The 138,577-nt window shown below is 37.6% G+C and overlaps 19 protein-coding genes, 1 long non-coding RNA gene and 1 pseudogene across 32 annotated transcripts; 14 read left to right on the top strand and 7 right to left on the bottom strand.

The window, feature by feature from the left end:
• Positions 1 to 513: 513 nt before the first annotated feature.
• On the top strand, positions 514 to 2,263 carry LOC131000662 (uncharacterized). Its single transcript, XM_057926684.1, has 2 exons — positions 514 to 1,224; positions 1,295 to 2,263. Exons 1-2 carry the CDS (start codon positions 552 to 554, stop codon positions 2,014 to 2,016), a joined length of 1,395 nt encoding a protein of 464 aa, XP_057782667.1. The 5' UTR covers positions 514 to 551; the 3' UTR covers positions 2,017 to 2,263.
• A 1,271-nt stretch (positions 2,264 to 3,534) lies between these two features.
• Positions 3,535 to 6,114, top strand: LOC130998022 (uncharacterized; annotated as a pseudogene).
• Positions 6,115 to 9,511: 3,397 nt separating this feature from the next.
• LOC130998021 (uncharacterized) lies at positions 9,512 to 10,470 on the top strand. The gene is made up of 2 exons (XM_057923459.1): positions 9,512 to 10,289; positions 10,362 to 10,470. The coding sequence occupies exons 1-2, from the start codon at positions 9,838 to 9,840 to the stop codon at positions 10,468 to 10,470; spliced, it is 561 nt and encodes a 186-aa protein (XP_057779442.1). The 5' UTR covers positions 9,512 to 9,837.
• Positions 10,471 to 18,481: 8,011 nt separating this feature from the next.
• Positions 18,482 to 20,710, bottom strand: LOC131000661 (uncharacterized). The gene is made up of 2 exons (XM_057926683.1): positions 19,455 to 20,710; positions 18,482 to 19,386 (listed from the first exon to the last, which is right to left on the bottom strand). Exons 1-2 carry the CDS (start codon positions 20,470 to 20,472, stop codon positions 18,650 to 18,652), a joined length of 1,755 nt encoding a protein of 584 aa, XP_057782666.1. The 5' UTR covers positions 20,473 to 20,710; the 3' UTR covers positions 18,482 to 18,649.
• A 7,177-nt stretch (positions 20,711 to 27,887) lies between these two features.
• Positions 27,888 to 29,281, top strand: LOC131000659 (uncharacterized). The gene is made up of 2 exons (XM_057926682.1): positions 27,888 to 28,266; positions 28,334 to 29,281. The coding sequence occupies exons 1-2, from the start codon at positions 27,960 to 27,962 to the stop codon at positions 29,071 to 29,073; spliced, it is 1,047 nt and encodes a 348-aa protein (XP_057782665.1). The 5' UTR covers positions 27,888 to 27,959; the 3' UTR covers positions 29,074 to 29,281.
• Positions 29,282 to 31,877: 2,596 nt separating this feature from the next.
• Positions 31,878 to 37,367, top strand: LOC131000658 (serine/threonine-protein kinase GRIK1-like). 4 transcript variants are annotated; one of them, XM_057926678.1, is made up of 13 exons: positions 31,878 to 32,326; positions 32,643 to 32,888; positions 33,121 to 33,516; positions 34,059 to 34,133; positions 34,219 to 34,263; positions 34,565 to 34,639; positions 35,103 to 35,190; positions 35,274 to 35,398; positions 36,025 to 36,120; positions 36,431 to 36,497; positions 36,588 to 36,703; positions 36,804 to 36,882; positions 36,972 to 37,367. In XM_057926678.1, exons 3-13 carry the CDS (start codon positions 33,226 to 33,228, stop codon positions 37,130 to 37,132), a joined length of 1,218 nt encoding a protein of 405 aa, XP_057782661.1. In that variant the 5' UTR covers positions 31,878 to 32,326; positions 32,643 to 32,888; positions 33,121 to 33,225; the 3' UTR covers positions 37,133 to 37,367. The 4 variants fall into 4 exon arrangements, with proteins under 4 accessions (XP_057782661.1, XP_057782662.1, XP_057782663.1 ...); XM_057926679.1 differs by having other exon boundaries at positions 31,911 to 32,218; XM_057926680.1 differs by having other exon boundaries at positions 31,911 to 32,326; positions 32,643 to 33,027.
• A 1,344-nt stretch (positions 37,368 to 38,711) lies between these two features.
• Positions 38,712 to 43,516, top strand: LOC131000657 (F-box/kelch-repeat protein At5g60570-like). The gene has a single exon (XM_057926677.1). It carries the CDS (start codon positions 39,426 to 39,428, stop codon positions 40,626 to 40,628), a length of 1,203 nt encoding a protein of 400 aa, XP_057782660.1. The 5' UTR covers positions 38,712 to 39,425; the 3' UTR covers positions 40,629 to 43,516.
• Positions 41,803 to 43,104, bottom strand: LOC130998020 (uncharacterized). Its single transcript, XM_057923458.1, has one exon. The coding sequence runs from the start codon at positions 43,102 to 43,104 to the stop codon at positions 41,803 to 41,805; it is 1,302 nt and encodes a 433-aa protein (XP_057779441.1).
• LOC130998019 (ABC transporter B family member 1-like) lies at positions 43,152 to 45,477 on the bottom strand. The gene is made up of 5 exons (XM_057923457.1): positions 45,064 to 45,477; positions 44,889 to 44,943; positions 44,634 to 44,809; positions 44,304 to 44,542; positions 43,152 to 43,350 (listed from the first exon to the last, which is right to left on the bottom strand). Exons 1-5 carry the CDS (start codon positions 45,475 to 45,477, stop codon positions 43,152 to 43,154), a joined length of 1,083 nt encoding a protein of 360 aa, XP_057779440.1.
• A 14,616-nt stretch (positions 45,478 to 60,093) lies between these two features.
• LOC130998018 (uncharacterized) lies at positions 60,094 to 62,600 on the bottom strand. The gene is made up of 3 exons (XM_057923456.1): positions 62,584 to 62,600; positions 61,438 to 62,119; positions 60,094 to 61,349 (listed from the first exon to the last, which is right to left on the bottom strand). The coding sequence occupies exons 1-3, from the start codon at positions 62,598 to 62,600 to the stop codon at positions 60,234 to 60,236; spliced, it is 1,815 nt and encodes a 604-aa protein (XP_057779439.1). The 3' UTR covers positions 60,094 to 60,233.
• A 3,527-nt stretch (positions 62,601 to 66,127) lies between these two features.
• On the top strand, positions 66,128 to 71,394 carry LOC131000656 (zinc finger CCCH domain-containing protein 24). The gene is made up of 14 exons (XM_057926676.1): positions 66,128 to 66,691; positions 66,936 to 67,028; positions 67,098 to 67,379; positions 67,462 to 67,534; positions 67,723 to 67,855; positions 67,933 to 68,086; positions 68,276 to 68,359; positions 68,586 to 68,708; positions 69,283 to 69,453; positions 69,580 to 69,714; positions 69,982 to 70,077; positions 70,318 to 70,635; positions 70,836 to 70,879; positions 70,973 to 71,394. The coding sequence occupies exons 1-14, from the start codon at positions 66,233 to 66,235 to the stop codon at positions 71,220 to 71,222; spliced, it is 2,415 nt and encodes an 804-aa protein (XP_057782659.1). The 5' UTR covers positions 66,128 to 66,232; the 3' UTR covers positions 71,223 to 71,394.
• A 2,621-nt stretch (positions 71,395 to 74,015) lies between these two features.
• Positions 74,016 to 77,302, top strand: LOC131000655 (uncharacterized). Of its 5 annotated transcripts, none has more exons than XM_057926675.1 (9): positions 74,016 to 74,165; positions 74,353 to 74,439; positions 74,972 to 75,466; positions 75,637 to 75,799; positions 75,881 to 76,178; positions 76,459 to 76,531; positions 76,617 to 76,707; positions 76,798 to 76,877; positions 76,964 to 77,302. In XM_057926675.1, the coding sequence occupies exons 2-9, from the start codon at positions 74,362 to 74,364 to the stop codon at positions 77,090 to 77,092; spliced, it is 1,407 nt and encodes a 468-aa protein (XP_057782658.1). In that variant the 5' UTR covers positions 74,016 to 74,165; positions 74,353 to 74,361; the 3' UTR covers positions 77,093 to 77,302. The 5 variants fall into 5 exon arrangements, with proteins under 5 accessions (XP_057782658.1, XP_057782654.1, XP_057782653.1 ...); XM_057926671.1 differs by having other exon boundaries at positions 75,637 to 75,808; XM_057926670.1 differs by having other exon boundaries at positions 74,087 to 74,192; positions 75,637 to 75,808.
• Positions 77,303 to 77,889: 587 nt separating this feature from the next.
• LOC130998017 (putative late blight resistance protein homolog R1B-16) lies at positions 77,890 to 79,203 on the top strand. The gene has a single exon (XM_057923455.1). The coding sequence runs from the start codon at positions 77,890 to 77,892 to the stop codon at positions 79,201 to 79,203; it is 1,314 nt and encodes a 437-aa protein (XP_057779438.1).
• Positions 79,204 to 79,227: 24 nt separating this feature from the next.
• LOC130998016 (putative late blight resistance protein homolog R1A-3) lies at positions 79,228 to 80,631 on the top strand. The gene has a single exon (XM_057923454.1). It carries the CDS (start codon positions 79,228 to 79,230, stop codon positions 80,629 to 80,631), a length of 1,404 nt encoding a protein of 467 aa, XP_057779437.1.
• Positions 80,632 to 83,100: 2,469 nt separating this feature from the next.
• On the top strand, positions 83,101 to 87,416 carry LOC131000652 (ruvB-like protein 1). Its single transcript, XM_057926668.1, has 12 exons — positions 83,101 to 83,329; positions 83,738 to 83,926; positions 84,601 to 84,732; positions 84,852 to 85,001; positions 85,247 to 85,402; positions 85,577 to 85,711; positions 85,801 to 85,866; positions 85,977 to 86,083; positions 86,505 to 86,604; positions 86,704 to 86,795; positions 86,884 to 86,953; positions 87,036 to 87,416. Exons 1-12 carry the CDS (start codon positions 83,249 to 83,251, stop codon positions 87,123 to 87,125), a joined length of 1,368 nt encoding a protein of 455 aa, XP_057782651.1. The 5' UTR covers positions 83,101 to 83,248; the 3' UTR covers positions 87,126 to 87,416.
• A 308-nt stretch (positions 87,417 to 87,724) lies between these two features.
• Positions 87,725 to 89,149, top strand: LOC131000653 (uncharacterized). Its single transcript, XM_057926669.1, has 3 exons — positions 87,725 to 88,104; positions 88,409 to 88,450; positions 88,542 to 89,149. The coding sequence occupies exons 1-3, from the start codon at positions 87,991 to 87,993 to the stop codon at positions 88,890 to 88,892; spliced, it is 507 nt and encodes a 168-aa protein (XP_057782652.1). The 5' UTR covers positions 87,725 to 87,990; the 3' UTR covers positions 88,893 to 89,149.
• Positions 89,150 to 93,608: 4,459 nt separating this feature from the next.
• On the top strand, positions 93,609 to 99,801 carry LOC131000651 (4-hydroxy-3-methylbut-2-en-1-yl diphosphate synthase (ferredoxin), chloroplastic). 4 transcript variants are annotated; one of them, XM_057926666.1, is made up of 20 exons: positions 93,609 to 93,746; positions 94,319 to 94,563; positions 94,808 to 94,965; positions 95,410 to 95,516; positions 95,598 to 95,698; positions 95,794 to 95,870; positions 96,242 to 96,361; positions 96,448 to 96,678; positions 96,931 to 97,047; positions 97,144 to 97,218; positions 97,315 to 97,392; positions 97,569 to 97,628; positions 97,716 to 97,778; positions 97,959 to 98,103; positions 98,193 to 98,331; positions 98,443 to 98,520; positions 98,592 to 98,751; positions 98,838 to 98,936; positions 99,038 to 99,142; positions 99,489 to 99,801. In XM_057926666.1, the coding sequence occupies exons 2-20, from the start codon at positions 94,350 to 94,352 to the stop codon at positions 99,588 to 99,590; spliced, it is 2,229 nt and encodes a 742-aa protein (XP_057782649.1). In that variant the 5' UTR covers positions 93,609 to 93,746; positions 94,319 to 94,349; the 3' UTR covers positions 99,591 to 99,801. The 4 variants fall into 4 exon arrangements, with proteins under 4 accessions (XP_057782649.1, XP_057782647.1, XP_057782648.1 ...); XM_057926664.1 differs by having other exon boundaries at positions 93,631 to 93,893; XM_057926665.1 differs by having other exon boundaries at positions 93,679 to 93,939.
• A 1,726-nt stretch (positions 99,802 to 101,527) lies between these two features.
• LOC131000650 (classical arabinogalactan protein 4-like) lies at positions 101,528 to 102,472 on the bottom strand. The gene has a single exon (XM_057926663.1). The coding sequence runs from the start codon at positions 102,138 to 102,140 to the stop codon at positions 101,664 to 101,666; it is 477 nt and encodes a 158-aa protein (XP_057782646.1). The 5' UTR covers positions 102,141 to 102,472; the 3' UTR covers positions 101,528 to 101,663.
• A 1,317-nt stretch (positions 102,473 to 103,789) lies between these two features.
• LOC131000648 (protein disulfide isomerase-like 1-4) lies at positions 103,790 to 107,469 on the bottom strand. The gene is made up of 12 exons (XM_057926660.1): positions 106,904 to 107,469; positions 106,157 to 106,286; positions 105,642 to 105,807; positions 105,438 to 105,556; positions 105,227 to 105,307; positions 105,033 to 105,119; positions 104,845 to 104,919; positions 104,637 to 104,705; positions 104,471 to 104,551; positions 104,239 to 104,373; positions 104,105 to 104,161; positions 103,790 to 104,024 (listed from the first exon to the last, which is right to left on the bottom strand). The coding sequence occupies exons 1-12, from the start codon at positions 107,467 to 107,469 to the stop codon at positions 103,893 to 103,895; spliced, it is 1,698 nt and encodes a 565-aa protein (XP_057782643.1). The 3' UTR covers positions 103,790 to 103,892.
• A 78-nt stretch (positions 107,470 to 107,547) lies between these two features.
• On the top strand, positions 107,548 to 109,582 carry LOC131000649 (uncharacterized). Of its 3 annotated transcripts, none has more exons than XR_009093766.1 (3): positions 107,548 to 107,682; positions 107,769 to 107,860; positions 108,265 to 109,582. It is a non-coding gene; the product is annotated as an uncharacterized LOC131000649 (long non-coding RNA). The 3 variants fall into 3 exon arrangements; XR_009093765.1 differs by having other exon boundaries at positions 107,571 to 107,682; positions 107,769 to 109,367; positions 109,444 to 109,582; XR_009093764.1 differs by having other exon boundaries at positions 107,571 to 107,682; positions 107,769 to 109,582.
• Positions 109,583 to 120,543: 10,961 nt separating this feature from the next.
• On the bottom strand, positions 120,544 to 122,377 carry LOC131000647 (probable aquaporin PIP2-2). Its single transcript, XM_057926659.1, has 4 exons — positions 121,989 to 122,377; positions 121,602 to 121,897; positions 120,984 to 121,124; positions 120,544 to 120,857 (listed from the first exon to the last, which is right to left on the bottom strand). The coding sequence occupies exons 1-4, from the start codon at positions 122,299 to 122,301 to the stop codon at positions 120,744 to 120,746; spliced, it is 864 nt and encodes a 287-aa protein (XP_057782642.1). The 5' UTR covers positions 122,302 to 122,377; the 3' UTR covers positions 120,544 to 120,743.
• Between the last annotated feature and the right edge of the window lie 16,200 nt (positions 122,378 to 138,577).

The raw sequence follows: 138,577 nt of genomic DNA, 5'->3' as shown, positions 1-138,577 counted from the left end.
TTCTCAAATTTTGAAATAGGACATTTAAAAAGGGGTAAAGTAGAAACTTTGTCATTTTTTATTCTCAAATTTTGAAATAGGACACTTAAAAATGAATAATAAATTTATCTTAATAGGACACTTAAAAAAAACGGAGGGAGTAATTACTATTGTTTAAGTTCGCAGTATAATGAAGTTAATGTAGGAAAAACATTAAATTAAGTCTCTGAAAGATTGTTAAGAGTGAAATAGGAGACTAATTAACTTAATTATACCTGCATGCGACTACTGGAGCAAGAATTTGCAGCAGAAAGAATCAAATGTACGTAAGCTAAATATATATTGAATTGAATGAGCTGTTTGAATTAATTTCCTTATAATGTAAAAGGTCCATGCATGTCAGCTCCCATAATTTTGGTACGCCTTTAGCTAACCTCCACGCACGCTCATCGATCAATTACTTCTCTTACTCTTACTCTTAGCCTATAAATATTGGTCCAATCTGGTCTGCAAAATCATCATCATCGCATCCACTAGACAAAAAAATATTGAGTCTAATTGAATCGGAAAAAATGAAGGCTAGGAGGGTGTGCATATTGGCCGCCCTTGTGGTGCTGTTTGTGGGCAGCATTGTTGCCCAAGCTGATAGCAATGGCAACGGCAATGGATATGGAGAGGAAGATGGAAACAATGGCAACGCCAATGGCAATGGCAACTTGGGGCCGAACAACGGCAACGGCAATGGCAATGGCAACGGGGATGGCAATAATGGAAATGGCAACGGCAATGGCAACTTGGGAGGCAACAACGGCAACGGCAACGGAAATGGGAATGCCGGAGGTAACAACGGAAACGGCAATGGAAACGGAAATTTGGGAGGAGGCAACGGCAACGGCAACGGCAATGGAAATGGAAATGGAAATGGAAACGGAAATGACCAAGGAGGCGACGAGAATGACGGTGACTGGCAGGGCGGAGACGACGAGGAAGACAACGGCCAGAAAGCAAGGAGGCCGTCACCTCCTCCTCCGCCACCTGCTCGCGTCATTCCTTCCGGTAATTACGAATCATTATCAGCGGTCCCAAATTCCGGGCAGGAAAGAGGTAAGTGCCTCGGCGCGGGAGCATGCCAGTATAAGACGCTGACCTGCCCGTCGGACTGCCCGGAGAGGAAGCCGAAGAAGAACAGGAAGCAAAAGGGCTGCTTCCTCGACTGCAGCAGCAGATGCCAAGCCACCTGCAAATGTACGTCCCATCTCTTGATCGATAATAATTAATCAAGTTTTGATGACTGAATGAATGAATGAGTTTGCAGGGAGGAAGCCCGACTGCAACGAGAAGGGGTCGGTCTGCTACGACCCGCGGTTCGTGGGAGGCGACGGCGTGATGTTCTACTTCCACGGATCAAAGGGCAATGACTTCGCCATCGTGTCGGACCACAACCTCCACATCAACGCACACTTCATCGGCAACAGGCCCGCCGCCAGGACTCGCGACTTCACCTGGGTTCAAGCCCTCTCCCTCATGTTCGACGCCAACACGCTAGTCCTAGCCGCCAACCGAGTCTCCCACTGGGACAACAACACCGACGCCCTCCTCGTCAAGTGGAACGGCCACTCCATCTCCGTTCCCACGGAGGGCGAGGCCGAGTGGAGCAGCAGCAGCAGCAGCGGCGCAAGGCAGGTGGTGATCGAGAGGACCGTGGACGTGAACACGGTGAGAGCGAGCGTGTCGGGGCTGGTGCAGATGGACATCAGGGTGACCCCGATCGGAGAGAAGGAAAATAGGGTTCATCACTACGAGTTGCCGTCGGATGATGTGTTCGCTCATCTTGAGGTGAACTTCAATTTCTTCAATCTGTCGGAAGGCGTGGAGGGGGTTCTGGGGAAGACATACAGGGGTGGGTATGTGAGCCCGGTGAAGAGAGGAGTGGCGATGCCTATCATGGGAGGTGAGGACAAGTACAGGACTCCCTCGCTCTACTCGCCTTCCTGCAAGATGTGTCTCTTCCAGAGGCCCTCCATTGATGTGCTCTGAGTCTCACCTTCATCATATATCTTCTTCAATCACCTACACAAATAAATGTTGCCTCATCAACTATATTAGCCAACAACTTGATTGAGCCACTTATTTCAATTTTAGGAAACGATCTCTTGTTCTGCGACTTCCTGCCCCTATTTTACGCACCTATTTGATGATCAAATATATTAAATTAATTATGATGCAAGGTTAATCTAAATAGTGTACTATAATACTAATATATTGTAATGAAAAGTCTGTTGTTGGAATTGTGGTTTTTGTATTTGACTAATTATGAGTTAATATATGAAAAATATAAAAATATTCACTAGACTAAAAAAGATAAAAGTTTAACTAGTTTATATATATGTAACATAATTAATTATCCTAAGAGAATACATGTTCGATCTAAACCATATATTTTCCAATTTCCACCCACTCATTTCTCTGTCTAATCTACTTATACACATCTTCCAGCAAATTACAAGAATTGAGAAAATGATGCAACCAACTGAATCAACTTGTTGCTCGATTGAAGTCTATGATACAACCTGCTGGAGTTGGCTTTCAAGAGTTTGAAATTCCTTGGTGAACATTAATGATCTAGACAACATTGCATCTATTAATCTCAGCCTGGTGGTTCTCTTATTTTATGATCTCTAATTCCATCAATGACTCACTGCAGGACTCTAAAACGAATCACTACCATTACTCAAGAATCTTAGCTTTGTGTCGAAATATATAATTTTATCATGTAATGGATCTGGAATAAGGTGTCCTGTGATGTTTGTGTCGTTAATGTTTTTAAATTTACAACTAATTTTACATCCGCGATGAATTTAAGACTCATATATAATTGTGAATATAGGCTTTAATTGAGTCATACGATCCTAGCTTCGTTGTGAATTATAGCTTAACTAGTTATGAATTACCCTTTATTTTCCGCACATTCACAACCAAGCTATACATTTCGCATAAATTTTTGAATTATTGCTTAATTTTCATGAATTTACATATTTTTTTTAATGAACTTAACTTGTCAAATATAGATTTCCTTTTATTATACAGATGAGTCGTTATCATAAATTATGCAAAAATGTATATAATTAACAATCAAAAGTATTTCGAGTCGTCAATTATAGCATAAAATTAAACTTCACTACCAAGACCATTTCAAATTGTAAATTATAGCAAAAAATTCAAATTCACAACCAAAAATATTTTGAATCGTGAATTATGAGAGTAAAATAGTAAGTACAATTACTTTTATTTTTTATATTAATTACTTTTTTTATTCTCTCAATTAATTTAATTATTTTAAAATCTACGCCTTAACTTATTTGCATAAGGTTTTTCTTACGTTCACTATAATTTTTATTTTTTTAGTTGAAGAAAGATTATTCGGTTGTTTAACGTCAATTATAGTTCATATATAATTAGTGTTGGGACACATTAAAGGGAAAAGAGATTTTCTTACATAACATGTACATACATAATACCCTCAAAAATTAATTCTATTATAAAATATTTACGATCATGGCTGATTTGCCCCTTTCATATATTATCGGTTATTTGATTAAATGTGACAAGTTTTTTGATTTTTGCCTTCTATACACTATTGAATTAGGAAATAAATCATGGATTTGCATCCTTAAAAATCACTATAATCTTTTACAGATATGCAATCAATTTAAATTCAACAGTCTTATTAAAAAAAATGCTTGAACAGTCACTCCAAGTTCTAGAACGAAACCAACCATAATTTGTTGCTTTGCCCATGCCAAAGATAAAGTTTTCTTTTAATTTCATTTTTCCGGCTATTTCTTTCTTTTCTCTTATTTTTGCTCTTTATTTCCAGAAATTGGGTTATTTAATTTAAAATAAAATTTGTAATATGCATTATATTAAAGATTGTGATAAAAAAATTTATTGATGTATAATTTGTAAAAAAAAACTAGTTTAAAATATGAAAAATATGATCGATTAAAGTTTAGAGGTGATCTTAGGTACACCGGATTGTACCGTACAACTGGGTTGCACTTTGACTCGTACTCTTATTTGAACTCATATCCTGACCCAAACCATATAAATAACACTATTCTGAGTACGGGTCAACCCGCTTATACGGTACACCCAGGTTTACCCAAGATTTTGTGTAAAGGTTTGAGATTATTTTAAGTTTATGTTTTTAATTATTTTTAATTTTCTTTTTTATTTCAAATGTTATTGCTTTGACCAAATTTTTTTATACCCCCACCATTTTCTCTTTTTCTTAATTTTCTTAGTTTCGGCTTTTTTTTTACATCGATATTTTTAAGTCTCTTACAATTCTTTTGATATATATAGTTTTTTTTAATTTCTATATAATTTTCCAAATCAACATTATTCGATTATTTCTTAAAAGTATACTACGATATAGAAGATTATAAGATATCAATGAAATTGATACTAACAAATTATAGCTATGAAAATTGTGTCTCGTGTTGACCATGTCGTTCAATTATTTCATAAAAATATATTATAATACATAAAATTATAAGATATTAATGAAATCAAAATAAAAAATAAAAAAAATGAAATTGATATAATATATAGAGCTAATATATAAAACTATCCACTTTCATATTGTAAAGATAAAAATTGTCCATTAAGATAAAATAATAAAAAGTGACCAGTTTTTGTGTAAAAGTACAAAATTACCCCTAACAATAAAAATTAAAAAAGTAAGCCATATTTCTCTCCCTCTCTCTTCTCTCTCTATCGTACACTCTTCTCTCTCTCTCTCTTCTCTCCCTCTCCCTCTCCCTCTTCGACTCTCCCTCTCTCTCTCGTCCTTGCCGCCGCTCCACAGTCGCCGGCCACCGCTGCACAGCGAACCACCACCAGCGCGACGCACAGCGGCAACGGATCCTCTCTTCTCTCTCTCTCTTCTCTCCCTCTCCCTCTCCGGCTCTCCCTCTCTTCTCTGTGCTGCAGTTTCGATCTCTCTCTCTAGGGTTTCGTTTGGTCCTCTTCCTCTATAAGAGATCGTTTCTTCTTCACCGAAGAATTTTCCAGCGTCTGAGGAGGATTGAAGAATTTCAATCTAATGTGATCAAAGCTGTAGTGATTTTGTCAAGATTGAAGAATTTCGATCTATTTTTCCTTCACAATTTATGTCGAGAGTTTTGTTTTAGCTTTGATGAATGAGAAATAGATGTGAGGGATAGGCTGAGGAAGGAGGTGTTGGTGCCGCTGCGGAGGGCGCTTCAGCTGCCGGAGGTGTATCTTGAGAAAGTGAAGTCGGGCAAAGCCAAGATCGCCGCCGGTGCATTGCTTCCTCATCAGATAATCGCGTCCTTGGATGACGAAGATAACGGCGGCCAAGTGGCGGAGCTTCAATGGAAGAGAATGGTGGAGGACATGGCCAAGGTTGGGAAATTGAGCAATTGCCTTGCAATCTGTGACGTTTCTGGGAGTATGGATGGAATCCCTATGGAGGTTTCGGTGGCGCTAGGAGTTCTGGTGTCGGAGCTAAGCGAGGAGCCATGGAAGGGGAAGCTCATCACCTTCAGCGAAAATCCTCAGCTCCAGATAGTGAGAGGGGAAAGCTTGAAAGAGAAGATTGAGTTTGTGAGAAGAATGGAGTGGGTGATGAACACTGATTTCCAAAAGGTGTTCGATGTGATACTGAAAGTGGCGGAGAAGGGGAAGCTGAAGGCGGATGAGATGATAAAGAGGCTGTTTGTGTTCAGTGATATGTAATTCGATGAGGCTTCGATGAATCCGTGGGAGACGGATTATGGGGCGATCGTGAGGAAGTACAGAGAGAAGGGATACGGAGAATGTTTACCGGAGATTGTGTTTTGGAATTTGAGGGATTCGAGGGCGACGTCGGTGCCGGCAAACCAGCCGGGGGTGGCGCTTGTGAGCGGCTTCTCCAAGAATCTGATGAAGATATTTCTTGAAAAGGGTTGAGTGATGGATCAGGTGGCGGTGATGGAAGCTGCTATTGCTGGTAAAAAATATCAGCAGCTGGTTGTGCTGGATTGATATAGTTAGATAGCATGAGTTTGGATCTTTGTTAGCAGTGTAAAAAATTTTGATTAATCAATGTGGATGAACTTGGTTTGTGACTCTTTGATTTTGAAGGATTTAATCAATGATTATGAAAAAATGAGAAATAGATGTGAAAAAACAGAGGAAATTTTTTTCACAGATGTATAGTTGATTTAGATACAATTAATTTTCTGTTGAGCTATATTTTTTAGGAATTTGCAAAACGATAATATGATAGTGATTTTGTATATTTATTTTTAATGTTCTTAAATTCACAACTAGATTTATGAATTTACAATTAGATCTATGAATTCACGACCACATTTATGAATGTGTTAATAGGGGAATCTACCCACTTCAATAATATGTCTTGCAAAACTACCCACTTTCAAAGTCAAAGACCGAAAAGCAAGTTTGATGGTGATGGGTTGCTTGGTTTTTTGTGTAAAAGTTGATGATGATGGAAATTGTGTAAGAGTTGTGTAAGAAAACAGTTAAAATTGGTACAAAATGTGAGAAAACGTCACTTTCATGCATTATAAGATTAAATAGATTTGCAAATTTTGAATAAATTAGGGGACGTTTGTGTGTTACAAACATTAATACGAAGGCCAAAAAAATCACGAATATGTCAATTCTTAAGATTTTTTTTTTTTTGAAACCATTAAACTATGTATCCGCCAGTAATTCGTAGCCGGCCGAAGTAGCCGCTGAAGTTTGTGACCGGCGGCTACTATTCAACGGCTACTAATTACTGGCGGATACTTGTGTTATTCGCTTCAAAAAAAATACTTTGTTCATAATTAGCATGATTGTGAATTTTTATCCTTCGTGATTTTTTATTGTTACATATGCACCGTTATTTTTAGATTTTTATTTAATTTTACAAGGGGAAATATGAGAGATAGTGAAATATGTACAGTACAAGAAGTACACATGGATGGGAAATATGAGAGATAGTGAATCTGCCAAAATTTGGATTATAGTGGGGGTAATAACACTCACTTTATGCATGATTTGACTACACAAAAAATAATAGACTTGCACATAAAATAATAAGAAATTATATACCAATTATTTGGAAATTCATATATTCGGTAATGAAATAATATTATATAGCCAAAAAGTAAAGTATCCGCCATTAAATTATTTGATTTATCAGTAGCCGCTAACAAAAAATATATGGCGGCTACTGGGCTTTTTGTACGATTTTCTGGCGGATACTTGGTCTGTTAGGCAGAAAATAATATTTTATGTCAAATTATGTATAATTTTTAATTTTTCAGCTTGTTATGAATGTTTAAATATAACATACGCATTCCCCTTTTGTATTTGTTGCGATTTTTTACTTTTAATTTTTTAGTAAAAAATTAAAAGTACATACTGAGAAGGTGACTCTGCAAAAAATTTGGTTGTAGTGGGGCATTAATGCTAATTTTATGCATGCGTGAGGTGACATGCAATAATAGATTGAAGCCGTATTGAATGAACACTGCACTTCACGTGAACTTTTTGTAAGGAATCAAGTTTAGTCCTTATAAGGCTGCATTTGTGAATGACCAAAACACAAATTGAAATACTCACCTTGAATTTCATAAATTCAGGCATACCCTAAAGATTTGAGTGGTTTTGTGCGAGAGGAGGCAATTTGTGTTGAATTTCAGCCCGAAAAGGTGATTCTCCTGTATTGTTTGTATAAATTATAGTTTGCATGTTTAATCGTACGTTGTTTTTAACGTTGAGAGCATGTTTTACGTTATTTTAATGAATTTCTTTATTATCTGAAATTTAAAAGCATGTTAGGGAAATATTAAACTTTTTTCTAATATAATTGAATGTTTTGAACCCAAAAAATAAAGTATCCGCCAGAATATCATTAGAAAACGATAATAGCCGCCGACCCTACAAGGTCAGCGGCTACTGGTGTCGGATAATGATTTACTGGCGGATACTTCATTTTTCGAGCTTATTGTGATGTTTTGAACTTTTTAAACGTATTTTAATACTGTATTTTATGTGGTTTTATAGATGGAATTCGTGAGATACATATATGTGAGATACAACGGAGTCGTCGATGGTATACACTATGTTGGCGGGGCTACGGAGGTCCTTCCCCTCTTAAATGAAACAGTTGCGAGCCTGATATACAGCATCAACAATGTGCTGACAACGCATTCGTTGAGCCCGAACTATCAATTGTATTATTTGGCGACCAATCGATTTGGAAGGGAGACGAAATGCGTAATAAGTGACGACGATGATGTGCAAGGCTTGTTGGAAACTGCCAAATATCCCATGGTGTACGTTGAGCACAACAACGACCCGGTCGAAGAAGTGTACATCCCTACTTTTGATTTTGGCCAGGCTTCGGGATACGGAGATGATGAAGCACAATCTAGTCAGTATGAGACGTCGTATCATGCTCGCGAGAGCGCGCCTCCAACACAGTACTTTTCATGGGATGGGCAACCGTTGGACGAATCCGCATGGAATCTGAATGAAATGTGCGGGAGATTCAACCAGGTGCGGACGGATGACGATTCTGATGAAGAAGCCGTACAACCTGAAGACGAAGCCGAAGAACCTGATGACGATTCTGATGAAGAAGACGAAGAATACGATCCAACGAACGAGTCGGGCACAGATTCTGCCGCCTCTGAGGATTTATTAGACGATGATCTGATAGAGTTCACGGCGACCGAGCGAGCAGGTTGGATCCGACAAAGTAGAACCCGTCACGGAAATCCGACGGACTCGACCGGTGATCTATCTAATTGGATAGTTCCGTTGATTCCAGTGGACGCCACGACTTCGCTCGTTGCTCGCGAGAGTGAGCTGTCCAGAGTTGCTGATTTGGGGAAGAACTCTTTTTACAACAGTAAAGAAGAATTGGTCCTTGCTGTTGGCTTCTGGAATATGAAGCAAGGGGCTGAGGCAAAAGTTGTACGCTCAGATCAGGGACGCCTCTATTACAAGTGCAAGAACTCTGATAAGTGCAAGTTCGATGTGCGTGCATCTTGTCACGGCGGAGGGATGTGGGGAGTGCATAAGTTTAAAGAGCACTCTTGCGAAGGGGAGTTGGGCATTTTGAAACGAATAAAGGCACATTCGAATGTGGTTGCAGCTTATGTGGAAAAAAGAATACGCGATGACGGAGAGGTCATTAAGCCGAAATCTATTATGTCGGAGTTGTTACGTGAATTTGGCGTCAGAATCAAATATGATGTCGCGCTGCGTGCAAGAAATCTCAGCTTAGAGAAGATATACGGTCGAATTGATGATTCGTTCCTTCTTCTGCCCAAATATTTGTATGCCCTAAGTCAAGCGAATCCAGGCACCGTGATGGATTTGGAAGTAGACGAAAACCACCGGTTCAAACATCTGTTTCTTGCTCTTGCGGCTTCCATCACACCTTTCTTCTTTTCGCTTCGGCCAATGATTGTGGTCGACGGCACACACTTGAAGGGGAAGAACAATGGCATTTTGTTCGTCGCCGTGACAAAAGACGCAAACGAGCAAGTTTTTCCGTTGGCATTTGGTGTCGGGCCGATCGAGAATGATGAGTCATGGAAGTGGTTCCTCTCAAATTTGAGACAAACTTTTGGTCAGCCCGACAACTTACTAGTTGTCTCTGATGCGCATGTCTCCATTGCTAATGCTGTGAAGAGCGAGTTACCAAATGCTACTCACGGTCTTTGCTACTACCACTTGCAGAACAAAATTAAGGGCTACGGGCAAGCTGTTGTTGAGCTTTTCCGCCAGGCTGCATACGCCTACACGGACTCAGAATTTTCACGTGCAATGTCGGCTATGGCTCAATTGAAGCCGGCGGCGTACGGGAAGTTGATGCGCGTAGGCCCTGAGAAGTGGGCACGATCACAAAGTCCGGTGACCCGTTATAGTTTTCTTACATCTAATGCTGCCGAGGCTTTGAATGCCCGTTTGTTGTGGGCCAGACGCCTTCCTATATGCTCCATGCTGGAGGCAATCAGGATGGTTCTGGAGCAGTGGTTCAATGACAGACTTGCGTCTGCGGAAGAGAGCGATGACCTTCTTACTCCAGAGGCAAAACAGAAGATAAGTGCGGAGATCTCAAAGAGTCGTCGCTACACTGCGAAGAGGACCTCCGAGAGAAAATACAAGGTTCGTGCTGGTGATCGTCGCTTCATGGTTGACCTTCAAGCGAAGAGCTGTGAATGCAATGAATTCGACCTGGACGGCATGCCGTGTTCTCATGCGATCGCAGCCATTACGTATGCTAAATCTATTTTATTATAAAATTACAGTTATTAGATGCCTACTAAATATAATCTTTCTTTTCGCAGTGAGGCGAAAGAGCCAGTGGAAGATTACGTGGAAGCTTACTACCTGCGGAGTTCACTGGTTCAAACATACTCCGGTCCAGTAAATCACTTGCCTCCCTTAGAGCACTAGGAAATTCCGTTTGAAGTTGCAACTGATATTGTTTTGCCAAACCTTTCTCGGCGACAAGCTGGTCGACCAAGAGAATCTAGAATTCCTTCAGCTGGTGAGAGGCCGACTCAAAGGACTACTACAGCGGATGCATCAAGTAGTCTGGGAAAACGAGCACCCAAAACCTGTGGTCTATGTGGCTCGCCTGGCCACACACGTAGAGCATGCAAGGGTACGGGCTGGGAGCAGTAGTTTAATTTCCTTTTATATTAAATTTCGATGGATATTGATGTTTTTTCATTCCAGTAAGTGATGTTCTGAAGTTGAGAGTATTGGATACTGATTGAATAAATTTCGAAGCGGTGTCATTTGCATAATATCGATGAACTAGCAAACACCATGGAATGCTCACTATCCGCCAGTAATTAATGGTTTATCACTAGTAGCCGCCCAACGATAAACATCAGCGGCTACTGGCCGCGGATATGTATTTACTGGCGGATACTTTGATAATTAGCGGTTTTTTGATGTTTTAGAAGCTATTGTGTTGCCTGATTTGAAATATTTGAAGCAGAAAACACACGCCTTTAGTAATGACCAACATGGACATGTCTTAACAATTATGAGTTGAAATTATGAATGAGACTTTGGAGAAGTGAACAATGTTTTATATAAAAGTTTAGTTCATAGCATAAAACACCCAAAGTATGCTTTTTTATGCATTAAACTATCAAATAAGACGTTTAGCCCAAGTAGCCGCCAGAAATTGTTTACCCGCCGTGATTAGCCGCTGAAATGTTTTCAAGCGGCTACTGCTTCCGGATAATTGTTTACTGGCGGCTAGTTGCATTAATCATCTTATTTCATAATTTTATCTAGGATGCAAGTGGAAAATCATAGAAACATACTCAAAAAGATACTGCAACCTCTAATCAAAACGTCATTTGCATAATTATCATTTAAATGTACAAATACATAAGCTATTTCGATGCGGGGATGCAAAACTCGTAGATGCTACTGCCTATCTTGCGCCTATAGTCGGCGGCGTGCCCATTGCCCCACGCAAGGCTCGGCGAGCCTGATATCAGACGCTCCACATACATGCACGCAAAAACACCGGAGCTGCATTGATCTGGCTGCTGGAACTGCTCATTCTCGTCGGCATATTGAATTTTCAACCTTCGCCATTGGAGGTTTTCCAACGGGTTGTCGACAATCGTGGTCCTTGCGAACCACTGGGACACTTCAAGCATCTTACCCAACAGGCACTGCAGCGGATATAGGGCGGCGATCACATCGAAGCGCGGCTGCGGCATGGTCTTGAACAACTGCGAATCGAAGATGTCGCAAACTCCACTCAGCAAATCCACTCGGCATGTAATGTAACGTCCACACACATGTATAGGCAAAATGAGCTGCATACGCAAATGCAATTGGTGAAGAGGAAATAAAAAATGAACTACTCCAACATATTGATACTGTAGATATATATGTGTACCGTTGTGGCATTCATCCAATCGCCATGAGTCGAAGATACCCCCTGCCCATGCACCATATACATCTTCTTGGAATGCGGTTGCCACGACGCAAAAACTCCGTCGGAATATATAAACCGCCCTTCTGCCTTCGCGGGAAACATTTCCCGCCACAACTTAATGTTTTTAAATTCACAACTAGATTTAAGAATTCACAACCAGGTCGATGAATTCACAACTTAATGTTCTTGAATTCACAACTAACTCGATGAATTCACAACTTAATATTCTTGAATTTACAACCAAATCTATAAATTCACAATCAAAATAAATTACAGTTTTAATTGTGAATTCAAACTTTAAAAACTCAAACTCACAACTACTTGAATTCACAACCAAAATAAATTCTAGTTGTGAATTCGACTGATTGTGAATTCACAACCAACATAAATCTGGTTGTGAATTAAATTTTGGTTGTGAATTCACAACCAAAAAATTCTAATTGTGAATTAAATTTTGGTTGTGAATTCGACTGGTTGTGAATTAAATTTTGGCTGTGAATTCGACTAGTTGTGAATTCACAAACAAAAAATTCTGGTTGTGAATTCGACTGGTTGTGAATTCTCAATTCACAACCAGTGTGAATTCACAATCAAAATTTTTTGGTTGTGAATTCACACTGGTTGTGAATTGCGGGATTTTTTAAAGGGGTGATGTAAAGTGGACATTTTTTTAATTTTTAATGTGAAGGGTATTTTGGTAACAGTGGACATTTTTTATGTTTTTTATTTTAGTGGACATTTTTTATCTTTACAATATGAAAGTGGCAATTTTAAAAATCCACTCTAATATATATTTCAGTATTAATCTACAACCATCTTTCAACTGAAATTTGGTTTGTTTATTTTTCGCAAAAATAGCCTACATGTGTATCCCCCCATACACCTGTTCAGTTAACCCTCTGGGACCCAACATATTTTTTGTGTTTTATATTGGTTCATTTTATATATAAATATTTAGTTTTAAAATAAAATATTTTTTGTGTTTTATATTGGTTCATTTTATATATAAATATTTAGTTTTAAAATAAAGTATTTAACAGTAAAATTTGTATTAATTGTCATTCTTAAATAATTTATATATTTCACATATAATGATAAATATGCGTTCACACATTCAAATTTATATTCAATTAAATTTTATAAATTTGAAATTAGATTTTTTAGGGAAATTTTAAAATTAGACTCCATCCGTTCACCAAAAATACTCCTAAAGGTGAACGACACGAGTTTTTAATAAAAATGATTATTGTATTGTCAGTGGAGAAAGAGACCCATTTAAATATGAGTAGTGTTTATAATGATATTGTGAGTGGAGAATAGGGCCCACCATGTGATAGATATTTTTCAAAAATGGAAATGGACTAATTTTTATGGACATTCCAAAATGACAAAAATTGACTATTTTTTATGGACGGATGAAGTATATATAATTAAATAAGTATATTTGAGGATAAATTTAGGTAAAATGATATGTCTAATTTTGTTGGAGTTCATTTTTCGGTATCTAACACTTTTTTTTATTAGTATTTGTTAAAATTGTAATAATATGATTTATTTTTCTACTGACCAATTCAAACTTCACTAATACGAAGACATAGTTAAATAATGAGCTAATCTTAGAAAAAATAATTTTATGTACGATTAGTTTATTTTTTTTAAAGAGTACATATTTTAATATGAGCATTTTTAGCCATCCCCATCAAAATGAATGATGTGTTTCTTTTAGTATTATTTATGAGAAAAAAAAAAAAACAAAGGTTTTTGTCAAATAGGAGAAAATTAAAAATGACACTCGGGAAAAGAATCATAACTCAAATATGTTATATGCATTATGAAAATCTCTATAATACATATTTTTCGTAAAAGCTAAGAGATTTAAAGTCACGTAAATATTGAACATATAAATATAGTACCTAAATATTACATTTTTTTTGCTGTTAATTATTTTTTATTGTATTTATCTTAATATTGTATATGAAATATTTAAATTATTTAATAACTATAGTTATCATTATAATTTATACAAAATTGAAAGCTTATGTGTTTTCATATTCAAGTTCTTTATTGAGTAATTTACGTCAATTATCATATTTATTTTAAAAAATTATAATTGAAGTATATGTGAATTTTTAAAAATTATATTTGAAATATAAAATTATTACATATAAAGAGTGATATAAAAAAAAATCTGAAATACGTATATATTTTATGTGGAATTTTTAAGCAAAAAATCCTCCTACTTTATGTACTTATTTTGCATATCTATTATATAATAGGATTAAGCCTTAACCTATGTGGCATATCTAAAATCTCACCATTTCAAAATTTACCATATATAATCTTCATCATTTATTAATTAATTAACTATTACATTCTATATAAAGATTCATTAATAATAATAAATATAATTAATAATAAATGTATATATATAATAATAATAATAATATTAACATTACATATAATCTAAATTAATAAATTTTATTATTTATTTTTTCTAGATAAAAATTAGATTTACATGTCTGATAAGAAAAAAATTATAATCTATATACGATAAATTATTTTAATTGAATGTTAGTGATTAGATGTATATTTGTTATTAATTTTATATTTCTCAATAGCATACATATTATATGTATATGTTGCAATATATTATATTGTATGAATATATACATATATATATATATATATGTAATATTTATATTCTTAATTTTCAATAAAATTAATTTTAAATTAAGTTTGAATTGAGACATGCACGTATATGTAAATTATAAACGGGTTCGGTCATTGATTTACATGTTTGCATAATAAGACACAAATTCTATAAATTGATTACTTTAAAACAAAATCTTATTTTATGTCTATCGAAATAATTAAAATTTTATTTTTATTTTTTTATAAAATAAATCCATACATTTTATTTATATAGGGAAGAAAAATATATTTTTCATTTCTGCAAACTTTATTTGTTTCTGTTCGTCCATTACTACTACTACAATAATAATAATAATAATAATAATAATAATAATAATAATAATAATAATAATAATAATAATAAAATTAGTAATGCATAAATGAAGAATTTAGATAAAGAATCTATTCTATAATACGATTAGGCCTTAGCCTACGTGGCAGACCTCAAATTCTTTATTTTCAATCTCAATCTCCAACGTGGCATTTGAGAATCCAATTTATATATTCTCATTCTCACTTTTAAAACAAAAGTCACGCCTCCCTCTTCCTCACCCCATCGCCGTCGTCCCTGAATCCGGTCGGCGTTGTCTCCCCCTTCACTGTCTCTCTCTTCTCTCAATCATTTTCTCTCTCTAAAGTCGATTGAACACTCAAATCGAGATGATGCTCTTTCAAGTATGAGACGAGATGATTCTCTTTCAAGTTTCAGACAAGATGATGCTCAGAAGTTAGAGGTGATCTGTCAAGTTTGCGACGAGATGATGCCCACAACTTGGTTGGTCTTAAAACTCCAAATGATACGATGTTCGATAAATCAGTTATGATCTTTTAAATATCAGGCGAGATTATTTTCATAATTAGTTATGCTTTTAGAAGTTCGGAATTATATGATACTCACAATTCAATTATGATTTTTCAAACTCCATATAAAATTATGGTCAAAAGGCAAAATACAAAAAATTGAACAAAATTAATAAATCTTGCAACAACAAATGCAACAAATCAATCCTCCATCATACCTATGTCAAATTTATATGTATTTCTACTCTCTTTTTTTTCTTACGCGTCAACTTTTTATAAAATTTCATATGAAAACTACTGGGTATTTTTATGATCTCAACAAAATTAATAATTTAATTGCTAAAAGTTGTTGAGATTAATATAATTTAAAATGTATTACTAATTTAATTTAATTTATTTAATTATATAAATAATTTACATAAAAAATTATTTTATATAATTATTATAAGAATAACATAAAATATATAAATTACAAGAAAATATGTACCGTCGAATTTCTACGGGTAATACACTAGTCTAATAAAAATAACATTACTAAAATAATAATAAATAAAAAGTTCATGACTTTAGATGGCCTTGAGGTGGCTCCGTGTCACTTGCTGAACCTATTTGAACGTTTCTTGTTTGTATTGATTAATTAATTTCTTTGTTAACCTTTAAATAATACTATATTTAGATTTGTTAAGTGTTCCATCAAAAATTGCAAAAAATTACGTAAAGTTAATTATATAAAAAAGAGAAGAATCTTCTATTATTAGGAGAATGTTATAAAATCAAATTTCAAAATTTGAACATATTTTTTCCTTAATTAGTGCTAAGGTTAATTATGTAAAATTCTAATTACATCAATTATCGAATTTTATATTAGATTATAAATTGACAAATTTACCCTAATTATGTATATACATATTATGTAAATTTATCACTACCCCACATTAAAATAGTCAAATTAGTGTTGGGACACATGATTCATGGGCCATCTAGAGTTGGAACAGGAATCTCTCATGCATCCAACTAATTAAAAGTCCTGTCTCTAAAATTACGTATTCTACTTCTATAAATTACTTATGATCTTTATGATCGAGACAGATCCCAACCAAAACAGATCCCAACCAAAATTGGATCACCTCGAATTTCATATTAACATCAATTTGGAGATAAATCCATTTCAATCGCGAAATCATAATTAGTAAAAAAGTAAAATGTAAAGTAACTTACATTTGCAAGTGATCTCAGCCAACTCGATCACGTTACACCAACTGTGTCCATATTAAGGCTTTATAGGAGTTTGGCTGATGTGTCGGTGAATCAATCTCTCTCTCTCTGTCTTAATGAAACAATATAGTAATTTTTAACTTGGCAACTTTATACGAGATGGGATCCTTTGTTCCAAATATAGTATGTACCACCGTGTATCACTATTAATTTCTTTATTTTATAATTATTTTTTATAAAAATAAAAATTATTATTATATTATGAACTCTAATAAATATTTATCATTAAAAAATTAGAATTTAAAAAATTATATACCCTAACTTTGAATTAATGAACCCAAATAATTTATTATTAATTCAAATAAATATAAAAAAATAATTATAAACCCTAATTGGATGAGTGAACCCTTGTTAATTATCTTTATATTATTTTAATGCATAATAAATTAAAATTGAATAAAAAATAATTTGAAATTATAACATAATGAGAGTGGTACACGATAGTACACATTATATTTGGGTACAGAGGATCCCATATGACTTTATACAGAGAGACAAGAGAGAGCGCGAGAGCTAACGGAAGGCCTGGAGACAGTATTTTAAAACACCTGATTAATTGCAAATGCAAATTTGATCTCCTTTTCAACTCGTTTAGTTGTTTCCAAGAAGCTAAGTTATTTTTCCTAATTTCAAACGCTTTATCATACGCTTTATCTTATAGTATTGTTAACTTCTCAGTAAGGCATATATCTACTTTCACTTTGATACTTATTTTCTATTTCACGAATTTTCGTGTTAGTTATAATTTTATTTTGTGTTAATAGGGAAAAAAACAAACCCACTTTAACTTACAAAGAAAACAATACCCATATACTTCTTAATAGGGGGGGATTTGGTATCGATCTATTAGCCAAATCAATGAAATTGGTCAACCGATCTCATAAGTTTTGGTTAAATTAATTTTGTTTATTTATTTATTTGATATATGTTTATGTACTTATTGGATAGTGATTATTGAGTTTAATTTGACTACAAATATACTAATACTAGCTCGATTATTGCGAATCGAGTATGTCGAGCATCAGTGCATGATTTTGCATTTCAATCATTCCGTTATTATCCGTCGCCATTTTCCATTTCGATTAACTAAAATTGAATCAATTCTCATCCCTACTTTTTAAAAGGGGCGTTTATTTTGTATGATTGATTATATGCATGATTACGTATTTTTATCTTCAAGAGTATGATTTTTCCAATCCCACCATTTTTCATGGGATATGAATCAAGCAAAACTAGCTTATAAATTATAGGAATAATCAAGGACTTCCAATCCATCTAAGTAAATAAGGGATTATCCATACTATTTTTATCTATCAAAATTAATCCTTCAAAATAAAGGCCTCAAATGGTATAAAAACTTAAATTAAATTTTTATATATCATTATAATTTTAAAAAATAATTAAAGAGATTAAATTCACACCCATCACCCTCATCAACTACTGCATGCAAATACAAATGTCACTCAGTACCCACAGGATAGAAAAAGAAGCCTATCTTTTTATCTTGCGCAAATAATTGTTTAAATTATTTTAGTATTTTTTTTTTCAAAAATATCCTACCCTGAAATTAAATGTATATTTACCCCTCTACAAATACAACAACACTTTAATATATATAGTATATCATATATTTGTACTGTATCCTAAATCAACAACACAATCTGAATCTAAGACATACATCAAAATATTAAGCATGATATCAAATTAACATATAGAGAAAACCCTCTCTAATCATAACTTCAATTATGAATATATATATATAGATAAAAATGAAATCACCCTTAGGCAACAGTTATTGTATCTAATTACAGCTTGTGTACATAAAAAGTAAGCAAAATGTATGAGAAATTAGTGGTACATTTTTGATGAATGATGAGTATATGTATAACTTAAAAATCAGGCTGCAGCAACTGCATCTGCATCTGCATGTGATGAAGCCCTGTGGAATATGCAAACCTTGCAGGAAGGCGAATACAGGGACGGCGTGAAGTACTTATCTTCTCCTCCCAGCATTGGCATGGGGACCCCTCTCTTGGCCGGGCTGACGTAGCCCGGCCTGTAGGTCTTCCCGAGAACTCCCTCGACGTCCTCCGACAGATTCATGAACTTGAACTGCGTCTCCAGATGAGCGAAAGCATCATCACGGGGCAACTCATACTTATGCACCCGGTTCTCCTCTTCTCCAATCGGGGTCACCCTTATGTCCAGCTCCACCAGTCCTGTTACGCTCACTCTCACCGTGTTCACATCATCCGTCCTCTCCACAACTACGATTCTTTCCCCTGTGTCGGCCCTCCACTCAGCCTCCCCGTCTGTCGGGATGCTGATGTGGACACCGTTCCACTTCACCAAAACTGCATCCACGTTGTCACTCCACTGTGAGAGCTTCTTGGCTGCTACCACCAGTGTGTGGGAATCAAACATGACCGACAGAGCTTGAACCCATGTGAAGTCACGAGTCCTCCCCTGCGGCCTCGTCCCGATGAGGTGAGCGTTGATGTGGAGGTTGTCATCGGAGACAATGGCGTAGTCGCCGCCCTTGGATCCATGGAAGTAGAACATCACGCCGTCGCCTCCCACGAAACGCGGATCGTAGCATAGGGAACCGTAGCCGTTGCACTTAGGCCTTCTCCCTGCCAAAAAAGTATGTATGCATAAGAAATATATATCATGAAAAGACAGAGCAGAAATTAAAACTTACATTTGCAAGTGGCTTCACACTTGCTACTGCAGTCGACGAAGCATCCCTTTTGCTTCTTGTTCTTCTTGGGCTTCCTCTGGGCGCACTCGGCGGGGCACGTCAGGGTCTTGTAGAGGCATTTCCCTCTGGCTTGGCAGAAAACTCTTTCCTGCCCTGTATTTGGCAGTGAGGTTACCACCACATAATTTGTTGACGCTGCGTCATAAGGAGGCCTTTTTCGTTTTACGCCGCTGCTTGCACTGCTATCGCCATTTCCGTTGCCATTGCCGTTGCCGTTGCCATTGTTGCCTCCACTATTTCCGTTCCCATTCCCATTGCCATTGCTGCCTCCACCGTTTCCGTTCCCATTCCCATTGCCATTGCTGCCTCCACCGTTTCCGTTACCGTTCGCATTACCGTTGCTGCCTCCACCATTCCCGTTCCCGTTTGCATTACCGTTGCTGCCTCCACCATTACCGTTCCCGTTTGCATTACCGTTGCTTCCTGCACCATTTCCATTGCCATTAGCATTTCCATTTTTTCCTCCACCGTTACCGTTCCCGTTTGCATTACCGCTGCTTCCTGCACCGTTTCCATTGCCATTAGCATTCCCATTTTTGCCTCCGCTATTACTGTTCCCGTTTGCATTACCATTGCTGCCACCACCGTTTCCATTGCCATTAGCATTTCCATTTTTGCCTCCACCATTCCCGTTGCCGTCTGCATTGCCGTTGCTGCCTCCACCATTACCGTTCCCGTTGGCATTCCCATTTTTGCCTCCATCATTCCCGTTCCCGTCTGCATTTCCGTTGCGACCTCCACCATTCCCATTGCCATTAGCATTTCCATTCTTGCCTCCACCATTCCCGTTGCCATCTGCATTGCCGTTGCTGCCTCCAGCGTTTGCATTGCCATTAGCATTTCCATTCTTGCTTCCCCCATTTCCGTTGCCACTGTTTTGGGCGAGAATGGTGCTGACTTCCATGGAGACCAATAGGAGGAGGAAGGCCAGCAAAACGCACTGCCTCCTCGTAGCCATCAATTACAAAGTTATGATGGCAAACTCAAAATTAAGTGTTTGTTTACTTTGGTTATAGAAGATGATACTCCAATCTGCACATCATTTCCAAGCATTTATAGCTACGAGAAGCCATATAACTCCATGAAGTTTGGGTAAAGCAAGAGGAGTTAGCTTGTTGAGATGGACGTATACAGCTAGCCCTCTCTCTTTATCCACCTTTGATTGTTCTCAACTCTACTCTCAATTCTGTATTTACCTTTATCTGCGGCCTCTATTCTTGGATACTCCCTCCGTCCGCCAAGATTATGGCAATTTGCTTGGGCACGTGATTTAATAAAATTGGTGATGATTTTGATGTAGTGGAGAAAGGGTCCCACCACTTTATGAGATGAGTGGTTGAGATTGAATTTTGAGTGGTTTTTTTATAAATAAAGAGTGTTAGTAAGGATTAAATATTAAAGAGGATGGTGGGACCATTGCTATAAAAGGAAAGTGACATAATCTTGACGGACGCCCAATATAGTAATTGTGACATAATCTTGGCGGACGGAGGGTGTATTAATATACTCTTATTGTACGTAACTGCGAAACTGGGAGAAGAATGAGCAACATCTTGGGATATGGAGTATCTACTATCTACATATAGATGTTGAAAACTCTAATTTATATTCATAATAAAATAGCTTATTATATCTCTCTTATTTAGGAGCAATAGTGTAATATGTATATTATACTGATCTTAATGTGTATCTTACAAAATTTGATTATACCTATCATAGCCTTACATATTTTAATTTTTAATTATAGTTCAGTTACTTCAGTAAGCTAGCTATATAGGTTCAATTTATAAAATATTAATCTTGTATATCTAAAATTCTTTAAAATTGTGATATGTTTATCTATTTAATTTTAAATATTAAAAAAAAAAATACGTGTGTCAGACATACCATCCTGCTACTAGTCTCAAATGTCCCAATGTTTACCAAAAGGTCTCAAAAGGAGTTTAACGTTGTTGCATTTTTTTATCCAAGGTTTCACAAAAATATCCCAACTTTTAAAGGGTCGTATTTTTGTGTTCAATATATTTACCAAAAGTCTAAAATTAGGTTCCGAAAATCGATCGAGTGTGTCAAGCGAAAATTTGATGTGAATTATCTCCTTCTATGTATTGGAGTTTTTGTTTGTTTGTTAAGTTAATTTGTGTAGAATCGATAACTGTGTACCTCGGACAACAATCATATGCAAAAACTCAAGAATATCTCATCAAAAAAAACATTTAGTATATTTTTATCCCTAAAAAAAAAAACATTTAGTATATTTTCGTAGCTCTCTTTTTAAAATAGAAAAATTATCCAAGTCAAATGTGAATATGATAGACTTTCCGATTCCGAAAAATCAAAGTCGAGACAAAACGTTTTTATGTTAGGTACAAAAATTGTAGGACAGTTTTGAGATTTTAAACAGTGGTTACAAAAATGGAAAGTTGGCACATTTTGAGAAGATATTTGATATGCCTCGTTGACTTGATCATCTTCTGGGTTTCTTAATGAACAATAAAACAGCTCGATACTCAAAGTCGATGGGTGACGACGAAGCTATTGACTTTGATGGATTTTTGATATAATTAGTAAGAGGAGTAAAGATGGTAGAAGCGTCGAAGAGAGCTTTAGCAGTCTAGATTCCTTTCTGGAGACACAAACCAACCACCTGAAAGCATTGCGTTGATGAGATCTGCCTTCCACTGCAAAAAGTCAAAACATGATCCGCTCGCTTCGGCCAAGTTGCACATATTCAACCATAAATATTTATCCAAAATTTAACCTTTAATTTGGCTTCTTCCGTCAATGGCTTATCCATCCTCACCACCGATATACTGCAATCTCAGACTGCTTCTGTCGGGAACGGAGGAGTCGCGGCAGCAGATGGACCGCCGTCGCTGCCACGGAGGTTCTAGAATGTCTATCGACTGCGGCGGCGGTGGAGAGAGGAATTTGACCTGGTAACGGTGGAGTCGTCATTCATATATATATTCTCTCCATAGTAGTCAAATATAGTTAATATTTCTAAACATTGGAGCGTTTTTCAAAAATGTGCGAAACTATTGATGAAGTAACGACACTCTTGATGAAGTTATGAGACTTTGTTTGAATATCACCATGAACAAGAGTTCAAGAAGGGATCATGATAGAATATTCCTTCACATTGAAGAAAAGTGACGATGTCTTTCGCATTGAAAAAAGGTGACGATATCTTTTTGGTACAAATATATGTCAATGTGATCATTTTTGGATTTCAATCAGTTGAATTGATATTTTGTGGGGTTATTATTGTAGTGGTCTTGAATAGTTAGAGCGAATCATTTGGTGTGCTTGATTTTTATGATTTACAATAATATGTTCTTGAGTTATGGCATATTTTTTGTTATTAAAAGTGTCATTTATAATATATTATTTACAAATTATAATTTATCGTTTCATTCGAAAGTTGCATGCATTAAATTTGTCATTTGCGTACATTAAAAGTGTCATTTATAATATATCATTTAAATGATACTCCCTCCGTCTCAATAATCTTGTCTCACTTTTCTTTTTGGTTTGTCCCAATAATCTTGTCCCATTTCATTTTTTGGAAAATTTTAGGAACTAATTAATTTCTAATTAATCACTATCCTAATTAATCCCCCTCTAAACCCTAATTTATCTCTCTCTCTCTCCACACTCTCTTGCCAGTTGCCTCCCTCTCTTCTCTACCCTTCGACGCCCTCCCACTTCCATCCCTCTGTCCTCTCACCACCTGCCGCCCTCCCACCTCCGCCCTCTCGCCTCTCGCCGCCTCTGCCGCCCTCCCATCTCCATCCCCCTGGCCTCCGCCGCCCTCCCACTTCCATTCACCCGGCGCAGCTTCCCTCTTTCCCCCTCTGTAAATCTGCCTCCTCCCCATTTCCCGCTCTGTTCCGGCGCCACCGCCTCCGCCTCTACCTCCGCCCTCTCGCATCCAACGTTCGAGCCGCCTCTCGTCTCTCGCCTCTTCGCCTCCACCCTCTTGCCTCCACCGTTCGAGCTACTTCAGCCCTCCTGCTTCATCTTCTTTGGCCGAACGGCCAGAGCCACCACCTGTAGAAATGAGGATTTACAGAAGAAATGAGGGTTAGCAATTTAGGGGTTGGGGTTTACAGAGGGTCGTGTCGCCGCTTGTGTGTGTTGTTGTGAGGTGTTGCGCTGCTCTGAATTTGAGATCTGCGCGGCGGCGGGCGGTGGTGGCGTTGCTCCGCTGCGCTAAGTCTGAGATCTATGTCGGTCTGTGGTGTGTTTTTTTAATTTCTTGAATTTCTATAAACACTTCTTGAATTTGGGGGAAATGATGTGTGTTAAATTTTTTTGTTGGTTGTTTGAATGATGGTGTGTAGGGGGTGGAGAGAGACAGACGAGGGGAAAGGAAGGATGCCGGCGCTGGCGCCGGCTTGCCGGAGTTGAGAGCGACGTCGGCAGCATAATTTTGAAGAATTAATTGTTGCTTTGTTAACAATATTTAAATCAATTAACAATATAATTAAACATGTGGGTCATACAACTTAACTCTAATACAACTCTCCTTAATATCCGTGCCGAAAATAAACGAGACAAGTTTACTGGGACGGAGGGAGTATTTTTTATAAAATCAAATGATGCTTTTTTTAAAAAACTAAATGATACTCTTTCTATCCTATCATAAGTGAAGTAGTTATTTTGGACACGAAATTTAAAGAATTGATGTTTAGTGTATTAAGGCCTTGTTTGGTAGGCCTTCTAAGCAAAGCTATCTAAGATTATTTTATTGTTTGTGTATTCTATTTAACTAATCTATGAAGCCTACGTTTTTGGTTCAGCCCACAGAGGGTCAGAGAGCTTATATTTTTTGAACAGTAACCCTCCATTACTTTTAGACAGACAATTTTACCCTCTTCATCGCGCACCTCGACCCATTCCTCTCCAATCTCATCATATCGCAAATTTCTGCAACTCCTCACCATCAACTTCCCCCAAATTTCTGCAACTCGTCACCATCGCAACCACTGCGGCATCGCTCAATCAGCCACCATCGACACCAGATCCTCCATCGCATCGCTCTCGTCACCACCTTCAGCCCTTCGCCGGTGACGAGGCAACATCTGTCCAATCTTGGGTTTTCAAAGTTTGAATTGGGGTATTGGGAAAGGCTTTCCGAACTAAGCCCGATGTCTCCGGTCAAAACTCACGCAGGGAAAGGCTTTCCAAATTTAATTCCAAGTCAAAAGCGGCTCTGTATTCTTCAATTTCAAATGGGTGTATTGTTTTCATGTTTTCAGATAGAGAAAGATGGGAGGTTGGAAAAGAAGAGATTGAGAGTGAGAAAGGAAGAGAGTCAGGAGAAAAGGGGAGGAGGCGGCACCGACTGACCAAGCGTCGGCCTCGCCGGAAGTCAGAAGCAGTGGGTGACGCCTCGTAGAACGGCGGTGGCGGAATTTTAGCTTTGAGAGAGAGAGAGAGTTGCAGAAATGGGGCACCGCGGAAGTTCTGTTTTTGCTTACAATTTGAGAGATAGAGAGGCAAATTTACATAAATTAAGAAAAGATAAGGTTACAATTAGTTTTGCTAATTAAGCACTTTCGTTGAAACGACTCAAAAAGAAAATACGACACTTCTAATAAAAGAAAATTATACTTTTCATTCATGGATACTTTCGAAGGGGCCGAGAAATGATAATTCCCAAATGATACATTACAAATGAACTTTTAATAACAAAAAATAATACTTTTAATCTGTATATGCAAATGATATTTCGTAAATGACATTTTTACGAAATCAAATGATATTTTGTATAAAAATAAATGATACATTACTAATAACACTTTTAATAATATAAAATTACTTTTTTGTAAATGATAGTATTTTGTATAAAAATAAATGATATTCCTTCCATCCACAAAATATTGCCCTAATTTGTCATTTTGGTCCGTCCACAAAAAATTGTCCTAATTAATTTTTAATAAATTTGTGGGTCTCTTTCTCCTCTCACTAACATGTGAGCCTCACTCTCCACTCACTAACTTAATTAACTTTTTTAACTTTTTTTCATTTGTGGGCTTTTTTCTCCACTAACTAAATAAACAACACAAATTTTCTTAAAACTCGTGTCTCTCTCCCCTAGGACATCATTTTGTGGCGAAGAGAGTATTTTACAAATGACATTTTTAATGATTGCTGTCAAAATTGACCCAGTCCGCCTGGGTTTAGGGTTGGGCTAGACTTTAAAAAATGAGGCCCAGAAAAATTGGGCCTAAAAAGCCTGCTCAAACAATTCGTCGGGTTGATCGAGCTTTCGGGGTAAAAAGCTCAGGATTTTTGGACTTTTTGGTCCGTCCAATATCAATTTATTACTTTTTAATTATATATTTAAAAATAATAAAATATGAAATTTATTCATTATTCAATTTAAAAATCTCGATTCAATTTCAAAATCCGGAGATGATGCAATTTTGTAGGTCGATCGTTGAGCAAGTGAGAAACTCCTGCTATTGTATCGAGTTGAAAGTTCGAATTGTGAACAAAAATATTTACGGGTAATCTATATTTGAAACTTGATGGTTAACAAATAACAAAGAAGTATGTGTCTGTGTTTACCATGTCTATAATGAACTTCCGGTCAAAAGAATGTCAACAACCTTCTATGCACTTGATTTAATTAATTATATATTCACTGAACAAAATAATGAAGCTTAAACTAAGGAATTAAATTAGTTTTTATTAATGGGTAGATCTTCATGATATCAATGCAGACAATTATCGATTTAAATTAACGAGAAAATGTTTCAAAATGAAGCGTCAGGTGCATGATGTTTAATATTTATATCTCTAGAATTTTATCAAAAAAAATTCACATTAATGCAGAAAATCAAAAAAATTATTTTATTTTTAATTATATTTCTGAATTGATGATTTGATAAGTGAGACAGTAATAATAAGAGGGGCGGAGTACATGATATTAATATAATTCAAATAACTTAGTTGTAATTTTAAAATAAGATCATAAATAATGTAATTAATTATTAAAATGTTGATTTCATATTTGTCTGATTTTTTGGGGGGTTTTTTTAGGTTCAATAAGGTTTTGATTCTAAAATTTTAAATAATTCGGCTCGAACTCTTTGGACAAATCAATTTGGTTCAAATTTCTTTTCTAAATAAAATTACAAACTCATCGGTTTGGTTTTTGCAAAATTCTGAACCAAAATCCAGGTTTACCAGATGGGATCCTCTGTCCCAAAATATTCTGTGTACCACGTGTACCACTCTTAATTTCTTTGTTTTATAAATTATTTTTTATAAAAATAAAAATTATTATTATATTATAAACTCTAATTAGTATTTATCATTGAAAATTTAAAATTTTAAAAATTATATACCCTAACTTTGAATTAATGAACCCAAATAATATATTATTAATTCAAATAAATATAAAAAAATTATTATAAACCCTAAATGAATGAGTGAACCCTTGTTAATTATCTTTATATTATATAAAAGCATAATAAATTAAAATTGAATAAAAAATAATTTAAAAATATAAAGAAATGAAGAGTGGTACACGTGGTACACACTATATTTTGGGACAGATGATCTCATTTGCATATCTACACCCCTGCTAAGAATGTCTCATAAAATCTTTTATACCGACATATATAAATAACTTAATATTCGATCTATACATACTACTTTTACCCTTAAAAGCAATTGAAAATGTCTCTCCTAACGTGAATTCAAAAAAGTCGGAATAAAAGAAAATGCATTAGATTTCATTATTTATTCACGTGGTCAAAACACCTTTGGATTTGACTTGCAGAAACCAGACGTGGAGATGCATCAATCTAAAAACAAATGCTGTTTCGAGTCTTTCGACCACCTATCTCAGATCTCCAACTGGCTCTCCTCTGCACAATTTCTTAAGTGCTTTATAACTTAATTAGTTAATGCCACTGCACCGACGTCGTAGAGGTTGATACTTAATAACGATAAATTTTTATTTTCTATTTTTGCATAAATCACTATATATATAGTAATAGTCCCATCATTTCATTTCGTACAATCAAAATTTTAATGAGCAAAAGCAATTTATAATCCTTCCAATTAAATTATACCGTTGGCTTGGATGCATGACAGCATGAGCATGAAAATTAATCTTCATCGGTTGACTCGAAATAATTGTTGCATTTTATGAAGAATTGAAATACCGATCGAGTTACGTAAGAAACCTAGGCCTAACCAAGACTTAAGCAAGAACATGCTTTATTAATAGTGTGTTTTATGAACAATCGAGGCCTACGGGAAACCAATATTGCTGTTTTGAGCTGTATTTCTCGAATAGATCGAGTAACCTCAATTACTTAAGCCGAAACCCACGCCCAATTAATTTTCTCCAACCTATAAATGCTTCCACTAATCTCACCATCAATTTCACAAAATCCAAAGCTCTTAATTAGTAGTTGAAAAATGGAGGCGAGGAAGCTCTACTTTCCGGCGGCTCTCCTCCTCCTCCTTTTCGTCTGGGGCGGCGCCGCCCAAGGCAACAGCAACAAGCAGAAGAAGCCTCCTTACGACGCGGCGACGACCAACTACGAAATGCTGTCAGCGCTGCCGAAGAGCGGGCAGGAGCGAGCCTTCTGCCATGCAAGAGGGAAGTGCCACTACAAGACGCTCACCTGCCCGCCCGAGTGCCCCGAGAGGAAGCCCAAGAAGAACAAGAAGCACAAGGGCTGCTTCGTCGACTGCAGCAGCAAATGCGAGATCACCTGCAAATGTAAGCCCTCCTCGCCTTGCTTAATCAATCACATATACATGACCTGACTCTTTCTTCATTCTCTCAGGGAGGAGGCCTAAGTGCAACGGCTACGGCGCCCTCTGCTACGACCCGCGCTTCGTCGGAGGCGACGGCGTCATGTTCTACTTCCACGGATCCAAGGGCAGCGACTTCGCTATCGTCTCCGATCACAATCTCCACATCAACGCGCACCTCATCGGCGCCAGGCCGCCGGGGAGGACCCGCGACTACACCTGGGTGCAGGCCCTCGCCCTCATGTTCGACACCCACACGCTCCTCATCGCCGCCAGGAAGGTCGCCCGTTGGGACGACCGGGCCGACGCGCTGGCCGTCAAGTGGGACGGCCAGTCCGTGGCTGTCCCCACCGAGGGGGAGGTGGAGTGGAGGAGCAGCGGCGCGGGGAGGGAGGTCGTGGTGGAGAGGACGGATGATGTCAACACGGTGAGGGTCACGGTGGCCGGGCTGGTGGAGATCGACGTTAGGGTTACCCCCATCGGAGCGGAGGAAAATAGGGTTCATAACTATCAGCTGCCTAGCGATGATGCGTTCGCGCATCTTGAGTCGCAGTTTAGGTTTGCGAATTTGTCTGATGGAGTGGAGGGCATTCTTGGAATTACGTACCGGCCGGGGTATGTCAGCCCGGCCAAAAGGGGGGTGCCGATGCCCGTCCTCGGAGGCGAGGATAAGTACTATACACCGTCGTTGTACTCGCCTTCCTGCAAAGTCTGTATTTTCTCCAGACCTTCTTCTTCTTCTTCTTCAGTTGAACTTGTTGATGTAGCATGATTTCTTGTTGCATATAAAAAAATTGTGTGAATTTTTGTATGTTTGCTTGCTTCTGATTGTTGTGTAACCATAGTTGTGTTTGTTTTTAAGTTTGATGTACAATAATTGTTGCCTAAACAGCAACTTATTCTTGTTTAATTATGTATATATATACATGGCCCCAATTGTACTCCTATTTACATGGGATGAATAAAGTTAATTATAATGTGAGTAACATTGAGTTCAGTTTGAACATGTAATAATAGATGTATAGAACTCAGGAATCATGATGAGGAACAACATTAGAGTTCAATTCCATCTGGTATCTAGTCAACTCTGGATGAAAAGCAGTTGCTTTACGGCAACGATTACTTTGTTTTCAGCTACAGCTTCTTCCTGAGGCATCGTATAGTAATTGATGTTAAATGAGGAACTATGCATCGAAAGCAACTTGGTTGAATGTAAAAAGGCAGAGGTCTCGGGTTCAACACTTGAATTAACTAAAGCAACAAGAGGAATTGAAGACCAAGCATTTGCTGCAGGGTCTCTGAGGAAAATTCAGAATGAACGTTGCAGGCTTCAGCTGTAATGCTACACCTAAACACATACCAGCGGTGCCTCCTAAGTCTTGTATAGACAAGGTGCCAATCGACCTCATATTCAACATAAAAGAACAAAGTTAGATTTCCCATTGTGTCACATATATAGCTTCAAGATTAAGTCCACTTGTCCCCTTGGGATGGCCTAGTGGTTAGGGTGGTTGTCTGTTGTCCAAGAGGTCACAGGTTCGAGTACTCTCGGCCACAATAACCACTAGGTGGGGTGTGTGTGTGGTTTGTATTATTTATAATGTAATTTCATCAAAAAAAAAAGATTAAGTCCACTTCCCCTCACATGCTTCAAAACGTAATTAGGTGTTTGGCTAAGCTTATTTTAAAGAGCTTATAAGCTCCAACAACTTATAAGATGTTTCAAAAGCTTGTAAAATGTAATTTTTAAGAGCTTATAAGTTGTCAACGTGTTTGGATAATTGAGCTTATAAGCTAGAGAGAGAATTTTTTGAAGAGAGAGAAAATCGAAGAAAAATGAACTTGAATGATATATAATGAAAATAATAAATTATAGCTGAAAAATATTTGTAAAATGATTGTTGCATATGAGATTATAAAAAATAAGTTGGGGTAGAGGAACTTATTTTTTGGAGAGCTTATAAGCTTTTGGAGCTTATAAACTGTTTGGGAGCTTATTTTGCCAAACACTTTGGAATAGCTTATAAGCTGTTTTGAGGAGCTTATAAGCTCAGCCAAACACCCTCTTTAAGTCCAATGGTTTGGTACATAGGCGACTAACCACTTTCTTGCAATCATAATACACATATTACGTTCTGCAGAATTGCCGATGAATGAGCACTTGAGACGTATTCTTTCTATGATAGCATTCTTCACAACCTTGCAGATTTATTTGCCCTTAAGGATGCTTCTCAAGAATCTACACTTTGTAACATTCATTTTTTTGTTTGCATATATATGCTGATTCAGAATAGAAACAACAAACTGTCTCCGAGAGGCTTTATACTAAAGTGTCTCGCAATTTTAAGTCTTATTTGCCCGAATAATATTATAACGCATTTTCACCATTTTTAGTATTATATTATAATTTTTTTTTCCATTTTCAATACATTTGATAAGTTTATCTTAAAATTCTTGTCTTTCCCTCATAAAAAGTTACATGGGGACGGATGGAGTACGCGTGTTTCGATGTACGAGAATTAGACATGTTATTGTCATGTTTGTAATCAAAATTCTCACTAATTATAGATATATATATAAAAAAAACTATAGATTATTTACTTAAGAAAAAAAAAACAATACTCCCTCCGTCCCCAAATAATTTTATATATATCCTTTTTTTTGGGCCATTTCCTAGGGATGGTGAATTGGTAATGGACCGAATCTGGACCGAATCCTAATCAAGTACAAAATAACATATTTGTAGTGTACTAATACTTTAACAACATATTGAAATAGCCAATTTTTATAATCTTCAAAGACGTCTGGTATGTTAATGACACTTTCAACATCATTAATATATGAAAGGGATAAATAACAATAGATTGAATATTATTAGGTTAGATAAAAATAAAAATATATATATTTGGGTCCATGGGTCGGATCCGAATCGAATTTCGGTCTTGAATCTCTTACTCCAGATCCAAATCCGAAAATTTTAAGAATACTTTAGATCCGTTGGGTCCAATTTTTACAAGGTCCAAATCCAAATAACGGATCTAGATCCGCGGATTTGGACCGGGTCCAAGATCCACTACCACTGCCATTTATATTGTCCCCCAAATAACTTTTTATCAATTTTAGAACACTACCTACCACTAATAATACCTTATTTATTTTTACTTTTCACATTTTCATCACTCTCAATACTAATTATAATATTTTTTCACAACTTTTAATATATTTTTTTTTATCATTTTCAATATATTCAATGATTTATTCTTACTTTTTATATTTTCATCACTATAGTAATTATAATATCTTTTTACCACTTTTAATAATATTTTTTGATTATTTTTAATATATTTAATAATTTTTTATTAAAATTTATGCCTCTTCCTCTTAAAATGTTATTTGGGAGAGCGATGAAGTATTATGAAGTTGATAGCATTTTTACAAAATCTTGAAAATTTTTGGTGTGCTTTCTAACATATGAACGCATATTTGTGTTTTGTGTAGTTGTCCCCATAGTGAGACAACAACAATGTTTAATGAGATAGCGAGATGTATTAATGTACTAAGAAATACTACTATTACTAGTTTACTACTCAAAAATAGGATTGGGAGGGACAGATTGTCAGAAGGCGATAAGGAAATCAAACTGTTTTCCGATTAAAGTTGTTGCCATTCAACTAACCCCTAACAACATTTTCTCAACCCCCACGCGCCAATCTAACAATCTTCATCTTCCATCTACATGTAAAATATCCTCATTGCCAAAATCGATTTTTCTCACGTAACAATTTCCATCCTAAATTTTCTCTCCGCACATCTCTCCCTATGACCTCGCGCCAGTTGAATTCTCGTGGAATAACCATCAAACTGTAATAACATCTGGTCTTTCTGAAAGCCCCTTATTGAAAAGAAGACGAACAAAAGTATTCTTCTTTTTTTAAAAAAAAAATTGCTATATTTTTTGGGTAGCGTACGATAATCAGATTGTTCCGTTGATTTCTTGGGCTAGGGTTTCTGTTTGCTCGATACAGGTACAAAACGGTCACTTGAGAAGATTTTAATTTCCAATGGCAATTGGGTTTATGTTGATGCGCTTCTTTTTATATTTTATTATCTGGCTATATGATTTGGCGTCGATGTCGTTTTCTAGATTTCTGGATACAACTCTTTTGTCCTTTCCTGAATTTAGCCTGAATTTAATTAGATTATTCTTGCTGTACGACTATGATTCTTTTATTAAATTTTCTTTCTTTTTTTGTCTTTCTTTCTGGTTTGTTGAATATCATATTGCCATCTTGAAAAGGATACTTATTTGTTCATTGTTGTTTTCTGTTTCTTAAACTATAGGGCAAAAGGTCAAGGCGTCGCTGGCACAGCAAGGCAGAAATTGAGGGCTTAGCCCACACTGGTTTTTTCTTGTTTTGTAACTCATAAGAATAATTGAACTGGAGACTTTGCTATGTTGGCTTTGAATTGCAATGGGATTGGCTCCATTAACTGTTTCTTTCATTTCTCTGAATGGCATCCTCTGGAATAGAGTAGCCGATCGGCCCTCCGATACCCACTTCAGTATTTCATATAGACAGAAGAAAGGTTATAATTTATTTTGCTTCAATCTCGAAATTTTGAATCAAAAGAATAACATTGCTGTATGTTTAATGGCACATAGCTTCTAGAATTTGAACTGGAGTGCTTTCCAGCTCCTGTTGAATGAGTTATTTCCAAATCTGAGGTCACTGTTGCTGAATATGAATCTTTCTTGTGGTTACTGATGCAACAGCTTCAATTTTAATATGGTTTTGATACCTTTTCCCTGTTTCTGCAGGTTTGACTATCAAGTTTATTAGTTTTCAGTGTATTTAAATTTGGGCTGGACTGTTGTTATTACAAATTTTATTTAAGAAAGAATTCGATCAAGGAAGTGAAAGAAATGGGCTGCTGTGGGTGTTTTGGTTTCTCTTCGAGGAAGCCAAAGAAGGCAGCGAGACCCTGTAGGGGTATGCCCGTCAGTGCTTCACAGGAGTCCTTGTTGGACGATGATGTAGAAGACGAGGACGAGGATTTTTATAATGGAGATATGACAGAAACCGGGGTTCCAGATGAATATGATTTTCAAAGCCCAACAAAGCGCTCTGAAGAGATCTTGATGTCCCTGCTGGAGAATGGATTGGTTTGCAGGGAGTTCCCTGTTAAAGAAACCAACACTCTGCTACGCTCTGAGGTGAGTTGCAGAAAAACTATGTCTGTGCTTTACCTTCACAGTGAGCATAGGTTTATTTGTAAGCTTTGCAGCAGAGACTAGTTCTTGTAATGTGCTCACTGGAACTCGTAATTAAGGTTTTGCTACTATATGAAGCTATGGAAGCTTAAAAGCTACCCGATGAAGCAATACGGAAATACCTCTCTGTTCCCCTAAGGAAAGCAAAAACTTGGAAACTTAATAGTTAATAAAAATAAGGCTTTGGGACTATACTACCTAATCAATGAACTAATAATATGATCATTGCATTTTAGTCTAGGTGCATATGTGGACATGAATGGATTGAACTGTGGCTTTCTTTCTCATCAATATTATTGGATACCTATAATACAGTATACTTCTTAAAGAATGAAAACATCTAGTTTAGCACTGTTTGCTGTGGGTTAAAATAATCTGTGTGCCATATGTGCTGCATGAAGTAATGTTGGTCAAATCTTCGTTAAAGAGATTTGCTTTAATGGAAGGAGTAGTGCTCCAAACGGTATTGATTATCAATATTCCAGGATGATGATGGAAACAAGACTATCAATGAATATGTGCGCGACCGTAAGATTGGTTCTGGCAGCTATGGGAAAGTGGTGAGTATATTGCTTTAAGTATTATACTTTCTATATTCGGTATTGGAAATGTAACATGTAACCTTACCTCTTCGGAAATGTTTAGGTTCTTTATCGAAGCCGTGCTGATGGAAAACAGTATGCAATAAAGGTAATATTTTCTGGCTTGTTTGTTAATCCTTTAGCTGTTTGCATCTGCAACTAAATTCTTGAACCGTTAGTTGTTAATATTGTTCTCTGACGTAGATGTTTATTAAGGGGATCTTTGACCTTCTGCTCACAGAAGAACTATCATTTTAGATGTTCTGCTGCTGCTATTAATCGATGACCATTCTAGCAAGAGCAAGTCTTGTTGATTGAGTCATTATTGGAAACCTTTGGCAAATCTGAAAAGCTTCTTAAGAAATTACTACTTTATATCATAACCAACTATTCTCAATCTATGCGAACAGGCCTTTCACAAATCTCATTTGCTGAAGCTACGAGTTGCGCCTTCTGAAACTGCCATGACTGATGTTTATCGTGAGGTATTTGATATTTCTTCTAATGCTTCACTTTTTTACTTGCGCCTAGGGTTCTTGGTTTTTGCTCAGCTCTGGCCATCATACTTTGCTGCTTTCCCCCCCTTTTTTTTTCTTTTTTCTAAATCCCTAATACAGAATATTTTGCACACCTTAGGTTAAAACTATCTTCAAGTTTCTGCATCTATAGTGTTTACCTATGAAGTTATCAACTAGTTACATATTGCAGATCATCCAAATTCCTATTAATGGCCTGTGTTATTACAGAATCAATTATTAAATACTTGCAAAGCTGTTTATTTAATATGATTGTGCTCCAATTGTGGTGGTTAATTTTTATCTTATATTCTTATTGCTGCCGGAAGTTTTAAAATATGTATTTGATCATCCCGATTATTTGATTTCTGACTATGATCTGCTTGTGCCGTCTTGGTTGTTTGTTCTGACTTGTATAATCATATGTTTTCAGGTCTTAATTATGAAAGTGCTGAGCCATCCTAATATAGTCAATCTGGTGGAAGTTATAGACGACCCAACAACAGATCACTTCTATATGGGTATTCATTGCAATTCCTTTATTTCGTTGTTAGTTCTGCAAACTTAGGCTGTTTAAGTTTACCTCAGTGCTACTTTGTTTCAGTTCTTGAATATGTGGAAGGAAAATGGGTCTGTGAGGATGCTGGCCCTTCATGTGCTCTAGGGGAAAATACTGCACGGAAGTACTTACGTGATGTAGTTTCTGGATTGATGTATCTCCATGCTCATGTATGATGCTAAGACTACTCCTTGCAATTTTCATAATCAGTTTGCTTTCACTTCTGAACTTCTATTCTAATCTTCCACTTCTTTAGTAGTAATATATTATGTGATGATGCTGTTTATGCATCTTGAGTTGTAAAGGATAAAACATTAAGTGTATTTTGGCATTCTTTAGTGTCATTGGAGAGTTGGAATGCCTAAAAGATGTGATTTTTTTCTCCCTTCATGTCTTTTATTTAGCCTCTTTTCTGGTTTGTCAAATCATTTTGTGGACCGTAAGAGTTCAATATAATACGAGGAATTCTTTAGTGTAATTATTATAATTATCTACTCTTTAGAATAAAGCCTGTGACAATATTCATCGACCCCATGCAACATGTTAAGACAACTGTCAGGCTAATATATGAAGAAGTTTTCACTAATCATGATTTTGAGCATAATACATACATTGAAATATTTGGTAAGTCCTGCATCATTTGAAATTTTATACTTATCTATAGTTGGGGATGTGTCTTCTCTTTAACAGAAACAGAAATGCTTTTCTAGTCTCTCTCTCTCTCTCTCTTTTTTTGTGTGTGTGTGTGGCTTACCCGAATTAACTGACATGTTATGTTACTGTTTACATCTGACAGAATATAGTGCATGGAGACATTAAACCTGATAATTTGTTAATTACTAGTTCCGGCACAGTTAAGATTGGTGATTTCAGCGTCAGCCAGGTTGCTGAGGTAAGAGAACTTTAGTAGTAAACTGTTTTCATCATTTTTATTTATGAGTTTTCATTACTTGGATCCACAAATTTGCATGTTTCATAGATTTTAATGTCTTGCAGGCATAGAAGCATGAATATGTTGAATCATTTATACACTATGACTAGCATAATTGTTGAATATGCTTCCTTACATATTTGATGTTGCTTACTAATTGGCCAAAGTAAATGAGTTTGACTAATCCTCCACCGCTTCATACTGTTTTTGTTTTTGTTTTTTGTATAATATTGCTGAGTATTTATTTTCCTGCACCCTTCTTGTATGATAGGATGATAATGATGAGCTCCGCCGTTCACCTGGAACTCCTGTTTTTACAGCGCCTGAGTGCTGCTTAGGTCTGTCTTTTTTTTTTTTTTTAACAATTATGATACTGAATATTTTTGCTATCTTAATTGTAACAACTTAGTCCAATCTTGTAAAATTAGGTGTAACCTATCGTGGAAGAGCTGCTGACACTTGGGCTGTTGGAGTTACATTGTACTGTTATATTCTGGGGAACTATCCATTTCTAGGGGAGACTCTCCAAGATACCTATGACAAGGTGCAAGTCTCTCTACATACTGAAGTGCATATACCAATATTGATATCCGTCACTGATTTTAGTCGGAGTGTTTTCCCACTTCAAATGTTGCCTCTTTCAGATAGTGAATAACCCATTGTTGCTACCTGATGACATGAACCCACTATTGAGAGACCTACTTGAGGGTCTTCTTTGCAAAGGTTAGTTATCTTATTCCCCCACTTCCATTTCACCTTTTCATCATTTTCTTGGTCTATTCTCTCTCTCTAACCTACACTTTGGTATGCAGATCCGATGCAGAGAATAACACTGGAGGCCGTTGCACGTCATCCCTGGGTTGTTAAAGACGACGGCCCAATGCCTTACCACTTGTGTTGGTGTAAATACGGCAGGCTGCAGGCGGCAGCAGCAGCTTCATTGGAGGGGAGAGGAGACGATACTAACTCATAGCTGTTGTGCTGGTTAGATCTTGTATAGAATTTAGGCACTGTGACATTTCTCTCTTGGTTTGCGAAACCGGAATCAGTTTATACAAGAGGTGGGTTGAAAGCAGCATTTGAAGGGGTGTTTAACTGGTGGAGACCACCTATTTAGTGTTCGTACATAGATGGAAGACAAACATGACACACTTTTGCCTGATAGAAAAATTCATATATTTTAGTGCCCTCTTTTATCTTGGATTTCACTTTCTTTGCTTTTGTGTATCACCTGTGGTTACTCCTCCATGATATTCAAGAATGGTTAGCAACAATGTGATTCTTTTTTCCCCATCGGGCTACCCTCGTCTCGTATCTTCGAACACGTTGTTCGAAGTACGACGGGGTGCGGGCGTCGGCGGTGGTCTGTTGGTCATAACAGCTATGTATATGGTTTGTTGTGTGAGAATGTGTGAATAGCAGTGGCATGAGATCTGTGAATGAGAATAAATGCTGCCAACTTTGGAAAGCAGCTGATACTTGTTTTATCACAGCACACGCAGTTGATGAATTTAATTAAATTATCTAACTGACACGCTCTTAGTTCTCGTGACTAGCATATCAGATAATTATTAAAGGTTTTTCTAATTCTTCTTTTTGTTGAACAAATCGCCAGATGATTAGAGGATTCAGCATAATTTTGCTAAAGCTATTTAAAATAGTAGGACTTGTTGATTTCTAAATTATAGTAGCATGTTAGTTTCAATTAAGAGCACTATTCAGTTTTTGTCACCACATAAAAAAGGGGTGTCTAATGCATTCGAAAACTGTCGACACATTTCTCTGTACCTGCACACGAAAAAAAATTGTTAGGGTGCATCAAAAAATATTTGAGGTCACCTTGTTGAAAAATAAATATTTTCATAATTAATATTATTGCCTAGCTAGAGTGATTGGTCACCTAATACGTTAAATAACCATTAATGAAATTAAATCTAACTTCACGAGCCCTCTCAACAAAAATCTAACTTCACTGGGCTTGTCGGATGTAAACTTTGAATCTTCACCTTAATTCTAAAACCAAACTTCACAATTAATCCACATTTATGACGTACAAAATTTCGTGGTGTGAAAATATTGATAATAATTATGAGTTCTATCTATTTTGTATCGAACTTTTTACTTTATCAATTTAAAATCCATACTACAAATTCTCAAATAAAAGATGGAGAAACTTAATCATGCTATTAATTTAAGGTTGAACGCTTGAAGTGATAATATTATTCACCCTTGAAATGAAAATAAGAAAGGAAAAATGCTCTTGTGTCAAATGTTGGAAAAGAAATGAGACATTTCAATACATAAATTTTTGTTATCCATCATTTTTCATGAATAAATTTATCCATCAAAGTACACGTTGCATCATTGTATCATTGTATAACAATTAAGCTTTTTCATTCCTTTTTTCAGAGAAAAAAAGAAAAAAGTTAAGGAGACGAGCTGAAACTTCACGGCACGAATGACCGCGTTGACAAAAGTGAAAAAACCGAAAAGGTTGACCGGTAAAATGGAAATTAAGAAATGGTCGTAATTAGGGACCTAAAATTTGCAAATAACCTTCTTTTTTTAGAAAAAAAATATAAATATTCAGCCTTCATTTCTCTCTCTTAACTCTCGCAGCTCTCTCTCTCTCTCTGTACCCCAACCGTTTCCGGCGGCGATGCTAGCCGGCGCTGAACCTTCTTGTTCTCTTCGTATCCGATTGAAACCTACCTGTTTCTTGACAGCGGAAAAATATTACGGCGACCCTGACGTCTACCTGCCGGGATGACGCCGCTCCGTCTCAGGAGATCCAATTAAGCCCCGAGGCGCGGTTTGGATCCGAATCGCTGGCTCCTTTTATAATTAATTTGTTTTTTTAGGTCTGAAAAGCTTATTGCTTGCATGTGTTTTGATTTATTTGGCACGAATCAGAATAATACGGTGGGTATACGGATGGGATTGCGCTGGTGTTGCTGAAAGTTCGAAACTTTTTAGGGATTAATATACTTGTTTTCCTGCTTTGGGAGTTATTAACAATTGGGGGGTTTCAATAAATGCTGCTTTTGATTGTGTAGCGTGGAGATTTTTCATTTTGAGGTATTGCTAAGAAGATAAATTGATGGGTTTGGTTGATGAATAAGGGAAGTTGATAGTTGATTGGATGTGTAGAAGAAGTATTGTTGTTTTGAAGGAGATTGAGCTTAGGTTGAAGGGACAATAAGAAAACTAGCAAAAGCTGTTATAGGTGTATTTGTTGAATTTGTTGGGTTGTTTGTTTTGAGGGAATGGAGGGTCATAGCATGGACAGTGAAATCCCGAAGGCGAAAAGGCCCATATTTTCTTCTTCTAATGGGAGTCTATTGAATCTTGCTTATTCAGCTGGAGATGAAGCTGAAGCAAGATCAAGAGGAAGAGCTGATGATGGTCATCTTTTCGGATCAAGTGATTCTTTTCTCCCTGGTTTGCACGATGATGTTGCATTAACTTGTCTTGCTCGGGCTAGTAGATCAGATTATGCCTCCTTATCGTGCCTAAATGTGAGGTTTAATACACTTATTAAGAGTGGATATCTGTATGAGTTGCGTAGGCAGTTGGGGATTGTGGAGCATTGGGTGTATATGGTTTGTGATCCGAGGGGATGGGAGGCTTTCGATCCCTTCAGAGATAGGTGGATGAGACTGCCGAAGATTCCTTGTGATGACTGCTTTAACTATGCGGATAAGGAGTCTCTAGCGGTGGGGAATGAGTTGCTAGTTTTCGGGCGTGAGCTGTTTGAATTTGCTATATGGAAGTATAGTGTAACAACTCGTGAGTGGTCCAAGTGTGAAGGAATGAATCGTCCCCGTTGCCTCTTTGCATCAGGTAGTCTAGGCTCGATTGCCATTGTAGCTGGTGGGAGTGACAAGAATGGCAATGTGTTGAAATCTGCTGAGATTTATGATTCTTTAACAGGTAAATGGGAGATGTTGCCAAGCATGCATTCCCCTCGTCGGTTGTGCTCAGGGTTCTTCATGGATGATAAGTTTTATGTGATAGGTGGGATGACCAGTCCCACTGATTCATTAACTTGTGCAGAGGAGTTTGATCTCACGTCAAGAAAGTGGAGGAAAATCGAGGGTATGTATCCTAATGTTAACCGGGCTGCTCAAGCACCTCCTCTTGTTGCGGTTGTTGATAACCAGCTCTATGCTGTTGAATATCTAACAAACATGGTGAAGAAGTATAACAAGGAACGGAACTCTTGGGATGAGTTGGGTAGACTTCCGGTTAGGGCCGATTCCTCCAATGGTTGGGGTCTTGCTTTCAAGTCCTATGGAGATGCCCTCCTTGTTGTGGGTGGACAACGAGGCCCTGAAGGTGAGTCCATCGCGTTGAATGTTTGGCGTCCCAAGTCAGGGGTCAGGGACGGAACTTTGAATTGGGAAGTCCTCGGAGGGAAGGAGCATGCCGGTGTCTTCGTCTACAACTGTGCTGTTATGGGTTGCTGAGCCTGAGGATAAGAAAACAGGTTTCCTGCACCTGCATCCATGATTCTTGGTTATGGTTGTTTCCCATCTTTTTTATTAACAAAATTTGTTATTTGTTTGAATTATCCTCTTTCAATTGTTGCATAAATTTATCATCCTTTGGGTTTTATAAGATTTTGAATCCTATTGTGGTTTCGGTATGTCCGCTTTCTCAAATTCAGATTGTGTTGTTGATTCGGAAAATTAACTGCATAATACAGAAACATATCAAAGCCTTGTTGATGAGGGAGATGGCTGTGTTTTTGATAATCTTGAATCTTATTTGCGATGATGTTTGTGGAACCACTATGTCTCTTAACCACCTCTTCTGAATATGTGACGATTTTGGTACTACAGAAAGTATTGTGAAATGTATAAGCAACCAAAACCAGTCTCTTCTACTGTCTCTTTTGCTTAGAGTCTTGTGTTTCTTTCATAAGTATTCTTCATCTTTGAATCTATTGCTTTTCAATTTTGTAAAGAACGTCCTAGCTAACCGTGTCTGCGTTTCTTGATACAAAGTGAATGATCGTATTTGGTGGTTTTTTGTCCCTGTAGTTGCTCTGTTATTGCATCAGTGATGGTTTGTTTTCAGGCATTGCTTCGCCTTCATTTTGGAGTAAATAGAATCATTGAATGAATTCATTGCAAGGACATGTCCAGAATTCGTTTAAATTTAGGACTTCCCTTATTTTTGAGAAGATGGAAATAGGTTTTTGGCCATGATATCAAATTTTATTATGTATGGGTCTTATTCCTGCCATCTTACATGTGAACACGACAATGACATAACGTTTTACTATGATTTACGCGCTCGGGGCATAGACTTTTGTACCGCCCCAATTACGTACCACAATTTGCTATCCCAGTCACGTGTGCTTTGTTCTCTCTTTGACTTTTGAAACTCAAAAAGATTCCTCCTCTTTCTACAGGGAAATTGCATTCTTGAATTAGAATCAAATTCTCAACACATATCTTTTCATTCGACAATAGAACATACCATTCATTCATACTGAGAGGAGAATGGCGTAGATAGATTCCACCATCTCTACTCACTTTATTCTTCAACGTTAACACAACAACACACAAACACAATACCACATACGTTCATATTCATATATAGTGATGAGAGGATAATGGTGTAGATAGATTCCACTCAATCTCCCAACCACCGATGAGCATAAACACCACTCTTCCTCAAACTCTCGAGAAGATTCACGCAATCCCTGCACGCAGTCCCCGCGCAGTCTGCGGCATCCGAGCACCGGAGAAACACCTCGTCCACATGGCACACCGCCCCGGACTCGAACAGCTCCACAAGAATGTTCAGCTCCACCACGTTCGCTTTCATCATGAGCACAACAAAATCCCCATCCGACACCGTTTCCTTAAACCATGGCACAAAATCAAAGCCTTGCTCCTCCACAGGCGCGGTAAGGAATTCGTCGGAGCTAATTATATCCGGAGCAGCAGTAACGTAGTCATCTCCGGCGAGGCCCGGATGATACACAAAATTGATGCTGGAATCCATGACAAAGGACGAGAGGACGGAGGTCTTGTGATCAATGATGTAAACCTCGAACGCGGCATGGTGGCCGGAGCAATATGCCTCCGACATTTTGGCAATGCTGCTCCTCGCGTACTCCCCTGCTCCGAGGTTTATGTAGATCAGTCTGTTTCTCGAGGAGATATTCATGGAGTCGGGCAGGTAAGCGATCTTGCCCGAGTTCCTGCCCGTGAGAGGCTCGATATGATTCATGAATGGCTTGTTGTTTTCAACGCAAGGGCAAGTAGTTGGAAGCTGGAAGTGATCAAATGAGGCGAAACTACTGTCGAGCCTCTTCTTGAACACCACCATCGTGGAGGCTCCGACGCCGAATACGCGAACGACATCGGAGCTCTTCAAGAGCGCGGCGGCCGAGTGGGCCCCGCGAGCAATGAGCACGGAGCCAGTCCCGCCGGGGCGGAGGACGCGCTCCATCTCCAGCACGAGGATCCTGTCCAGATCCTCCGAGAACACGAAATCGAAACGGTGATCGGCAAAATCGAGCACATACGCGAATCTCCTCTTCAGAAGGGAGAATAAAGGGCGGCGCTCCGCGGCAAAGGCGTTGAAGAATCCCAAATGGCGCAGTGCCAGCGCCGCCGCGGCCGATCTCTCCCCCACGCACAACACTGTTGCATCGGATTGCAGGAAGTTGTTCGCCATCAGCTCTTGGAAAGCGGATTTGGTCAAGTTCTCTCTCTCCTCGCACGACGACGGCGCCGGAGAAGCTCCGAAGAGGGGGAGTCCGGCGAGGTTGCATCCGTCGCCATTTGAGATTACGCGAACCTCGCGGCCCATTTGCAGCACACAGAGCAGGATTAGAAGCAAGACGAGCACAAAGGCTGTCAACACCACACGCCTCACCAACGGTCCACGAAGAACGTGCCATTTCAATAACTTGTTCCAGTACATTTCAAGCAGTTGGAATTACCAGATTTTATATCAATTCGACTCTAAATCTAACGATTATGAATAGATTCAAGGAGAAGGAAATCCAAAGAGAGTAACAAAAACCCAGAATTTAGCGAGTGCAGAACCTGGAGGAGGTGTGGTTCCCACCCACCAGTAATCCCATCGACATTTGGAGCCCTAGCCACGCCCCTTTCGAAACCCTTCTCCTCATTGCCTCGAACGACGTCGCACCCATCTTCACTTTCTCTGGCTCAATTCATGAGGTCGAACCCAGAATTACATGGTGGCGTGGGAACAAACGCTGGAACTGGAAACACTTACCGTTAAAATAAAATCACTGCAATTTTTTTCAGAGAAATGGCGCAGCGAATCCGAATAAATGAAGTGATTGGAGATGGAGTGAGCTGTGAGCGAGGAAGACTGTCAAACTATCGTCGTTAATATAGTGGCTTTTCATATAATTCCTTATCTTTTCTTTTTCCTTTCTTATGTTTTTTGTGATCACGTTAGAGTGCGGTTTGTGCGAGAGTTCGTTAGAGTGTCGGATGTTCGACACGTGTGCGGATGTGGTTGACAGGCAACCAACATTAAGACACTGCAGTTCGAAAAGAACGAGAGTGTCGGCTGTTCGACACGTGTACGGCTGAGAATGACAGGTAACCTAAGCATTAAGACACTACAGCTCGAAAAGAACATCATTCGAGGATAAACTTATATAGTAAAAATGTAAAATGCATGAAAAATCTTGTGCTATAAAAATATTTAATATAATTCTCTCATGTTAAAAGAAGTGTGTCATAACTCACCAAAAGAAGTGTGTCAAATTCATCTTATATCGTATGCACCACTTCCTATTTTCTAATTTAGGAAAATGGAGCGGCGCTGGTTTTTGAGAGTCAGTAACTGTAAGACTAAGGGGGGTGTATTCGTTGTGGATTTCCACAGACTTTAAAAAGTCCATGGAATTTAAATTCCATGGAATTCACATAGATTCCAGACGACTTTCAAAGAATTCGTGGTTGGATTTCACCCCAATTTTCACTGATTTTCGAAGACTTTACGGGATAATTTTGGAATTGAATTCCATGAAACCAGCGCCCGCGGAGAACCAGCGCCCGCTAGAAGAAACCCAGCGCCCGCGGAGTCCCAGCACCCGCTGGAAACCCAGCGACCGCTGAGTTCCAGCGAGCGCTGGAAACCCTCCTTTATCAATGTTTCCAGCTTGTGACAGAGCTTCTTGGCTTTTGCTAGAGAACATAGCTAGTGTGATTGTGTGAATGGCTCCGATCACAACTATGAGAGGAACTACAGCAAGAGTGACCAGAGCTAGCTGCCACACTGCAGAGAATCCCACCACAAATCCAGACAAAAACGTTGCCATGTAATGCAAGAAATTCCCCAACTGGTGTAAGACAAAATTCAACAAGAAATTCCCCAACTGATGTAAGACAAAATTCAACTCAAATCAATTTGGAAGAGACAAAGATGGGTCAAGAATTGGAGAAATTATGAGATGGGATCTCCCCCACCTTCTCACTAATGGCGTCTTGAACCATCACTGCATCGGTATTGATGGCGAAAACGACGTCGGATGTGCGAACCTCGGTGTCGAAAAACTGAATGTCTTGGTTCAAAGCAGCCTCCAAGTATTCGATCCTCATCTTTGTTGATTGTCTCTCTCCACTCCACATCCAACATGATATCTCTGCAACAGAATTCAAATTACCCTTAATTTGAATTAAAAAAAAAAAAATGGTTTACTGAAAATGACATAGAGTTGTTACCTGCCCATGAAGATGCCCAAATAGCAGCTCCAACTACAAGAAAGTAAAATGCATACTGCAAATAACCATCAACACACAACAAAAAACTGTAACTCCTCCTTCACTTTCTCTCTCTAGAAAAAAATAATAAAACAAAAATCATCTCCATCGAAAATATAATTCGAAAGCAACTCACCTTCAACACCTCCTGCGACATCTTATCGACATTATCGGCATTGGAGCCGAAGAAATTAACGAGATCGGCGAAGAATCGGAGAAACAGAGGCAAGGAGCTGCCATGAACGATCGCGCCAACTGTGCCAATTGTCATCAGCGCGTAATCGAGCCGGTCTGCGAACCGGAAGAGCTCGCGGAACGCGACGGAGGGCGGCGGCGAACCTATTTTTTTCGGTTCGCCGCCGCCGTGGGGCTCCATTGACGGCGGGTTAGGATTGGCAGCTGACGATGAAGCGTAGGAGTTGTTGAGGTTGGGCGGCGGCGAGGTGTCGGAGTGAGATGAGACGACGAGCTCGACGCCTTGCAGTTCGGACCATCTCCACTGCTCCTGCACCGTCTTTATCTCCTCCTCATCGCCATCTTCTTGTCTCATTTTTTTCTCTTTCATAATTACATAATTACAGAGATCCTATCACCAATTACAGTTGAAGCGATCTGCTTCCACCCAGCGCTCGCTGGACACTCTCAACGATTGTTGAGTTCCAGCGCTCGCTGGCTTCTTGGCCGCGGGCGCTGGAACTCAGCGCTCGCTTAAAACTTCATGGATTTCAATTCTCGTGGTTCTTGGCCGGATTTCGTCGTGTGTATTTTTTAGATGAAATCCATGAAAATCATTCCGGATTTTAAGTCAATGGAATAACGAATACACCTAGATTTGTATGGATTTTAAAAAGTCTTAAACGAATACACCAAGATTTATATGGACTTTTAAAAGTCTTGAACGAATACACCCAGATTTCTGCAGACTTTTAAAAGTCTTGAACGAATACACCCAGACTTTTAAAATCCATAGAAATCCATCAAATTCCACAACGAATACACCCCCCTAAGAATGCACATTCTACTATCAATTTTGAAGAGTCCAAATTAAACTGATGCAATTTTACAAAACTTAAAATTCGTTTTGATTATTGCTCTCGTTATTACGTACAAACACGTTCCTTGAATTTCTAAGTTGCTAACCCATTTGATATTCATCAGATTCGTACGTGGTTTAGATTCAAATAGAAAAACAATTCAAGATCTAAAACATTATATTTATCAGGGGGCAAAACAAATTTCACGATCTAACACATAATCATGGGCCCATTAATTTATGAATTATTTTGGTGATCTAACACATTTTCATTGGACCAATAATTGTACGTGGCAACTTCTTATTGCCGCGATTATGTATAGGAGCGTGACTTATATGATATGAATCTGAACCTGAGCGGCTCATTATTGAATTTGTATTGACGTAGGGGAGGTCTCAACTAAAATTTTCCTAGGTAAACAAATGATCGAAAATTGGGTTTTCCTATATCAGACATATATAATCTCTGTAATAATCTTTTAAAGTTTAGAGAGACTCACTCTAGCTAATAATCCATATATACGGTGCATTAATCTTCAATCTTAAATTCAACTCTTCAATTTTTTTGCTCACTTCTATTTATCATATATCATATCTATAAAATAAAATTATGATCCATTTTACAATTTCAATACCACTTCTAAAAATAAACATTTGAATACACAATCTTCATTTTTTAACAACTGGAAATCATTTCCTTCAACCCTCCCCAAAAAAAGAACAATTGAAACTCATATTTTTAGGGTGATCTTCTCCATTGGAATTTTCCGTCATTACTCAACCAAAATCGATGAAACATACATCAAACACTCCTCTTTTCAAGAACATCACAAGTCAGCCAATCATTCAACTAATCTCGTATGCCTTAAACTATAAAATCCCAACCTTTGCATCGATCGTTAATCCCAGTTCCACTCACAAGGATTTCAGTGGAGATCACTAGACGTCCTCACAATATATGAGCGTGCACAGAAGAGAGCCAGATAGTTGAAATAGAGGAATTAAAGTCTTGTATGCCTCAAACTATAACACTCCAACCTTAGCATCGATCGTTACTCTCAGTTCAAACATGACACACTCACGAAGATTTCAGTGGACGTCCTCACAATATGTGAGCGTGCACAGAAAAGAGCCAGATAGTTGAAATAGAGGAATTAAAGTTTTTAATTACTAATTTGAGATATGAATTCATATAAAAGCTGTTTCCTCAACTATTATATTGTGTGTGGTTTTGTTATCGTTCCCCTATGAAAACCTTACACAATGTGTTCGTTTCTTATTTACTCTTCTCTAACTTTTAACTGACTCTACTAACCTCCAATTACATGTCATATATGCAATGCATGCAGTGTGTATGCTCTTGCCTCTCTCGACTCTCGTCATTCATGACAGTTAACCCGTCGCCCTTGTGCTTTGACTTGCCCTCAAGTAAAAACGAAAGGTGGCTTCTTCTTTCCAGTGCATGTGTTCATTGGATGAACACATGGTGAGTCGTTGTGTTTGATGAAGCACCTAACACAACATGTTCTCTTATTATTTACTCTTCTCTGACTTTTTAACTGACTCTACTAACTTCCTAATTTAAATTGATTTCAAAATTAAATGGCAATTTTGTAGTTATGTAATAAAATTGAAGATTTATTTGTAAATTATATTTTTTTTTCTTTTTTCTCTATATTCTTATTTTCTGTCTTATTTCTTTCCAGCAAATTAAATATTTGATTATGAATTGTTTTATGTTGATAATTAATTGTGGCTTCATAATTAATCGTGGCATAAATATTGTTTTCTTTTGATAATCTATAATTAATTTCTGGATTAATAATTTATAATTGTTTCATTTTTGTCTTAGTTCTTCTGAATTGTCTTACATTTTTGTCTTAGTTCTTCTGATCAATTGTCTTAATTTTTTTTAAAAAAATCGATATCCTTTCTCATTTTTCTTAAATAAATCTATTTTTAATTATTTTATTTTTATTTTTAATTTTTGTTTTTGTCTTTTCATAATATCAAATTTTGTTAATGTGAATTCTTCTTTATTTTTATATTTTTTAATATTCAGTTAAAATTAATTTTAATTATATTTATAAATATGATAATTGAGTTGGTATCATATATATAAGTATTAGTAAAACATAAAATCGTTTCTCGTGCATTGCACGGGATGCAAATGTTAGTTACATAGAAAAAATAAACACAAAATCTTATGTACATTCAGGTTGATCCATACCCAAATCCTGACTCACATGTTAATCCAAACCCGCATCCTAACTCAAATCGTGTAAATGACACTATTCGGTTATACAAATAACACTGCTTATAATTGACACTATTCAATTATATGAATGATACTGTAACATTTTAAAACGTTACAGTGTCATTTTCAATCTTATAGTGTTATTTAAAATATTATAGTGTCATTTACAATCTTATAATAACAATTACAGAAAATGTCATTTATATTTCTGTACAGTGTCAATTATACACAATGTCATTTATAATGTCATAGTGTCATTCATACGCAGTGTCATTTGTATAACAGAATAGTATAACAGAATAGTCTCAATAACAGGCAGTGTCATTTATATAATGGAATAGTGTTAATTACAGGCAATGTCATTTGTATAACCAAAGAACATCATTTACACGATTTGAGTTAGGATGTAGATTTGAATCAAAATATGGATCAGAATCTGGGTACGGGTCAACCCGGCAAGACTACCTCAAAAATCAATTATCTTATTTTAACTCTTCAAATTTAAGGATGTTTCGGTCCAAATTAAGTTTGGGAGAATTTCGGAATTTTGTATTGCTGGCAAGTGAGGCTAGTGAGCAAACCCTTTCCGCAAAAATCAATACACACTATCTCTATACTTAGGGGCCGTTTGATTTGCAGTTTAGGATTGATTAGGATTAAAATTATCTTGAAAAATTAGTGTGGATTAGTGTGGATTTATACTATTTCATGAGTGTTTGATATCATGGCTACTTAATCCTATATTGTGTTTGATATCCATAGGATTATGTTGGATTATATTATTTAATACCAAAACTATCCTCATATAATTTTAAAAATACCATGTGTGTCCACCATTACTTGGGCATTGCATCGATATGCGTGAGGAAGGGTAGCAGAATTTGGTGAGGAGCAATATATGCAGAGTAGGGAGAGAGTACAAATCAGAGGAATCACTCTCATCAGAGGAGCCGTACGGGTCAGAAGAACCATTTTTACCAGAAGGATTTCATCCATCAGAGGAATGACTCTAGCCAGAGGAGTCATCCGCACCAGAGAAGTCATTCTTGACAGAGGAGCCCTCTTCTCCAGAGGAGTCATCCGCGCCGGAAAAGTCACCATCGTCAGGGAAGTCATCGTCATCAGAGAAGTCAACTCCATCAGAGAAGTCATCCACGTCAGAGGAGTCCTTCATGCCAGAGAAGTCGTTACCGCCAGAGGAGACGCCCTTGCCAGAGAAGACGTGTTTACCAGAGGAGTCCTTCATGCCAGAGATGTCAACATCACCAGAGAAGACGCCTTCGCCAGAGAAGACATTTCCATCAGAGGAGCCAATAAACGCGCGGGAAGGTCTCCCGCATATTATCGAAATTACCAGCGTACCCTTCCACCACGCAGGACGCATGCACCGAAGATGTTTTTACTATTTTACCCCTCTGCTTGTAAATCTATAAATAGGGCCCGAGCTCGTGTATTATTTTTCACGCTCTCTCATATTTTCGAATACAATAGTGGTTTTCTTTCTCGTGCAAGGTTTCCGATCAGCTATTTTTACTCTTTCCAGCCTTCTCGACTAGGTAGAATTTTATGTTTCCTTTTATAGATTTAGGTGTTGGTTCCGTAAACACCAACTGGCGCCGTCTGTGGGAAAGCTACTGAATTAAGACGTGAGATTACGGTCGTCGGCGTACGCAGATCTGTGAATTCAATCGGATTTGCGGGCGTTGGCACCGACTGGTCCGAATAATCTGGATATCCAGCTATGTTTAATCGTTTAATGGCATTTTCTGGTTTAATATGTGGTTAATCTGCTGAGCTCTGCGTTGATGTGTGTTTTGGGTGCATGGGGAAAGGTGGCGACGGGCGTAAAACATGAATTAGGGGAAATTTACGTTTATTTACCGTTTGTTTGGTGTAATTATCTGCGAATAAGGGGTTCTCTTGTAGAATTGAGGTTTTCTTCACCGATCTAATGTTTTGCATGAGGAAATCGTAAATCGGGTGTTCTGTTCCGATTGTGTTTGTCGTTTCCTTACGGATCCCCAATATTTTGGGTTTATGTTGTTTGTATGTGGTTGTTGTGCATACTGATGCGATAGTTGTGGGCGATCTTCGTGTTTTATCCTGTTTTTGGTAAAGCGCGTGGTTATTACTGTTAATTCGTGGGTCTGCATCGATAATACGCCGATTAATACTTTGCTTCTGTTGTGCTCGGGTTCGCGTTGCTAATCCGTGGGTATTCTTTGTTTGCAATTGATAATTACCGTTACTTCCTATGTTTTGGTGACTAATCCTCGCTTTATATCGCTGAATCGGGGGTGATAATCTGTTTTTGTTACGTTAGTTCTATGCCGGGGGCTTATAGACGTTTTTCGTTTAAGGGAGGGGGTTCATGGGCGTTTTCCATGTTTTTCGTGGTTGATCTTCGATTTCGTTGGTTGAATGGGAAGTTATGCTCTGTTCCTGATACATTGGGGGTTTTTGCTATGAATATGTGGGTTTTTGTGGCTCACCTTCGATTTTATGGGTATTTATTGTCGTTGATGCAAGGGCTTTACCTCAATAATATGATAATTAACACTTGGTCTTTGTTTTGGTGAGATTCATATTATTGTTTTGTGAATGATCTTCACTTATGGGAAACGATTATTCATGATTCTCCATGTTTTCCTTGACTAATCTTCGTATTATTAGCTTGGTCTCTTACATAATTCCTTTTCTTATCATGTTTAATGCAATCGTGCTAACATATCTTCTGGTGGTAGCTCTGCTTGTATTTATCTCTGGGTATTTTGCGTCTGTTGAAGTTTTATTGAGGGCTCTGTTTTCTCAATCTATACTCTGGGTTTATTTCCCCGAGTGTAGAATTACTTGGAAGGGAATTTTTTAACGGTCTCTGCACCGGAAGCCGGGATTTCTTATTGGATTTCTTACATTGGGACTCCAATCGGTAATAAGGGGTTTATTCTTTCGTCGTTAGAATGGTTTCTCACTTTGTTTATGTGTAGGTACCATGGGATCATCAGATGCTCACCGCAACCTAGAAAGGGAGTTCGACTCCGCTGCTCTCACCACTGAGGTGCCACCTTCACTGTTCCCTGGCCTACAGGGCAATGCTACCTTCACTGCCCCACCAGGGTTTCAGGCTATCCCCGCCACTCCGTTGACAGGGTTGAATGCAAGTCTCCAGAGATCTGCTCTGGTGACTCCAGGATCTGACATGCCATGCTTAACTCCCGCGTCTGGAGCGGGACAGATCACGTTTGGGTCGATGGAACAGATGATGGCGCTGCTTCACTACTCCGCTGTGCGTCAGGCACTAGGAACTCCCATGTTATCCACTGTTCCCACTGTAGCTCCACTGGTGGGAACGGCTACTCTGCAGGGCACTGAGGCCCCACCTCCCGCTGCTCAAGAGGTAAACACTTTAGCAATCAACAAACAAGCTGCGATGCCTCTGGAAGTGCAAGGGGACCCGACTGACAGGGAAGTGGAAAGAAGACCAGAGGGGAGCCGGGTCAGACTCAACAGTGTTGTGAGAAAGGAGAGGGTTGACGAGTCTGATAGTCAATCCGTCTCTTTGGTGTTCGAGGAAGAGAGACCGAGGGAGAAAGCTCGGCTAAAAAACCAAGTGTCTCAGCTGAAACATCAACTCCAGGATCTGGAGGAATCACTGAGGGAGAAATCCCGAAGGGAGGACAGGGAACAAAGGTCAGGAAAATCGCACCGGGTGGAGAAGTCCCATCGATCGGAAAAATCGCGCTACACAGAGAGGTCAGAGGAAAGAGAGCCGGAGTATTCCTCTGGCAGACATGAATATAGATTCCACAAGCGCCAAGCTCATGAAGTACCTAGGGACAGAAGGGAACATGGGAGGCATAAGGGGGACAAGAGAGCTAAGACATCGAGGTTCCACCCGATCAACAACCGCAGTCCTTTCTCGGACGATATTTTGGCAGATGCCTTACCTAGAAGCTACAAGCCCATCTCACTGGATTACGATGGCACTACCGATCCGGAGGTACACCTCAATCGGTTTGAAGGGTTGGTTACGTTGCACATGTACACGGAGGGCATCAAGTGCCGGATCTTCTCCACTACCCTTACTGGACCAGCTCAGTTATGGTTTGGGACGCTGCCCCCAAATTCCATTCACTCTTTCGAAGAATTACAGACTCGTTTTTTGCGTCAGTTCGCGAGTTCACGGAGGGTAGGGAAGTCAGCCCTTTCGCTGATGGATATTAAGCAGGAGCAGGGAGAAACGCTTCGGGAGTACACAACAAGGTTTAACCTTGCCGCTCTGGAGGTGCCAGAGGCAGAATCGCAAATTAAAAACTGCGCCTATGTCAGAGGACTCAGGCCAGGGATCTTTTTTGACGAATTACAAATTCGACCAGCAAGGGATTTTGATGACATCATGGCAAGGCTGCCGGGTTATCTACAGTTGGAGGACGCCAAAATGGCGAGGAAGGTGGAAAATGAGAAACACAGGGTCAAGAAAGCTGAGGAAGCACCCGAAAGACAGAGACATCAGGATAGGGCCCCATTCAGAGGGTTGCCTCCTAGGGTACTCCCACCCCAGGGAGGAATGCCATCTAATCAACAGCGCACAGTGAATGAAGTAACGCGGTTTACCGAATACACGCCCTTGATTAAACCACAAGAAGAAATTTTTCATCTGATAAAGGATCAGCCGTTCTTTAGGGCACCGGGGACCTACCGGACTGGGCCGCCGCAGGAAGGGCCTAACAATAAGTTGTGTGAATATCACAATTCCTTCGGGCATTACACGAAATATTGTGGACACCTTAAGCACCAATTGGAGTTATTGGTGCGCCAGGGATGTCTCGACCACTTCATTGACAGGGGAAATGAAGGTCAGAGGAGGACTGATCAGAGAGATCAGCGGGATCAGAGGGATCAGAGAGATCAGAGGGATCAAAGAAATAACCGGGATCAGCGACGAGAGCAGGGGAACAACAACAGAGATCGCAGGCTCGATGACAACCAGGATAATCGCAGAGAAGGGGCAGACAGACAAGCTCTTCCTCCCCCCCCATACAGACGGGAAGTTCACATGATTTGCGGGGAGAACGGGATGCCCACATCAAATAGGGCTAAAAAGCAAGTCGTCAGAGCAGTCAAAACAGGGTATTATCCTAAAAGGGTCATGGAAGTCACCAGCGCGGCAGAGGAGCCGGCAATCACTTTTGGAGCAGAGGATATACGCACATTAATGTATCCGCATGATGATGCGCTGGTCATCACGGCGGACATTGCCGGCTGCATTATTCACCGTATTTTCGTGGATTCGGGCAACGCTGTAAACATCTTGTACAAGGAATGTCTCCAAAATATGGGAATTAACGCTCATGTTGAGCCGACAAATGCTCCTCTGTTTGGGTTTGGAGGAGAGATGGTCATGCCCCTGGGGTATGTAGAGCTGCCGTTGATTCTTGGCAGTACAGTGGCGGGCAACAAAACAAGGATGGTACGTTTCTTAGTGGTGGATATGCCTAAACCCTCGTACAATGTCATACTCGGCCGGCCCGCCTTGACGGCGTTCAGGGCGGTTATCTCTTTGTTTCACCTAAAAATGAAGTTTCCAATCGAGGGTGGAAGAGTGGGAGAAGTTTGTGGCGATCAGACGACATCAAAAGCATGCCACGTGCAAATGCTCACACAGTCAGCGGGGCAAAAAAGGGAAAGATGGACAGAGGGGTCGAACGCCCGGAAGAGGGGGAAAGTAGGCGAGGTGCATGCCCCAGCAGAGGAGCGCCAAGAGTTGGCGGATTTATTAAAAGACAGAGACTCCACAGAGAAAACCGCGCTGGTATCCACTAGCGATGTTTGCAATATGATAGAGTTATTTCCAGGGAAAGAGGGTTTCCAGACTAAGATTGGATCGGCCATGAGTGATCAAGTCAGAGAAGAGCTCATTGGTTGTCTCCGACGAAATGCGGATGTGTTCGCTTTCAGCACCGCAGATTTGAAGGGAATCGATAGAGGGTTGGCGGAGCATTGCCTCAACGTGGACCCTAAGGTCAAGCCGGTAAAGCAACGGACAAGGAATTTTGGGGCTGAAAAGGACGCTGCCATCAGAGAGCAGGTCTATGAACTATTGAAAGCTGGGCATATTGTGGAAGTGCAATACCCAGAGTGGATCTCAAACGCAGTAATGGTACCCAAGAAAACAAACACCTGGAGGATGTGTGTGGACTTCCGAGATTTAAACGCTGCTTGCCCGAAGGACCACTATCCTCTGCCGAGGATTGACCAATTGGTGGACTCCACTTCAGGATGTGCCTTATTATCCATGATGGATGCGTACCAAGGGTATCATCAGGTAAAGATGAACAGGGGAGACATCGCCAAAACGGCCTTTGCCGTCTGTTGTGGCGTATATGGGTGGAAGAGTATGCCGTTCGGTCTGAAGAATGCAGGAGCCACATATCAGCGGATGATGGAGAAAATTTTCAAAGAACAGCTTGCTAAGAATATCTCAGTATACGTAGACGATATGCTCGTACGGAGTAACAGGGCAGAGGACCATGTGTCGGATCTGGAAGAAATCTTCACAGTAGTCAGAGATCACAGACTCATGTTGAACCCAGCCAAGTGCACTTTTGGGGTCACCACAGGGAAATTCTTGGGGTATAAAGTCACGCCAGCAGGGATTGAGGTCAACGCCGACAAGGTCAAAGCTATTTTAGAAATGACACCACCCAGAGGAATCAAGGAGGTGCAGACTCTGAATGGGCGTATCACTGCTTTGAGCAGATTTATATCGCGATCGGCAGAGCGAAGCATGCCGTTTTTCAAAGTGTTGAGGAAGGGAACCAAGTTTCTGTGGACAGAGGAATGCCGCGCGGCGTTTGAGGATCTTAAAGTATACCTAGCGAAACTCCCAACCCTGACCACGCCGGTCCCGGGAGAAACGTTGTATTTATACATAGCTATGGGGGAGGAGTCAATCAGCTCTGTGCTAATCAGAGAGGAGGGAAGTCATCAGAGACCTATCTATTTTGTCAGCAGAATCATACAAGGGCCTGAACAGAATTACACAGAGATTGAGAAGGCTGCTCTGGCAGTCATAGTCACGGCCAGAAAATTGAGGCCCTATTTCCTTTCACACCGAGTGATAGTACGCACGTCTCTTCCCTTCAAGCAAGTTTTGGGGCGCCCGGATTTGTCTGGAAGAATGGTCAAGTGGGCCGTGGAATTAGGGGAGTATGATGTCGAATATGAGCCGAGAACAGCAATCAAAGCACAAGCATTGGCAGACTTCATACAAGAAACAACTCGACGTCCTATACCAGAGTTTTGGGTGGCCTTTGTGGATGGGTCCGTGACGAAAGAAGGATGTGGGATTGGAGTTTATATCACTTCACCAGGTTATGGGACATACCAGTTCGCCATCAAATTCACTTGTCGGTTATCTAACAATGAAGCAGAATATGAGGCCGTGGTCAGAGGAGCTCACATCTTGTCAGAGCTTAAAGCTGAGTGTGTCATTATAAAGACAGACTCCCAGTTGGTTGCACAACAATTCTCGGGAAGTTACAGTGTCAAGGATCAGAGGATGAATGCGTACCATACCAAAATTAGCGAAATGAAAGAAAAATTCATGGAGTTTAAGCTCGAACAGATTTCTCGGGAGGAGAACACGAAAGCCGACCTACTGGCGCGCATGGCTAGCGCAGTAGAGCAAACTTGGAGCGACGAGATTATTTTACTCTGTGATACCAGAGAGATGGAAACTTCGCAGGTGTTCTCGGTAGAGATCAGAGATGATTGGCGGGCTCCGATTATACACTTTCTGAAGACAGGGGAACGTCTAAGCAAAGAATCCAACCAAAGGGCCCGCTATGAAAATTATTGCCTAATCAATGATCAACTCTTCAAAAGATCTTTTACTCAACCTCTGCTAAAATGTTTATCGCCAGAGGAAGCTAACTTTGCTCTGAAAGAGATTCATGCAGGTTGCTGCGGCGGGCACACCGGATTTCGAGACCTTGTACGCAAGATCATTCGGGCAGGTTTTTATTGGCCTCACATCAACCAGGAAGCCAGAGAGTTTGTCCGCAAGTGTGAAGCTTGCCAGCGGCATGCCGGGAAAATCAACATACCAGGGGAGCCCATGGGTGTAATGTACGCTGCTTGTCCGTTTGATAAATGGGGCATTGATATAGTAGGGAAGCTGCCTACAGCACCTGGAGGGAAATGCTTTCTCATTGTGGCAGTGGACTATTTTTCCAAATGGGTCGAAGCTGAGGCCGTGAGCAAGATCGATGAAGTTACAGTGGAACGTTTTATCTGGAGGAATATCTGTTGCAGATTCGGAGTGCCACGCATCATCGTGTCTGATAATGGGACTCAATTTACAGGGCAACGGGTTGCGGACTTCTGCGATCGAATGGATATCACACAGCGGTTTGTCTCGGTGGCTCATCCACAGGCAAATGGACAAGTGGAATTGGCTAATAGGACCATATGTGAGGGCATCAAGAAGAGGCTAAATCAGAGCAGAGGGAAGTGGGTGGAGGAGCTGGATACCGTTCTTTGGGCTTACCGAACTAGTCCAAAAACGGCGACAGGGGAGGCACCATTCACACTGGTGTATGGATCCAATGCGGTGATACCAGCAGAGGCACGACTAGAATCATACCGGATTACCACGTATGACACTGAGCACAATGAGGAGCTCCGCCGAGCAGAGCTGGACTTGGTGGAGGCACAGAGGGAGGAAGCCCGTGTCAGAGCGGCCAAGTACAAAGGCATTATCAAAGCGGGATATGACAAACGGGTCAGAGTGAGGAAATTGTCGAAGGGAGATTTGGTTCTCAAGCGAGCTGATGCATTAAAGGCGGTGGGTAAGTTCGAAGCCAATTGGGAAGGGCCATACATCGTCACAGAGGTTTTGGGAGGCGGTGCGTACATATTGTCGGATTCAGACGGCAGAGCTCTACCCAGACCATGGAATATAAACACACTCAAAAAGTTCTATGTATAACTGCTTCTTAGCAGGAGTAATCACTTGTAGACCGGATACTCTTTTTCCCCACAGGGGTTTTAACGAGGTCCGGGGCCATAATATCAATAAAACAGATATGTGGTTCTAGGGAATTCCCTGGTGTTGTGTTTGTTTATTTCAATTATTGTTTTCTTACATTACATATGCTACTTAACATGTTCGTGCAGAGCACTGCACATGTCACCAGAGGGGGGAGTAGGGTGTATACCCATAATCCTCAATTTTTAAATTCAAAATGCAAACTGCTTCTTAGCAGGACAAGGGAGAAACAAATACAAAAACTGCTTCTTAGCAGGTCAAAGGGAAAACAAGCATCAGGGATGGACGTCTCTTCTTCCATGATCCAACACTCCGAGTTCTTCTTCGTGGCTGGGACACGCTCACCTCTCAGATCTACTTCAACTCCACTTTGTGTCTGCAGAATACCAAGAAAAACAACAAGTCAAAATGCCAAAAAGAAAGAATACAGAGGAGGAACAAACCAAAGGCCAGATCTGAGGAACCAACGCTCAGATCCGGAAACCCAACGCCCAGATCTGGGAAATCAACGTCTAGATCTGAGAAGCCTGGTTATAAAACACTCAAGCAAGGGAACTCCACTCGTTACAACCACAAAGTTAGAGATCTACACCAGAAGCACAGGGGAAAAGGCGGAGCCCTCAGGGATGTGAGTGTTTAGAGGGGAAATTCCCTTACTTGAGTGCCTTACAACCGATCTAGGGAGGCAAAACATCAACAGATCCAGGGTTTGAAGGATCGGAAGAGGATATATATAGAGGCGATACTGGGCTTAAGAAATGGGCTAAGGGGTAATGGGCCCGCATGAGCTTATGGGCCGGAGAAGGGAGTAAGAAATAATTGGGCCAACATGTTCATAACAGAGTATTGCACATGTCACCAGAAGGGGGAGTAGGGTGTATACCCGTAGGTCCCAATTTTTAAATTCAAAAATTGCTTCTCAGCAAGACTAGGGCAAACCAGAGGAATTACGCTCCACCAGAGCAGAGGGGTCATGCTCAACCAGAACAGAGGTTGCTGACAATCGTAAGCCGCGAAAGTTGGTTGTGCCGCCCGGGCCCTCCATGCTCCGCGCAGAGATAACACTTAATCATAAGCCGCGAAAGTTGGTTGCACCCCCCGGGTTTTCCATGCTCCGCGCAGAGGTTGCTTTAACCGTAAGCCACGAAAGTTGGTCACACCCCCGGGTTTTCCATGCTCCGTGCAGGGTGTTCCTGTCAATCGTAAGCCGCGAAAGTTGGTCGTGCCATTCGGGCCTTCCATGCTCCGCGCAGAGATAGCACTTAATCGTAAGCCGCGAAAGTTGGTTGCACCCCCCGGGTTTTCCATGCTCCACGCAGAGGTTGCTTTAACCGTAAGCCACGAAAGTTGGTCACACCCCCCGGGTTTTCCATGCTCCGTGCAGGGTGTTCCTGTCAATCGTAAGCCGCGAAAGTTGGTTGTGCCGCCCGGGCCCTCCATGCTCCGCGCAGAGATAGCACTTAATCATAAGCCGCGAAAGTTGGTTGCACCCCCCGGGTTTTCCATGCTCCGCGCAGAGGTTGCTTTAACCGTAAGCCACGAAAGTTGGTCACACCCCCCGGGTTTTCCATGCTCCGTGCAGGGTGTTCCTGTCAATCGTAAGCCGCGAAAGTTGGTTGTGCCGCCCGGGCCCTCCATGCTCCGCGCAGAGATAGCACTTAATCATAAGCCGCGAAAGTTGGTTGCACCCCCCGGGTTTTCCATGCTCCGCGCAGAGGTTGCTTTAACCGTAAGCCACGAAAGCTGGTCGCACCCCCCGGGTTTTCCACGCTCCGTGCAGGGTGTTCTTTCAATCGTAAGCCGCGAAAGTTGGTCGTGCCATCCGGGCCTTCCATGCTCCGCGCAGAGGTGGCACATAATCGTAAGCCGCGAAAGTTGGTTACGCCCCCCGGGTCCTCCATGCTCCGCGCAGAGGTTGTCCTTAACCGTAAGTCACGAAAGCTGGTCGCACCCCCCGGGTTTTCCATGCTCCGTGCAGGGGGTTACTATTTAATCATAAGCCGTGAAAGTTGGTCGTGCCACCCGGGCCTTCCATGCTCCACGCAGAGGGTTACTATTTAATCGTAAGCCGTGAAAGTTGGTCGTGCCAGCCGGGCCTTCCATGCTCCACGCAGAGGGTTACTATTTAATCGTAAGCCGTGAAAGTTGGTCGTGCCACCCGGGCCTTCCATGCTCCACGCAGAGGGTTACTATTTAATCGTAAGCCGCGAAAGTTGGTTGCACCCTCCGGGTCTTCCATGCTCCGCGCAGAGTGCTCAAGCTTGAATGGGAAGCAGCTTGGATGGGAAGCAGCGCGGATGGGAAGCAGCTTGGATGGGAAGCACGAAATCGCCAGCAAAGAAATCAACCAAATCCTCGTCAGAGGAGGCGGTGAAATCCTTTCCAGAAGAATCAATTAAATCCTCGTCAGAGGAGGCGGTAAAATCTTTTCCAGAAGAATCAACCAAATCCTCGTCAGAGGAGGCGGTGAAATCCTTCCCAGAGGAGTCATCACTATCCTCGCCAGAGGAGTCATCACCATCCTCGACAGAGGAGTCATCACCATCCTCGACAGAGGAGTCATCACCATCCTCGACAGAGGAGTCACCACAATCCTCGACAGAGGAGTCATCACAATCCTCACCAGAGGGGTCATCAAAATTCTCGCTAGAAGAGTCAATGGAATCCTCATAGCAGAAATTAAAGCAACTCCAAGGGAGGGGATCAGAGAAGCATCAACAACAATCATAACAAGTCAACTCAAATCAATAGGGGAAAGACGGAAATATAAGTCCCACCTCAACAAGCAGCGAAAACAACACAAATAACAGAGACGAAAGAAGCGGACATGGGAATGAAATTTCATTAAAGCATGCCCAAGAAGCAAAGATGTACATCAAAAACCGGCGGTAAGTGTTCAGTTGGTACAAATTAAAGAGTTACAAAATTTTCCTTTTGATAAAGTCAGGAGAAAAAGGGGGAACATCAAGAGGGAGGAACAGAAGCAGCTTGAGCAGCAGCAGAGGAGACAGGAGCAGAGGCAGATGAAATTGGGGGAGGAACACCACTGGCAGAAGCATGGCCAGAAACGGCTTTCTCTGTGAACACGGGCAACAGGCCAGTTTCCTTCACTTGAGGAAGACGAACTCCCAAATCCAACAACTTTGCAGCCTCCTGCACATACAGATCCTCATTTTGGTACAGGTCGAACAGCTGTCCCACCGCAGCGGGGGAAGAGGCAGAGTCGGTGAAGACAGAAGCCGCTAAGTCAGAGGGCAGGGGAGGCTCCAGGCCGAATTGGGAAAATGTTCGGGAGCTCTCGCCAGAAGGATCCCGCAGCCGGTTCACAAAGCGCGCCAAGGAAGCAGAGAACGCAGGTGCATACGCGGGAGTAGAGGGCAGCGAGTCAGATCCAATCCCAAGAGAAAAATAGGGAATGGCTTTCTCTAGTACTGGGTACCACCACTCTGGCTTCTCTGGAGAATGCGCAGGGATCCCCATCCGCTTATTTATCTCCTCATCCTGGAGGTTATCCATCAGGGCTCTGAAATTCAAAGTGGCAAGTTGATCTGGGGTGGCCCCCGCCATCTCCAATGCCTTGGAAGCTGTTTGCTCTATCACATAAGCAAAGAGGGGTCCAAAATCCTCCAAGTATTCGGGAGTCTTTTTGAAAGCCTCCAGAGTGCCTTCCAGCATCAACCCCAGGAAATGTTGACCCCGCGGAGACAAGAAATACTCCAGGCGTTGATCTCGAGCCCCCAGGACGAACGCGCGGTTCTGAGCTTCCACAAGTATCCTTTTCCAGCCCCGCCTGGCTTCCTCGTAGTCTCTTTCATAACCAGCTTTGAACCTGGCCAGGCATTCATGGCCCTCTTTTGTGGCCCTCGACAATTCGGAGGCCAAGGACGCTCTCTCCACCTCCACCTGAGCTAATTTAGCTTTCAACTCAACAACCTCCGCCTCAGCCTTGCTCAAGCGCTCCACAACTCCAGCAACAACATCATCGCGCTTGGCGACCTCTACCTGCTCTTTTTCTCTTTCCTTCTCTGCCATATCATAGTCATGGATGCACTTAACGGCACCCCATAACCGTGACTCTACCTGCAAGCAAACAGAAGGGGGCCCAACAGAACAATAGAGAGGTTAGTAACTCGAATTTTTTATGGCAAAGATATAATATGCAGGGTACCTGAAGAGCCAGCTGGCATAGCTGAGTAGCCAGAGACGCCCGAGACAAATTCTCCACTTTCTCCTGGTCCTCCGAGTGGACACGAGCTAGCAGCGCATTAACTAATTCCTTACCCGATAAACTCGAAATGGGCCCAGGAACAAGATCCTCTGACTCAGCAGCCGAGGGCACCACAACTTTGCCCTTACCCTTTCCACCGGCAGAGGGGAGAACCTTGGAACCACCAGCTGACTTCTTCGCTGGCCCTTTGCCCTTGTCCCCAGCAGGAGGGAGAATCTTCACACCACCAGCAGACCTCCTCGCTGGCTCTGAGGACTTGCCAGCCTTTTTTAGGCCCTCCTGTCTCTCCTTCTCACCCACAGAGATCAGGGAACCTCTCTTCCTCTTCTTCGTAAGATCAGCAAGGGTGGCATCGGGAGCCGAATCAGGTGAAGGAACCTCATCGGTAATATCCACGACTTGGATATCCTCTTCACGGGTGCCAGCGGCATCACCAGCACTGGAGTGCCTACCTCTGTGAACAAGAGCCCCCGTATCAACTTCCTCCGCATCAAAAGGGCGCGAGGCTTCCACATTCCCCTCTGGGATTTCAACTACAGGGGGAATGGGAATCAGTTCGGACCCAGCAGGCTGCTCCGAGGGACTTGTTCCGGAAGCAGAACCGCTTGGGCCATGTGCTCCGCTGCCAGCAAGAGAAGGGGTGTCAGGCAAATTGTCCCCACATTTCGATCTCCAAGACATATCTGCAAACCAAAATTTCACATCATTAAAAGCAGGGTAACAAAAGCTAATGTGTTTTCTAATGTATATTTTTTACCTATTGATCTCGCTGGATACAGGGGAAACAGACCATTATATGCCAGAGAGGAATTGTTCTCGGCCAGGTACCTACAGTCTAGAGGCTGGGCCTTATTCATAGCATTAAGGTGAGCTATAATACTCTGGTCACGGGTAGAAGGGACTTCGGGAGAGGCTGGTTTATAAGTAGTGCGACTTGTATGCCATTCCAGCTCCGAAGCACGATAATCGCGCCAGTTGCCGAAAAGGGTGCGCACATAACAATAATATTTCAGGAAGCCCTTATCCAAGGAATTCAGGGAGGAAAGAAAAGTAGTAGGATATTTAGGGTGAGAGGCAAAACTATACAGGGGACTGCCCTGCATGCGAAGGGTCTGGGTCTGACAAAATAGCTTGGCGGTGTCCCCAACACCGTTAGCCCGGCACAAAACATGGAAGGCATATAACCTCCGAATAGCAGAAGGAGCGACTTGAAAAAAGGGGATGTGAAAGTAATTACAAACGTCAACCAGCAAGGTGGGGGGAGGGAGCCTCAAACCAGCCTCTATCTGGGCTTTCCAAACGACTATCAACTTGTGATGGTGAAGTTTCTCGGGAGGCGTTGAATCCTTAGAGAAGGCCTCGAACTTTAAACCTGCAGGACGCCTACATTTGCTTCTCAATTTTTCCACCTCCGCGACACTAAGACGGGATGGAGGAACACTTTTGGGGGGTTGGGGGGTCTTCTTCCCTTTTTTCTTAGGTGGAGAAGGAGGGGGTGCAGTTTGAGATTCGTCAGAAACAGAGGGGGAAGGAAGATTTTCAAGATCTTGCCGCGATGGGGAGGAAGATGAAGGGTCTCGGGCAGAAGGAGAGGGCGAGCGAGAGGGTTGAGGGGCGGAGGTACAGGCCATGACGGGAGATGCCAACCCTAGGGTTTCTAGCACGCTCAATCAGAGCACCAACAATTATACCACTACACTACAATTAAACACAAAATTGCAGTGAAGAGGATACGCGAGTTACCTAGACCGGAGAAAGATGGACGGTAAAACCTGGAGCGGAAGGGTCGTGGGAGAATGCCGGAACAGTGAGGAAATCGCCGGAAAATGCAGAAAATTCGCTCGGAAAACTTGGAGAAGAAGAATAGTGAAAAAAGGGGAGTTCGAATCGGCTAAGTAAGATTGTACGCGGGTAACCACCAGCACGCGGGATGAACGGCACGTGGCATACGGAAGAAATCAACGGATGAGAATTTCTACGGAAAGACGAAAGGACGCAAAGGTTAAAAAGTAACCTCGGGGTACGGGGAAAATACTGTAGACTGGGCAGACATTTAATGCGGATGACGTCATCCACGCGGGCGAGTCCTCTGGCTGGTTGCATCTCTCCAGAGTGAACTAGCCAGACCAGGGGGCGGGAGTAACAAAAACGCCAGAGAACAATTTACAGGGCTTCTTTTTATTTTCTCATAATATCAAAATGCTTATGTCTTTATGATTTACAGGGGTCAAGGAAAACAACAAAGTGTTGATGCTGATAACACACCACTGGTTGAACACGAAGAATACCCGGTTCAACCAGACTAGAGGGGGGAGTGGTTGGTGAGGAGCAATATATGCAGAGTAGGGAGAGAGTACAAATCAGAGGAATCACTCTCATCAGAGGAGCCGTACGGGTCAGAAGAACCATTTTTACCAGAAGGATTTCATCCATCAGAGGAATGACTCTAGCCAGAGGAGTCATCCGCACCAGAGAAGTCATTCTTGACAGAGGAGCCCTCTTCTCCAGAGGAGTCATCCGCGCCGGAAAAGTCACCATCGTCAGGGAAGTCATCGTCATCAGAGAAGTCAACTCCATCAGAGAAGTCATCCACGTCAGAGGAGTCCTTCATGCCAGAGAAGTCGTTACCGCCAGAGGAGACGCCCTTGCCAGAGAAGACGTGTTTACCAGAGGAGTCCTTCATGCCAGAGATGTCAACATCACCAGAGAAGACGCCTTCGCCAGAGAAGACATTTCCATCAGAGGAGCCAATAAACGCGCGGGAAGGTCTCCCGCATATTATCGAAATTACCAGCGTACCCTTCCACCACGCAGGACGCATGCACCGAAGATGTTTTTACTATTTTACCCCTCTGCTTGTAAATCTATAAATAGGGCCCGAGCTCGTGTATTATTTTTCACGCTCTCTCATATTTTCGAATACAATAGTGGTTTTCTTTCTCGTGCAAGGTTTCCGATCAGCTATTTTTACTCTTTCCAGCCTTCTCGACTAGGTCGAATTTTATGTTTCCTTTTATAGATTTAGGTGTTGGTTCCGTAAACACCAGAATTTTTATCCAATTTCGCAGTATTAAAATTATCCAAGGGGGGAGGGAGTATGGGTTATTCCCACAAAATAGCATGGAGAAGTGGGATTAAGTAGGAGTTGACCATATTAACTGCACATGATATCAAATATCACACTAATCTGTATTAATTTAATTTATCCTACCTATAAACTCATATCAAACAGGCCCATAAAAGCTCAAGCATTAACATAAATAGTAAGTTATATTTTCCCGCCAAAATCACTTTACTATTTTTAGAATTGATTTTTTTTATTGTAATTTTTAGAAACTATATAGATAATTTTCTATATTATATATATATATATATATATATATAATTTTTTATTCATTTCGTCTACTCTAGATTATACAGATATTTGTTTGTTATAATTTTTTTCTATTGATATAATTTATCACATTTTCATAGTTTTTTCAAAATAAAATGTATGCAATTTCAGGAAATTTAAATGATGTGCTAATACAAAATTAAACTCTTCAATCTACTTTTATTTTTTATTTTTAAAGAAAAATTGATAATGGTTCTCCAATTAATGATTTTCCATTAAGTCATTTTCATAGTTTCTAGGTTGTATTATTATTTTATCTAAATACAAATTTTAAAATTAAACTATATATTCTCTAAAAATAAAAAAGTGCATTAAATATAATATATTACCACTCACGCACATGCGCGCGCGCGCGCGCACACACACACACACACACATATATATATATATATATATATATATATATATAGGGTGTGGTTCTAGAGAGAACTATATTATTTGTGAGAACGGGAGAACCATCAAATCTAATGCATCCACTGTAAAAATTAATGCATTCGCTGTTAAAATTAATGCACTAAAAAAATAAAAAAAATGCTTCCTTCAGGATTCGAACCCAGGATCTGCATTCATCCAACAAGATGATGCATCCATCGTAGATCTTGATGATCGAATGGCTGAAAATGGTTCTCCGGTCTTCTTTTATTTATGGTTCTTTCTTGAACCTCTCCATATATATATATATATATGTGAGTACTGTATATATTTCAGTATAAATTTTGTATAAGTTATTTTTAATATAATATGCATATATTATATCATCTTTAATTTTGCCATGTATGGTTTTGATTTGGACGAAATTAAAATTCAGTGTATTTATATCACAACTTTATATAGTTGAAAAAGTACCAAAATTCACTAATAATTTGTGGATAGTCAATTAACGCCTCAAAAAAAATATGTTGTGAAATCCAAATCAGTAAAAAGTACTCAAAAACCCTTTCAAGACTAATAGAAAATTTGAAAGAAAAATATCTATATATTTTGGTGAAAATTTTAAATAGATAATTAGATAAAAAGGTTTTGTCAAGATCTTAGTCAATTATTTGATAAGCCTCAAACTATAAAATGGTTTCATCTTCATTTTAATGCTGCTATCCTTATTAGAGCTATTTTATATAAAAATATAAGTAATTTATAGTAGAATTTTATTTTCTAAATATAATATTCTAAAAATAATTTCTTTTTTACTATTTTAATTAAATAGGTATCACCGTGCAGCGCACCGAGAATAATACTAGTTCAATTGTAAGGTTCCAACGTTTATAGAAGTTAACTGCTTAACTCTCACGAACTTAAAAACCTCCAGTGGCGGAAATCCCGCCAACTGAAACCCTAACTTCAATGGATCCCCAGGATTCCACCGACCAATCAAATCTTTCAGAAAACCCTCCGCCTCCATTTTCCGCCGGAATCAACCTACCGGAAAAGCGCAAGCGTGAAGCCGACCCCGACCCCGAACCCTCAACTGACAAGACGAAGCACCCTCTGTGGAAAACGAGTCTTTGCTCCTACTTCAGGAGGTCCAGCGAATCGTGCAGCCACGGCGAGTCTTGCCGCTACGCTCACGGAGAGGAGGAGCTCCGGCTGCGCCCCGACAATACGTGGGACCCCACCTCGGAGCGGGCCAAGAAGATGACCAAAACTGATGACCAGGAACAAGCGGTGGAGGAGAGCGGCGTAATGATGACGGAGGCGTTGGAGGAGGACGGGGAGGAGTCTTCTTCTGGTTTATCCAAATGCTTCGTCAACTTGCCTATGAAGTGGAGTTCGGATAACTTTAGGATTTTTCTGAACGAGCAGGTTAGGTTGCTCTTAATTAATGTCTCGAATAAATGCATGAAATAAAAATGATGATTATTTTAAAGTTAATTTTGTATGGGTTCTGCAAATTTGCAACTGCTCGGTTGAAAGTCAACAGATGCATATACTCTTAAATTTCGACTTCAGGTTCCTTTTGTTAATATATATGTTTCGTTATGGTACGCTTGAGTTGATTTGCAGTGCTTGATGCATATCGTGATATCTCATAAAATTGTCATAACAGGGAGTCATGTTCAAATCAGCAAAGAAAAAGAAAGGAATGATAGTTGGATTTGTTACTTTCGAAAGTGCAGAACAAGTTAAGGCTGCTGTGCAGGTACATCCAAAGATTCAGTCAAATACTAGTAAGAAGTGTGAAATTTGCTTCTCATGCCTAGTGTTACAGGAGCTGGATGGTAAAACTATTGGAAATAATAGAACATTAAAGGTCTCGGATGTCATTCAGCGGCCGTTTGAGAAAAACAATAAAACTGCATTGCCTGAAAAGCCATCTCCAGATGGTAATGTGACTACACATAATGATGATGTGAACGACAGCTTACTTCCTAGCGATTCAGCCTTAAAGGGTAGAAGTGCACGTGATGCTGTGACTCCTCTTGCTCACATGTCCTATTCTGATCAGTTAGAGCACAAGAAAAACTCTTTGGCACAAATCCTCAAAAGACTCGTCAGTAAATCAAACTTACTCCTTATGTTTTTGTATTATGTGAAAGACTAATTGGAGACTTGCATTGTATTTGTTGTTGTAGACTCGCAATGCACGTAAGGCATGTCCAAATGGCATTTCACTTCCAGAATGGATTCTGAAGGCTAGAGAAATAGGTCCTGTTCTATTCATGTCTCAGAAGTTGAATTAAATGATTTTGGCGATGATAATAAACTTGTAATAGCATTATGATAGATGCTGACTGAGTGGACATTCTTGATATTTTTTAACGCCGTGTTTCATGGTATTTGAACTTCATCTATCACAAATGGATCCTTGACCCAATATCTTTGCTGACATTCAGGTGGTCTTCCATGCAAATTAGAGGGTATAATTGAGTCACCCCTTATTAATGGATACCGTAACAAGTGTGAATTCTCTGTTGGAAATTCATTGCAAGGCAAGCACACAGTGGGCTTTTTACTTGGGAATTTCAGGTGATCTGCTGTTAGCAAGCTATCTAATTACTATATCTTGTTCCCACAACCTAAAGGTATTTGGAAAATTTTTATAGGGAAGGTGTGACTGCTGTTGAGGAACCCATAGACTGTCCAAATGTCTCTAAAATTGCTTGCAAATATGCCACTGTCTTTCAAGAATTTCTGCAGCAGTCGTGCTTGCCCATATGGAACAGATTGAACAATACTGGGTTCTGGCGTCAACTTACGGTATGTTTTCATACAAAAAAACACTGAATTTTGAATCAGGTAATTACCCTTGTTAATTGTCTTAAGAATTGCTGAAGTTGATTCCACTTTGATCCAAAATAAATAATGTGATCTCATTATTCAAACATTACTAAATTGAAATACCAGTACTTCCTCAGGTGACTTTTTGTTGCCAATGTTTATATCTAGGTCCGTGAGGGTAGGAAACCTTGCCAGACAGTTGACGTTGACAATGCTGAGGCTAGCATTTCAGAGGTCATGCTCATAGTTCAGGTTCGTGTCCTATTGCCTGCCTTTTGAATTTCACAAACCAATCTGCCATCCTACTGTTTGAGTGACTGATTGTTGTACATATACTCCATTGACTGTATAAGAAGACATACTTCAGAAATCTGTTTATAGTAATTTGTTATGAAGAAACTTGGTTGGTTAATTAACTAGTTCATTGTTTTTTTTTTTTTTTTTTTTTTTTTTTTTTTTTATGTCTTGTGTGATGCAGGTTTGCACCCTGGGTTCCGATGAAGGACAGGTAAAAGACGAAATTCATCGGTTAGCTCAAGCTTTTTCTGCAGGATCTACTGCAGAATCTCCTCCATTACCTTTAACAACTCTTGTAATTCAGGTAAACCAGAGGTCCAGAAGCCCAAGTTGATATTCTATATGATGATTCCCCCATCTCTTTGTTGGAGTGAGTCCAGGTTTACATCTGGGGTATTTGCTTTTGTTTCCTGTGACATCTGCCATAAGGTGGTTGTGTGTGTGTGTGTTGAGGGGAGGGGGTGGAAGACAAGGATGATGCATGACGCAACCTAGTGTATAATAGTTATGAGAAATTGGAAACTAATACAAATTTGTCCTGTTGTGCTCTAAGAGAACTTCTATTTGTAAAGCTTTCTAGTTTGCATTTTCTTTGTGTATTAAGATTCTTCAATGGTATGTATTAATTACATAATTCCTCAACTATGTTGCCACTTTTGTGTATATTTGAACTAGGAATGTCAAATAGCTATAATATGAAGGTCAAATGAGTGCCTGGTCCTATTTGTGTTTTCTTTCAATCTCCTTGTATTCTGCTTATTTTGGAGTTACCTGGGGATTTCCCCAGATTTTTTCATTGTCTGCAGTTTTTGTCTATTGTATTCATCTTTGTGCGGCATAATAAGTCTACATATAATCCTGTCTGACACCTTTTGTAGGATCATACAGGAATATCGAACGCTGCACCACCCGATGCCCGTTTGCGGTATATTTTTCTCCATAGAGGAGGTGATTGTGGACTAGAGATAGCTGAGGATGTTGTAGAACCGAGAATTCATGATCACATAAGCAATCTCCGGTTTTCTATATCTCCATCTGCCTTCTTTCAGGTAAACTTGCTGGATATTTTAACGATCAAGCTTGGCCCTCCCTTTCCCAAAAGAAAATTTTCAATGAAGAACGAAGAGGACACTAGTTTATGAGAAATTTGCGAATTCATTTGTAAAATCTGGCAGGTTAACACCCTTGCTGCGGAGAGGTTGTATTCACTTGCTGGGGACTGGGCCGATTTGGGTCCTGATACTTTACTCTTTGATGTTTGCTGTGGGACTGGGACTATTGGTCTGACTTTAGCTCACCGTGTTGGTATGGTAATGCTTAAAATCCAATTTAAACATTTATTCATTGCATGTATTCTTGTATTGCTTCAGAATTTATTGGTTTATAATTGGTGTATGTATATTGTCGAGGTAGAAAATAGATAGAACATTGGTAAGCTCTCTACTGTATTCATATGTGCTGCTATTTTATTAGGTATATTAAATAAGATCATCTTTGATAGGATTTCCTCCCTTGTTACTGTCCTTTTTTTGTTAGTTCTTCAATATGACAAATGATTTGGCTTCCAATTTGTGCAGGTTGTTGGTATTGAAATGAATGCTTCTGCTGTTTCAGACGCAGAAAGAAATGCAGAATCCAACGGCATTAAAAATTGCAGATTTGTCTGTGGAAAGGTTAGACTTGATTCCCTACTTTTTGTTCCTATTCTTCTTCTTCTAATTCGCCAATGTCAACTGTAATACAAATTAACTGTTGCTGAGGTTCTTTTATTTTGATGTCTTAGTTTTGGTTCCCTAGGATTAGGTTCCTTACATATATTGAGCAATTGGCATTGTACAAACTTGTTATCATTTACTAAGTAATATGTATAATAGGCGAGTCTTTTGTTCTGACATTCCTTACTTTGCAACAAGGCTGAGGATGTTATTGGGTCGTTGATGAAAGAGTACCTATCTTTGCCTGAAAAGCAAGATGAAGTCATCAAGACATCAGAAAATAACGAGTCTGAAGCCAATTCTGCTGAAGAAAATATAAACTCTGTCAACAATATGCCTGGAACCGAAGATAGCTCTATTGTTAACCATGAAAATGGTCATGGTGCCAGTGGATGTTCAAAAGACGAGGCTAAGTTAGAGAAGCATTGCACTTCAGAAAGTAGTAGTATACCATTGCGACAATTTAGAAACGTTGTTGCAATAGTGGATCCGCCACGTGTCGGACTTCATCCCATTGTAAGTGATCTTCAAGCATTTCTATGCGTCTGTAGTCCAAGCAATTGGTATCCATGTTTGAATTTTAGACTATCCATGGTAAAGAACCTTTTCATTCTGCAGCCAGCATGTAGTGAAATGTTACATGGCTTTCTTATCATCCCATCGTTCCTGCTATAAATTATAACCAAATTTCTTGACGACTTTTCCTGTGAATGCAGGTAATCAAGGTTCTGAGGACGCAATCGCGTTTGAGGAGGCTTGTGTAAGTTTGTCCATTATTTTTTTTCTTCAGTCAGAAATTGTGGGTTTCAAATGTGTCCCAAAATATAATCCGACTCCATTCTCCTATATTCAGCTACATTTCCTGCAATCCCGAGAGTCTGGTGGCAAATGCTATCGAGCTATGCACGCCATCACCCGATAAATCTGAGAAAGGAAATAATAAGAACAATAGGGGATGGAGAAATATGAGCGCAGCTGGTTTAGCCCGGCACAGAGCCAAGTCTATGCCCGATTCCGAGCCATTCAAACCCGTGAAAGCGATGGCCGTTGATCTTTTTCCTCATACACCCCACTGCGAGCTGGTAATGCTGCTTGAGAGGTGAATAAGCATAAACATGAGTTGTAAATCAATCTACTTTATGCTATTCCATTTTCTTTCAATTCTAACTACTATAATAACTAGCAGCTGAGCTTTCTTGAGACTTTGTTACTGTTTGATCATAAATTTTTGCTCTACAGTTTGATTCTATATTATTGAAACATTATGGTCTCTAATTCTGTAGTTATTTTATAACTCGAAAGTAGCAGGTTGTCCAATCTTTATGGTCTGCTTGGTTATATATGGGATGAATGGTTGAGTTGGAAACTTCTTTTTAAGGATTAATATGCTTTTACGACTGTCTTGTCTTTTGATTTTGTAATTTAATAGGGTTAATGATGACTTAAACCCACTTTGATTAACAAAAACAAGTATACTACTCCCTCTGTCCCACCATAAATGAGGCTGTTCTTTTGGGCATGGGATTTAAAAAGTTGTTATTTAGGGTATAAAGTATTTAATTATGTGTAATTAAAGATTTTAAAAAAGAATAATTCAAAAATAAGGGATGAGTATTAATTAGGGCGAATAAGAAAAATAAGGGTGTAATTAGTGTTATTAATAGCCTTAAATTCTCCAATTTTTTATTGGGACAATTTAAAAAGGAATACAACTTACTTTTGGTGGGACAGGAAGAGTATTTTTCTGGATTAATTGCCTCTAAATTCATAAGCTATAGTTAATTTTCATTTTTTCCCCTCAATCTTTGAATTTCCTATTAAAATCCATCAACTATCGATTTTTCCCAATTTTCCCGTCAAGGCAATTTCCCTAAAATTAATCTCCAGTTGGAATTAGAGTTTGCTAATAGTTGAAGTCCTTGGATTTAAACAAGAAACATCCTTTAACAATTAGAATTTATCCGAAAATATAAGCTGGAATGACATGACTGTTTACTCGTAGATAAAACAAAATAAAATGTGAAATGTGAAGTTATTAATATTATTAACAAACTGTAGAATGCAAGGTCACTTAAATTTAATTCGAACGATAAGACATGTTTTTTGCTTTTATTAAAAATTAGTGTTCGACTTTGTGAGCATAACTTTATGAAGAAAAGCAAAAGCAGAGGTTGAAAATAATGCATCTTCTCTTATCATTTCTTATATAGTCTGCATTGTTGGAGAGACGTGGCCTTCCTACCAACCTACTTTATTAATGGTTGCAACATTCCATCACAAAAGGACCATGCATTATATCATTAAATAACAATTTACTATCAAATCATATACCACAAAGTGGGATAACAAATTAAACATTGGTCCCAACCTCCCATCAATTTAGTATTTATTTTACATGCGAATCATTTGTAATGTCCATCAAAATGTCACATTTATCTCATCTATGTAAAATTTGATATAATATTATCTGTAAAACTAATCCATTAACGTGATTCATTCCACCAATCTATTGACTATTAGTCAAGATTAACTAAATAATTGTCTCTCCAATTCATCTTCTCCATCTCATATTTTTTTTTGGCCCTTTTCTCTTTCGGAGATGCATGATTGTGTAATTTAAGTGATTATTTTTTTGGCGATGCATGACCGGTCAATAAATTTTTTAAATTTCAAATTTCCAATTTTCTATGTTTTTCCTTATAAATAATTTGACTTGCACTTATACTTGTGCATTGTCTGTTCATATGCATTAATTTTGATTTATTTATTGATGGGCAGCTTTACGTGTCCGTGCATTCATTAAGCATGCATGTAAAAGAAAACTATTCAAATTAGAGAACCACATCTAGTTTAATATTGTAGTAGGTATTTAGAATATTTCACACGTGGAGTGGAACCACATCTGCAATATACTAAAAAGAGATTATTGATTGTGTTGTGTGTGTTGGCCTAGCAGTATTTGGTTAATACTCTTTCTGGCCCATGAAACAAGATCAAGTTTTCTTTTTGGTCTGTTCCATGAAACAAGATCAGTTTATAAAAATAGCAAAAAAAAACTCTTTATTCACATTTTCACTTTTTCACTTACCACACTTAACACACAAAATACTATAGTAATTTCTTAATTCACGTGCCGAAAAAAACTAGGTTTTGCTTCATGGGATGAAGGGAGTACCTTAATTAGAGGTTTTGAGTTTGAATCTATCGTGATACCATCTTTAAATTTTTTTAGTTATTTATGTAATTTATATATAAAAAAAAAGAGATTATTGACTTTAAATAAATGAATTAATTTTGATAATTTTTAAAATACGTAAACAAAATAAAAATGAGTCCAAAATTCATGTATTTAAGAGTCAATAACTCTAAAGAGAAAAAGAATTTCTTATTTGCCAATTTGATTTTGATTTCTAGAGAATCAAAGTTAAAGAGCCCAAACTAAAGAATGTTTTTTGAATTAAATATAAGGAGCAAAACTATAGTATTGAATACTCCCTCTGTCCGCAAAAGAACTTCCTATCTTTTCTTTTTGGGACGTTCACAAAAGAACCTCCTACCTATTTTTGGATTATACCCCGCCACTTATAATCCTCTTACTTTTCACTTTTCACAACTCTCAATATTAATTATAACACATTTTCATCACTTCCAATACACTCAACTACCTTTTATTCACTCTCAATACATTCAACAATATTTTTCCTTAAAACTCGTGGCACTCCTTCCTAAGAAGTTCTTTCATGGACGGAGGGAGTAAAACAAAAACAACCGTTGCTTATAACTCATAAAAGAAAGAAGATCATAATGAATGCGACATACATAACTAATGAGAATTAAAGAAAGAAATCAGAATCAATGCAACATACTCCATAATTTGGACATTTAAAGACTTGTGTATATACATATACTATGTGATTAAAAAAAGATTAATAAGATGGACACTACCACGTAAGTGGAGCCACGTGGACACTAATAGTATTTTGAAAAATACTAGCAGTGGAAGTTGTGAAAAGCGAAAGCAGTCTGAGCAGCAGCAGGAAGCCATCGTCTCTCTCTCTCTCTCCATTTGCGTAGTAGTAAATAGCATCAACCAATAGCTACATATCTTCATTCATTATTTCACAATTTACTTGTGATTCATCTCTCTCTCTCTCTCTCTCCCCTAACCACCTCTCCATCATCATAAAAGCTCAGATTTATTCTCGTGGGGTCACCCGAATTTCGTTTTTTCAGGATACCGAGATGATCAGCACCGCTCAACACCAAACCCTCATTCCTGCATGTCAACCACAAATTGCTGTTCCGATCGTCGCTGCTGAGGTTAAACCATCACGCTTTCTGCTTTCCTTTCTTTCTAATCATACCTTTTCTCGATGCTAGCTCGCTTTGGCTTTTCTCTTTTCGCTAAGCAGAGGAATCGAGAGAGAGACAGGACGTGTTTGTGCTAGATTCAACTTCTAAATCTCCGTTTTTTAGTTGCGAGAAATCTCAAATTTTATGCATTACATTATGTTGGTTATCTTGATTCTCAATCAGTGTTTCTATAGCTCAGATTCTGAGTTCGTTCTGCCGTTAAATTTCTTTTGAGACTTCCGTTTCAATGATTTGAAATATGTAAGCATATGTGTTGTCTAGTATCTTCAAGTTCTATTGATCCTTCAAGACTAATGATCTTCATCCTAAATTAGCAGAACAATATAAGCTGATAAAATGCAGTTTCCAAGCAGTCTAGAACCTCTTTCCTTTTATGCTTTCTTAAATATGCATTTTTGTAGTCTATGTGATTTATGAAGCTTGCATTCTACTAAACACAAACAGTAATAACTAATGAAAACTTCATAAAAAAAATCAGGTGGAAAAGTCTTCAGAAATGATGGAAGAAACATCGCAGGGCAAGCCATGGAGGAAACCAAATCTTTTCTTGGAGATACCTAGCAGAGCAGTCGATGAGTCTCCTCAAGAACTCGTCCAAATAAACATGCCTCCAACCCAAACTCCGACGCCCACTCCCAAAAGAGTGAACTTCCTTCTAACGCCTGACCCTTGTGATTCATTACTAAATGAAGCCTCCTCAACCAGAGGGAAACCCTCCATCAGGAGTTTCATGCCAAAGTTAAGCTTCAAACACTGGGGTTCAAATTCAGATGTGGACAAGGCTGCTAATGTTGATTCGTGTTCCTCGACTGTTGCTACACAAGATAAGCTAACAATTTCGCGTTCATGGTCACTCACCAAGATTTTCACACCAAGAATTAGGAGGACATCATCCATGCCTGTACCTGAGGTCTTAAATCAAAATTTGGAGAGTGTTCATGGTGGAAGTGTTAACAGTCATCTCACAGTTGAGGTAACTTCTTATGATTTCTTCGAGTAGTTTTTATGGAACTCTGTTTTGTGGCCTACTTGTCTGGTAATGGGCTGGACTTGTGTTGTGTAAAAGGCCTACTTTTCGGCTGCTTGAGATTGGTGAGTGTACCTAACATTTTTGTGTTGGTTGTCTTGCTTTCACCCTTGTAGATAAAAGAAGTTCGACACATGTCCCGTTCGCTTTCTCTTCCTGTCATCAACAAAGAAAATGGGATTCAGAAACTGAATTCTTTCTTCCGTGTGATCCCCTCAACACCAAAAGTGAAAGATGAGGACTCCGTAGTGGCAGTGGCTTCAACAGGAAAAGATGATGGTAATTTAGGTGCTGCATCAATGACTTTTTATATTTCTACTTCATTATGGTGTATGCATCTGAAGTTGCTGGTATTCTCAGAGAATGATGAAGAAGGTGGAGAGGACATACCAGAAGAGGAAGCTGTTTGCCGAATTTGCTTGGTTGAACTATGTGAAGGTGGAGAGACTTTTAAAATGGAGTGTAGCTGCAAAGGTGAGCTTTCTTTGGCTCATCGAGAATGTGCAGTTAAATGGTTTGCCATCAAAGGTAACAAGACATGTGAAGTCTGCAAGCAAGAAGTTCTTAATCTACCAGTCACACTTCTACGTGTCCAAAGCTCTGTAAACCCCAATACTGGGGCGAGTGATTTCAGAGATATAGAGTTCAATGGACACAGGCAAGTGGACAACTGCACATCTCAAGCTTAACTTTCTATGGCATGAAATTATTAAATGAAACTATGGCTGACATTCAAAATGTATAGAGTTTGGAAAGGAATTATATGTCTGCATATAAATTGACAAATAAAGCATTCAACAATTATGAGAAATGTGATTCAACCATTTTTTCTTTCTTGCCTGCCTCTCACACACATTTTGTTTGGCTTACTGCCTTGTATAGGGAACGAACATGATACATGTAATATGTTATCTGAAGCTTTTATTTCTTTGATACAGAATTTGGCAGGAACTGCCTATTCTTGTCATTGTTGGTATGCTAGCCTACTTCTGTTTTCTCGAGCAGCTACTGGTAAGGTTTGCCCGTGGGATATATATTATTCTCTCTCTGCATACCGAGCACAGTTAGCATGATTCTCTATTAAATATTCATGCAGGTTAAGAAATTGAACTCAAGTGCAATTGCTATATCACTTCCAGTTTCTTGTGTGCTTGGCCTCCTCTCATCCATGACCTCTTCAGCTATGGGTATGTTGTCATTTTCACTCCAAAAAATAGAGATTAATCTATATATCAAATCTCTGCCAAAAGAGCTAAGCATTGCTTAAAATTTTGCAGTGAAGAGAAGATTTGTGTGGGCATATGCATCATGTCAGTTCATTCTTGTTGTCCTCTTTGCTCATATCTTCTACGACGTGGTAAGAAATTGAACGGCATAGAATTCATCATTCATGATCATGATCAGTTCTTATGAGATGCAGTGTTTGTTTTTTAATGTTTGTAGATTCATGTGCAACCTGTTATATCAATCCTTCTATCCACATTTGCTGGATTTGGTGTGGCGATGAGTGGAGCTTCTGTTATCGTAGAGATCATCAGATGGAGAGAACGACGCCGGGCTACCACATTTTAGAACAGCTGAAGATGGATGCTTCCTTTCACATCCATCAATTCGTCTCATACTAAAAATTGGGCCGCCAAATTTCAATGTATATATATTTTCTCCTCAAGTTGCAGCTTCAGATCCGCTTACCCGATTCGTGCAAATAGTTTGTAAACTATTTCAACATATCAAATGTATAAAATGTGTTGTTATGGAAGTTTGAATTCCCAACTACAAAAATCATAAGAGTAATGATATGTAATCGCATTATTACTACTCATAATCTACTCAAATACAAAAACACTTGATTTGTTTATTTTTTATTGAAATGAAAGAGGATTAGCTATTTTAAGATAGCTAAATTTATTTTTTATTTAATTAATTTATGACTAGTCATAATATATAAGCATAATAAATTTATTTAAATCATGGATCCTATTTATGAAGCAATCAACCTAGTCAACAGTTCTTGAGTCGTTGACTAAAAATTAATTTTATGGAGAACTGAAATCCCGAGCATATGGCACATTACATACAGGACAAAACTAATGGAATGTGCCAACTTGCAATATTTTCCAACATTAATTTCCACACATCTACCAATTTATAATCAACTGGGAATGCAACTTGGCGCCTTGCAATTATCTCTGTACAAAACGACCGACAATTTGAAGCTAGTGAGAAACCAGCACCCCTCACCTATGACTATGCTCTATATTTCAACTTCCATCAGCGACTTTGGCACCGAAAATATGACTAGTAGTAGGAGTAGCTTTTATTTTAAGTAAGATTCTATCGAATTCTTGTCCCTTCATTTGAGATCGATCATGGCCGCCTATGCAGCCTTGGTTTCTCTACTGCATATCATACACGACATCCAGCGCCATCACTCTCCTCCGATTTCTCTCAACAAACAACAACTTCAATCTCTCACTCAAAATCTTACGTTCTTGCTGGAATTTCTTGAAGGTTATAAGTCCCCTGTTTCCGACGGCGATGAAGCCGATCCATTGGAGATGCGTATTGCAGATGCAGCTTATGCAGCTGAAGATGCTATCGAATCACATATTGTGGGCAAGATTCAGCTGAGCAGATCCAGAAAAACTGTTTCCAGCCGCTTCTTCAACTGCTTTCGAGATCCGAAAAACGTCTCATCAAATCATGGTGATGAACAGATGAACTTGTTTCAAGATGTACAAAAAGTGATAGCAGAAATGGATGAGATCAAGAGAGTAACAATGGAGACCAATACAGAGAAGGCGTGTAGCTTCGTCTCTGCCTCTGTCTCAACTAGGAAGAACAATAATGGCGTGGTGGTTTGGTCTGAGGATGTCTTACTGGGAATCCTTGAAAGGCTCGTTGCAGACCAACCCAATCGCCAAGTCATCCCGATCACAGGCATGGGCGGGATAGGTAAGACCACTCTTGCTAAAACTGTTTACTCCAAGCCAATTATTAAGGAGCGTTTTGATATTTGTGCTTGGGCTACTATTTCTCAACATTACGACACGAGAGAAATTCTTTGTGAACTTGTTTATCAAGCCACTAACAAAAGCAAGCAACAACTGAGTGATAGGAGTGAAGATGAACTAGGATTAGAGCTCTACCAATATTTATCAGGTAGAAGGTTTCTAATTGTAATGGATGATATGTGGAATATCGATGCGTGGGATAGCATACAACGTTACTTTCCTAACAATGAGAATTATAGTCGGGTGTTAGTGACGACTAGGCTATCACAGTTGAGTTCCCAATTGAACGATAGTTATAGCCTTCAAATGGGATTTTTAGATGAGGATAGAAGCTGGGATCTGTTCTCAAGAATTATGTTTGGTGTTGGAAGTTGCCCTCGTGAATTAGAGAAAATTGGAAAGAAAATTGTAGAGAATTGTCGAGGACTTCCTTTATCGATTGTTCTAGTGGGAGGTGTTTTGAAAAATATGGAACAAACCCTAGGATGTTGGAAATCAGTAAGGAAGAACTTAAGTTCAATAGTGAATTTGGAGAATGATAAGCATTGCTTGAAATTGTTGAAAATGAGCTATAATCATTTGCCAGTTTATTTAAAACCATGTTTTTTGTACATGGGAGTGTTCGAGGAGGATGATTCAGTTGAAGTCTCAACACTGGTGAAGCTATGAGTTTCAGAAGGATTTCTAAAACCAATGAATGGCAAATGTTTGAAAACTATTGGCAAAGAGTTGTTAAAGGACTTGGTTGATAGAAATCTCATTCTAGTTGATGAGTTGGGGTCTACAGGAAACATAAAATCAGTCAAAATTCATGATTTGTTGAGGGATTTATGCTTGAACCTGGGCCAGAGAGATGGGTTCTATCACGTGATAGGGCAATCTAGTCCTCGAGGCATACATAGCCAACGCCGCATTGTTATCCCCAGGAACACTTCGGAGAAGAAAGTCCTTGATGACTTGCAATATATGTCACGTGCTCGTTCCATTATTTGTGAATATGGGAAAGTCCCCCAGTGTTCGAATTATGGATTGTTGAGGACAATACATGCATACAAATTTCGCACTTATGAAGATGAAAGCTACGTGAATTCCCTCGTGTCTCGGTGTGTTAACTTGCGCCACCTCGCTGTTGAAGTTGGCAGCATGTCATCGATATTTTCTTCGTTCAATCACCTCTGGAATTTGCATACACTGATCGTGTCTAGTAGGTATAATTCTACGTTTAATGTGCCTACTGAAATTTGGAAAATGCCTCAACTGAGGCATATTGAGATGGCTGAAAGAATATTGTGTCTCCCAAATCCTTTGAATGATGCTGTTGTCATGCAGAATCTAGTGGTACTAGAGGGAGCACATAATTTCAAGTGCGATGATGAGGTGGTTAAGAGAATTCTCAATATCAAGAAGTTGGGAATACTGTATTCAGGGAGAGAGGGAATCGACCATGATGATTATTATTGTTTGAGCAATATTAAATCTCTATGTAAATTGGAATCCCTCGACATTTGCAATGAGAGTGATGCTTCTCTGCATAAGCTCAGCTTCCCCGAAACCCTCAAGAGTCTGACTCTTGACATGAAAGGTGACTTTGAATGGGAAGGAATGTTGGAAAAGATAGGTGCATTGCCCCTTCTTGAGAAGTTCATATTGTGGAGAGGATGCTTTGGAAAAGGCAAGTGGGAAATGGTTGAAGGCCAATTCCCTTGCCTCAAATACTTGGGATTGCACTCGTGTCCTAGTCTGGAGCATTGGACTGCAGAAGCGAGCTCCGTCGTATTTCCACGCCTTGAGAAGCTTTATCTTTCTCAATTAGAAGAGCTGAAGGAGATCCCATTTCAAATTGGAGACATATCGACACTGCAAAATATATGGTTGTTCGACTCCAGCGAATCAGCGGCGATGTGTGTGAAAGAGATTGTAGAGGAACAAGTGGAATTGCAAGGGGAAGATCTTCCATTTCATGTTCAAGTTTGGCTTATGCGTAAGGACGAAGCAGTGCAGAGCTTGACAGGTCCCAACTTCGAAGTTAATGTAATATTCCCTCCGTCCCGTCTCACTTGGCCTAATTCATTTCGCAACGGTTATTTTGTAGAATAAGATTATAATATAAAAGTATATAACGGTGTGTAGACTCGTATTTGTTGTAATAAAAATTGATTATAAAAAAATATACAAATTTAATGGAACAATCCAAAAAAAAAAACATATAAGTTAAGTGGAATAGAGGGAATAGGGGTTTACTCCACCACCTTCTCTCTCTTGTCTTTATGTTTTTGATTATGATTTATTCTCATCTTCAAATGAGCATTGTATTATCCTTGCATTTTCTACAAATTATGTGCAATAAGGTTGTGGCACGTGGAGCGGCCAAATCGGTCCCAACAAAGACATCAGGCATTCCAACACCGGCAAGATCAACGGATCTATGAGAATGCTCACATTTAAATGTTCCAAGGCAACAAATGCGGCGGACAAGGATTTTGGTGGATGGATAAAATTGATAGGATTTGAGGAGTGATTAAATAATTTACCCAATTTTAAGGTGATAAATAATTACTGAATTGCATGATTATAAACGGGTCGAATTATCAATCACGGGGCCAATCATGCAAGTCAAACACTTAATTAAAGTGAATTATTTTATCAATCATGCCTTATCACTCAAACCAAACACCTTTTATTAACTCCGGGTTGACAGCTATTGGTAAGGTCGCCCGTGGGATATATATATTCTCTATCTGCATACCGAGCACAGCTAGCATGATGGACAACTGGTAAGAAATTCCTTGTTATGCTTAGGATTTTCAGTCTATGGCTTCATCAGCATAGAGTTCATCATTTATCATGATCACTTTTTATGAGCTGATGTGTTTGTTTTTTCATGTTTGTAAATTCATGTGCAACCTGTTATATCAATCCTTCTATATATCCACATTTGTTGGGTTAGGCGTGGCGATGAGTGGAGCTTCTGTTATTGTAGAGATCATCAAATAGAGGGAACAACGCCGGGCTACATTATAGTTTAGAGCAAAACAAAACCCCTTAACCGGAGTGAAGATAGATGTTTTTCAAATCCTTAACCAAGGAAACATGACTTCTTGCACTACTAGGAATTAACTTTCATGAAAAATATGTAAATGTATATATTTTTGGGTTAATGCATTTAAATTACTGAACTTTTAATAAATTCTCATTTTACATACGAACTTTAAAATCTTTATTAAAATTACTCAACTATTAATTTTTTTCTCATTTTGTATATTTGTCCATTTTTCATCGTGATGACGTGACATAAATATTCTCACTTGACATGAATATGCTTGCGTGTCATAAATATGACCGTGTGGAAAAATAGAATTGACGTTGTAATATTGTATAGTTGGATGAAAACGACGTCATTTCAGGCCCAAAGTTTGATTGAAAAAATGGACAAATATGAAAAATGAGAAGAAATTAATACTTGAGTAATTTTAATAAAGATTTTAAAGTTCATGTGCAAAATGAGAGTTTGTTGAAAGTTCGGTAATTTATATGCAACTAACCCTATATTTTTTCTCCTTAATATACTCGACTCATTTTATCAAGCAAAGTTTGCTCTTTAAGTAAGAGCAATTTTATCATTTCAAACTCAAAATAAGTAAATTTTATAGTGAATATATATATTCACTATATATATTGGGTTAGGTTCCATTGAAAAATTAAATATTTTACGAAATTTTAAAACGTTGAATAGATCAATAATTTTGATGAACATATATTTTTGTAAGAAACACGAAGTAGGAGAAGAGAATAAGATGAATTTGATGTGAAAAATTGAATGAAATTAATGAATGTTTATAAAGAAATTTTAGATATTTTTAAACGAAAAAGAACTATTGAGAACAAACGGCTAAATTAAGAAACAAAACTATTAAAAACGACTAAATTTCGAATTTAAATCTCTATTTTTTTAATGACGCGTGTATACCACGTATCTTACCCTTCAATCTTCGCGCCCTCTTGAGCCCCCAGGCGCAGCAAAGTAGATGAGATTCTCTGTCCCAAAATGTAGTGTGTACCTATGTGTATCACTCTTAATTTCTTTATTTTATAATTATTTTTTATAAAAATAAAAATTATTATTATATTATGAAGTCTAATTAATATTTATCACTAAAAAATGAAATTTAAAAAATTATATATTCTAATTTTGAATTAATACGCCAAAATAATCTATTATTAATTCAAATAAATATAAAAAGATAATTATAAACCCTAATTGGATGAGTAAACCCTTGTTAATTATTTTTTATATTATATTAAAGCATAATAAATTAAAATTAAATAATAAATAATTAAAAATTATAAAAAAAATTAAGAATAGTACATTACATTTGGGACAAAGGATCCCATTTGGCAGCAAAGGGGTGGGGCTTGCCGAGGGCTGGGTCGAGCCCCGCTCCGCATGCTCTTCGTCGTGACTGCGGGGGTCAACTATATAGTATGGGCTTTGAGCCCAAACGACCCAATTACCCGCCTAGGCCCATCACAAATTGCATACTACTTGTAGCCTCTTTTATTAGTAGTATTTTGAAATAAACAGAAAAGACATTCGAGCTCCTCCATTAGAGGGACAGAAGCTTCCGTAACAGCAGAAAAAAACACTAGCAGGAAAAGGGAATTCACAGAGAGAGAGAGAGAGAGAGCTCAGGGAGAGAGGAGAAGAAAAGCAGGAATGAAGATAGAAGAAGTGCAATCGACCACAAAGAAACAGAGAATAGCAACTCACACTCACATTAAAGGTCTTGGCCTCGAGGTAAACTTTTCAATAATCTGCTCAAGTGATACTTTTTCTCCTGTTAAATATCGTGTTTTAGTAATATTCAGTACTCAGCAATATACAGTTTTCAGATTTTCACGGTTTTGGGGCTTTTGGGGTTTAACGTTTTAGGGTTATTCTGTTCTGGCGAGTTTTTCTTCCCAATTTTTAGGGCTCTGTTAGCTTTGCAGCATACCATGTTTGAAGTGAAGAATAGAAGGTAAGTGAGAGATACCTATTGAAGCGGAAATATTGAAGTTTTATCTAGCTGTTTACACCCCAGAGAGAAGATTACTCGGTTTCTTTACATAGTGATGTTTTGGTTTATCTGGTTCATTGTCATTTGACCTTATTGTTTACATTTAACTGATTTTGTTGTGTTGCCATGTTGATTTATGTTGTAAGCCCGATGGAAAAGCATTGCCTTTGGCTGCGGGATTTGTGGGTCAGAAATCCGCAAGGGAAGCTGGTGGCCTTGTGGTTGATATGATTCGACAGAAGAAGATGGCTGGCCGTGCTCTCTTACTAGCTGGTCCTCCTGGCACTGGAAAGACTGCGCTTGCTCTAGGAATTTCCCAAGAACTTGGTAGCAAGGTGTGTTTATGAGTTGTGCTGTTTTGTGTACTTGTTTAATCTTATCTGAACTGATTTGGTGTAAACTTATTTCATTGAGTTCTTTAATATCAACAATATCATTTTAAGGTAGTGTTGAGATAGAAGAGCAGCTACTGGGCCAATATTAGTTCGTCCTTATATCAACAATATCATTTTAAGGTAGTGTTGAGATAGAAGAGCAGCTATTGGGCCAATATTAGTTCGTCCTTATATCTGAAGTTGTCGAACTAGGGTTTCACTGTTTCCACTGATATTGGCTTTTCTATCTCCTTTTGTTTGCCTCAATGCCTTCCTTGAGTTTAGTTCCAAGTCTAGTCTTTTTGCATGCATTACATCTAGACATGAAAGTTTTTCTTCGACCTTCCATTTCTCTTCAATGTGAGAACCCCTCTTGAAGATATATAAGATGCTTATATTCAAAGATTCTATGCCAAAAATGGTTGTATATGAGTAGTGAACACATCAATTACCAAGCAAGAGTTTAACTGGACATCATCTCCAGTAAAAAGGTGGAAATCTTACTATAACAAATTTCCTTTGTTTACTGGTCTTTTATTCAGTGGGTTTAACAAATCAAGTTTCAATCATTGCAAGTAGTATGTAGTTGTCTCTGGTATTGATGTATGACATGTTATTGGCCTCCTGAAATGCAGGTTCCTTTTTGCCCGATGGTTGGGTCAGAGGTATATTCATCAGAAGTAAAGAAGACTGAGGTTCTAATGGAAAATTTTCGGCGAGCCATAGGTCTCCGCATTAAAGAAAACAAGGAAGTTTATGAAGGGGAGGTAAGCGCCTGTTATGAGAATTGAGAAATTGAGAACAAATGTTGAAAGAAGTCATTGCTATATAAAAACTTCTGCATTTTTGTAATATTATACGGATATCTAACCCTTATATATTACAGGTTACTGAACTATCTCCAGAAGAAACTGAAAGTGTGACTGGTGGTTATGGTAAAAGTATCAGCCATGTCATAATTGGATTGAAAACTGTAAAGGGAACCAAACAATTGAAGTTGGATCCGACAATATATGATGCCTTGATTAAGGAAAAGGTTTGTCACTGAACCTATCCTCTCTTGTTCTTTTAATTCTATTGTCCATTTTTCACATATTGTCTAGGGTCAAAAGATGCTAAATTTTACAAAGTTGTTCTCTATCTATAATATATTCACCAACAGAATAGATTCTAAAGGATGTTAGATGAATGGTAACCGTTCATGGCACATGTGCCTTTTTCAATTTATTATCTATCTGGCATTAGTTGATGTAACTGCAAGACTTATGTCTCTAACTGCAGGTAGCTGTTGGTGATGTTATATACATTGAAGCAAATAGTGGAGCCGTTAAAAGGGTTGGGAGGAGTGATGCTTTTGCTACTGAGTTTGATCTGGAGGCAGAAGAATATGTACCACTTCCTAAAGGAGAGGTTCACAAAAAAAAGGAGATAGTGCAGGTGTGTTCCTTTGCTAAGCGAAATCATTCTATTGATTTACTAGGCAGTGTGATGCATTACTATAAATGATGAATGTTGTTGAGGCTCTGTGTGGTTTAATCATGAATGTTTGGGTTATGATTTTCTTTTAGTAAATTGATAAAAAAAAATTGTATTTACATCTGTTCTATTTAGGACGTCACATTGCATGATCTTGATGCTGCAAATGCACGGCCCCAAGGAGGACAAGATATACTGTCCCTGATGGGTCAGATGATGAAACCTAGGAAAACTGAAATCACTGACAAGCTGCGGCAAGAAATAAATAAGGTGTGATTCAAAGCGATGACATGGCATGTGGAGCTCCTTGGGCCATTGAGTATTAAAGCAGAGTGTTTAACTATGTTTAAAATATTCAGGTTGTTAACCGGTATATCGATGAGGGTGTTGCAGAGCTTGTTCCTGGTGTCTTGTTTATTGACGAGGTACTTAACTTGCATGCATTTGTTTAATTATTTTGTTTATTTTTTATTTTGTTTATTTATTTTTTTATAATGACTCTTGCTTCTTGCCTGACTGTTTAATAACAACTCAGGTTCATATGCTGGACATGGAGTGCTTTTCTTATTTAAATCGTGCTTTAGAAAGTTCACTCTCGCCTATAGTGATCTTTGCCACAAATCGAGGAATTTGTAATGTCAGGTATGCAGGAAGCTTGCTTGTTAGGCTTTTTTGTTAGAGATGACCTTTCGAAACCTATAATGGACAACCTCACTGAGAAACATTGTCTAGGATGAGCATCTTGAGTTCTATTTTTGGCATATTATCTTAGACAAAGTTAAAATCATAGTGTGATAGTAGATGACATTCTAAAAGTTAATGTATCCCTTGTTACAGAACTATTGTTTTTTTTTTTTTTAATTTATTTATTTTATCTGTATGAAGAACTATGGCTGATACAGCTGCTTTATATAACTATCTTGCAACTTCCAAGCAGATTTGTCAATTTCCTTTAAATCATAATAGTGTGGTTTTACTTGGACAAGCTATGCTTCTGGATGCTACCTGCTTTCTTAACAGCTAATCTGTATAACAAGGCTAAGATTATAACATTGCTTTGTAGAGGAACAGACATGACTAGTCCTCATGGTATTCCAGTTGACTTGTTGGACCGCTTGGTTATTATAAGAACAGAAACCTATGGTCCCGCTGAAATGATACAGGTTAAACCTCATCTGACATAAATTATTCTGCGTTGGTGCTAAATATTCAATATTCTTGTATTGCTGCTTTTCTTATTAATTGCTGATTTCGTGTTATAGATATTAGCTATCCGGGCACAAGTTGAGGAACTCCAAATAGATGAGGAAAGCCTTGCTTATCTTGGAGAGCTTGGACAGCAAACATCTTTGAGGTTCTTTTCTCATTATCTTTTCTCGCTATCCACAATTTTTCATGGCGTGCTAATGAGATCTAATGGTGGCTCAAAATTGTGTTCTCAGACATGCCGTCCAGTTGTTATCTCCTGCTAGCATCGTTGCTAAGATGAACGGTCGTGATATTATTTGCAAGGTAATACTTCTAACTCAACTTTGGGAAATGATGCTATCAACAATTACGAGGAAATAATCGCTTGACTTGTACATTCTTGCAGGCGGATCTTGAAGAAGTAAATTCTCTGTACCTGGATGCCAAATCCTCTGCAAAGCTTCTTCAAGAGCAGCAGGATAGATACATTTCTTGAGAACTTGGCTGGCTGAAGCGACATCGCCAATTTTTGAACCATTTTATACAGACGACCAGATAAGATGAACAACATCCTTAATCTTTCTGGTTTTCTTGTAGTGTGACATGGATCTAGATGTGAATTCTTATCTAGGCAGTTGGCTCTAACTCTCGACATTTTCCAGATACAATCGGATTAGTGTTCTATTTTTGGGTAGAAGTGCTTGTTGTTCGTCCTCATTCCGTGTAATCTATGAAGCTACTGTCGTCTGTCGATTATTTGGATTCCATTCTGAGGTTTTCTATTTTATATCGTGTTTTGATCTTCCGTATCGGCGGGATGGAATTCTGCATGTGTATTGAGATAAAATATGACTTTTCAAATATAAGTAAAGTAATGGATGATGATATGGTGTGTTACGTTATAAGTATTATGCTTGGATTGAAATAAAAGATACTATACTAACTAGAAAACGTCGAAAGTATAATACTTTTTGTGGACGAAGAGAATATAATGTAAACTTTATTACATCGAATTAAATTAATTAAAAGATAATTATATTATATAAAAATAATATAAATAATTTAAATTATAATTTAAGATCCCGTCGAAAATTCGACGGGTTATAGTATCAAACGGTGGAAGAAGCTATGACGTAACGCTCTAATCGCATGTTTTCATTTTTCTATTTTTACTTGATTTTCCCGTGCGAAAGTAAATATTTAATTTTTTTCCTTTTTCTTTTTTGGTAGAATTTTAATTATTTTCGGTTTGTTAGTTGCGTATATGTAACGACGGAGCACGCAATTATCACACACTCAAAACACACTTGCAAGCGCGCAAAATATACACACATTTTCTGTAGGGAGAGAGAGAGAGAGCGATGGAAGTTTTGGGAAACGGCGAAGGCTGGACGAGGAAGAAGCTAGATGTAGAAGATTACCTCGATTTAATTGACGACCGCAATCTACCTCTCACCGTCCGTCAACTTCGCGAGGTGAAACACGCCTCTTTCTCGTCATTGTATTGTATGAATATTCACATAAAGGACTGCCGTTACTCCTTATATGTATTTTTTTTTGTTTTGTATTTCGGGTATGTGTTGTTTTTTGCATTTTCTTTTTTCATCCGATCCTAAATCTTTCGATTATCCGTTTAAAAATGTTCATCCATTGCACTTTTTTGTGCGATCGGGATTTGATTTTATTGTTCTGCAGTTGTTTTTAGTTTTGCGTTGGTGGAATGCACCGACATTTTGGGGTTTTATTGCTGAATCTACTCGCCTTTTTTGTTGTGTGCAGATCATTAGCATGCATGGCTTCAAAAAGATCGAAGCTCCAAAGGCACGACTACACCAAATTCAGTTCTTCTATCTGCTCTTTTATATCTTCCTCTGAACTTGTGTTAATTTTTACAATTTGGGATCTGATTCAGGGCATTTTGAAGGAAATGGTTGCAACAATGGAATTGATGGATCTCCACCGGTCGACCTTGCTAGACGGCGTATCAGGTGATGCTTGCTTAACTCTGAAAGAAGTGAAAGACGATCTCAAATCTCTCAAGTGGCAGGATTGCCACGTCACCTCTCTTCTCACCTATGGCGCCGGCAGCACTTCCTCCTCCTCCACCGGCGACCGCACACTGAAGCGGAAAAGACAGAGAAGATCGGGAAGGAAGGCGGTTAAACTTGCTCTTGACGACTCTGTCGTTTCTACAACTGGTACTACTATTTTAGCTAAGAGTACCACCGATTGGTCCGGTGATTCTACTTCTACGGAAACCTAACCTTTGGTTTGGAGTTGGAAGCTAGGGCGCTGCTTTCACTACTTGTACTTCGAATTATCCAGCGGAAAGGTACAAGTATTATTGCAGTTGTAGTTTTGTAGGCTGAAAATTATTAGAAGTGAACTGTGTATTTCATTATATGCATATTAAAAGGTTCAATAGGAAAAAAAACATTATTACAATTGTTGGTTAATTTTTTGAAGGAAGTAATGAACAATTGTTGGTTAATTCATAAGATTGATCTGCGGCTTGATTCATTTGTTGGTTCTACATCCTTTTTTTTTTTTTTTTTTCTATTTATCTTTAACAACGATAAATTAAACCAATGTTAATTGTTAAATAATTGGGGGTGTATTTATGGCGTACATTATTATGCATTTTACAATATGAAATAAATGTGTAATGAAACTTGAGATTTGAGACTTCCATTTGTTTTGTCTACCACAAATAGTTATAAACTTAAACCATCAAAGAAATAATACCAAACTTATGGTTTCCGTTTTCAGTGGGTTTCTTCGTGAACCTTTTATGGACGCAAGTCATGTACTTCCTCGTTCCTCCATCTCGATTATCTTGAGACATTTTCTTTGGGCACATGAACTAAGAAAATAATATTTTGTGTATAGATGAAAAAGTGAAAAGGTGAACAAAGGATAAAATTTTTGTCGAATAATAAAATGTCTCAAAATAGGTGAGACGTCCAAAAAAGAAAATGTCTCAAGATAAATAGAATGAAGAGAGTATATGCAATATCTCAATATTATTTCTCATTAAAACCATAAATTTATGAAAAATATAAAAATAAAATAAATTTCAACTCGGTCGATGCGGATGGAGTGTGGTGTTTGTTTTGCTAAAACTAAAGTGCAAGGGCTCAATAGTCAATACCTTCTGCAATTTACTCCCTCCGTCCACTAATTCATGACTTATGGAAGAAAATACGAGTTTTAAGAAAAAAATGTATTGTTTATTATTTGAGTGGAGAAAATGACCCACAAAATATATTGTTTATTTGTTGAGTGGAGAAAAAGTGTATTGTTTATTGGAATCCATCAATTAAAAATTGTATAAATAGTTATTAAAAATGGATAGGACATGAATTGGTGGACGGACAATAAAGAAAAGTAAGACATGAATTGGTGGATAGAGGGAGTATGTTTTTTGCTCTAGTAAGGGACATTGGGCCCACAATTGGGATATAACATTAATTTTAATTTTAGGTGGATGAAATTATAAATTGTAAAAATAAATTTAAAGTGAAAAAATTATAAATTTATATACTCTCTGTGTTTCAAAATTTATGCATATATTTTCTTTTTGGTACGTTCCCAAATTTATGCACACCTTATTTTTACATATTAGTATCTCACACATAATTTTCACAATTTCATCTTTCTACTTATATTTATTTACTCACAATCTATTTAACAATACCTTAATGTTTCATTTAAATTCGTGTCAGAAGCATCGACGCAAATTTATAAGGACGAAGAGGGTAAAAAAATTGATAAAAATATAAAATACAAGTTAAATTCGTGTCGGAATCACATATGCATATCTATTAGGTAATCGATTATCTGAGTTTTGGGTTACTCGGTGCCGATCCAATAGTCAGTCGGATAATGGGTACTCGAAACACAGTATTCTACAATACCAGATCAGTATCGAGTATTTATATCTCAAATTGTGCAGTACTTTTGAGATGTGTACTAAAAAAAATACGCAATCCATCCCTAAAATTGTGAACCAAAAGAGATGACACATGTTTTAAGAAAAAATGTGGTAGTTGTGTTTAAGTGGAGATTGAGACCCACACCTTTCTGTAAATAGTTAAAGGAAAAGCTTGTGAGGTCATTTCCAAATTTTGAAGGACGTCCCAATATAGTAATAAAACCATAATTTTTAGGGATGGAGGAAGTATCTAGTAAGCTACTCAAACTTAAACAGTCCCGTTTGTCCAACCCTAGTTTGTAGGTCTTGGATCAGTCCTTGCATGCAAATTCACAATGATGTTCACCATTTTTCTTTTTTCTTTTTTCTTTTTTAAAACCAAAGAATAAGAACAAAAGAGTATTTAATATTATTCCATTTTTCCACGAAAATTATATGTTTATTACTATCATTTTCGTCCGTTCATAAAAATTGTATATTTTCTTTTTTTTTTTGAAAACTATCCATTATATTTTAACTATATCTACACTCAATATTTACAAAACACTAAACCATTTAATATTGATGGTTCCTTTTCTCCACTCAATTTTGGTAGATCATCTCTATACTCACATTTCGCAACTATTTATTACTCACTTCGTTCCAATAATAACGTCCTAATTTTCCTTTTTGTGCATCCCATTTATAATGTCTCAATCCAAAAAAAGAAAATAATTTACTATCTCTCTATCTCTCTCCTTATTTACTTTATCTATCTCTTACCTTTTCACCACTCTATCTATTCTCTTCTTATTTACTTTATTCATATGTTACTTTATCTACATTTTCTTAATTTGCGTGTTCCATTTTTTTGGGATATTATTATTGGGACGGGGGAGCAAAATATATGTCCTCCACTCCATCATACAATCTTCGAGTATAATATTTCATCCGTCATACAAAACTTGAGCAACTTCTTTTCGACACGAATTTTAAGTATTTAGTGTGTTAAGTGTGATAGGTGAAAAAAATGAAAAATGAATAGAGAAAAATCATTGTCATATAAAAAAATGCTCAAGTTTTATGGAACAATTCAAAAATAAATACTACTCAAGCTTGGTGGGACGGATGAAATATTTTCACACACTCGTATCCCGAAAATTATACACGTCTCTTTCGTGAGAATCATGACCGTCATCATCCAAATCCTAAACGTTCCCAAGCTACAAAATTTTAATTCAGAAAATAGTGAATTACTAAACAATAGTACTACCATTACAAAATATTAAATCAATTTATATTAGTAAATTTCAATCGTTGAAATTTGAGTAAAAAATTTAAGTGATGACTATTGATAATTGGTCTTCAATAGTCATATTACTTAATGGATATAACACAAGAAGTCAAAATCGGCAGTATTTAATATATTAGTATATAAACTTTTAAATGCGGCGTTTAATTAATATATTAGTATGTATTTTAAATGCGCCGGCGAGGAGTTACTTGATTCAATTTTTATTGGAAAGTCTACTCTAGCCCCACATATTCTACAATGTAGACTTGTTCAATTTTTACCACCATTTCTTCTTTCAGAGTACTGTTTTTTTTTTTTTTTTAAAAGAGATGATCAACAACATTAATAATCTCATATAAAGACAGTAACTGATGTGTCAGATTCGAAATTACAAGATTATCACTTAATAGGAAATTTAATTAAATAAAATAAATATGTTGTTTGCTTAAATCCCGGCTCAATCTATAATCGAACTTGATAAATTTATTTTGGAGATCTCTTATTGGTTGTTATATGTCAAATTCATAAATGGCTGCATAATAATATGTAGGCTAATTGGAGTCCGGAGAGTCCGTGGTATAGTTTATTATAGTCAAACCATCACAATAATGTATAAAAATCATAAGATAACCGATGTAGTAATTTTGTATTCTATTGATTTAAGCATTACAGTGTATTATGGTTATAATATTTCATTTTGAATCTACTGTAAAATGATTAATATTGTCGATTTTTAATACAAATTTATGACCTAGATTATGCGTTGGCGAATTTTGAGAAGAGACCGTTTGATTGTCCTTTTATATAATTGTTGATGTAACTATATTCCAAATTTTATTGCAAAAAAAAAAAAAAAACTATATTCCAAATTTTGTACCTAGGGACATAGGTATTGCCAAACAATAGCTAAAAATTTCACCTAATTTATCAAAAATCAGCAAAGACTCGTAACACATTTATTATCTTAGAAATTGCACAAACATTTGACTTCTTAGCGTACAAAAATTGAATTCCAAACTTTGACGCAATGGAGAGGAAAATAACAATACATTAATATTTAAAATGATCAGCTACATTTGACTGATAATCTTAGTTGTTTATAAACTTGACCAGTACATTTGACTTGAACATTTTTCTAAATGTGTTAAACGACTGCAATTGAATTTACTTATTTAATTTATATCAATAAAAATTTGCTTTATTATCATTTTAAAGCCAAATAATAATAAAATGTAATGGCCTGCCACGTAGTGCAGGACAATGGTTGTTAATAGTAGAATATTCCTATAACCATGGAAGGTGTAGTATTTGCATTCAAGTCCTTCAGTTTTTAGCCAATCTAATTTAATTCTGTTTCCTCAATTCTTAAAAATACAAATACTCCATCATCCCTGCAACCTTGTGATGTTTTAAAATTATAAATAGTTTATTCATGAAACAAAATAACGGTGTTTTATGGATATATGAGACTCTTACATTTGCTTATCCTTACATAACTTTTTATCTACTTTTAATAACTATATTTAACAAGATATATAGGTAATCCTCAAATCAGATTATTAATTTTCTAAATAAATTCGAATGCAGATTACAATCTACATACACCGACAAATATTTTTTAAGATCATTGTGTCGTTCTTGATAATTCTGTCACTAAAAATAAAATAAAAATCCCACGTAACTATAAACGGGTCAAAAGTAAATAAAAAACAAAATATAGGGGTTGAAAATGTAATATTTGAAAAGTTCAAACATCTCCTATTTGCCCAGTTGTCAGTTGAAAAAACCAGAGGCAGAAATAAATATTTATGGCTACTAATATGTGGAAATTGAAGATGCTGATGAACTGAATTTTGTCTGCTTATTATCAAATAGGTGTAGCTTTCATAATCCTTCGCCATTTCGAGCAGGTATAAAACCTCTGAGTTGGCTTCACTATCTTTCTGAATTTTCAGCTCCAGATAATTTCCATTTCAAATTCCATCCACCACCAGTTCATCTCTTTCTCGATTCTTCCTTTTGGCTCATTAGTGCTAATCGTTTTGTCATTTTACCGAGTAAGTTTCTATCTTATTCAACCGTGGTTTCAAGTTCATATCTCGAGTAAATACTCATTATTGATGATTCCTGCACGTTTTGAATTTTTTTAATTACATGTCTAATCTTTTGGGTTTTTCATTGTTTATTTTTGCGTGTAAAGTATGGAGATTTGTTGCAGATTTTCATTGCGATCGTATCGCATTAAATTATAGGGTTGACTTGATTTCATGCTCATTTTACCCTGTTTTTTTGGCTTGTGGGGTGGGGTATGTTCGTTCAATTTGGGTGATTTGATAAATTTGAGAGGTGACCTGTTGTTAGAATTCTCTGATTCTATTATACTATTTCTATGGAGTATCTTTGATTAAAATTGTGCAGGCTAAAAGGTTTCTTTGCTGAAAGGTGAATGTTGATTTTTTTGTTTTGTTTTATGTTGCTTTAGGAGGGTGGAATTTGGTACTTTGTGGAGTAAAATGGCGACTGGAGCTGTTCCGGCTTCATTTACCGGTCTCAAAAGCAGGGATCATCGTGGCTTGGGGTTTGGAAAGAGTTCCGATTTTGTTAGAGTTTCTGACTTGCAAAGGGTTAAGTTTGGAAGGAGCAAAGTTGCAGTGATCAGAAACTCGAACAACCCCGGTTCAGAAACTGTTGAACTCAAGCCAGCATCAGAGGGAAGCCCACTGTTAGGTATATGCTTCTTATTTTCTGTGCTGCTGTTCTGGTTTTGTTCTTTAAGATTAGATATCTTCGATTTTACTATTGAACAAGAGGCTTAAGGATGAGAAATATTTCCAGTCACGACCAGATTGTGTTTGGATTAATTTTCAGAAATTTGAGTTTGTTCTGAGAGCATTTTTCTTTGGTCTTTTTGAATATGCTGCCATCATTTGCCTTGGGTTAGACATCTGATTTGTCAACTTTCCGAATGCAGTTCCCAGGCAGAAGTATTGTGAATCCATACACAAGACAGTCCGGAGAAAAACCCGCACAGTGATGGTTGGAAATGTTGCTTTAGGTAGTGAGCATCCCATCAGAATCCAAACCATGACTACCACAGATACAAAGGATATCGCTGGAACTGTTGAGCAGGTTCTCCTATATCTTAAATGTTTTTACTAATTCTCTTCTTTTTTAAATGTATAAATTATAATATTATCAAGAAGCATGGTAGAAGATAGTTGATTAATCTTTGGTGGTTGTATGCTTCATATCATAAACTATTTCTGTATTTGTCCTGTGGTGAGATATGAAATTCTGTTGAGAATTATTTGATAGATTATTTGACCTTTCATTTATCTCATTGAATTTCTTTAACGACCAAAGCTGGACTCTTCAATACTAGCCAAAGGCTGATAAAGAGTAATTTTGCATAATTGAAGTAGAGGACCAACTACTATCCAATCCACTCGAGTAACTGAGCTCATGTTCTCGCACCACTAGTTTTTTGAGATACGAAACCATGCCATTGACATTTGTTTCAGAGCATCAGAACATTTATTATGGTCATTGTACATATAATTGTTGTATATGCAGGTTATGAGAATAGCAGATCAAGGAGCAGATCTTGTTAGAATTACAGTCCAAGGAAGGAAAGAAGCAGATGCATGTTTTGAAATTAAGAACTCCCTTGTTCAGAAGAAGTAAGTGTTATATTGGATTGAATCATATTATACGTCACAGATGAATGGAAGAGAAAGTATTTACTAATTTATACCATGCAGCTATAACATCCCCCTGGTGGCTGACATTCACTTTGCTCCACCTGTGGCTATGCGGGTTGCTGAATGTTTTGACAAAATTCGTGTTAACCCAGGAAACTTTGGTACTTAATTCACCACCATATGCTTTTTGGCATTATATTTCCCTATGAGATACGGAATGGTTCAAATGTTAGATCTAACTATATAATTTTTTCAGCTGATAGGAGGGCACAGTTTGAGCAATTGGAGTACACAGATGACGACTATCAGAAAGAACTTGAGCATATTGAGAAGGTCAGAATTAGACCTCAGTTTCTTTGCTGCATTTTATCTTGTAAAAGACTTGTCTAGTTCTGAGTTTGAACAAGTAATATTTGTTTTTCTGTAAATTTGATATAACCTCTCTCATCGCTCTTTGTGCTTCTCTCTCTCTCTCTCTCTCTCTCTCTCTCTCTCATAGTAACCAGAAACTAGTCTCTGGATAAGAGCCAAAGGGTTGGAAATGCTAGGCCTTTTATGTGCATATCATTGTATATTTGTAGCTAAAAGTGAGGATTTACCTCTATTATTAAATAATAGTATGGAAAGGTCTCCTTTTACCTTTTACCTCTGGATAACAGTATTTTGTGGGAAATAATTACCCATCTTTTTCCGCATATTCTTAGGTTTTCTCTCCTTTGGTTGAAAAATGTAAGAAGTATGGCCGGGCAATGCGCATTGGGACCAACCATGGTAGTCTTTCAGACCGCATTATGAGTTATTATGGAGACTCACCCAGGGGAATGGTAAGTAGCTATTTCAGCACTTGGAATGAGTTATGAACCTATACTGGTTCTGGTGATATATATATATACATTTGATTATGCAACAGGTGGAATCTGCATTTGAGTATGCAAGGATTTGCCGGAAATTGGACTTCCATAATTTTGTGTTCTCGATGAAAGCGAGCAACCCAGTTATTATGGTTCAGGCATACCGCCTTCTTGTAGCTGAAATGAATGTTCTAGGATGGGATTACCCATTACATCTGGGAGTAACTGAAGCTGGTGAGGGTGAAGATGGAAGGATGAAATCGGCAATAGGAATCGGGACACTTCTTATGGTATGCCCTTTATACCCCGTTGCTCAAAACAATATGATGCAAACATTTATTCTGTTTTTCTTAATTCAACTTTGACTTAGAATGTAATATTTCTTATTTATCTTACTAACAATCTAACTACCGTACGTATAAGTTCAATTGTTAAAACCTCCACTTGCTTCTCATCTATTTATGGTCTTTGCTGAAGTTTGTTAAAATAGTCATAAAGTTGTATATGTTTCGACGCACTCATGATCAATGTTGAACATGCAGGACGGTCTAGGTGATACCATTAGGGTTTCTCTAACTGAACCTCCAGAGGAGGAGATAGACCCCTGCAGAAGATTGGCTAATCTTGGAATGAAGACAGCTGAACTTCAGAAAGGAGTGGTATGACTTCAACGTTGACTCACTATGTTTGCTTCTATAGCTCTAAAAAAATGCACTTACAAATTCGAGCCTTTTATTGTTGTTGGGTTTAACCAGGCACCATTTGAAGAAAAGAACAGACACTATTTTGATTTCCAACGTAGAAGTGGTCAACTGCCAGTTCAAAAGGAGGTCAGATTTAATTTCTTATGGTTTAGAGTTAATCTTTTTGACGAAAATAGTGGAGTATCAGCTTTCTTGATCTCTGACTTTGTTACTCCCTTGTAGGGTGAAGAGGTTGACTATAGAGGTGTGCTTCATCGTGATGGTTCGGTTCTGATGTCAGTTTCTCTGGATCAATTGAAGGTTTGCTGCTATGTTCCTTTCATATATTAATAAGCATATCCGGTCTTTTTCCTTTCTTTCTTTCTCCCCCTTTTGTGGAATTATTGTACCTTCTTTTTCTATTTCTTTTTTCCTTTTAGATTTTTGCCTTTATGCTGATTTTCTTAAGATTTCTATTTTCCTCTTTTCCCTTATAGTCACCGGAATTGCTATACAAGTCTCTTTCAGCAAAACTTATTGTTGGAATGCCATTTAAGGTATGCTCAAAGGCCCTCTATAATGGGCACATTACCTTTTATTTTCTTTGGGGGAGATCTCATTTACGAAATTCAATACTGATGCAGGACCTCGCAACAGTGGACTCAATCTTGCTGAGAGAACTTCCCTCACAAGATGATAAAGATGCTGTAAGCCTCCTTGTGTTTACCATCAGACCATGCATAACAATGATTCGTGTTATATCCTAGTGTGTATTTCCCTTCATAAGAACTAACGGAAAGTAATTGTAGAATTTTGAAGCTACAAATTTCTTTGTGTTCCATAAGCCATGCAAATGACTCAAATCACCTTTTCCAATCTATGACCAGAGATTGGCTCTCAAACGGCTGATAGATGTTAGCATGGGAGTAATAACCCCTTTATCGGAACAATTGACAAAACCATTACCCAATGCTTTGGCCATGGTAACTCTTAAGGAATTGTCTTCTGGTGCTCACCAGCTTCTTCCAGAAGGTACACCACGCATTATAATACCAAAAGCTTTCTAGCTATTCAAATTATCGAAATACTATTAGTCATGCTAATTTACCTATTACGTTCAGGTACACGTTTGGTAGTCTCTTTGCGTGGTGACGAACCCCAAGAAGAGTTGGAAATTCTGAAGACTACCGATGCTACCATGATCCTTCATCACATACCATATTCTGATGAGAAAACCAGCAGAGTTCATGCTGCAAGAAGGTAGGGTTGTTTACTTAGACTATAGGTCCCGTCATCAGTGTTTTACTATTAGCAACGAGTCCCTGTACGTTTTACCCCAGCCTACTTAGTTGAGGTTCTTCATCTCTGCAGGCTCTTTGAGTATCTTTCGGAGAACTCGCTCGACTTCCCAGTTATCCATCATATAGAGTTCCCAAAAGGAATTCACAGGTATATTCAATCCAATGAGTTTTTTTAGGTGAAATTCAGATCATAGCTGACATTAATTCTTCCATGGGCAGAGACGACTTGGTTATCGGTGCTGGCACCAACGCAGGAGCCCTTCTGGTTGATGGACTAGGAGACGGTATCCTATTGGAATCCCCGGATCAAGAGTTTGAGTTCCTCAGAAACACTTCTTTCAATTTGCTTCAAGGCTGCAGAATGAGAAATACAAAGACGGTTAGTACATGAGTTGCACAAGGAAGAAAACAAATCAATCTAGTTGAATAATAATCACATTTCCTTTTCTTTGTGAAAATGATCAGGAATACGTGTCGTGCCCATCCTGTGGAAGGACTTTGTTCGATCTTCAAGAGATTAGTGCAGAAATAAGAGACAGGACATCCCATTTGCCCGGTGTTTCGGTAATTACTAGTTCCTCATCAGCTCAACCAATTATTCGTGAAGGGTGCATTGGTCTTCAAGAAATTATATTGAATCATTTGTGTATTCTTTTTCTACGTAGATTGCAATCATGGGTTGCATCGTGAATGGCCCCGGAGAAATGGCTGACGCGGATTTTGGTTACGTTGGTGGTGCCCCTGGAAAGATTGACCTTTATGTTGGCAAGGTAGTCTTACTCCATGAGATTTCCTTAGAAAACTTATGTGCCCTCAATTCAAATAATGATAATGTGATGCTTGAATTCACAAAACCATGAAATAGTTTACATACAAAGCATAACTAAAAGTTATATTAACGAAGAAGAAAAAACAAAAACCTAAAACAAACCCCCCTAGAAATCACAAGCTGAAAACTCAGGGACTGTTTAAACTTTTCGGAGGAAAAGCCAGCGGGAAAAACACCGTGAAAGGAAAAAGAGTCCTCGTCCAAGTTAACTCATAGATCTATCATTTCCTCTCTTGTTAAATGTTTGCTCCTGGTGTTCCATTCGTGACAAATCTTGTCCGTTTCAGACGGTGGTGAAGAGAGGTATTGCGATGGAGCAAGCAACGGACGCACTGATTGAGCTGATCAAGGAGCACGGCCGGTGGGTGGATCCACCAGTGGAGGAGTAAAGGTGATAGCTTGTAGCATTGTATCTGCAGAGAAGATCATCTGCTGCTCTAAGCAATACCAGTGCATGAGGATGTGGTGATATAATACATATTTTTTTGTTTTTCCAAAATGATGATAAGGGAGCTCCCTTCACTGTGGTTGAAAGAAGCTCCTTATACCATTTGTATGACTACAGAATAAATGAATGAATGCAAGAGAATGATTTCATCATCTGTAGGATGTATCAATTGTGGTAAATTGGTATAGGGAGTTATGATATAGTTTTTCTGCGTTAACAGTGAGGTCAATATATGTGCGTGTGTTGGTCTAATGATAAAGTGGTTAATGTCTGAAATTAAACATCTTATATTCTTAGTCTACCACGATATGCTACTTTTAAAATTTCTACTTATCTGACCAAAAGAAAAAAGAATGAGGTCAAATGTTCAATCCTCTATATTAAGATCGAGGTCAAATCAATTATCAATGCTCCCCCTTAATCCTACTAAAATTAACGATCATTACATGATCTTTAAAGCTTCGTTATTGCACCATCCATTCATTTTACAACAATTACCACACCACTTCATGTATCGATTACAACATTTACTACTTTTGTTTCACTTCTCATGAAACAAATAGTTATATGAATGAATGTAATAACAAAAAAAAAAAATTAAAAGGTGGTATTGCAATTTCACTTTTTTAAACATAGCGCGGATACTTGCATGTTGCATCCACGTATAATTATAGAAATATACCATTTTTTTTTTTAAATGGTAAATATTATGAAAACCCCTGAAGTATACCCGCTTTATCAAAGCTACTCTGAAATTTTTAAAATGTTCTCTAAACTCTCAAACTATCAGGTTTTTATCAAATATATCCCGCATCTATTTTCTGGGCACCAAAAACGTGATGTGACTCGCCGGTTGCCACAATGTAATTTATATTCTATTTTTTTTAAATGCAATGACAAAAGAGACGTCGTTTCGTACCATATCATTTTTAAAAAATCCACTCTGAAATTTAAAATTCACTCCTATCGTGTTTGAAATTCACGTTAATAACCTAGAATTAAGGATAAACACGATAGAATATGGTACAAAAAAAGTCATTTTTTCAATGTCATTTTAAAAAAATAGAATATAAATTACATTGTGGAATCCGGCGAGCCACATCACGTTTCTGGTTACTGAAAAATAGATGCGGGATATATTTGATAAAAACCTGATAGTTTGAGGGTTTAGAGAATATTTACAAAGTTTCAAGATATTTTTGATAAAGTGAGTAAAATTTAGAGATTTTCATGATATTTACCCTTTTAAAAATGTCTACACAAGAACAATAGTATTGCTTTCGGTTTAAAATTTGGGTTGAAATTTTAGTTGGAAAAATGATTCTCTAATGAGTATCTACTTCTCTTCCAACTATTAGGTTGAAATGAGATTGGAAGTTTGAGATGCTTCTCCTTTAATTATTGAGCTGAAGATTCCAGTTATCACGGGGAGAAATGGAAAATCACTATTAAAACTTCTTTTAAAATAATAAAATAATAATAATATATTATCTTTCCAATCTCATATTTAAATTCTAGTTTGTCTTAAATATTTTAATATTGACAAATAAAACAATTCTACGCGGTTCGTGTGACACTCAAACTTGTGACTCACCAATATCCAAATATTTAAAGAATTCCAGCTGTTATATATAGTGTCAAAATAAAAAAACAATGTAAAAACAAAAGTTAATAGTAATTCAACCCAAATCTACGGATCCAATCACATTCTCCTCGCCTCGTAATATCATTCTTCACTAATCAAATACATGCTCCATATTTATTCACCATTTTCATGTTTCATCTTCATGTTTTCATACTAATAAGATCAGACTAGAGAATTTGCAACAATCATTCAACAAATGCATGAAAGAATGATCGATCATTTTTCTACCATAATAAAGCAGCAATATTAATATTATTCTTAATTATAAGCAGCAAAAGAATTAAGCAAAATAAAACACTAAGCAATGTAACAGTGTAGCAAGCTGCAGGTCTGTGTATAACATAAATCTACATATATTTTTGTATTGATCTACATAAAATCTCTCCGGTCGGTGTAGCTGTACTGCGCGCGCCGGATGTTCTGCTGCCTCTTCTTATACACCACCGCCGCTATCCCTACCACGCAACCAGCGGCAATAACTCCCATCGCGATCCCTGCCTTTTTCCCACCGCTCATGCCTTCGGAGTCATCTCCGTGATCCAAATCGCCGAGATGCATTTTATCGCCCTGGCCGGCGTCTGCCGCCGCAATCGGCGCAGGAGACGGGGACTCTTTGTGATTGGACGAGTCGCCGACTTCGTCCGCTGGAGACGGCGCCGGAGAAGGTGAATCAGGAGATAGACGTGATGGAGGAGGCGCCGGCGGAGAGACGGGGGATGGCGCTGGGGCCATCGGAGACGGCGAAGGGGAGGACTCGGGGACGTCTGCGGAGAATGTAGGGTTTGGGAAGAAGAGGAGAGCGAAGAAGATGGTTAGAGAGAGAGAGTGGATGATGATCGAAGCCATATTTGGAGAGAGATCTGAAGAAGAAAAGGTTTGAAAAGTTGGTTATAGAGAATGTAAAGAGATTAGATATATTTGAGAGTGATTGAAGTAGAGTACAAGTCTTTTATTAGAAGAAGTTGAAGGTGTGAGGGAGAGTGGTTTCTTCGAAATTCGTTGCACTGTGATAGCATGCATGTGTTAGTGGGAGAGAGAAAATGAGATGCGTAGAGAGAGAAAAAGAGAATTATAGTAGTAATAGATACACATTTCACCCATCACCCATGCTTGTGTTGTGTATATAAATATGAGAGAGAGAGACGGGACGAGTAAAAGCGGGGCGAAGGGAATGAATTGCTTAAGATACAATGAAAAGAGCCAGTTGAGTTGTCCATATATATTAACTTGTTGTTATAGTTAGTATCTTAATGAAGATTTAAAGATATTACTAGTACTTTATATGAGAAATAAATAATGCTATTATTGCATTTTAATGAAATCAAATAATCATCTAACAGAAAATTTAAGAGAATAATGATGTAATACCGAGAAAATTGAAAAGGGTAAAGAGATTGATAAAAACACAAATTCTTTATCCTGATAGACCTCCTCTAATTAAAAATAAATCAATAGCAATTTAGTTTATTTTGTTTCTGATTTTTTTTTTCGTGGATTGGCGTTGCTTTGAGTCCAAATAAAGTGTGTTTATTTTAATAATATGAATACTAATCTCTTGTTTATTTTAATGGATTGAAATTTTGAGATATCCCTAGACTCTTCATTATTCTTATCATTTAAGTTATTTTTGCTTGATTCATATTGGAAGGTGATCGGAGAAATCCTACTCTTGAGAATAAAAATATTTAATCATGCATCTTATCAATCATGCAAAGTAAGCGTTGGTAAGGGAAAAACGAAGATGGCTTGAATTTGAACAATTTTTTGAAGCGTTACCTCATTTTTTTTATTTATGCACGCTATTCCGAGACTGAGAGGAAAAGAGTATTACGTTTTCAAATCCAAAAGGATCCACCACTTATTTTTTAATAAACAACAAATGATTAGTCAACTTCACTAGGCTTTGAAGTTTACTTTAAACTTAATAGTAATTCACATTTGCAGTTGAAAATGCTTCTAATTAAATTCCCAAAACGGTTCGTTCTAATTTTTTATAGATATATACTAATACAAGTCTGCCGCATGAGACTTTCTTGCAAATGAGTTTTCTTTAGCACTTTTGTCAAATGTCATTTTTCTACTCCAATCCTCACATTTCACTGTATTATAACTCTTCCAGTTTTAAATTAAACTTAATATTTCATACGTAAAATATGTTACTACTTAATGGAGTAATAAATTCAGTCAATTTTTTCATCTTTAAGAGAGTTGCTTTTATCTATGTCAATCTGAAACTTGGTTAATTAACAAAAATGTACACTTTATTTTGTATCACAAGTCAACCGCTACTATTGCAAGTATTATTAGAAATTTTAGAGTATAATATGACTACAATTTATGTAACGTGAATCTACAAAAGATCTTTGCTTAGAAAAAATACAAGTCTGGTTTACTTGTTTTCCTAGTTTGTTTCAAACATGCATTTATACCGCAACAGAGCTAAATCCGAGCCTAATCTAACATGGCACATACATTTCTCCATCTCCAACAATGACTTTAGTCTAAAACTTGATCGCATATATATAACCAAAACTGGTAAGTGATATTGTTCCGATTCCTATTAGCACAATGGGATTAGAGAGAATTTGTAACAAGTGTCTACAGCTCATCCTTCACATCACCGGTGGAGGTCGACGACGAGCTAGGTTTTGGTAGCTTGAAAGGGATAGAAGCATGCTTCTTGATGAACTTGTAGAACGCCACCACTGTGCGCTCAGACTCAACTGGAATCTGCAAAAAGTCGAAGCAAACGCAGTTGTAGTTCGTACCACAGCGAAAATCATAGACAAGATTTAGGTTATATGGCTTACAGGAGCGGCACTCTTCTTTCCTGCTGGGAAAAACAGAATTGTGGGGTATCCCTCGGCCTGCAAATCACAAAATGTATGAAATCTCAAAGACTGACACTGATACTAAAAATGTGAGGAGGTTTAGTCGAAAATACCTTGGCACTGGGGTGTTCGTTCGTCGTGCCATCCATTTTCGCCACGACTAGAGATGAAACACCACGCAAGTGTTGGGCGAGCTTGTTGTATGTTGGTTCCAGAGATTGGCAATGGCCACACCACGGTGCATAAATCTACGTAGTATATACAGGAAAAGATGTTAGTGAACTAGAAAACCAATCATCAGAGAAGATATGGTGATGCTGCTCCGATCAATGTCATTATTGCTACCTCAAGAAGAACATCTTTAGACTCATCCAAAACAATATCATCGAAATTGTTCCCAACAACTATTTTTACATCACCGTCATTCTGTAACATGAAACATTGGAGAAAATGTTGATCAGCACATTAAGATGATAGATTCAATCAGATTAAAGAACCAGCCAGAACTCACCTTCTCAGGAATTGGGTCTGATTTATAGAATGGTTTGAGCTTTTCTTCCACGAAAGCCTCCCCAAATGTCTGACGAAATGAAGAGTTGCATCATCAGCACAAATGACATTTCAAAAGGTGATGATAGTAGGCGCGCACATATAAATAATAACACACAACATGAAATAAAACCAACATAGGGAAAAATGCAAATAAGAGTAATTTCTACCTTGATTCTCTCTAGAGTAACTTCCCCATCAAAGACAAATTTCTTAGTCTCCTCACTTGCAATATAGCCCAAAACCTGCAGGAAAAAGTCGGGATAATTAACTATTGCAGGATCGAAGTTTCCCAACAGGTAGGTAAGGCAGGCATACAGAAAAAGAGAAGTTCAAAATGGAAGTTACAGAAAGTTACTTTTGGAGCATCTCCAGTGATTCCAAAATAATCTGCCACTGGCTTCCCTACTTCTTCATTGCCAATATCCACATATACAAATACAAGCTGCAGTAATTTTCAAATAAACTTTCAATAAGATTTAGTAATTTGCTTTCTGAAATTCCCAACCCTGCTGATATAGAAATATTGTTAAAAGGCACACATTACAATACCTTTCCCTTGAAGAGATTTGCAGCTTCTTGAAATGCTTGAAAGGCCTCTTGTGAATTATTAGATGTGGCAAAAAGCAAAACCTGAGTTTGCATTGTAGGAGCTCAGTTTGGTAACAGTGGCAACATAAAGCCATACAAATGAAAGATTACAGAGGATACCAAAATACAGTTGCTCAAAAGTTTTATTTTGAAATACAATCTTGCAACTGACCTGCTTTTTTATTGGACTCTCAAATATCAGTGGAGCACTTTCCCTGCTAAAAGTTATCACTAAAGGAAGTTTGTTGGCAGAGACGAATTTAGCTATTACAGACTTTTTGAATTGGCCATCTGCACAGAGTATCAAGTGGATTAAATCAACCAGAAATAGGCTAGCAGAAAGCTGAGAAAAAACTGGTGTATGTTGGTTACTAACCAAAATGTGTCACTTTCTCCGCCTCTTTCTTCAATAGGACTATTGCAGGGCGCTTAACATCAGCTTCCAGGTTAAACATCTTTGCAACATTAGCATTTGCAGTTTGGTAAAAGTTAACATCATCATCAAGCTTTGATGCAGCTGCAAACTCTTCACTGTCCGGACCCTGTCGCACGCAATAGGAAATTATGTTTATAATGCTTCTGTATCATATGGCGTCCACTATCCTACACCTGATAATTTACTCACTCTTGGGCTTAAGAAAAACGACAGCTTTGTCACAAAGGAAAAGTATAGACAAAAGAAGAACTTGCCTATGATAAGAAGGTATCTGGGTCACTAGTATTATATGAACAGGGATGTTTAAAAATTTAAGCAAACGTGTTGATGCTATCATCAATATATCATACAAAAATCATCAATACAAACATGAGTGGAAAAGAACTATGTGCACAACCACATATACAATTAATGTATACATTTATAAGAAAAGACCAAACTAAGTAGTAGCTTACCACTAACGACTCGAGGAAGGCCAAAACAACCTTATCCTCAGACGTTAATATATGCTCTGCATCCTCTGTTGTAGTTATGTTGGATACACCAGGTCCGGTTTTCTTCTTGATCCAGGTAACAATAGCATCCCTGTACCAAGATCACCTTTTTATTTTTAAGATTTTGAGAAGAAGAAGAACCACAAAACAATTAAATGTCAAGCATATAATAAGATGTGGAATTGCTTTGACAGTTTTTCAGTCTGACCAGCATTCACATTTCAGATATGACAAAAGAAACAAAGCATTATAGGATGTGCTGTATTTTACAGCAAGCAATGAGGTATCTAGGAGACAAAATTTTATCTTGATAAGAAACGGAATTTTGAATTTCAATTAGAAGCTTCATAATCTTTCTGCTCTAAAAATAAATGAACAAATCAAATGAACTCGGACCTACAATTTTAAACTCATGGGGAAGCTTTTTTAGCTAAGAATCTAAAGCTGTATTTGGTGCTAAAAACCCCATACGAAGTGGATTCATATTGATAGAACTATATTCAAAGGCCTAAATTAGATGCCTAAAAAAGTAGGGAAAATAAACTCTCTTCCAATTCTCCAATACCATAGCCAGAGATAGCTGAATAGTTCTGTAATTCAGGAATTTAATCATCAAACTACACAAGAATCCTTGATTGAGAAATCCAGTTGGAACTCTCTCTGTCAATGACAAAACCAAAGTGAAAAATCAAAATAAAATAAACTCACTTCGTACGTTGCCCGGAGTAGGTTTGATGCTCCCCATTCACAAAAAAATACACAGTCGGAAAACCCTGAACTTCATAATTCTCCGCCAGCTCGTTCTCCACCGTCGCATCCACCTTAGCAAGTTTCACATTGGCTGCCTTGAGTTCGGTGGCGGCGGCCGCGTACTCAGGCTCCAGCGCCTTGCAGTGGCCGCACCAGGGCGCGTAGAACTCCACCATCACATACTTATTCTCATCAATGAAACCACTGAAATTACGGTCCGCCAAAATCACAACATCCTTCTCGTCAAATGCGGCGACCTCATCATCCCCATCTTCGCCGTGAGCGAAGTCGGAAGGAACATCGAAGTCGTCGTAGTTCTCGAAGTCCTCATCTTCTGCCTCAGAGAATTCGGCATCAGAGTGGGGGTGGTCGACGGGCACGGCGTCGCCAGATTCCGGTTCCTCGAGGAAGCTGAGGTCTTCGTCGTCGTCGTCGGCGGTAGAAGAGGCGAGAATCGGGGCGGAAAGGAGGGAGAAGAGGAGGAGAGAGAGAAGTAGGAGTGGCAGAGTGATTCTAGTCGCCATTGCTACTAAATTTGGATCGTATTCGTAGATCTCGGGACACCTATATGCCCGCGGTGGAGCGTCGTCTAAGGAACTACGTCGTTTTGGAACTCCATTTATAAAATACTCCTATTATACTTTTACCAACTTCTCCAATTGAAAACTTACCATCGCATTTCGTCGAACCCCATCAATAATACTGATCCTTTGCCCATGATTAGCGTTCTTGCTCAGGTAATATTGATTCATACATTAGATTAGCACAATTGTTTTGTTTGTGATTTAATGTATGTATTCTCTTTGTGAGTGTATTTGTGCAGGAGCGTCGGCGCTGGGGAGCGTTGCAGCTGAAATCGCGTTTTTCGAGCATCGTAAAAGCATCTATAAATCAATTTCTGATGCACAAAATCCGGTGATTTTTCTTGTTTCTTTGTTTTCGCTTTCTTTCCTTCCTCTTTGTTGGTTAAGTTATCTTTCTTTGTTTCGTTGATTCTTCACCTCTTCCAACTGATATCTCCTTCTTCATTAATCTAGCATTATGTGAAATTGATGAAGGAATCCATGGAATTGGTAATATTTTGGTAAAATCAGGGCTGAACTTTGAATATGCTTTGAACTTCCTTGCGTTTTATCTGTCTCGGTAGCACTCCAGACCACTTTAGTTTCAAAAGTTTATGACCTCTCGTAATCGACAATAAAGAAATCGTGATATAATGACTTCAAACATTTCAAACTTATTTTTCTGCTTTCTGATATAAAAAGTGCATCTCTTCTTACTGTATAATAAAAACTCTACATTTTGAAAAAAAAAATAAGCCAAGAGAAGCCATATTTGGAAGAAGCTCCCGTCTAGAGTTTGCTCGGATATGGAACAAGTCTGTGGACAAGACTCTGCGACCTGTCATTGAGTCTCTTAGCTCAAATGGATGGTAGGATTGTTCTTATAACCAGATCACTCTTACGAGGGCTAATTTATTTTTACACGATCGTGCTTACAGTGGCCTTATGATTAGTACTTTTCTGTTTTAGATTCATCAGGCGGAACTGGGCCTTTCTTGGTGACAAACAATACTCAGTTCTTGTCAATAAACAGAACCAGCTTTGACTGATAATAATAAACTGAATATTTTCGAATACTTGTGAGTTATCATTAGACCGTCAGACGCTATTCTAGAATCTTAATATCTTTGACTTGATTTGTTAGGTTGGTGATGCACTGGTTGTAGCATGTAGAATGTGCTTATTATTTTTCCAATGTAAGATCCTACCGTTGTGATTGCATCTGTTCTTCTCATGAATAACGTGCAAGTCATGTAAACCAACTCTACTATCAGTCACTAAATTAAATTGAATGAACCAAATGCATGATGAAATAAACAACTAACTCTACTAGATAAAAAGTGGGAAATAAGTATGGAGAGAGAGAGAGAGAAAACAAGTGTCTAGACTGCAGTGCATCCCAGAACAGAGACAACGGGCGAGTTACATATGCTCTAACCACATCCTCACACCACTTGTGTAACCACATTACACATCTGGTTCAAGACCGTATTTGGCTCTCTCTGCATTGACTTGCCTCTTAAATATGACATAATAAATTCCTGCTGTGAAGAGGATAGCAAAAATGAAGCCTACAGGAATCCCAGCAATGCCACCAGCTGCAATAGCTCTCCGAGCTGTGGATCTCTCGTGAGCTGAAGTGGACTGCCCGGTTGCAGCTAGAGGCAGTGAAGAACAATCTGGTAAATTACACAGGTTTGTGTTTGGCCGTTGTGTGTTGGGGTGCAAGTATGCGTACATTTCAGGGGAGAGCACGATAGGGCTGTTATGGTCCTCGAGGCCATGAGCTCGAAATTCAGCTGTGGAAACTGAGAGGAAGAAAAGAATGGCAAATATGAGAGAAGAGGCCATTTGATCAGGTTAGATGATGTCTCTCACGTTTTCTATGAGTAAGTAGTGTTTGCCTGTTTGAATATGGACTTGTGCTTTATATAGGGTGCAATACAATGAGGAAATTGTTGCTTGTAGTCGAATCTAGTCTTCGAGTTGGCTCAAGGGATATACACATTTATCATATTCATAATTACTTTATTCATCCTTCATTATTTATAATCATGATACAAAGGATTAATGATCGAATCTGTCCCAACTTGTAGTTATTTTATGTTCTATGAATTGTATCCCGATCTCTGAAGTTAGAACGGCGAAGCATGGACTTTCCATATGTAAAGGATGTCTTAGGTTCAATCTCGACTGCTCTTCCTTCTCCCAAACTCAATATATATATCAGTAATTTGATATTGGGTTCTAATACATTTATTACTGAGCTCTGCACATTCTTTGCGAAATCGATCAATGCGTACATAATGGTCTATCATCTTAGGTTTCTATAGTATGTAGAATAATGTGCAGCATCAAATGGATTAAAATGAAAAATATTATAAAGTTATTGAGGCTTAGCTTGAAGAAGCAGTAAAGGTTGATAGAAATGGAAGATTAATGGGTGCACTAGTAATTGGCATCGTCACCTGTCAACAAAATAATTACAAAGTTGCAAAATGTATTGCGAAGAAGAGATCTCCATTATCCACTAACCCCCAAGATACATGTGTCACACTACTTTTGCACTTTATCTTAATTACATTTTCACTTATATGAATATATGTTTACTGGGGATAAATTATAATAATATTTGTGTCTTCACCCAATTCATGATTCTCTCGTCCGGTCTGATACAATTAGAAACTATGAATCATGTTTTTTGTGTATATATTAATGTTTTTTATATGTATACATTAATGCTTCTTCTATGTTAAGGCTTTCTATATGCTTCTTTTTATGACAAAGTGTAGTGCATAGTTAACACCTAGAGAAATGAGATTAGTGTTTGTTTGTTCATCTTCCTATATATATATTGTCACAAGTTATGAATTGGTGCAGTGGATAAAACCTTATTCTTTCTTTCAAAGGTCAAGCGTTCAAATCATATTGTACACATTCTACAAATTTGAATTTTTTTAAATAAAAACCGATTAATTCGTTTAATCGGTTAACCGAATTAACTGGTTAAATTCGGACAAATTGAGAAATCGTAGATTAATCAGTTTGACCGGTTAACCGATTAAAGAAATGGCCCTTAACCGAGCCGACCGGTTTACCAGTCCTAATCTTGTGTGCGCAACTGCGCGGTAGCCCTCTTCTAGATTTATCTATATTTAACTTGAGCGACATTCATCTTACAGATGAGGCCTTTTAACTAATTGACTAATAACGACTGAAAAAATGTGAACGACTTTTTCCTCATATATAAAAATAAAAAAATGGGAAGACTTTGCTCCGAAAAATAAGAAGTGGAAAGAAGTAATTCAAAGTTGATTTTTGTTAGGCCCAAAATCATAGAACATGAAACTAAACTAAATTGATTCAAAGAATTCAATTAGCAGGGATCAAGGCCCGGAACTAAATTCGAGAGGAACTTCGATTGTTTCTGACACAAGAATTCAAAGTCAAAAATAAGAGAAAATAGAGAGAAACAAGAGAGGCCTTTAGCACACACCGTTTGGAAACAAAATTATTGATAGGAATCGTGTGTAACTGTGTATGATCGCCGCACGAGTTAATATTTGTGATATGGGTTAAGATTTGGATTCAAGCATGTTGGGTACCTTCGCCTAGCCGGAGGTTCACCGCTTGGTTCCCGACCGTCCTGCCGCCTTCACACGTTGCTCAAGCAACAACAAATCTCTACACTCCGTGCTTCTTCCTTTTCCTTCTTCTTACACCTAAACCTGCAAAAATCAGAGGAAGTGCAAGCAAAAAAGAAAAAGAACAGAAAACAACAGGAAGAAGTAAAGAAAGACAGAGGTGGGAAAAAGGTGTCTCAGGGACACAGGTGGCTCAGATTTTTCCCATGGTAGGCTCGCTCTTCCGGCAGCTTAAATGATCAAGGCTCAGGGAAACATGGAGAACTAATCGGCACTCAAGTCTCACTTTGCACAGCCACCAAAATCCACAGTGTATCACCAAACAGGAATCCAACGGTCAGGAATCCGGCGATACACGCAATCAATCGGAGCGAGGTTCACACACACAGTCACCAAACAGGAAACCACCAACAGGAATCCGGCGACATTTCGGGAAGGAATAGCAGAGCCTTCCGATCAAAACAGTGTGTAAAACTCCCTCTAATGGAAAGCCAATGCAGCGGGGATTAAAAGGGTGGAGCATAAAGTCGAAGGTGGGGAGACAAGGAGACGGGGCGGTGGAAGGGCGGTGGAGAAATGAAGGCGGAAGGAGAACCGAGGAGTCGGGCGGCGGAGGGAACTGGAAGGGCGCAGATGGGAGAGAGAGATTGCAGCGGCGCACGGGAGTGATGAAATGGGGGGGCTGATTTGGACTTAGGGTATAAAGGGGATGGGCTTGGGCTTGGGCTTGGGGGGGGATTAATGATATTGGGCCAACACTCCACATTCCACCTTTGGCACAATAGTCTTCAAGTCACCAGGGAGTGTGTTGCCTTTGATACGAGCTTATCATCACAGCCATTTTTACTATCATCCTATCACAGAGATAAGATAATAGAGGGTGAGAAAAATATTATACATATTTAACTCAATCTCTACACCACAGAGACCAACCCAAGGGAAATCACCATTTCTCAAACCCAAAGGGTTATCATTGAAGACACAACAGACACACACACATGCACTCAAGCAACATCACACAAGACACACACAGAAGGGACAAACAGACCAGAGCAGACAACAAAGAAAAAACATGCAAAACATGTGTTTGAAGAGGAAAAGTTCACAATATTGAAGGCTCTGCTATTCCTTCTCCTGATTCAGTCGATCTGTGGTGCTGTGGCTTGAATCTGAGAACTTCTTCCCAGTTGAGAGCTGTGCCGCCGGTTACCTGAGAGGGTTTCCTGTTTGGTGGCATTGCTGAGCTCTCGGTGTCGCCGGAGTCCTGTCCACCGGATTCCTGAATTGAGGCGGCGTGATTCGGCTGTGTTGGGCTCTGATCTGCATTCCAGTCCACCTTGAGCCCTGGTTCCAAAAGCTGCCGGAGTGTGTTGCTGCAAAAAGGGAAAATCTGAGCCAAGTGTCCCGAGGACACCTTTTCCCTTCTCTGATTTTTTATCTCTTTTTTTCTTTCCTTTGTCTCTTTTGCTCCTTTTATTTTTTATTTGTGCAGATCTGAAGAACAGATAATAGGAAGAATAATTGGAGCTGAAGGTAGAAGATCTGGAAAGGAAGAGTGAAGTCCTAAAGAAGTTCAGAGTGAATTTGGTGCTTGAGCACGAAGTGAGACGGACCGGAGGTTCGGGAACCAAGAGGAGTAATCCCGGCAAGGCGAAGATACCCAACAGCCAGAACTTCAATCAAATTTGAATTTTGTGTGCTTCCGCATGAAACTGATAACATTAGAACTTCACTCTTGTATGCGCAGCCCACTTTGACAATTTTTCAAACACATCAGATTTGTTTTTCATTAAAAAGACCCAAGTTTTCCTTGAAAAATCATCAATGACAGATAGAAAATACATGTTTCCACCATGAGTGGGCACTTTAGCAGGACCCCAAACATCAGCATGCAGGTATTCAAGAATCTCAGTGCTAACATGCTTCCTAGGATAAGGAACAGAAACTGGAAAGGCAGACTTATGGTGTTTTCCCATCACACATGGTTCACAGAAAGGAAGCTCAGAAACTTTATCATTACCAAACACACCAGTCCTTTTTAGAATTTCCATGCCTTTGTTACTCATGTGCCCTAATCTAGCATGCCAGAGTGCAGATTTGTCCTCATGGACCACATTAGCAGCAGATAAAGGAACTGACTCAGCACATACAGCATACAAGTCTCCCTTTCTTGGAGCAGTAAAGTAAAGCATAGAGTCCTTTTCAAATTGAAATCTCAAGTAGTTCACAGAACCATTCAGCATTTTATCAGCAATCTTAGACACTGAAAGCAAGCTAAATTTCAAGTTTGGCACAAATCTAACATCATTCAAGGTAAGAAGACTCCCATTTTCAAATTTCAAGCAAACATCACCCTTACCCAAAATATCACAACTTTGACCATCAGCCAAAGAAACATGCCCAGACTTGACCAACTGAAGGTTTTGAAACATATGCTCAAAAGGGGTCACATGAAAGGTACAACCAGAGTCAATCAGCCACTCATTTGAACTTACAGATTTAGACACAGCATTTGAGTAATTTATAAACTGAAAATCATAGTCATGTACCATATAGACACCATCTTCTTCAAACACATTGTTTGCATGCTGTTTAGGCTCATTAGGAACAAAGTTCTTATTCTTTTTAGGCAACTTGCACCTATTTATGAAATGCCCAGGTTTCCCACAATTCCAACATACTTTCCTAGGTTTCTGATCAGGATTCTGATTCCTATTTTGATTCTGGTTATGATCAAACCTATTGTCTTCCCTCTGTTCATTTGATGCAGCAGTTTTATGATGATCAGACTTCTGGCCCTTAGAAAAATGATGGTGAGGGTTTCTCTGATTATCCTTATTCACATACATAACCTCACCCTGAAGAGACTTGGATTTTTGCAGTTTAAGTTCACTTTCTTTGGTCTTAAGACCATTGATAATCATTTCACAAGAGACCTTAGACCCACCATATTTTAAAGCTGATTTTACTTCAGAAAAAGACTCAGGAATAGAACTTAACAAAATCTGAGGGGCATACTTCTCAATATTGTCATCACCAGCAATTTTCAAATCATGCAACAGTTTGTGAAAATCATCAAGGTTTGAATCAACATCCTTTGAAGGATCCATTTGAAAATTCATAAATTGGTTTTGTAAAGACCATGCAGACTCTTCAGATGAAGTGGAGTAAATTGAGTTCAGATCATCCCATAAATCCTTAGCACATAAGTGATGAGACATTTTCCTAACCACAGAACTGCTCAGATTTAACAAGATAGTGGCCCTAGCATTATCATTCATATCATGCAGTTTCTCATCAGTCACAGATTTGTCAATTTTAGACAACAGAGCTTTATTAACCTTTTCCTTGACTAAAATGCACTCTATTTTGGTTTTCCAATCTTGAAAATCATCTCGGCCATTGAATGGCACCAAATGCATGTTGTTCATGGTGAATGCAGATGCAGCACTTAAGCAAACACACTTTTCACAGAAAACCACAACAACCACACCAGAGTAACAGGTCAGTCAGACCACAGAGCAAGTAACACCACAACAAAAGGTCACTAGGACCTCAAGGAAGGAAACTTCTGGAGTTCAGGAGCAGGGAAGAGCCCAGATCTCAGCACAGATTGATCTGTGGAGCAAGGTTTCACACTGGTCCCTCCAAGAAGTTCCAAGAGGACTATCTGAGTCCAACGAAGGGTAAAACTCTCAATCCAAGAGAGCTTTTACAGAACAAAGCAGAAACACCAGAGAGAGCAAAACAATCAGCGAAAACAGTAAGGAACCAAAGCACACACAACCTGTCTAGATAGCCCCCTTTCTCCCTTGATTTCCAGGGTACTCGCACGAGGAGACTCCTTTAAAGGAGAATCCAGACGAACTGGACCAAATGCAAGGGAGAACCTCACTTGGCTTTGACTGCCAGAGGGTTATCGAGATATAAGGCAACAAGCGGAAGCACACAAAAGATCAGGATCGCAAGATACCAGACAAAAAACAGGTAAAAGAACAAAAAACAGCAGGCAACCCAATCCTAATGACTAGGAGTTTTAGGGTCTTAAGCCAATTTACCAGAGCCGACTTCCCAAGTAGGGGAATAGTCGGTCTTACCAAAACCTTGCTCGTCGGGAGCGAGTCGGCGCAGCCAAAGGGCGGCGGGGTGAGAGGGATGTGTTCGGGGGAAGCCCCGGCAAGGTCCCCGTGGCTCTGATACCACTGTTGGGTATGTTGATTCTAACTATGCAAATGATATAGATAGTAGGAAGTCATCTACTTCTTATGTATTCACTTTGTGTAATGCCTGCATTAGTTGGAAATCTCAATTGCAAAACGTTGTTGCCTTGTCTACTACTGAATCTGAGTATATTGCTGCAACTGAGGCTGTGAAAGAAGCTCTTTGGCTTGATGGATTGCTGTCTGAAATTAGATACATTGATGATAAACCCATTGTTTTCTCTGATAGTCAATCTGCCATTCAACTATGCAAAAACCCTGTGTTCCATGATAGAACTAAGCATATTGCTGTTAAATATCACTTCATTAGGGATGTAGTTGAAAAAGGAGATGTTTTGCTTGATAAGATTCCCTCTGAATTCAATCCAGCAGATATGGGCACCAAGTGCCTTCCAGTTGCAAAGCTGGAATCTTGCTTGGAAATTTTGAATATTGGTCCTGGTTAACTTTTCTTTTGTGTCTTTGTGTGACAAGTTCAGCCTCTGTGGCTGCTTGTCTCTTCTTTGTCTGTGTTACTTCTTTTTCTGCATGATGTTTGTTGTCCTTGAGCTGCATGCTGTGTTCTGGTCTGTGTACCTACTGCTGTCCAGTGTGAGTTTTTTCCGTTTATGTCCCCTTGTCCTGTGTGTGTGTGACTGCCTTGTTATGCTTTGTTTTTTCTTTGTTGTCTGCTCTGGTCTGTTTGTCCCTTCTGTGTGTGTCTTGTGTGATGTTGCTTGAGTGCATGTGTGTGTGTCTGTTGTGTCTTCAATGATAACCCTTTGGGTTTGAGAAATGGTGATTTCCCTTGGGTTGGTCTCTGTGGTGTAGAGATTGAGTTAAATATGTATAATATTTTTCTCACCCTCTATTATCTTGTCTCTGTGATAGGATGATAGTAAAAATGGCTGTGATGATAAGCTCGTATCAAAGGCAACACACTCCCTGGTGACTTGAAGACTATTGTGCCAAAGGTGGATATGTGGATTGTTGGCCCAATACTCTTCAATTGTTCCTCCCCAACCCAAAACCCCCTTAAGCCCAAAACCAAGCCCATCTCCCTAAATAATCCCAACCCCCTTTTAGCCAAACCCTTATTCCCTCACTTCCCTTGCGCCGCTCTGTTCTCTCTCTCTCTCACCTGCGCCTTTCCATTTCCCCTCCGCCGCCGACTCCTCGGTTCTCCTTCCGCCGCAATTCTCCCCCTCCTTCCCGATGCCTCCCTTTACTTCCCTGTTCTGTCCCCATCTCGGTTATAAAGTCCTCAATTGTGGGTAGAAGTTCGAAGAGGAAAAGTTCACAATATTGAAGGCTCTGCTATTCCTTCTCCTGATTCAGTCGATCTGTGGTGCTGTGGCTTGAATCTGAGAACTTCTTCCCAGTTGAGAGCTGTGCCGCCGGTTACCTGAGAGGGTTTCCTGTTTGGTGGCATTGCTGAGCTCTCGGTGTCGCCGGAGTCCTGTCCACCGGATTCCTGAATTGAGGCGGCGTGATTCGGCTGTGTTGGGCTCTGATCTGCATTCCAGTCCACCTTGAGCCCTGGTTCCAAAAGCTGCCGGAGTGTGTTGCTGCAAAAAGGGAAAATCTGAGCCAAATGTCCCGAGGACACCTTTTCCCTTCTCTGATTTCTTATCTCTTTTTTTTCTTTCCTTTGTCTCTTTTGCTCCTTTTATTTTTTATTTGTGCAAATCTGAAGAACAGATAATAGGAAGAATAATTGGAGCTGAAGGTAGAAGATCTGGAAAGGAAGAGTGAAGTCCTAAAGAAGTTCAGAGTGAATTTGGTGCTTGAGCACGAAGTGAGACGGACCGGAGGTTCGGGAACCAAGAGGAGTAATCCCGGCAAGGCGAAGATACCCAACAAAGCACATTCAAATATCAACATAGTTATAGATATGTTATGGGTTTTGGATTTGAATATTGAGAGGGGTGTAATTGAATCAACACAAATCAAATAATGGTGTGTTCAAATTTGATTTTAGTATCGAATTGAATCTCGAACTTTATTTATTGAATACTTTGAGGTTTACCAGTTTATACGAATTTTTTAAATTTATATTTATATTCAAAATATTAATTATTTTCTTTTGAAAATAAATTATTTCATTCAAAATAATAAATATATTAATTATTTTCTTATAACTAACAGAGTTAATTAGAGATTTAATATAATTATTATTAATTTAGTAGATAAATATAAATTGTACCAACTAATAATTATATTTTTCAAGTTGAATCACTTAACGAACTTATTCACGAGCTAACAAGTCGAATATACTACCAAGCTTAAATTTGATTAGTTTATTTATCGAATTTCTCTAAACAAGCTCTTTTTTAAGTTGAGCTCCGAATAATTTGCAAGTTGCTTAATTTGTTTATAACCCTAACTGTAATACGATTTCACACCAAAAAAAAATTGCATATTAAATTATTAAACTACAATTTTGGACTTCAACTTTAAGTTTTAATGAGAAAGTTAACATTTGAAAATATAAAATATTTCATTATGGGGATTTTTTTTTTTTTTTTTTGGGACGTGCTATGAGTCAAAATTTGTAAGACGATTCAAGATTTTAATTCAAAAACAATGTTTATGTTGGGGAATGGTTTAGATGCATGGACATCTTTCCATTTTGGTATTTGAAGTGTATGAACACCTTGAAAATATTTGTGGTGCATGGCACTATTTTTTTTTTTGAAACCTGCACCTTATTTTTGATAGCATTATACAATGTTATCTTACTTTTTGTTGTGTTATTGATTCAACATTTTCTTGTTTTGATATACTTATGTAATATAATATATCTTGTTTTGTGTTGAACTTCTGAATTCTCAGGTTCCAATATAAAAATGAAAGCATTAGCCTTCGGCCGACCTTCATAAGATTGAGGGGGAGTTTAGAAGTTCAATGCTTATTGTGTACTAAAAGCATCCGCAATGGGCTTACTTGATAGTCTATTTGATAGTGGAGGACCACATTAAGTAAGTAGTGCTGCATTGGGGTTACTTGATAGCCTACTTGATTTTTTTAGTTTTTAAAGAGGAGAGAGAGATTTTTAAAGAGGAGAAGAGAATTAAAAATAAAAAATAAAAAATTAGATCGCTCGTGTATACCCGAGGGCTTGAGTAGGCCTCGAGTAAGGCCCCCCGCAACGCCCTACTCGAGTGCAACGCTCTACTCGAGTAGGAGCGTTGCAGATGCTCTAATATTTGTTTTGCAGGTTTCAATGTTGCTGATATTTACAGGGAGTAATTTATTTTCTTTTGTTTGTTTAGGGGGTGTGTTGTGCACTATTTGTGAAATTTTTACCATTTGTATAATTGAGGGAGTTTCTAATTCCTTGTTGATCTGAACCTGTAATATAGAATTCCTTTTCTTAATTTCATGGGATGGAATGACTTTATATTTGACACACACATTCTAATATAATATACCCTTATATACAATATTTATATATTGTTGAGAATTGATTGTTTTAGTCAGACGTAAATGATTTCTCGATCCCGACAAGTAAAAGGATGATATCGTTGCTCTAATATGAATGTCATTCTTTGGGCTCGAATTAATATGAAAACAACAAAATTGTCATCCATTATTTGTCTAACAGATAGATTAATTAGGACCGACCATAACGTCACACACTTTTAATTAATATCAACATATCTTACGTAAAACAAAGTTTCTGCTATGACTTTTGTTTTATAATGGTAATTTAAATTATTAGCACATCATTTCAACAACCTTGAAATAATCCACGAGCAACAAGACAGACTCGAATCTTTTCTCGCAAAAATTTAATAATATTTTTTCTTCTACATATTGAAATTATAAATTGGTTGAAACATATTAAGTGTATGTTTACTGACGCATAATTTGTTATTTAAAGTGAAGATTGTATTTTTTATATTTTATTTATTTTGAATAATAATATATTTATTTTATTTTCTATAAAGTAGTATAAATTTCTAATACTTTTTTTTAATGTAAAATTATATCTTGATCAAAGAAAATACTGCACAAAATTTTATATAGATTATTTAATTTTTTTATTATATCAAAATAAACTAGATATAAAATAATAAATGAAGATCATTTCTTCTTTCTAACTCAAAGCAATAAACAGTTAAACAAAACATCATTTTATAGTTATTTTTTTTTGATTTGGGGGAGTTGGGGAGGGGGAGCAGTGGGGTTTGAACCCGGGACCTCACTGTTCACACACAGGAGGTCGCACTAACACTTCGGTTCCTGAAGTTTCTTCCATTTCTATTAGTACTCCATCTTTTAAGAATCTGTTTTGAATTCATTATTTAATTTGTTGGTCAGAATTTGCAATAATGTGTCAATTCTCTAGCTTGTTCGAGGTGGTTTAGTCATTATAATAACTCATCCAATTTTAATGGGTATCATTTTATGATAATTAAATGGAATAGTGGGGTTAAGTTATAAAATCTCAGAGTCGATTATCGTGATGGAACACGGTGATGAACTCATATAATAAGTTTTCGATAGTAAAAATACTCATTTAAAATTTACATATTTGTATTCATTCAAAATTCGATTAATAAACTATTTTATTACACTAAATTAAAACTCATATAGTAGTAATTATCTAAATTCCTCTAAATCTATAAATATAATTTGGTACAATAATATTATTCGAATCTTCTTAAATAAAAATTCGAATATTACAAAATACACATTAATAATAAGTAATACTATAAATCACAGAAAATTAATACGTAATAGAGAAATTTCATAGACATGTCGATTAGTTTCTAACCCTTTTAAAAGTTATATATGCATACATGTCCTAAACCTGATTGAAAAGTGAATTTATTATCTGTTCTTGTCTTAAAACTTGTATACTAATAAACGTTAATTATATAAATTCGTTCATATTTATTAACTATTTAAATAATTAATCCAACAAAGTGATGAATCAACTGTAGATCTTGATGATCTAAGGATTGAAAATTGTTCATATTTTATAGTTTAAGACCAATTTTTATTTTAGCCTACATGTGTGTGAAAAACCACGAACTCGTGTGTAATCTATGAGTGGTATATATTATTGTTCATCAATTAAGATTTAAGTCACCCCAATTAAATGAATCCCCCAAATTCACCTCAAATATAATGATAAGGGAAATTAAAGAATGAAATATGGCAGGACAATAACTTACAAGGAATTTATTTTTAAGAAAAAAAATATTCATTAAAGATCCAAATGGGAAAATGCAACAACAAATCTTGGATTCAAGGAAGCAAAAAAAATTACAAGAGAGGGAATTTCAAAAAGACAACAGGAATGGATATATACAATTTGATGGAATTTTCTCCCCCAATAATTCATTATTCCGCTCATCAATTAATCCCACGTATATATTTCTCATGCATTGCTTCTGAAAGATCCCAGAGCTTTAATGGCTGCTGCCCTCAATATAAATTGGTGGTAGAATGCAGCAATGGCGGCTCCGATGAATGGTCCAACCCAGAAAATCCACTGTATTCAAATAAATTACAGAAAAAAAGATTAAGCAAAATTGCAAAGTATACTTGTAATTGTCCAATACTAGTAAAATTAGTTAGAATATATGCAGTCTCATTAAAAAAAAGTGAAATTAATTACCTGGTCATCCCAGGCCTTTTCCTGGTTGTAGATGACAGCGGCGCCGAAACTCCGGGCTGGGTTGATGCCGGTGCCGGTGATGGGGATGGTGGCCAGGTGGACCATGAACACCGCGAATCCGATGGGAAGTGGCGCCAACACCTAAGTTCATTTTTAATAAATAAATTAATTAATAAGCTTGTGGGTCAATAGTTCATACTTTTTTTTTGCTTGTGGGTCAATAGTTAATACTAACTCAACTAATAAATACTTAGATCATTGTAGCAGTTGCATATAAGATCCACTCCTTTTCAGACAAATCCACTTATTAAATATTAATTAGTATCAAAGTGATACCAAAAAAAAAAAGAAAAAAAATTCTGTGAATGCGACGTGCATGGCAAATTATGCTGTAGTTAATTCGTAATAAAGTTTAATTCGGTTACTAATTATTCAATAATAATCCAAAATTATTCTAGTGCGCATGTGCATTTTCAATTTTTCTAACGGTAATTTGATCCTTACTTATTGTCAACATGGAAGTTAACATGGAAGTTCTGGATTAATCTACTAATATTGTCAACATATGAATTTAGAAGTCATGCATATATATTCATATTCGAGCTTATATATGCTTACAGGAACATGGGAGTCTCGTGCACTTCTCTTAGGATCAGTGGCGGAGAAAACAGTGTACACCAAAACGAAGGTGCCAATAATCTCTGCGCCCAAGCCGACGCCCTTGTTGTAGCCGTCGGCGAGCTCGTTTGCGCCGCCGCCGTATTTGTTGTAGTACGATTTCTGGAAAGCCTTCACCAACCCTACGCCGCAGATCGCCCCCAAACTCTGCGCCACCATATACATCACCGCCCTAATCAGCGACACCTTCCGCGCCAAAAACAGCCCGAACGTCACCGCCGGATTAATGTGCCCTCCTGCAGTCCGCCATCAACGTTAATTAGAAATCCGATTCGTCAATCTACTGTTTTAATTAATTTCCGATTAGCGAATTCGAATTGGACTCACCGGAGATGCCGGCGGTGCAGTAGACGAGGATGAAGATCATGCCGCCGAAGGCCCAGGCGATGCCGAGGATGCCAACGCCGCCGCAGTCGTCACCGCCGTCCGTGGTGTCGCTCTGGTGCTTATAGCCGATTACGGTGAGAACGGTGACGTACAGGAAGAGCAGCGTGGCGATGAACTCGGCGATCACCGCTCTGTAGAAGGACCATTTGGTCAGCTCCTCGAAGTCGACGAGCGGCGCCGGCGGCGGATCGTGGTAGTCCTTGGCCGAGAACTCCGGCGCCGGCTCCGCCGCGTATTCGACGTCCTTTGTCATGGCTGTTGAGCTAGGGCAAATTAGTGCGTACGTGTTGTGTGTGTGAAAATGAAGGGGATGGTGTCAAGTCAGTGGCGAGGTGGGTATTTATGGAGGGAGAGTTTATTTATGGAATTTTAAATTTTATTAATTAGCCGTCCCACATAAATTAGTTTGTAATTAAATATCAACAACAAGAAATTAGCAGATGGGATCATTAGTCTCACTATTTAGTGTGTACCACTCTTAATTTATCTATTTTATAATTATTTTTTAAAAAAAATAAAAAATATTATTATATTATGAATTCTAATTAATATTTATCACAAAAAATTAAAATTTTAAAAAATCATATACCCTAACTTTAAATTAATGAACCCAAATAATCAATTATTAATTCAAATAAATATAAAAAAATAATTATAAATCTTAATTGGATGAGTGAACCTTAGTTAATTATTTTTTTTATAATATTAGGGTGTGTTTGCTTTTTATCCCTCTAAATGGTGGGATAATAAAAATTTATGCCTTTAAATGTTTGTTTTCTTATCTCACATTTTACAGAAACGCCATTTTTCCTTCCTTACTTGAAGTGAAAATAAGGAAGGAAAAATGATGGTTGTGTAAAATGTGGGATAAGAAAGCAAACATTTAAAGGCACAAATTTTTATTATTCCTCCATTTAGAGGGATAAAAAGCAAACACATTTAAAGTATAATAAATTAAAATTGAAGAAAACATAATTAAAAATTATACTCCCTCCGTTCCAGCTTTTTGTATCCACTTTTAGTAGTAAATATTACTAAAAGTTGATACAAAAAGCTGAGACGAAGGGAGTAATAATAAATTAAGAGTGATACACGGTGGTACACATGAAATAGTGGGATAAAGGATCCTAATGAGAAACCGGAAGTCGACAATTAAAGGTAATTAAATGGTCTTTCAAAAAGAAAAAAAGGTAGTTAAATGGTTGGATTTTCTTCGCTTGCACGGCCCACGATCATCGTCATCATCAGCATCAAGTTTCTATGCTGTAATAATTTCTTTTAATTATTGATAATTGAATATAATAATTAAAACATATTTTATCTAAAAGATAGGGTATCAAAAAATTTAAAATTGAGTCAACTGTTATCTAGGTCTTCCTAGAAACAATGGAGTCGAGATAAACAATATATCAAATTATGTATTCGCAATCAAAATTAATGTTTAATATTTTCACTCATTTTTATATATTTACTATGATGAAAATTTTAATTATGTATTCACAATGAAAATTAATGTTTAATGTTTTCACTCATTTTTCATCATTTTTATATATTTACTATGATGGAAAAATTTCCCTTGACATGAAGAAATATTTTCTTTCTGTTAAGTCATTTAAACTTTGTAATATTTTCAGAACACTCGTTTTAGACCCGCTGGAGGGCAATTTACTAATTTTAGAGCCATCTTTTGTACTTTTTTCGATATCCTTTTTGTAGGAAAAGTAATTCAAGAATAATTAATCGCATACTTTGATACGTGAATCCATGTCTTGACTCTTGTCGATCACAATTTTAAGTATAGTTTTATATAATTTTCAGTATTGTCGCAAAATATATACGAACACAGACCTTATCTACAATATTTAAAATTTAATAATTTAAAGATTGAAAATGGTTCATATTTAATATTTCAAAAAGAAATTTTATTTTAATGTATTCCTATATATGTGTGTGTGTAAAAATTTGACCGTAGAGATGATATCCATCATATTCAATGAGTGGGGATTACTGTGATCTTTCCTTCAATTACACATAGTAATTTGCTCAAGCACAATGTATAACTACAAGAATTTTGAACCTACATTGAAATGTTGAACTGAAAATTAATACTCCCTTTATCCGCGAAGATTGAATAGTATTTTTTTCGAGTTGTATCGTGAAGCTTGACCACTTTTTTTATATGGCAAATTTTTTTCTCTTTATTCATATTTTTACTTTTTCATCTATCATACTTAACGCAAAATACTAATTCCTTAAAATTTGTACTTACAAAAAAAAAATGCTCAAATTTCGCGGAGCGGAAGAAGTAATACTCTATTGTCATCAAATAATGGTGGACAAAGTGAATACCCACAAGGAAAGTGAACACACAATCAATTAAAGGACACAAATCGCCTAATAATTAATTTTTCAGTTGAGTTAGTTGAACAATATGTGTGGGTGTGTGTATGTATAATTAGATTTTCTATTGATTAGTCATAGGTGGAGTATAATCAGCTATTAATAAAATGGACACTTTTTGTCATTATCTTAGCTTGTGATATATATGACGGATTTTTTGCCAGAGAAATTTATCTGTCATGTACAACAAAAAGGTTTTCCAACAACTTCATACATGTGCTCGTATATTATGATTTTTCATTATTATTATGTGTCGTGGCCCTTAACAGATCGATATTATTATATATGTTGCTATATTTTTAAAAAATATTAAAATAATGCATCTTTTTATAGAGTTCAGGAGTCATAGGATTTTTTAGGACAGTAACTTAATTAGATTGATTTGGAAATTAGGACAATAACTTTCGGACTTGTAAAAATAGGACACTAATTAATAAGTATTGCACCCGCAAAATATTTATCGGCCAATTATCGAATTTTCGGACTTTCCCGCATGGACCAAGCACGTGACATCCTATCTGGAGCCGTAAAAATGACGTGCTTGCCACATAATCAACCCCTCCGTGCGGGTTGTCATGTGCTTGATCCGTGCGAAAAAAGTCCCAAAATTCGATAATTGGCTCATAAATGTCCTGCGGGTGCAACACTTATTAATTAATGTCCTATTTTTACAAGTCCGAAAGTTATTATCACAATTTTCAAATCAACCTAAGTTATTGTCCTAAAAATCCCTCTAACTCTAGAGTTCAGCTAAGGTCTATTTTTATCATCATATATAAATGTAAATAAATTTCTATGCTATTATCTTCAGAACTCTCTTGATCCATCCCATTACAAATGTCCCACTTTTTATAATGGGATGTCTCATTCTTTTTTTGGTAATATATTCTTTTTCTATATCTACTATTTAAATAATTTTTACTAGTTCACTTTATCTATTAATTACACATTTTTTAATATATATATCTAAAATAATGGGACATTTGTAATGGGACGGAGAGAGTAATATTTTAGATTTAGAAAATTTAGGCATTTGTATCCTATATTTGACCTCAAATCAATTTTGATACCCTATGTATCGTATCTGTCGAAATTGCACTCTCATAATGTATAATGTCTCAGATCGATCGGTCTCATTGGATTTTCCTATGTATTCTAAAATTGAGTTTTTGAAAATAATTTTTGGTCCATCAACTGAGTTGAAAACGCAGCAATATGTATTGTCGATAGATTTTGATCGCGAGTTAGGGTACAAAAAACTGACAATTAATTTCCATGTACTTCGTTAAGGCTTAGGTTTATATATACTACAACCAGATTGTCTAATAGTGACACAATTTTAGTAATATTAAGAGATATGTCACTAAATTTATTATATCTTTAAGTGTGATAAAGTTTAGCTACACACACATGTATATATAGTTTAGTTACACATAAAATTGCCTACGTGTGATAATCTTGTTAAAAGACAACTGGACATTCATGGCAGCGATCTGATCTGTATCCTCTGCAATTCGAATGACGAGGCGGCGGAGCATATCTTCTCAACTTGTGGTTCTTCCGCGGAGCTTTGGAAGGGTTTACTGCGTTGGGTTGGGAAAGAGTCTGCTCTCCCTGCTAAGCTGAAAGATCATCTTCTTGCTTTTATTAACCTGGGTAATAAACAAGACGTCCAGTTCCTCCTTGGAGTTTGGATGTGCACGATTTGGATCATCTGGAGAGAACGCAATAATTGCAAGTTCAATCTTGGAACCTGGAACATCGACAAGCTGCTTAACGAGATAAAATCGCGGACGTGGAGCTGGATGACAGCGTTCGCGCCACCGGGTCCTCAATCTGATTTCAATCGTTGGTTTGGGGCTGTGAGCTTTCATGGCTGATCTTGAGTTTTCTCCCTTGTGCTGTCTGCGTGCGGCTCTTTCTTTCTTTTTTCTGTGCTTCTGTTTTGTTGGCTACTGTCACGGTACTCCTGGTACCACTCCTTTCTGCATTAATATAATTATTTTCCTGATAAAAAAAAACATAAAATAAAAATATAATTAGTAAATTTTGTTACATTTAAAAGTATAATAAATTTTGGGATATCTATCCATGTAACAAATTTTATGATATTTAAAGCTATCACAAAATATTTTTATTAAACATAAATGTCACAGTATACTTTTGCTATGTGTGTGTGAGACACAAATTAACACACACACACATAAATATAATTATATTACTATATTATTAATAAAATTATATTTTGAAAGAACTAATTAAGTACGTACGTATAATATATATTGTCATAAAAAAATAACTACACTTTTATGTGACAAAAATAGTTACACCTTCAAATGTCATTAAATTTAGCGACATGCTTTTATTTTTATAACACGCATATAGCTACTCAATTCAATATGTCATGATTTTATTTAGTGGTATTTATAAGTGTCACTATTTGACAAAACTCATATCAATATATTCGAATATTTTGTTTTTGTTGTTGTTGTGTGTCTATATTTATATATATAGGGTTTGTGACACCTAAGACTAATCCTAGCCATTGATTTGGGCAGATCCAACGGTTGTTCAACAGTAAGACACGAACATTGTTGTTCATGTGCTTTTATTCATGTATTTTATGTATTTGTACATGATTCGCCATGAACATCGTTGTTCATGTAATTTATGCATGTATTTGTTCATGGTTTTCCGTTCTCAGAAAAAGATGAGCTCTCACAGGATCCTAACCCTATATATGTAATTTATGCATGTATTTGTTAATGTACGAATTTTATCCATCATGATTACGAATTCATCAAACATGGTTACGAATTGTGAAAAATAATTTTTTGCTACCTTTGGGATTCGAACCCAGGACCACGAATTCATCCAACAGGGTTACGAATCAACCGTAGATCTTGATGATCTAAGGGCTGAAAATCATTTATATTTTATACACTTAAGAGTGTTTTTATTCTAACCCTCCCCTATATATAGGGGTAATATTATATATATATATATATATATATATATATATATATATATATATATGGTATTGACAGATTAACACTAAAAGACTAAAGGATTAATATTATAAATTATCTTCTAGCTATATTATTTTCACATTTCTTAAAATGTTTTTTATGTTAAGACTTGCTCATTATTCGCATATATAGTTCATGACTAAGCACGATGATGACAGCTTTATATTTTATTCCTCTTCAATGAATAATTATATATACGAATGTCAATCATGCTAATTTACAGAGTTTCGGGGTACGCCTATCAAATTATCGATTATGTAATTTTCAATCATAACCCTCAACATTTGAATTATCGACCTAATCGGGTCAGTCCATAAATTTTAGGCTGAATTGACATCCATAATTATATATCAGTAGTTGTAGTTTACACTAAAAAAGTTTATTAATTATAAGAACGCCATTTTAAGTTATCGAATATTGTTTCATCAATTGATTGTTTACAATTTAACTTATTTTTAATTATGAATCCTTTTACTTATAGTACTATATAATTTGTGTTTCTATGTGTCTTTTTAAAATAGTTATATTAATTGTTTAGATAAATTTGTTAAACAAAATTATTGAAATAATTAAAGTATAGAGATTTATTAAAACAAAATTAAAAATTAGTACAATTACCTAGCTCACAAAATATTAATAATATATATATGGAATCCAAAATTGTGTTTTTCCTATAAAAACATCAATAGACGATTGGTGATTTTCCTAATTAATAAACTAAAGTTAACATAAGAAGTTAAAATGAGACCGATTAAAATGAAAGAGTAAATATTATACAGAAGTTTGTGGAAAATAATGTTTATAATCGTTATTTGTGCCAATAGGAATTGGATAAAATTAATAAAAAATTATTTTAAAATACTATTATAAAATAAAATCATTTTTAGCTCTTAAATCATTAAAATATATGATAAATTCATCATTTTGTTAAATAAATTTAAATTTATTGCTTTTATATATATCAAATTCATCAGATTTTCACATTTAACACATCCTTAATTATTTTAATATATATAAATTTATAGTCTAACCCCATTCTATGCCAATATAAATATATCACTACCAAAATGCGATTTCAACGATAAAAATTTCTTTACTCAGCTTATTTGATCACCATCCTCATGGACGGATCTAAAGGCCAGGCACCCCAGGTCGTCGCCCGGTCAAATTTTTTTTTGTTACCTATAAATGTATGATTTTAATTTTTTTTTTTATCTATATATGTTAATCTCGCCCGGTCATAATTGTGTCATTTCAAATAATTATTCAAGATTCAACTCGTTTTCTTTATTAAAACTTTATTAGAATCATCCGGTGAAATCTTGCCCGGTCATTATTAAATTTCTAGATCCGTCCCTGACCATCCTACTCGACTTATTTGATCACCATCATAGCACCAACAACGTCATCGATCGACATATTTATTTTTCAACTCGGCTTATTATCTAATTTTGGATTTGCCCCTGCCTACGAATTTTTATAGAATAATGAATTCATTGTGAAACATAATAAATTCAAAATAAAACATACAATTTTCGCCAATCATAAAACTCGAACCCATAATCACAAATTAATTCAGCAAAATAATTCACTCACTATAGATATTTAATGATATAAAAACTGAAAATGATTCTTAATTTATATTTTAAAATTTATTTTTATTTAATCATATATATATATATATTGTGTGTATATATTATATATTCTGCGGTTTTTATTTTATTTTGAGAACATACTATATTTTTTTTTTTGAAAGTGAGAACATACTATATATTCAATGTTAATTTAGTTGTAAAATGACAAGAGTGAAAGATATTATGGACTAGATTAGGATATATTTGATATATTATAATACTAAGTAAGACAGTTAAAGTGTGAATTCCTTAGTCGTAATTGTTGACTAAGGAAGACAAGACAATTTAGAATTGTCTTCTTCGCTTATAAATAAGGAAGCTTGGTCTTACGAATTTATATACGAAACATTAGAAGAGAAAACACCTATAGAGTACTATGGTTTCAATCGGAGATTTCCTAGTTGTCGAAGATTGAAACATGCACTGGGAATTGTTCCTGCATCGAATCGACATACACGTGGATACCTTAGTAGTGGATTCACGGCAAGGATCGAGACGCACGTTTACTACACAACAAGTAAGTTAATTTTATTGTTGTGTACGTTTGTAATCTCTACACATGAATCAATTGTAAATCTAGATCTAATCCTTGAATGTATATTCCGCTGCGTATCATTAGATGATGTCAAGGATATCCAACAGTGGTATCAGAGCCCAGGGCTCGATTTACAATTGCTATTGTGTTCTAATTGATTATGGGTTAATGAAATTAGATTTTAGAAATCTGATTTTGAAGTATGAATTTAGAATTGAATAATTCATTGAATTGGGATTGATTTTCTATGTTGCTGGGCAACGTAGAACGCTGAAAGAAATTTTGAAATTGGATTTTGCAAAATGAAATTGGATTTTGTTTCATAAGAAAACAAACGTACATGGTGTATAAATTGCCGTTGGGCGGCGATGCCGCATAATGACCGGCATTCGTTCAAGCTGTCGGACGGCGACAGCCGCTACTGTGCTATATGTCGTGGGGTGGCGCTGTTGGGGCTTGTCTTTGTGCTGCGCTCGACAGCCCATCACCGTCGACACCACCACAGAGGCGGCTCTCGACCACCGAAGGCGCAGCCGGGCTGAAGCCATGGCAACGACGCCAACGTTTGGCTGCTATCGAAAATTGCTGGGCATTCGAACCTATCGCCGGATCTGAGTCAACCACCGCTGGAGGCGGCGACAGGCGGCTCGGGGCTCGCTGCTGAGCTGCTCCTGACCGTCTTCCGCCACGTGCGTTGGGTCGCGGCTTCGAGCCGGCGTGCTTCTGTCCCTTCGAAACTGTTTCCCACTTCAAAAGCTCGAACGCCGGAGTGGTGCGGAAATGGTGGCTGAATGACGGCGGCGCGCGACCACTGTATCAACGACGACATCGCTTCGAGCGGCGCGCGATGGGAGGACGACTGCCGGTGGAGTTCTCGCACGGCGGAACTGCTCTGTCGCGGTAAGAACTCCGCTGCTTCCTCCGCTGTAAGGCGCTTCCCTCCGACGCGGCTTCGAGCTGCTATCGGCATGGAGACCTCCGGTAGGACGCGATGTCGTCGGCGTCGCAGATGCAAGCGGCGGCGGCGTGGCTCCGGGCGTGGCGACGGGAAGGAGAAAGGGGTGGCGACGGGAAGGAGAAGGGGGCAGCGGCTGTTGCTGCAAACCCCTTTTTCCAAACCCTAGCTACTAAGATTGGGTCTTGGGCCCTAGGCTGGGCCTGTTTCTTTTGGACAGCTGGGCCGCGGTTTAAATGGGCTAGGCCTGCATTTTAATTAAAGGCCCCTCGTTGGGCTGTAACAGTTCATAAAAAAAAAATCTGTTGTTAATTTAGAATTAATAATATTAATCCCAATTTCAAAACTAAATTTATTAATTAGATTAATAAATTATGATTATTATTATTTTGGAAATAATAATATTTATTGTGTGTTTATATTGATTTGGAATTAATATAAATTAATTAGATTAATGAATTTTTATTTAGTATTATTATTTTGAAATAATAATATTGAATCTATATTTATATTAATTTGGAATTGATATAAATTGACTAATTCATTAATTTGATTTATAAATCATGAATTATTATTATTTATGAAATAATAATATTTGATGAGTTTTCATATTAATTTTGAATTAATATATGAAATTATTATTTTTGAAATAATAATGTTGTATTAATTTGGAATTAATACAAATTGATTAACCCATATTTTAATTGGAGAATAAAATTTTTAATTGGATTAAAGAATTTTATTCGTAGAGATTTTATGTTGTTTTGTGATAAGCATGCTATTTGATTTTATGCTTATTATTTAACTATAGTAGTTAGAGACCGCTTTAATGCTTGGGTAGGCGGCACCCTATATATGTAGTCCGCGTTACTATGTATGGGTAGGCGGCACCCAATACGTGTGGTCCGCATTTCGTATGCCTGGGTAGGCGGCACCCAGTAATTGTTTTGCTATTTAATATTGGATATTAAATATAAGCAATTAATATCACATGCTAAATCCCCATTAAATATAAGTCTTTGTGTGAGCACAAAACGCGTCGTCCATCATAATTGTCTGAGCAACCCATCCTTTTCGATCAAAGAGTATTTACATAAAATTGTATGCTCTAATCTACAAGGCCAAGGCTCATTCATAGGTTGGCACCGTGTGATGGGGTTGACTTACTTAAATCATTTTGGAACGCAAAGCGACCAAGAATAATTTAAGGACGCAGATTAATTGGATTAATCAACCAAGAGTTGCAAAATTGTTGTTGCAATTGGCTTAGAGGCCTACTAAGTGATATTATTGTAGTCATCAGCAAAGCAGAGGCTGCATAATATTGACTTGGATCTTGGACCACTAAGATTTATATTGATTATAAATCCGTATTTTATGTTGGGGGCATAAGATATGTTAAAATTAGTGGGAGCTAATCAAGACAAAATGCCTTGTTTGATTAGTATAATAATTGTGATCTTATTTGGTTCTATTTTATTGCTTTCTTTTATCTCTGTTTATTTATCTGCAACTGTTTTGTTATGTTTGTTGGATACGGTAAATTGACTAGGTCAAACTTTCTGGATTGACCGCACAATTTGCGTTTGGTGCTAAGGCTAGATATGATTGATTATGTCTTAGAGAAATCAATCCACATCATCCTTAATGTGACTTTAGAAACTTTCAAAATGTTTGACATTGAAAGTTATAAGAAACATATGGATGATGTAACTTCTACTAAATGTATCACATTTGTGTCTATGAGTTTGGAACTGCATAAACAACATGATCACATGTTTCGATTGAGATGTTGATACACCTGAAGAGTGTTAATGCTTTAGAAGCTAAGACCATAAAGTATAAGATACGCATGGATCTCTTCAGGATTAATCTACATGGAGTAGACAAGGTCTTTATGGATGTCTTGAAAAAGATTGAGTTAATTGAGAGGATGGCCACGATTGGAACGGGACTATTCGGTTTTTTGTCTCAATCAACTTAATCTTGCAGTAATGATCTGTCTCATTTGTGAACTTCATAGTGAATTCAAAATGAACAATAGGACAGTGACACTGCCATGAGTTTCATGACATGTTAAGAACGATTTTGAATCGTCTTCCACTAAGGACAAATAAGTTCTTATGATTAATGCTTCTGTCAATTCTAACCCAACAGGAAAGAAAAGGTAGAAGAAGAATCATAGAACTAAATTTTGCATCCTAAGGTGGAAACCATGAAGTTTTGATAGCAGGATTTGGTATGTTTATCATTGAGGTGAACATGTCTACTAACAACTCATGCTCCTGATTATTAGATACGAGTTATAATTCACACATTTGTTAAAATGTGTGTTGTCTAACTAAAACAGGAGAGTGGGACCAAGGAAATTTGACTTACGCATTTGTTTTGAGAAATAGTTGCTGCTAAATGCATAAATGTCTTATGGATTTGATCTATCTCTGGGTTTATGGACATGTTAGATTGTTATTTTGTTCTTGGAATTACGAGGAGTATAATTTACATTCTCGTGTTAGACATTGAAGTTTTTCTATCCATTTTGCTTATAGAATTTATTCTATTTTGCTTAATGGAGATGAAAATATTTCACTTGAGAATACTTTATACTTGCTCAAAGCGAACAAAATATCCTCAGTGTGTAAAATAAACTATCACAAGCAATGCGAATAGTCCGACTTAACTTTGGCATGTAGGCTTGGTCACTTAATGAGAAATGATTAACAAGATCGAGAAAGTTAGACTATCTCACACTTTTGACGTAAAGTCTTAAAGTGCTTGTGAAATCACATCTCAAGGTTAAAATGACCAGCGAGCCACTTTCTAGGAAAAGAATACAAGCTAAAGAAGTATTTGAGTTGATTCACATAGTGATATGTGGACCGTTTCCAACTCAAGCACAAAGTGGATTTTCGTACTTCACAACTTTCACAGACGATTTCTTAAGGTATGGAAATGTGTATCTTATGAAACACAAATCAGAAACTTTGAGAAATCTATGGAGTTTAAGTTAGAAGTCAAGAAACAACTTGGAGAAGTATTTAATCTCTAAGATTAGATCGAGAAAGAAATACTTAAGCCATGTGTTCGTCGATTGCTTGAAGTCATATGGAATCCATCCACAATGGACTCCTCTAGGGATACCTTATCTGAGTTGGGCATCCAAAAGGAGAAATCGAACATCATTAGATATGATTCGATCCATAATGAGCTTCTCAAAAACTTCTGGTGTATCTTTGGGACTATGCCTTGTTTACTATTGCTTATATTCTGAACCAAGTTCCACTTGAATTAGTTGAGTAAATATCATATGATGGTGGTATTGAAGTTTTACACATGTGTGAACCTTGGGTTACACTACATATGTAAAGAAAATGCTCACTGATTAGTTGGAATCAAAAGTGAGAAGTCTTACTTTGTGGGATATCCGAAGAAAACACGAGAATACTATTATTTTCTTGGAAAATATAAGTTCACGGTTTTAGGATTGCGATGTTTCTTGACAAGACTTGGTCTATAGAGAACAAGATCGTTATGACTTAGATCTTGACAAGATTTGAGAGCCACAAAGTCAACATTGAGGAAGAAAACTTGTTAGATGGTCTAAACAAGGATTTAGTGGGAGCTGTTCATGATCTTATTGGTACTGATGCACTACTTAGAGCGTCAGACACATCCAATAAGAGCAGTATTGAAGATTATGCAGAAATGCAAGATTCTTCAATACGGGGGGGAGATGTGACATTGGATGTCGAAGATTCTTCATCATGATATAACATACCAACTTCCTCAAGTTCAGAATTACGAAGAGCCTGCACAAATGCAAAACTCAGCGTTGTACATAAGTAATAGAGAATGTTAACCAACCAAAGAATGTAATTATTGATCTGGGATCAATACGAGAAAGAATTTGAAATTGGTTATGATCTTAGAACTTATGCGAAACTATGATAGTCATAGGTTCCATGATGGTCATATATTCTTAGAAGTGGCAAGAAGCCATAAAATTTGAAATGGATTGGTTAGACCTTAAATGTGTCATCATCTGGGGTAATATCCATTTGATGCTAATGACAATGTGCAAACCTGCAAGGCTAGGTTAGTGGCAAAAGATTATAGTCAGTGCGAGAGCATGGATTATGATTTTTTCGTCAATTGCAAAAGTCAAGTCCATTGAGATTTTACTTGTTGTTATGAACTAAAACAAGCTTCTAGAATATGGAACACAAATGTTTTGACAAAGAAATCAAATCGTTTGATTTTGGTCAAAAGCAAAGAAAGTATTGTGTTTATAGGAAACACAAGAATGAGAACAAAATTTTCATCATCATTTATGTATGACATATTAAAAATGAAAATTATTGTACTCATGATGCAATCCATGAAAGACCAGTTGTAAATTTCCTTCATGGTGAAGGATTTGAGTAAAGCCTATTATATCCTTGGGATCAAGATCTATTGAGTTTGAGCTAATAGATTGTTAGGCTATCAAAATCCACTTACATAGATAAGGTGCTAAGGCGATACTCCATGAAGAAGTTCGAAAGGACATCTACCGATGGAATATGGCATCTATTTGTCAAGAAAGGATTGTCCTTCTAATGACAATGAGATTTAATGCACAAAGGATTATCCTAACGCTAGGGCAATAGGATGGTCATGAATGTCATGATATTCACTACACAAGGTGTAGTTTGTGTGCTTAGCATCGTTGGCAGATTTTAAGAGATATTAGAAATAATAGTTTATGTTAGAGCATATTCCCACATAAGAGGACATAGCTAATCCTTTTGACCAATTGTTATGCATTGTGAATCATAACAAACACTTTGAGTGTTTGGGCATTGGATATCTTCGAGACTGGCTTTAGTCAGTGGGAGTAAAAAGTAATATGTCTAGAAATAATCTGTGTTGAGACTTATTACTTGATCACATTTATGACATTTGATGTCACTAATGGCATTATGCATTTATTTGATTGAATACTTTGATTATTTGTTTTCATTCAATTAAATGTTCCCATGAGTTTATATTGTTGCTAATTTAGTGGGAGGTTAGCAATAGAGTATAACTCTTAAAGCGCCCCAACTAAGGATCATCAAGATTGGGACATTGATGATATGTTATAAGTTGGCATGCGATCTGTATCACATTCTTAGAGAATGTAGTTGTTCTCACGGCTATGAGATATTAGATACTCGTGATAGATGCATGGATACTTTAGAGAGTATTGGCATACCCTACCAATATATCATTTGTTTTGGTGTCTATGATTATTGGTGTGTGGAGATTGTGACAGTCCTTTGACTTGAGGGCAATACTTATCTTACTTATTGAATGGTATACTTTGACCAAGTACAATGCTTGCACTCCAACCAAAGGGGTAGATACGGCTTGTGTTGGGTATATCAGGATATAAGGGAAGGTGGTAGTTGTGCCAAGATGGGATTCATTCCTCGATTTACATTTCGAGAAGAACACTCAGTTTCTCTATATTACTTGACCGTTAAGTCACTGGCCAGTGCAATTGATATGTTCGAACTTTAAAAGTTGAACATGATCGATGGAGGTCATTTAATAAAGATGAGATAAATTGATAGAGCTATTAGAAAGACACAATGGCAAATTCTAGGCTCTATCGAGTGGTTCGTGAATGAAAGGATGTTACTATATCTTCGCATAAAGGTTTGTTTACAGAATCCACGTAAACGTTCTTCATATATCGAGTTCGCTACACAACGCAGTCTAGGAGTTTTGTGTAGACTTTAATTTGATTATCGTCGATAATGGAGGCCTAAAGGGTCACACTTTATGTGTATTGTTGATTCGCTTAAGAGTGCAAAGTTAGTGCTTGGTGTTTAATCTAATGCTAGTCCAAGTGGGAGATTGAAAGATATTATGGACTAGATTAGGATATATTTGATATATTCTAATACTAAGTAAGACAGTTAAAGTGTGAATTCCTTAGTCGTAATTGTTGACTAAGGAAGACAAGACAATTTAGAATTGTCTTCTTCGCTTATAAATAAGGAAGCTTGGTCTTACGAATTTATATACGAAACATTAGAAGAGAAAACACCTAAAGAGTACTATGGTTTCAATCGGAGATTTCCTAGCTGTCGAAGATTGAAACATGCACTGGGAATTGTTCCTGCATCGAATCGACATACACGTGGATACCTTAGTAGTGGATTCACGGCAAGGATCGAGACGCACGTTTACTACACAACAAGTAAGTTAATTTTATTGTTGTGTACCTTTGTAATCTCTACACATGAATCAATTGTAAATCTAGATCTAATCCTTGAATGTATATTCCGCTGCGTATCATTAGATGATGTCAAGGATATCCAACAAAGAGGGGGGTTTGCCTAGGTAAGACGACCGACCATAGGCCCGCTCTGTCCTTAAGAAATAATCGTAGCCACTACCTTGCATCAATTTTCTATCGCGGGATAAGGTTTCATTAATTACTTATGCTTTAATCAATCGATAAGACTGTTTGGTGTTTTTTTTTTTTTTTTGGTGTTGCATCATTTGTTTTGAATTCATTTTAATGGCTATAACTCCACCACCTGTCCTTGATTAATTCCACATCATTAATTACCGTTAATGCTCATACTTCCTTCGCATTTCCTTGTAATTAATGGCGTTCCCATACATAGTGGAACGAATAAATGATATCTTTGTATAGTTTAATTTTTTTCATTAAAAAGTTAATCTGTATTTGTACAATTCCTTTACTTAATAACTATATATTTATAATATTTAATTTTGTGAATGAACAAACAAATTTATAAATTATGATGATAAATTTGAATTTTAGATTTTTAATTCTAAATTTTACCCACTCTATCATTAGATCAACAAAAGCATACAATTATATTTAATATTATTAATGATGTTATTTGTACTTATACTAGGACCAACTTTATAGAAAAACAAATGCTATATATTTATAAGCATAAAATATTAGTACGTCTCATATTTAGTGGACATATATAAAATGCTATTCTGACTTGTAATTGAAAGGTTGTTCTTGTTTTTGTTTTTGTTTTTTTTTTTTTTTTTTGTGCGAAGGTGGTTCTTGTTTTGGAATCAAAGCCTATATAAGTTTTTATCACATCATTTGAATAAGTTGAACTCCAAAGCAATAAGATTCGAAGCTCCAAATCAGATTAATCTTTATATATATATAAAAAGCAAAGTAAATGTCAATAAATTTAATTTGAAGGGTAATTTTGGAATGAAGAAAAATTGCATCATCCACTCCTAAGTCCTAACTGCCGGAAATTTAATTGGGAAAAAAAACTGCCCAAATGTTTAATCATACAATTAGTATTCTTCCTTTTTAATCTCATTTTATAGATAAATCACATCTTTTCTATTTTCATTCAATTATATTTTACATAAAAGTATGAATTATACATCTTGATGGAAAAGTCATGAAATTATCTTTAATTTGATATATAATATGGAAAAAATAAATTTAAGATGAACAAATTATAATAATAATAATTATACTTTAACATATTAAATAATTTATATTTTGAATAGATATATTTTCCCTAAAATTTGGAACCGCATTTTAGCATGCTGTATCAAAAGAAAGTTTCCATTCATGCATGAAATGAAGTAGATAATTTTATGCTTCTTAAAATTTATTTTTCTTAATGATAATATTTTAGTTTTTTAAAATACTTAAAATATTAAAATTTATGCTTTAAAATTTAGATAATTTTATGCATTAAAATTTATTTATATCTAACATACTTAATATATATATATATATTTACTAATGTATGTTATTTCAAAAATTCAGATGTTATTTTAGTTTTATTTGTTATTTCTTTCTTTATTATATAAAATGCAGACCTTATTTTTAATCAAATATTATATTTTTGCATAAATTACATTGATTATATTAAACTATTAGATCAATTTACAAATAATAAATTTGATATTAAAATTAATTTTTT

The sequence above is a fragment of the Salvia miltiorrhiza genome, chromosome 8 (assembly GCF_028751815.1).
Source record: "Salvia miltiorrhiza cultivar Shanhuang (shh) chromosome 8, IMPLAD_Smil_shh, whole genome shotgun sequence".
Taxonomy (NCBI): Eukaryota; Viridiplantae; Streptophyta; class Magnoliopsida; order Lamiales; family Lamiaceae; genus Salvia; species Salvia miltiorrhiza.
This window is presented reverse-complemented; position numbering and strand designations above follow the sequence as displayed.

Bases quoted from the DNA above. Each gene is read 5' to 3' on its own strand.
- LOC131000662 (XM_057926684.1), top strand. From the start codon at position 552: ATGAAGGCTAGGAGGGTGTGCATATTGGCCGCCCTTGTGGTGCTGTTT. The intron at 1,225-1,294 runs GTACGTCCCATC...ATGAGTTTGCAG, and splicing joins ATGCCAAGCCACCTGCAAAT to GGAGGAAGCCCGACTGCAAC.
- LOC130998021 (XM_057923459.1), top strand. From the start codon at position 9,838: ATGTCGGCTATGGCTCAATTGAAGCCGGCGGCGTACGGGAAGTTGATG. The intron at 10,290-10,361 runs GTATGCTAAATC...TTCTTTTCGCAG, and splicing joins CATGCGATCGCAGCCATTAC to TGAGGCGAAAGAGCCAGTGG.
- LOC131000661 (XM_057926683.1), bottom strand. From the start codon at position 20,472: ATGGCTACGAGGAGGCAGTGCGTTTTGCTGGCCTTCCTCCTCCTATTG. The intron at 19,387-19,454 runs GTAAGTTTTAAT...CTTTTTTGGCAG, and splicing joins GTGTGAAGCCACTTGCAAAT to GGAGAAGGCCTAAGTGCAAC.
- LOC131000659 (XM_057926682.1), top strand. From the start codon at position 27,960: ATGGAGGCGAGGAAGCTCTACTTTCCGGCGGCTCTCCTCCTCCTCCTT. The intron at 28,267-28,333 runs GTAAGCCCTCCT...TCATTCTCTCAG, and splicing joins ATGCGAGATCACCTGCAAAT to GGAGGAGGCCTAAGTGCAAC.
- LOC131000658 (XM_057926678.1), top strand. From the start codon at position 33,226: ATGGGCTGCTGTGGGTGTTTTGGTTTCTCTTCGAGGAAGCCAAAGAAG. The intron at 33,517-34,058 runs GTGAGTTGCAGA...TCAATATTCCAG, and splicing joins ACACTCTGCTACGCTCTGAG to GATGATGATGGAAACAAGAC. The intron at 36,121-36,430 runs GTAAGAGAACTT...CTTGTATGATAG, and splicing joins GCGTCAGCCAGGTTGCTGAG to GATGATAATGATGAGCTCCG.
- LOC131000657 (XM_057926677.1), top strand. From the start codon at position 39,426: ATGGAGGGTCATAGCATGGACAGTGAAATCCCGAAGGCGAAAAGGCCC.
- LOC130998020 (XM_057923458.1), bottom strand. From the start codon at position 43,104: ATGTACTGGAACAAGTTATTGAAATGGCACGTTCTTCGTGGACCGTTG.
- LOC130998019 (XM_057923457.1), bottom strand. From the start codon at position 45,477: ATGAGACAAGAAGATGGCGATGAGGAGGAGATAAAGACGGTGCAGGAG. The intron at 44,543-44,633 runs GTGGGGGAGATC...GTCTTACATCAG, and splicing joins AAGACGCCATTAGTGAGAAG to TTGGGGAATTTCTTGTTGAA. The intron at 43,351-44,303 runs GTTTCCAGCGCT...GAATTGAGCCAG, and splicing joins GGAAACATTGATAAAGGAGG to AGAAAGTGAAGATGGGTGCG.
- LOC130998018 (XM_057923456.1), bottom strand. The intron at 61,350-61,437 runs GTACCCTGCATA...GTTTGCTTGCAG, and splicing joins TATGCCAGCTGGCTCTTCAG to GTAGAGTCACGGTTATGGGG.
- LOC131000656 (XM_057926676.1), top strand. From the start codon at position 66,233: ATGGATCCCCAGGATTCCACCGACCAATCAAATCTTTCAGAAAACCCT. The intron at 67,380-67,461 runs GTCAGTAAATCA...TTGTTGTTGTAG, and splicing joins CACAAATCCTCAAAAGACTC to ACTCGCAATGCACGTAAGGC. The intron at 68,360-68,585 runs GTTCGTGTCCTA...TGTGTGATGCAG, and splicing joins AGGTCATGCTCATAGTTCAG to GTTTGCACCCTGGGTTCCGA.
- LOC131000655 (XM_057926671.1), top strand. From the start codon at position 74,362: ATGATCAGCACCGCTCAACACCAAACCCTCATTCCTGCATGTCAACCA. The intron at 76,179-76,458 runs GCAAGTGGACAA...TCTTTGATACAG, and splicing joins ATAGAGTTCAATGGACACAG to AATTTGGCAGGAACTGCCTA. The intron at 76,708-76,797 runs GTATGTTGTCAT...AAAATTTTGCAG, and splicing joins CATGACCTCTTCAGCTATGG to TGAAGAGAAGATTTGTGTGG.
- LOC130998017 (XM_057923455.1), top strand. From the start codon at position 77,890: ATGGCCGCCTATGCAGCCTTGGTTTCTCTACTGCATATCATACACGAC.
- LOC130998016 (XM_057923454.1), top strand. From the start codon at position 79,228: ATGAATGGCAAATGTTTGAAAACTATTGGCAAAGAGTTGTTAAAGGAC.
- LOC131000652 (XM_057926668.1), top strand. From the start codon at position 83,249: ATGAAGATAGAAGAAGTGCAATCGACCACAAAGAAACAGAGAATAGCA. The intron at 85,712-85,800 runs GTGTGATTCAAA...TAAAATATTCAG, and splicing joins TGCGGCAAGAAATAAATAAG to GTTGTTAACCGGTATATCGA. The intron at 86,796-86,883 runs GTTCTTTTCTCA...TTGTGTTCTCAG, and splicing joins GGACAGCAAACATCTTTGAG to ACATGCCGTCCAGTTGTTAT.
- LOC131000653 (XM_057926669.1), top strand. From the start codon at position 87,991: ATGGAAGTTTTGGGAAACGGCGAAGGCTGGACGAGGAAGAAGCTAGAT. The intron at 88,105-88,408 runs GTGAAACACGCC...TGTTGTGTGCAG, and splicing joins CCGTCCGTCAACTTCGCGAG to ATCATTAGCATGCATGGCTT. The intron at 88,451-88,541 runs GCACGACTACAC...GATCTGATTCAG, and splicing joins AAAAGATCGAAGCTCCAAAG to GGCATTTTGAAGGAAATGGT.
- LOC131000651 (XM_057926666.1), top strand. From the start codon at position 94,350: ATGGCGACTGGAGCTGTTCCGGCTTCATTTACCGGTCTCAAAAGCAGG. The intron at 96,679-96,930 runs GTATGCCCTTTA...TTGAACATGCAG, and splicing joins GAATCGGGACACTTCTTATG to GACGGTCTAGGTGATACCAT. The intron at 97,219-97,314 runs GTCAGATTTAAT...ACTCCCTTGTAG, and splicing joins AACTGCCAGTTCAAAAGGAG to GGTGAAGAGGTTGACTATAG.
- LOC131000650 (XM_057926663.1), bottom strand. From the start codon at position 102,140: ATGGCTTCGATCATCATCCACTCTCTCTCTCTAACCATCTTCTTCGCT.
- LOC131000648 (XM_057926660.1), bottom strand. From the start codon at position 107,469: ATGGCGACTAGAATCACTCTGCCACTCCTACTTCTCTCTCTCCTCCTC. The intron at 106,287-106,903 runs GTGAGTTTATTT...ATCTTGGTACAG, and splicing joins TACTCCGGGCAACGTACGAA to GGATGCTATTGTTACCTGGA. The intron at 104,025-104,104 runs GTAAGCCATATA...GACTTTTTGCAG, and splicing joins GAAAGAAGAGTGCCGCTCCT to ATTCCAGTTGAGTCTGAGCG.
- LOC131000647 (XM_057926659.1), bottom strand. From the start codon at position 122,301: ATGACAAAGGACGTCGAATACGCGGCGGAGCCGGCGCCGGAGTTCTCG. The intron at 121,125-121,601 runs GTAAGCATATAT...AAATGAACTTAG, and splicing joins CACGAGACTCCCATGTTCCT to GTGTTGGCGCCACTTCCCAT. The intron at 120,858-120,983 runs GTAATTAATTTC...ATTTGAATACAG, and splicing joins AAAAGGCCTGGGATGACCAG to TGGATTTTCTGGGTTGGACC.